General features: G+C 44.1%; 1 long non-coding RNA gene across 2 annotated transcripts; it reads left to right on the plus strand.

Annotated features, from left to right (window-relative positions):
• The first annotated feature begins 46,672 nt into the window (after nucleotides 1-46,672).
• On the plus strand, nucleotides 46,673-119,869 carry LOC147616088 (uncharacterized). 2 transcript variants are annotated; one of them, XR_015262597.1, is made up of 5 exons: nucleotides 46,673-46,989; nucleotides 101,634-101,734; nucleotides 118,484-118,625; nucleotides 118,715-118,824; nucleotides 119,286-119,869. It is a non-coding gene; the product is annotated as an uncharacterized LOC147616088 (long non-coding RNA). The 2 variants fall into 2 exon arrangements; XR_015262596.1 differs by lacking the exon at nucleotides 101,634-101,734 and having other exon boundaries at nucleotides 46,678-46,989.
• Nucleotides 119,870-144,179: the final 24,310 nt, after the last annotated feature.

Genomic DNA, 144,179 nt, shown 5'->3' on the forward strand with positions numbered 1-144,179 from the left:
GTCCTTCTTTCTCCTATGCAACACAGGTGCACCCCAAGGTGATTTACTTGGACGGATGTGGCCCATCCTCAAATAATCTTCGAGTTGTTTAGCCAACTCATCTTCCTCAGCTTGGCTCATCATATAAGGTGGAATACTGACAGGATGAGCACCAGGGATCAAAAGTCAATACGATGATCTACTACCCTTTCAGGTGGTAAACCCGATGGCAGTTCCTTAGAAAATACATCTTGAAACGAATCAAGTATCTTCTGTAATTCTTTGCTTTCAAATACACTTAATTCATTGACATCCATAGAAGGTATGAGAAATGAAGAAAGTGGAATCAATACACAATGGAAAGCAGTATACAAAGAAGAATCCATTATATTTCTAAAATCAACTATATTTACAAGAGATCCCTGAGAGAGATGTATACAATCACCTAAAATACTATAATTGGTATTCCTATGCTGAAAAAGAAAAAATATGACTAGACCAATCTATCTGGACTTGAAGAGTCTTAAACCACTCAATCCCTAATAACAAGTCTACATGTTCTAGGTGCATAATATAGCATTCCAAAGTATCTTTGTAGTCCTAAATCTAGATTGGTAGCATCTCCACCTTTCGATCCCCTACTTGCCGACCCGCCGCTAGGCGTACCTCATAGGTATGATCACTGGGTGTCGTATCAAGACTCAATTTCTGCACAAGTTTATAGTTAACAAAGTTGTGTGAGCTGCCAGGGTCTAGAAGAATGTGGATTCTATGGCCATTCACTTCATAAACTCGGAGAAGATCATGCAAGCCAAAAACTTTAGAGTTGAACAGACAATCAGAACATGTACTAGGGTGAGAAAGTACAGTAACTGATGTACCTGTCAAAGACAACTAGTTAGCTACCTTTGGCTTGGGTCCTGCGTTGGTCTTTGCACCCTTTTGCTTTGGGCACTCGTTACACGTGTCCTTTTTCTTCGCAGATGAAACAACGTCCCTCCTTCTTGAGCTTCAAAGCCTTAAGTCGTTCCTTCTTCGTTGGTGTCAAACTTGAATTCTTTGAAGGTTGGTCCGAAGACTTTCCTTCAGTCATGTTAGCCATTGGTGCAGAGAACTTTCTTTTGTGCTTGTTCCCCTGGTCGGTAAACGGTTTTAGACTTGGAAGAGACCTGTGTATCATCATAGATACGAGCTGAATGAATGGCTTTGTCCAAAGTTTTGCATTTGTTATTTTTAACCTGTAAATGGTATGAGGCTGGTAAACTGGCTATACGAAGAACCCCAAAAGAGTAGTGGGATCCATCTTTGTAGCTTTCATCTGCAAGTGCCTAAACTTCTGGAGGTAGACCTCATAAGTGAGGTGCTGCGATGTCATGGTCAAAGCTATAAACTAGGCAACATCATAATCATCCTCTTTCTTGAGGAATTCCTTCTTAAAGACGTCTTCAAATTGTGCCCAAGTCGTTGGCTTAGGGTTGAGTTCCTTCTACCAAAGCAAAGCTTTGCCTGAGAGGAAACCTGCTGTAGCCTGCAAGCCTTCACGTAGCCTGCAAGCCTTTGCGTTCAACAAGGGGCTCCAACTCGGATTCTTGGGTCGACATCTTGAAGAGGGCAAGTGGAGAGAAAATTCAATCTTGCACAAGAAAAGTGCAAGAGACCTTGAGAGCTTGAGAGCTTGAAAACTTGAGAGAAGTGTGGCAAGAAGCCCACTTAAGGGGTTTATATAATCTTTCCCAAAAGCAACTTGAGCTTTTGCTTTTGTGTTTATATATATATATATACTCTATTTTCTTTTTTTTTAAAAACCTTTAAACCTTAGGGGGATCTTTAAACTCTCTTTTTTTTTATTAAAGTTTAATCTAAAAAAATCGAAGGCAACCCAAATTGGCATTCGATTGCTTTTACTGTTTTTTTTCTCCCCTCCTGGATTTAGCGTCGCCGGTCCTACCATGTTGCCGTTGTCTGCCTGGCTGCTGTCACATGCTCTGCTGCCGAGTGTCCATGGCCGCCTGCGTCAGCTTGCCTGCGTAGGAGTGGCCCCTGCGTAGGCCTGGCCACATGCATGCGTAGGCCTGGGCGCCTGCCTATACGCCTGCGCCTTTAGCCTATACAAGGCCAACACCCGACTACGCATACAACGGCGAATAACTCTCTCTCTCTCTCTCTCTCTCTCTCTCTCTCTCTCTCTCTCTCTCTCTCTCTCTCTCTCTCTCTCTCTCTCTCTCTCTCTTTCTAAAAAGAAAAAAAAACAATCGACATGCTTTTTCTTAGTTCTCTCTTCAAACTGTTCATACAGTTGAAGAACATAAAGCCCTACTTCTTGCTAAGCAAACAACCCTACTAGACCACTTTCTCCATCATCACGGGTTTCTTTGATGAAAAAGCAACATACTAATCTGAAAAAACAGCAATATGCATAAACAAAACAGCAAGCTTGCTGAGCCGCATTCTGATTTGAGACACAGGGCACAGAGGAAGGTTTGGAATGCATTGCCACATTTGATCACTGAGGAGATGTGTGCCGCTCTGGATGCCCCTTTTTCAATGTAGGAGTTCAGTCGTGCTCTTCATGCCTTACCTCATGGTAAGTGTCCAGGGGAGGATGGCCTCTCCCCTATTTTCTTCATTACTTTTTGGGATGAGATCAGGACTGAGATCACATCAGCTTTGCAGGAGATGTGGGACATAGGTTCTATGCCTTCTTCACTCACTGAGGGGCTTATTTATCTTATTCCTAAGAGCAGGGATAAGACATTGATTGGCCAGTGGAGACCTATCACCTTACTTGGGACTGCCTATAAGATTCTTGCTAAGGCAGTGAGCATCAAGTTGCAGCCAATTTTGTAGGATGTTATTCATGATACTCAGAATGGATTCTTACACAGCAAGAGTATTATCTTTGATAACATTTTCTCGTTTTGGGAGGCCGTTGAATGGGCTAAAGTGAGCAATCAGTCCTTAGCCATTTTTCTCTTGGATTTTGAGAAGGCCTATGATAGAGTGGATTGGGACTTCCTTGAGGGTACTCTTAGTCATATAGGCTTCTCTCAGAGATGGATCAAGGGAGTTTCATGCATGTATCGTGATGCCCACAGTAGAGTTCTTGCTTGCGGCGGTGATAGAGGAGAGCGGTTTCAAATTTCTCACTTAGTACGACATGGATGCCCATTAGCCCCATTATTATATATCATAGTTGCAGAGGCCCTGAGCATCTTTCTCCGCTCCACTGCTGGTATTTCGGGATTGAGGTTGCCTCTTCGTAGTCAAGAGGAGTTGGTTGACTCTGAGTTAGTTGATGACACAGCCCTGTTTTTGGAGGCTTCACATATATGCTTATGTTCCTTTCGGATAGCACTAGAGGAGTTCTGTTTGGCAACAGGGGCACTCATTAATTGGCACAAATCTGTTGGTTTTTGGGTTAGTGATTCACCGAGAGTTGATTGGGGTGCAGAGCTTGGTTTTACTTGGATCAGCACAAAGGATGCACTGCTAGCTATTTGGGATGCCAAGTTGGGATTGATATTTCTCCTGCACAGCAGTTTGCTCTGGTACTTATGAGTATCCAGAAGAAGCTCCTCCGTTGGAGCTCCAGGAGATTAGATTTAGCCTCCAGAGCTTTGGTGGTTAATCAGGTTTTGCTTGCCTCAGCTTGGTTTATTGCCTCTTGTTGGTGCTTCTTTTGTGCATGCATTGGCCAATTGCGGAGATTATTTTCTCTGGTCCGGCTTGGATGGCACCTTAGACACTCGTGCCAGGGTAGCTTGGCTCACAGTTATTCAGCCCAAAAGAGAGGGGGGCTTAAATATTATCGATCCGGATGCTCAGTGTAGGGCGTTGCTTTGCAAACTTGTGGTCAGAGGTTTCCTACCAAGCATTGAGCCTTGGAAGGATTTTTTCTTGTCTCAGATTTTCGAATGTACACCCAAGGTCGGGATAGACTGGATGCCCAACACATTTTTTGTTCACAGAGGCTGATATTAGAGCACCATCTTCCCCTCTTATTGCAGCCATTGTCAGAGCATGGAGAAGCATGAGATATTTTTTGCGACAAAGGCTTCCTAGGTCTTTGGACGAGGCTGACCGACAACATAGTATGTGGAACGATGTTATATGTACATTATATATGCTATGTTATATACACATTATGTGTGCATATACTAGGAGGCTAACCCACATTAGGCTTGTGAGCATGGGAGCATGGGAACAAGCTCTAGTGAAGCATGGGTTAGGACTAACCTTAAGGGTTAAGGTTAGGGTCAGGCATCCAAGGGTCACACATGAGGAATGGAAAGTCAAGAGTCACTTGAGGGTCCTCCTATATAATAGGGGCATGGGGCACACTCAAGGGAGCTTGGGAGCTTGAGGGCTTGGAGGCTTATGCTATGGTCTCTTGTGTAGAGGTCCATACCTACTCATCTACCATTTCAGACTATAGCTACATGCTATTGGATTGGAGTTATACCTCTTGATGGTATGGGACATCAAGGTAGAGGTATGATGTATTTCATTTATTATTCATGTGTGCATCCCTTGGGCTCGAGGGTGGTTGGGTGGTTGAGTTTATGCATGTTTATGCATAACAATTATCTAGAGAGATCTTAGGGTTTTAACAGTGGTATCACAGCAATCTCTATTTAATTGTTGTTGATTTTTTTAGTAAATTTTAATATTTACTAATAAAATGTTATTTTTTATTGATTTGTGTTGGTGAATTACACATGGATCATGGATTTGGTGATTGGAACGTGTGTAACTACAATTCAATGGACGAATCGATGTTGCAGGGAAATTCCGTGAGTTAATGCTATTTTTTCCTATTTTTATGATTAAAATCAAGCATTAATGGAATTTTTTACAAAAATACCATAAAGTTTATCATGGATATTTTTGTAGAATGGATTCCCTGAATTTCTAGAATTTTTAAAAAAAATCTAATTTTTTAGGAATTTTTTAAGTATTTTTTTGATTTAAAATGTATTTTTATACATTTTTTACGGGTTTTTTCCACGGGAATGCGATCAAATTTCTATCAATTTCTACTGAAATTCAGTAGGGGACAGCGTGTTGATGCATGAGATGCTCTCCCGTGTGCGTGGGACTCTCTCCACCTCTCAAATCTAATTTTTCCTTCTTTTTTTCGAGAGAAAATCTCTTTAAAATGATTTTTTTAAACATTAATCATAATTAATGATAATTATGATTAAAAAGTTTAATTAAAAACCTTAATTAAAGATTAAGCTAATCTCTCTGATTAACAGAGAGAGAGAGAGAGAGAGAGAGAGAGAGAAGAGATTGGAGGAGATAGATGGAAATGGAGAGGAAAGGAAGGAGAGAAGGGAGAAGAGAGAGTCCCTCTCTCTCTCACTTGTCCACGTGCAGGCGACCGGGGGGGAGGGGGGGTTGCGCTGCAGAGCCGGGCGAAAAAAATCGCCCCCTCGCCATTAGAAAAAATCAAAATGTTAATAAGCTTTTTTAAAAAAAGCTTATTTTTATTTTATTTTTTAAAAAAATAAGTTTTTTATTATTTCAAAAAAAAGCTTTTGAATTTATTTCAAAAAAAGCTTGGAAAATAGTGGAAATTGTTGGATTTGAGAAAAAAAAATCTCTGAAAATTCTTTGAAAATTTCTTCTTGAAAATTTTTGGCTTTTTATCTTCCGGAAAACCTTTGGCTTTCCGTTTTCCCAAAACCTTTTGGCTTTTCGAATTCCGAAAAAACTTTTGACCTTCCGTATTCTGGAAACCTTTGACCTTTCACATTCCGATTTTTTTTGTCTTTTCATTTTCCCAAAACTTTTGGCTTTCCGTATTCTGAGAAAACCATTGGAATTCTGAAATTTTTTGACCGTTCATATTCTAAATGCGTTCGGGGTAATTTAAAATTTTTTAAAAAAATTCTTAAAAATTAGTGAAAAATTAGACAAAGGTAATTTTAAATTTTGGAAAAATGTGGGGTTGATGTTTGGCATGTGGTGTATCCATTCGGGCGCCCGTGACCATTCAAATTCCTTTAAAATTATATTTTTTGACCCAAAAATTTAGAAAAATCCATTAAAATTAAAAATTTTCATTGGATTTGAGAATTGTCTGGCGGAATTGGAAATTTCATGAACGATGGGATTCTCAGGAAAAATTAGGAATATTCTAGATATTATTTTTTAAAAATCTTAAAAATTGATATTTTTAAAATATCAATGATATTTTGGCAAATTTAATTGCTAAAATTTTTTTGAAAAAATATAGGTTTGGAATGCCATAAGATAGGTTTGGTGAAATTCAAAATTATTTTATTTTGAGGTCCTAGAAAATTAGAAAAAAATAACAAAAAATCATGATAATTCTTTTTCTTGAGAATTTAATATTTTCAAGGATTATTTAATGTTGAAGTACGTTTCTCCTCGTGCTGACATTAGATAGATGCGAGTTATTCGCATATTATTAATACGATCATACCTCATATTAATGGATATTTATATTTGGATTAATTCTAAACGATGTATTCATGATTTTTTACCATTGTTTAGTCATTCTTTTTGGACATGTTCCTTAATTTCTTTTGATGGCTATAATTTGCGTTCAAATCGTGTTTCACCTTTGACACTTATTTTTTTACTTTTTTAAGAGTGGTTTGTGCTTAATTTCTTAATCCTCTATCATGGGTTAGTTGATCGGTTTGTTTTGGTGGATTTTTATTGGATGTTTTCCAAGTTTTATATAGACTCATCAAGTTCTACCTAGATCACTTGTGTCTAGGGATTTTTGATTGAGTGTTATATACATGTGTTTCACTTTCTTACTTTGGAGTTTTATTTGAACAACACAATGTTCATATACTCCATATTAATGAGTTGGCCACCAATTTTAATGCTTCTTTTGGCATGATTTATGTCCATTAGATGGTATGCATTGATTTTTATGATCAACTATGGTTTTCATGGATTAGAGGAGCTTCTATGCTTTTATCCATGGTTTTATAAGAATCTTTTGATCTTTTGAATAATTACATGTGCTTTGAAGGTAGCATTTGCCTTTATTTTTTGCACGTAATTTTGGAGTATATTTTTTATACTCTTGTACATATTCCAACTCGAATACCTAGTTGCTTATATATCTAGGTGAGTTATTTTTCTACCTTAACTTCATTGTGTTTTGGGTAGTTATCATTAGAAAGGCACCAATAATTCAATTTCTTTTCTAATGATGTACTCAGAAGGAGTTATTCCTTGATGTAGTCTCAAGTATATAGAGACAGGTTTAGTATGTGAAAGTCTGGATAAGGCCATCTTATTCCTTTTATATAGGATTTAATTCATATTTTCCTAGATGGCATACTAGGGAGTTTCAAATTGTTAAGGTATGTATGGGTGGTATCATGGTGGTATGGGACACTAGTGATCCCTCACATATATTATCTTATGGGATAATTTGGGCTCAAGATTGTTGCTTTGCTTACATCACTTAGCATGTTGACCTCAACATTCAAAGACAATCTTATTTTCTAAAATTCACTAGAAGTTATACTGTGGGCATTCTCTAGATAAATTTCTTTTATCTATAGCCTGCATGTTTTGATGAGGGTAATCTCGTCGGCATTTTCACTTGTTGAAATCTCTTTCTTTAGAGTTCAAACAAGTTTATCTTGTTGTGTTCGGATAAGGAAATTTGGATTCTTCCTTTGTTGGCATTTCTTTCTGTAGTTTCGTACTTTAGGTGATTATATAGTCAACCTGATTGTTTACGGATGGACATATGTAACTCATCGAGACGTTGATGACTCTCTATGTTGATATGGGTAACTCGAGACATCGATTATTCCATATGCAGATGTGGATATGTCGGGGCATCGATGAATCCCTGGTTTCTGCTGTTATAATGCCATGTTTTTCTACTTTATTTCAAATGGTTTACAATGAGGAAGTTACTTTGAATGTGAATTGCTCTGATCATCCGCAGCCTGATGGGCAAACAGAGTGTATGAATCAGATTGTAGAGTATATGCTTCGTGCATGTCTCTAGAAAATCATCATATTGGAAAATATTTCAATGATGGAATTTGCCTATAACAGTTTTACATATACGGCTATTGGTTTTAGTCCGTGCATACTAATGTGTGGGTATCAACCCAGGGCACCTATTGATGTCGGTATTGGTCTTAAATAAGGACATCAAGCTTGATGCATCGAGGGATTTCTTGCGTGATATGTAGAAAATGCTGACCGAAGCTCGGGATTCTATCAGGAGTGCTCATGATAGGGCACGGTTTTATGCTGATAGGAGACGCTCATCTCGGTCTTTTGAACCAGGAGTGTTGGTTTATTTTAATGTTCCTAAAGATTTTAGACTTTGTCGATGGGAAAATGCTCGAATTTATCTCCTAGATATTGTAGTCCATTTTCGAGTTATACATCGGATTGGTATGGTTGCGTTTGAACTTAAAACTACCTCCACATGTTAGAGTTCATCCAGTCTTTCATATCAATAGATTAAAAGGAAAACTGGAAGGTGAGGATAACACAGTTACTCCTCAAAAACTCGTTGAAGTTGAAGATTTATCCTATGTTCCACATGAACCTGATAAGGTACATGAATTCAGGGAAAGGAAACTTTGTAGCTGACTTATACCTAAGGTTAAAATTAGGTGGAAAGATAGGGAAATTGAGAATTCAACTTGGGAGTCGGTTGAGATTGTTCAGCGCGGTTCTCCTTCTTTTCATTGCAAGAGTGCAATGTTTTGAGAGAGGGGAAGTATGTTATATGTACATTATATGTGCTATGTTATATACACATTATGTGTGCATATACTAGGAGACTAACCCACATTAAAAGACACCTTGTGGCTCTTGATGACTTCTGCACACAGCAGGGTCTCACAGTGAACCTTGGGAAAACCAAGGTTATGATCTTCAACACCTCACCCGCAGTCAGGAGCCACACTACTCTCACATTAGCAGGAGGGCAGGTCGAGGTGGTGAGCTCTTATGTTTACCTTAGCATCACATTTACTAGCTCAGCTGGATGCTTCTCCATGGCTCAGGCAGTCCGAGACAGAGTGACCCGGGGGTATGCAGCTCTTGCTGGCCTTGAGCGTCAGTGTCATCAGGCACATTTTCAGGAACCCCGCATGAAGGGGTGGCTCTTTGATACATTAGTGACACCAGCCTTGATGTATGCAGTAGCGGTTTGGGCACGAGGGTTCCACATGGGTACAGCTGGAGAGACCACAGATCTTGATGCTCTCAAGGATGATACGCAACAAACCATCCGTCTCGCACGACATTGTTCGAGCAGCTGAGTTTGCTGCACCACCTATGGCAGAGGAGGCATTGTTCCCAGACGATCTCCTTTATATAGAGGATGAGGGAGATGCCCACGGAGATATTATCCTGCCGAGCTTTTGAGGCATCCAGACATCTGGCCGAGGTTGGGGACACACTGGATCTTGGTATGCACAGATGCTACAGTGGTTCTCACATCATGGGATAGACATTGAGCAGTTGCCACCTTTTCAGTATGATCAGTCTGCTCCACGGGGTTACCTCTCTCAATAAGATATTTCAGCTTGCAATATATAAGTTCTTCTTCCATGATTGATAGACTCTTCTTCAATCACATAGCAGGCTTCATGGATCCCCCATACTCTAAGGGTTTCGGTTGACTCCAACTTAGTCATCTCTAATCACATGCCTTTGAAGTGGAGTTGGCATTCAACTGACTGGGAGGAATTTGAATTAAATCAATTTCCAACTAGGAAACTGAGAGTTAATAACCTTTTGTTGAAGGATAACCTTTTTGTTGGCTACACTGAACAAGCCATTGATAGATTTAAAAAAAGAGGAATGACTAGAGGAACATGGAAAATCTTCTAACAAGATGCAAGGGATCATTAGAGCAGCTAGGAAGTTGCGAACTGAAGAGAGAAGGCAGGAAAGGAAGAATTGGACCAAACATTTGGAATGTCTTCAAAAGAAGAGACAAATTAATAAACTTACTGCTAAGAGGACGAAGTCAATCAATATTTTGGGTGTCAATCTTCCTTGAAACAAGAGGATGATGAGTGTGCTAGAAAGGAAGAGAGTTGGATAAAATGGAAAACCTTTAACAATAGAAGAAGACGTGAGAGATTTTTGTTTAAACTTGCTTGGGGGGGAAACAGTAGAGAAGTCATGGGTAAGATTTTAGATGAGAGAGGGAAACAGTTGGAGGTGTTGGGAAAATTGCAAAAAATGGGTAGAATTTCTTGGCTCTGCTCTTAGCCTCAAGGAATATTGCTCTTATAGAAGGTTTCAGGCTGAGAATAAACTCCTTGGGCTGGTCAAGCATAGTGTGGATTCTGATAAAGCCAGATGGCTGGAGAGAGATGTGAATATATGCTGGGTGGCACTTTTGAAGTTGGGTAGGGAGAAAGCCCTAGGTTGGGATGGTTTGATTGTGCAGTCTTCTGGCCTTCTTTGAAGGATACAGTCTTGGAAGTCTGTAATAAGACCTTTAACTCTGGCATTCTGGAAAAGAATTTCAAGGAAGGATATAGTCTTGGAAGTCTGTAACAAGGCCTTTAACTCTGGCATTCTGGAAAAGGACTTCAAGGAAGGGTTAGTGAAGCTGATACCTAAACAAATTTGTTATGGCTCACCCTAACCCCCCTTGAAACACATCCAACAAGAGATTACCTAGTGAACCGCAACTGTCGTGAGGAGGATCTTTCTAATGGCCGAGCTCATAACCCTTGAGGTCTTCAAACTCTACAACTCCTTGAGAAGCAATTTCATCGCGCCTCCTACGAGCATTGTCACACCGACGCATTGCACTACGGGTCAGTATATTATATTATGAGAGATATTGAATTATATACATGGCCATAAATGTTCACACACTTAAATTGTGGTCGGCCGGGCACTTTAGGCTCATAAGAGGCCTAATGCTATTACAATGACTACTCTCATAATATATCCATAGAGTACATCACTTAGGACTTCAACTTACTACCACATGCTTTTAAAGTGAGAATCGCCATAAATACTCCGTCACACCATTACGAGCACCCGTCCAAGTTGTAGATTTGGACACCATTGCTTCATATCTTAAATGTATGGCCTTTTGATGTATCTACCTTGACTCCTTGATGTAAGATAATGGCGGTAGCCCTTATCCTACATCAAGGATTTGGACACCATTACTTCATATCTTGAATGTATGGCCTTGATGTATCTACCTTGACTCCTTGATGTAAGATAATGCCCTTGTTAACCCTAGGAATGGGTTAACATTACCCCCTTCGTAATGGCAATCGCGTCCTGTGAGGATCGAGTTGAAGATCGTTGTGTGGGGAGAATTGACAAGCTTGTAGATGGCTTTGATGTTGAGTGACATTCAATGGTCCTTATTCCTCCAGAATTGTTCCTCCAGAAGGAATAAGAAAGTTAGTTAGTAAATGAAAACATTGGTGGTTTTTTGGGAATCCCTAACGGGTTCGGGGGGCGGGGTTTTTGAATGATTGCATTTTTTATATTTTTGTGAGCATGGTTTTTTTTGCTCACTTTGTTTTTGGCAATCATGAGCTAGGTTACATGTGATTTGTGTTAGTGGGGAAGCTAAGAGATGTTAATGATGGGTGTAAAGAGAAGGAAGGACCTGGAGGAACATAGACAAAGTCATCAAAATGATATTGTGTTTCTCAGCTCCTCATTTGATTCATTAAAGCGACATTCATCATTTGAAGAAATTGGCCTTCGATGTTTTCCCTTTGTGTGGCAGGATTCTTGTCAAATGTTGTTGAGTAGGGCTTGTTTCTGCATGCTTCTTCCCTTGTGCTTTTTATGTTTTTATGTATATTTAAGTTCTCTTATGAAGCAGATATACATGAAGTACAAGAATTGAGTCATATAGACTCTTACTGAACTGCTATGTGTTGAAGTAGCCACTTGTTGGCAAGGATTGAAAGAATTACGTCAACTTGCAAGGTTAATATAGATATATTCACTAAGGATTAGAGATCATTGATTTGTGAAGATGGTAGCGTCATTTGGAGAGGTTTGTAATTTAAAGGAAAATTCCAAGGGATGAGTTGTACCATTGACCAGGCTTTCGTGCACCATGGCCCCCCCATCCAGCGATGTACCTGGAAAGTTGTCGATGATGAGGCCTTGGTGCAAATGTCCTCCAATGCATGAGTTTGGATATGTACTCATGGAGTAGCTGCTAAATTAAGTTAGCCAAAAGAATAGTAAGCAATAAGCTTAACGAAATTGTATTGGCTATTTAAGGTATTTAGGAGTTGCTTCTGATATTCTACCTTTTTTAGGTAGGCCATATGTGTGACTCCCTGGTGTTTGTCTTTTTTTTTTTGCTACCACCTAACGATCAATGGTTCTTGTGTCTATTCCCTATTTTAGAGAATAGGTGCTTATGTCTGCCGCGTAGCTCCTGCATGTATACTTCACATTCAGAGGGGTGAAAAGAGCATTGTGAGTTTGTCTTTGATGCGCTCATAAGTCTCCATTGCAGACGTGGGAATTGATCCTTGAATTTTTGGCTTAAATGTTATCGAGGTAGTAGGTAAGACTGTTGGTTGGTTACCATCAGGGTTGTTTGAACACATAAGCTCTTGTGTAGGTGTTGAATGCACCAGAGTGGTTGAGTGACTTGCTTGGTGTTGCTTAGGTTTCCATTCCTGTCAAACTTTAGGTAAAGCTGTTGGGGTTGAAGTCAGTAGTGAGGCTTTCTTCACTTTATTCGATTTTGGCAACCAAATGATGGGATTACCATCATAGTATCCTTGTTGTTGAAGTACGTTCACATGCACCTATCTTTGATGAACATTATAAATTGGTGGCTGATGCCTTTGGTGCTAAGGTTTGTTTCTTTGAACAGGCTTAGGGGACTTTTGATGCGCTTGGGAATCCAAGCTTTGATATTACTTTGGTAGTACCCTTGTGCTTGCAATAAATTTTTTGGTACCCACACTTGTTGACTTCGTGGAGTTCTTTAAGGAACTCGTATAGACATTATAAATTGGTGGCTAATGCCTTTGGTGCTAAGGTTTGTTTCTTTGAACAGGCTTAGGGGACTTTTGATGCGCTTGGGAATCCAAGCTTTGATATTACTTTGGTAGTACCCTTGTGCTTGCAATAAATTTTTTGGTACCCACACTTGTTGACTTGGTGGAGTTCTTTAAGGAACTCGTATAGGCTTTTGTGGACAGTGTTGTGGAGTACTTTTATTTTTCCTTGGCCTCCAAGTACATCGTTGATGAGGAAGAGGCTTTGATGATCGAGGCACCCAAATTGGATTGGTGCCTTCGTAGTAGCCTTGGGCTATAAGTAGCTTCTTCTCCACCCACCTTTTGATACCATTAAGATACCTTGATTTGTGTTGTCTTGGTGGATTTTTCTTTTTGGTGGAGGTTGGTTTATAATGAAGAGTATGTAGCCCCCACATTAGTAACCCACCACTTTGAGAGTATGTAGCCCCCTCTTTTGGCGAGGTTGGTTTATAATGAAGAGGCGTTTGCTATGGGGCTTTTCCCTTGAGCTCCTTGTTAGATGGTTGCACTTGGGAAACTTCTTCAGGAATAGCGGTTGATTGCATGGTTTTGGCATTAAAATTTGTTTGTGAGGATGGAGTTGAAGGGTTAGATGCTTTGTTGGAGTTGGTCGTCGAGGAAGATGGTAGGTCATTGTGTAGAGGGGCTTCTGTGGAAGAGGCTTGTAACTTTTTACATTCAACATTATAGAAATCCATTAGGGTTGGATCCTTCTGTGTAGTATGGTATTGTCAACTCTATGTCGGTGACCATCATGAGATAACCCTATTGCTAGCAAAGCACAGTGGGCAGAAATAGTCCATTTATGCCCCAAGATCAAATCTGCTTCCAACACATACTTAACCACAAAAAACTTGTAAGTAAGGGGGTTGTATCAATATACATTTTATGTTCAAAGTACCCCATACATGGTCCCATACATGGTATGTGCAAGTCTTGTGTAAATGGAATTCTTTCAAGATGAGCTGTGAGTGTTTGTTGACCTAATAAATCTCATTACACGAGGGTCATGAGATTGTGTTCTCAAGTTGGATAAAGTTGTGCTTGCATTGTGGTGATTTTATTGGAAATTTCCAATCCATTCTTGGAATATTCTCAGTAAGGTATGTTGGAAATTCCAGCTTCTCCAAGGTGTCTTCCTCCCGTAAGAGCAATTGCACAATGCCTGTAGGAGTGTTCAAGGTGACTATTTGCATGGATTCATCAAGTGAATACAACAAGTCATGTATCCAAGTTCCACCAAGGATGATATCATACTCAAGGAGATCTATTGTAACATCATGGAATCTAAATTCCACATCTCCACCTATTGTTTGAGTAGCATAGCTAAAGTAACTTGGAACTTCAATGTTTTGCCCGTTGGCTCCTCTTGCATGACCATTGTCTTTAGGGATGATTTTAGGTTGTCCCAATGACACCCAAGTGTCTATTGTCATAATGTTATGACTAGCTCGAGAGCTAACTAACGCACGTTTACACTTAACATCATTGCCTGTACGAAAATCTAACCATACCATGATAGAATCTTAAAGAGAAACCATGGATGTTTTAGTTTTTGTTTCAACTTCAGATCCCGTTTCGGTTTCATATTCCCATTCACTTTCATCCTCTTTTTGGCTCTTAGCTTTTTTAAGAGTACCCAATGTGTACAATGGTACACTCGGTCCTCTGACAATTCTAAGGTTTGTTTGGAAACTTGTGAATCCTCACAATCCTGTTCTATGGAGGTCTTTATGTCTTGGTATAACTCATGTTTAGCCTTTAGGGGTGCAAGTGCTGATGCTATGCTGGCGTCACCACCATGAGAGAAGAGCATTCCTCCAAATGAGGTTTTGAGAGACTGCTTTAATTTCATAAATAAGGAATTCATTGAATTCCTCACATGCTTTCTCAACCACATAATTCGTGCAATCTATCTCTAATGACTCTTCTATAGGGAGTATATCTTCCTCTTGAAAGGGAAAGTGGTACTCCTCCGGGTTATGTATTTTGGTTGCTTTTTTAGGATTGGCCTTATGAGATTCAATCACAACCGGTGATCCTGTAAGACACTCAACAATGCTAAGCATGCTCTCCTAAGCTTGCTTTTTGCATTCCGCATATGTCATGTGATCATGATTTTCAATTTCGGGTGGTTGGGCACTTATGAGATTCAATCACAACCGGTGATCCTGTAAGACACTCAACAATGCTAAGCATGCTCTCCTAAGCTTGTTTTTTGCATTCCGCATATGTCATGTGATCATGATTTTCAATTTCGGGTGGTTGGGCGGGTTCTAGTTTCTTGATTGGCCTGTGAGGTGCACCTAGTGCCGAATCAGAACTTGTTTCATCCTCACTTATCAATGTACTAGAACTTGTTTCATCTTCTAACTTTCATTGGATCGTCAGGTTTTCATTATTTTTACCCATGCGATGAGAACGAATTTTCCTTTTTAGGCTTTTGTATTCTGTGTCGCTACATATAGGTGTTGCGGTTTGTGCGGTATCCTTTGAGGTGGATGTTTCTGCATCATGTTCAGGCTCCTTTGGGTTTATGTTTTCCACATGTTTCTTTTTTCCTATCCTCTCTTTTAACCTTGGTTTCAATAGTTTATTGTCTCTTGTTTTTCTTGGGTTTAGAAGGTTTTGCTTTCTCTTTTGATTTCTGCTTTAAAGCATGTCCTTCTACCTATTTCGAAGTATTATCTTTTGCGTTCTTTTTTATCGTTTCTAGTGCCTTAGCTTGCAATCACGTAAGCACATTCAAGGGTATTGTGGATAATTGCCCGTTTTGTACACTTAAGATGTTAAGAGTTGTATTTTGTGAGGCAAGTTGCATTGAAGTAACTCCCCTTCGAACATGTGATCAATGCCACATCATTCACACATGGGTTGCAAAGTATCAGTGATTGTGGGCATGGAAGTATTCCAAAATGTGCAATCAGCCACTTTGTGTGGTCCACGACAATATAAACACTGAAGTTTTTTTCTACCCTTGGAATTGTTTCTGCTTGGTGCATGGGAGATGGACGTCTTGAGTTGATTGTAGATGAGTTGGGACATTGGGATGTGTCGTGACCAAAGGTTTTGTAATATATGTAGTACAGAAAAACAAGTTCCTTGTACACACAATGGGGATTGGGATGGTCATAGTGATTGAACTGAGCACATGGCATTTCTCTTGTCACTTGGAGAGGCATTAAGGATGTTTAGTTTTGAAGGATTGCATTCTCTCTTAGAGATGTCGGTTGTAATAAGCTTTTAAGCAAGGCTGCTTAGAATTCAAGAATTGACAATTCCGAAATCAATTGTTCTTTAGCCATTATTTCACTTGGTTTAGATGAGAAACATCTTGTAGCATGATCATCTACCATCATGTTGTCATCTAAATGTATTTCTTCTTTACAACATTGATCAAACGTTTCTGGATTGGATATAATGATCAAGTTGTGTAAGGTGTTTTTCTTTAAGCCCATTATGAAACATCTCTTCAATTAAGAATCGTTTAATTTCTCCCATGACTCACATCATGAGACCAAGAGTTTTATATCCGAAGGATAAAGTCTCTAATGGTTTTTTTTGGTTTACGCTCAATCGAATATAGTTTGCTTGTTGCACTCCACCGATCACCTTGTCTTGAAAAGCCATGGATAAAGGCTGACTTCAAGGTTTTGAAGTTTGTCTAATGAACCATTGACTAGCCTTTCCCACTAAGCATATGTTTAACGCATGTACCTTTGTGAGGCAGTTTGGATTTCCAAAGGCTTCACATCTTTATTCAAACATTTGAATGAATTGAACAGGATCAGTTGTTTCGTCGTATTTGCCAATGATTTTGGAGATCTGTACGGTCCTATGTTTGTATGAGTCACTAAGGCCGTATGTGAGTGCTCTTGTGGGTAGGGACTCACTTAGTCATTGGGTAGCCCCCCTTCCTAGACTAGTCAATATGTCCAAGATGTGGGCATCCACCACCAGGGGTTGGAAAGGGTTGGTCCCTCTATAGAATTTGTGGAAACGATAGGTAAAGGACTAAAGCCTGATGGAATTGAAGTGATAGGTGATGTAAAACCCGATGACACACTTGTTGTTGGCATGGTGAATGGTATTGGGAGGTGCATTTGCGGCATGGATCTCAATGGCTCGAAGATGTCAGTCATTGGGTTCATTGAGAGTGTCAGCCCACGTAATCTCTCTATCTTTGCCATGTCTGACGCTGTTAATTGTTCCTTAATGAGAGTAAGCACACGTGTTTTTTTTTTTGCTTTTTAGATTTTCTCACAGTTTGTTACAGCCTCAGGAGGCCTGGCGTACTCTTCGTTAGGTAAAACGAGTGTCTGTTTGCCCTTAGGTGCTACACGCACATGAACGACCTTTTAGAGATATTTTTTCAGAAAAGGTGCATGCGAGTAGCTTCCCAAATGGAAGAGGAGATCCTAAAACCTATTTTCCATCATTGTTTAAAGATGAAAATTTTGTCTGAGAAATTTTTCCCTGATTTGCAGCCCGATTTTGAAGGTGTTCTAAATAAAAGGAATTTGGAAAAACTATGTATGAGAGAGTTGTAGTATTTTTGGAGTACTACAACTTTATCTCTTTGAGTCTTTCATGATTCTGTCATTTTTTAGACCCTCAAAAAGTAGTCCAAATATGGTTCGCAGTCATTTTTGCGCTGTTTTTGTGATGATTTTTAGTGCTTTTTGGACTGTTTTTTGTCTGGATTTTCGAGTCAAATTTTGAGGCACTTGGTTGGAGGCCAAAATGATTGATTTTGCCCTCGAACGATCAAGACCAAATTCGAAGAGCTCAAATTTTGACTTTTCGATGACCAATAGAGCACGCTCATTGGACTCACGGTCTAGGAGATACGTCTCCAAACAGGGCTGTTTTCTAGAGTCTTTTTTTTGTGCCGAGACGGACCCCTTTCATGATGTGAACTAGCAGGGTGTAGTTCATGGTGTGAAACGGACTTATAGATTTTATCAAATTTGATTTTTTTTTTCATGAGAGTGTTTCACGATGTGAAACACTTAAGGGTTCACGCGTGAAACGCTTTTAGGACGTGAACTAAATTTTTTTATTTTTTATTTTTGGCATGGACCTCTAGAATATGAACCCTTAAGGCTGGCTCATGTGGTTTTTTTTTTTTAAGGACGTGAACCCTTAAGGTGTAAGAGTGCAGAGACGGTTCACGGCGTGAGCCACATGGCTCACGCGGATTTTTTGTTTAAAGGACATGAACCCTTAAGGTGTGAGAGTGAAAAAATGGTTCACGGTATGAGCCACGTGGCTCACGTGGATTTTTAAAAAAAAGGATGTGAACCCTTAAGCCGTGAGAGTGCAGAAACCGTTCATGGCATGAGCCACGTGGCTCATGTGGAATTTTTTAAAGGATGTGAACCCTTAAGGTGTAAGAGTGCAGAGACGATTCACGACGTGAACCACATGGCTCATGCGGATTTTTTGTTTAAAAGACATGAACCCTTAAGGTGTGAGAGTGAAAAAATGGTTCACGGTATGAGCCACATGGCTCACATGGATTTTTTTAAAAAAAAGATGTGAACCCTTAAGCCGTGAGAGTGCAGAAACCGTTCATGGCATGAGCCACGTGGCTCATGTGGAATTTTTTTTTTTTGGAGTCTAGTGGGAAATTCGAATTTCCTTATTTGGGGGGAATATTTTTTGAATTTTAAATTAGGGAGATATTGGCATCTTCCCAAAAAGGGCAAGTGGGAATAAAAAAAGTCAACCTTTTTTATGACACCCTCTTACACCCCTCATAACTGACCCCCAAAATGGAAAATTTGACAACTCATGAGTATTTACTCATTCAATGCTCATTAGCCTTAATGAGTTATGTAATAAAGTGATTAGGAATTAATCAAAGACTAATCCTTTCACTGATCCTTCCCTCTTTTAGCATTACACCATCTATATATTTGTGAAGCAAAGATTAATCAGACTCTTAATTTTGGTCTCTTCTTTTAAGGTAAAATTAAGCAAAAGAGAGTCAAATTCTTCTAATTGATGTAATTAGGTGTTTTGATACATCTAAATGCTCTCAAAACACTCAAAAACGCTAATTTCGACTACTTACATAATCAATTTGGAATCCAAATAACACATTTTCTAATTTTTTTCTCTTGAAATGGATTAATCACCCTTAAAAAAACCAGTCAATTAAGGAAGATTAGTCATTTTCAAGAGTTTTTTGATGTTTTTGAGAAATTTTTCAATGATTATGCTACTCCTAATTCTTGCTAACACTCTAATGCATACAATTCAAAAAAAATACACAATTTAAGCTATAATTAATGATTCTAGTTCTATGTTTAACTCTAATGAGAGCTAACATTCACTAAAAATTGAATTCTATTGCATTTTTTGATGCAATGGATGTAAACTAAGCCTAATACACTCTATGTACAAGCCCTAAGAACCTTAAAAACCACATTAACAACAATAAAAACAATAAATAAAGCTAAAATTTAACCAAAAAAACATTCTTTCCAAAACAAAAAAGAGAGCTATTCTATACCAAATCACACACAAATCCACATCTTTTTCATGGAAAACCATTAATCAAGACAATGGGCAATGGGTAATGCGTAGATTAGAGAAAAACAATGAAAAAATCCAAGGGATGGCTTCCCAGCGGCGGCAGCGATACTAAAAATGTTACGGCTCACCCTAACCCCCCTTGAAACACATCCAACAAGAGATTGCCTGGTGAGTTGCAATTGTCATGAGAATGTTTCCAAGCCAAGCTCATAACCCTTGAGGCCTCCAAGCTCATAACCCTTGAGGCCTCCAAGCTCTACAACTCCTTGAGAAGCAATTTCCCTGCACCTCCCACGAGCGTTGTCACACCGCCGCGTTGCACTACGGGTACTCGTTCCTCATCTCTCCTCAATTCACTCAGACACACTCACTAGCATGCATTAGGGAGAGAGATTAGCAAGAGGATTAGCAAGAGCCATACTCTATTACACAATGGGAGAGTATATTGTATTATGAGAGATTCACTTATATACATGGCCATAAGTGTTCACACTCACTGAAACTGTGGCCGACCGGGCACTTTAGGCTCATAAGAGGCCTAATGCTATTACAGTGACTACTCTCATAATATATCCATCAACTACATCACTTAGGACTTCATTCTAACTTACTACCACATGCTCTTGAAGTGAGAATCGCCATAAATACGTCGTCACACCATTACGAGCACCCATCCAAGTTGTAGATTTGGACACCATTGCTTCATATCTTGAATGTTGACCTTTTGGTGTATCTACCTTGACTCCTTGATGTAAGATAATGGTGGTAGCTTTTGTTAACCCTAGGAATGGGTTAAGAAAATTGCATGTAGTAGATTTAGGCATTGGAGACCAATCACACTGCTAATTGTCATCTATAAAATCCTTGCCAAGGTTATTGCCATCAGAATCACTCTTGTATTACAAGAGGTGATTTCTAGAAGGCAGCATGGGTTTATCAAAGACAGATCAATTTATGATAATATATTTGCAGCTATGTTGGGAAGAGACATTGCCCTAAAAACCCATCAAAAATGTGTCATGCTACAACTTGATTTGGACAAATCCTATAATAGAGTTCACTAGTCCTTTGTGAAAAGAGTATTGGAAAAAATTGGAATTGGATCCAAAATGGCTACTTGTATATACACTCTTACTTGGGGAAGTCAGTCTAATGTCTTGTTGAATGGTAGAGTGATTGGAGGATTTGCTATTAATAGGTTTGTGAGACAAGGTTGCCCTCTTACTCCCCTTTTGTTTGCTATTGCTTCTCATCCCTTGATAGTTTTTACCGGATCATAGTACATGGAGATTAGATAATAAAAGAAATTAACCATAACATTATAGCATAAATCAAGTGCATAAATCAAAGAACATAAGAATTTTAAAAAAACACAAGACTGGGTGCAATCCCCCCCCCCCGACGTGTGTGGCTCCACTCCCGCACGCGCGGTATTTAAATCATATTAATAAATTTAGCCCTTGGAGCCATAAATAGCATAGCTTTTCCAAAATTGAGCTTTTTACAAAATTGAAATTTAGTCCTATGCTTTTATAGCATCTCATAAAAAATAAACCTTGCCCAATATATGTACAATGCTTTTATAGCATCTCATAAAAAACAAAAGCATTGAACCTTAGTCCAATACTTTTATAGCATCTCATCAAAAATAAACCTTGCCCAATATATGTACAATGAGCGAAACCATACAAAATTAAATATTTAGCACACACATGTGCTTAGCTAGATAATCTCGTCTAATGTCCACCTTGGTTGTCTCAAACTCATGATCTATACTCAACATAATCCACAATGTTAGATGACAATTACTTTGGAATCACTCACAAAAATAATTATAACAAATGGAAATCATTCATAACCATGCTTCACACATGAATCATGCATCACACATAATTATTTGGATTCACTCCCATGATAAAATATTTTGAAAAAAATCTCACTCCCATGATAATAGTAGCCTTGGAAGATGCCTATTTCAAAGGGAGAGTGCCTGGATTGAGGCTAAGAAACAGTGAGCAGCTAGTCATTCAATGCTTTGTTGATGATTCATTACTTTTCCTAAAGACTGACAATGATAATATGATAATATGACAATGCTTTGTTGATGATTCATTACTTTTACTAATATGACAATGATAACATGAGACACGCTTTAATCATCATACAGGAGTTTGCAGAAGCCTCTCGGTCAAGGTGCAATATTCTGAAATCCAGAATTATAAGCCTCTCTAAAGACAATGACTTTGATTTGGAAAGGTGGGGTGTGAGGTTGTTAAAAAAGGGCAGATTGTTAGTAGGCACCTAGGAGTCCCATTTGGGGTTGATGTCACAAATAAACAACTGGTGGAATGGGCCTTAGATAGATTTACTAGGAAGCTAAAGAAATGGGAAGGGGTCCGGATTCCCTTTCATGAGACAGACTTATTGTTTGCAACACTATGCAACTTGAATTTGATTTGTCTACAAGGGAAAGGGACCTATTGAGACATGTGCTAATGCATATCCAATTGGGGTGGTTCTCTACTGCCTTTGATGAGTCTTGTTGGATTAAAGACTGGGCTTGGGTTAATGGGGCTAAACAGGTAAAAGGTACAACTAAGGATATGTATATAGAACTAAGGAAAGGGACTATAAATGTGGGTAAGTAGGAGCCTTGGCTATTGGAAAAAGAGATGGAAGGAGCTATGGGAGTGTCATATTCCTTTTAAATTTTAGGTGTTCCTTTGGAGAGTATGTATGTGGGCCTTACCTATTGGGGTTAAGCTAGAAAACTTTTACCAATGGATGTTGCCCGAGATGTAAAACTGCTTTAGAGGATGGTAAGCATGTTTTCTGGAACTTCCCAGCTATCAAAGGAGCATGTGAGAAAATTTCTAAGTGGGTTGAGCATGGTATGGGGTTTCAGACACAGTGGGGGGACTGTATCCTCAGAAAATGGTCCTCTAATGGGGCGGCTGCAGATGTACTGTTTAGCATCATCAGAGCCTGCTATCTGTGGGAAATCTAGATCTCTAGGAATTGCATTGTGTTTCAGAATGCTTTGTTTGTTGGATTGGATGTGACAAAATTGATGCATAAGTGTGTGTACATGTGCTGGTCTATGGTATATGTGAACAAGCTGGATATTTAGGGAATGGGTTTGATAATACAAAGACTGTGGAATGGCATCACTTGATTGTTGTATCTGCTTGGGGTCCCTCATGCATACTATGGAGACCTAACTTATGTTTGATATGATGCAGGTTTTCTTAGATGTGAAGTCTAAGCAAAGTTAAGTTTGGCCCTAAAACCAAGAGGTGGTACCTTAAGGAGAAACAGGTGGATCACACATTTGTGGCCTTCATAGAGAATCCAGAAGGGACAAGGCCTATAGTCAGAATATGGTCTAAGAAAGGGGATGTGTTGGAAAAGCAAACTCCTTAAGGGTGTACTACTGAAGCTATGTTGGAAGCTTGCATTCAGTTGGGCTACCAAGTTTCTTAAGGATAGTCTTCTTTTGTAATGGAGGAAGATAGATGGAACTTGTTATGTAAACTGCTAAATGCTAGCAAGTCAAGGGTTGGGTGGTTATGAGGAGGGGTTTGTTTGGATGTAAAAAGGATCATGATATAAAGTGGATTTTGCAGTAGTATATGTATAATTATTGGTCCCAAAAAAGAAAAGAAAAGAAAGTGCATGTTGAATGCTTGCAAAAGAGTGGATTTCCATTCAAACAAGGAAACAAAATTTCAAAGGCCTGTTCTAAGAGAAAGAGAGGTAAAATTTCCCACAGGGTTTTCAATAAAAGCAACATAAGTGTAGACAGATTGCTAGATACCACCTCTTTGTCTTTCGCCCAAATGTCAATGGTTTTGATTTCACATCCAACCTTCTATACCCCTGAAACATAAAAACACTACTAGAGCTTGAGGGCATACCGACGTTAAAATACCGACGCAAATTTCGAACGTCGGTATGCCCGTCGTAATCTTGGAGGAGACAAGTCCGGCGGGGTAATTTGAAATTTTTGTATACCGACACATATACCGAAGCACATACCGAAGTATATACCGTTGCTGATACCGACGCACATTCCAAAGCATATACCGGCACTGATACCGACTCACATACCGACGCTAGTAAGTTTTTTTACAGCCGAGAGCGTATTTTCTCTGTTTTTCGCGGCGTTGCAGAGAAAATATGCGTCGTCTCTTTTCTCCTCTTCTCCTCTTCTCCTCTTTTCTCCTCTCTCCTCTTTTCTCCTCCTTTCCTCTTTTCTCCTCTTCTCCTTCTCCACTTTTACTAATATGCTCTTGCTTTTGCTTTTTAATTTAGGATATAGGACGTTTAGGGTTTTGTGTTTTTTTTGGCTCTCTATGCATGTTGAGAGCTCTCTATGTATGCATAGATCTCCTAATGCATGCATAGAGATTTTAGGTTTTTGTATTACTTTGTATTAGTTCTTATTCTTGTTTTTAATTTACTAATTATTTTGTTTAATATTTTGTTTTGCATCTCTTTCACCAATCTTTCACCAATCCTCTTCAGCTTCGCCAAAAAGAGGTAGACCCTCTTTCGATTTTCCTTGTTTATGCTTTTTTCTACGTATTATTGCATCCCTGTTTTATGGTTTAGGGTTAGTTTAGGGTTCTTACATAGAATTAATTCAAGATCTATGCATAAAACCTATCATAAGCTTGCAATCTCTATGCATAGCCTTCTTGTAAGCTTTATGCATAAGCTCTATTCATAGAGCTTGTGAGCTTGTGAAATCTCTATGCATAAGCTCTATACATAGGCTTTATGCATAGAGTTTGCAAGCTTATAAAATCTCTATGCATAGGTTTCTTGAAAGCTTGCATGGACATTGTACATAGAGCTTGCATAGCCTTCTTGTTGAAAGCTCTATGCATAGCCTTCTTGTAAAAGCTCAATGCATATGCTCTATGTATAGGCTTTATACATAGAGGTTGTAAGATTATGAAAGCTCTATACATAGGGCTTGTAAGCTTATGCAAGCTCTATACATAGAGTTTATGCATAGAGCTATATGAATCTAGCTGAATGCCTGAATTAAGATCTATGTATAAAGCTTAATACATAATGTTTTATGTATAAATCTTATGGATGAGCTTTATGCATAAGGCTTCACATGCATTATGTTTTTATGCATAAAGCTTTTTTTGATGTAGAGTGCCTTGCATGGATGGAGAGCATAAGCTTTTTGAATGTTTATACTCTCTTATACATATAACATATATTTCTTATGCTCTGTTTTTCTATACATAAGGTATTCTCTTTATTCATAGAGTTTATATATGTTATCAAGGAAAGATCTCTTATCCATGTAAAACAAGATTATGTTTATTACACCATTGGATGATGGGATTAAGGGTTAGCATAGTGCATAAAGCTTATAGCATAGAGCTTATGCATAAGACTTATGCATAGAGCTTATGCATAAGTCTTGCATAGAGCTTATGCATAAGACTTATGCATAGAGCTTATGCATAAGACTTATGCATATGGCTTATGCATAGAGCTTATGCATAAGTCTTGCAGCCTTATTATGCAAGCTTATACTTAAGGCTTGCAAGCCTTACTATGCATACGATTGCATAAACCTTATTCATAAAGCTTGCATAAGACTTACGTATAGAGCATTACACATAAGCTTATGTATAGATCATTATGCATAGGCTTTATGCATAAGGCTCTATGCGTTCAGCTTTAGGTGTAGGCTTCTATGCATAGAGCTCAATGTGTAGGCTCTATTTACAGAATCTATGCATATAGATTTTTGCATAAGGCCTTTATAAATAGCTATTTATGAATAGAGATAGTTTCTCTCTCCATCCTTGTTCTAATTACCTTCTTAATTTTGTATGGAGAGAAGATAAGGTAGTGTATAAGTTATTTTTAAAATCTCCCTCAACGGCTGGGGAAAAGAAGCCCGTTTGACGTTTTTTTTAATATTTTTAAAGTCTCCCTCAACGGCTGGGGAAAAGAAGCCCGTTTGACGCTTTAAATGTTATTTTTAAAATCTCCCTCACGGCTGGGGAAAAGAAGCCCTGTTTTATGGTTTACATAATGCTTTGTGTAATGCATAATGATTTGTATTTAATGAGCTACATATATATGTTATCCTGCTAGATGGAGTCTCTCAATCTTGAAGAGAGAATAGCGTGTCCATGCATGCGATGTAAGTACCAAATCTTTCGAAAACGAAGGATTTGCATCCAGCATGTTCATGACGCTGGCATATTTCTAATGGAGCGCTTGCAAAATTTACGGTTTTAAACCTATTAGGATTAATACCTACTATGCACAATAGTCTCCCTAGTAGTAAAAATTTAGACAAAAGGTGATATATTGGAGAGGTAGTCTCCCAAAGGCTGCACATCTAAAGCTATGGTTGAAGCATGTATACAACTGGGATATCAAATATCCTAGGGGGGCAGTCTTCTTTCGTTTGTTTTGGAAGATGAAAGGTGGAATCTTATATGTAGTTTACTTAACAAGGACTTGTAAAGCAGGGCATAGAGATTTGTGGACATGATTTTGTAACTTGGTGAAGGACTGGTTGTAAAAGTCTCTTTGGAAATATATATATATATATATAAAACTATTGTTCCCCAAAAAAAAAACAGAGGAAGAACTTCATAAGAACTTTTAAAGGATAAACCTTTCTTTTATGAAATTGCCAGGCATTTTTTAATTTTTATTACAAATGGATGTTTATTAGGCTGTAGGAAAACCATAATGCACACTCACAAACATCATTTCCTTCTGTGAATGTTGCCTCGGCTATGTGCAAATATGTAAGAAGTTATGCCTATATATTCATGCTATGAGAGAGAAGGAGACCTTATGGAATGCAAAGCACTGACATGCGGCTCAAGCATCCATAGTCCTAGACTACCTAGCATCATGAGAGTGCAATGCCAAATAGCCTGGACACGAGCAATACCATTGCCTCGACATCTAGAGAAATCCTAGATGCATAAACTTTGGAGGAAAGACTTCTCAATAAAAATTGAGAATATGATCTCAAGACAGAGACGACTGACTTGCAATTTGTGTATGTATCATGTCAGTTGGGTAGAAATTATACAAATAGCTACAAATGCCATGAGTGAGGAAGAGAAACAAAAGAAGATCTGTGTGACTGTACTCATAGGTTCATACTGACCAAGAGGCAGAACATGGGAACTCTAATGCCGTCAATTGGTCATATGGTCTTCATTAACGCAACTGGGGCAAAGGCACCAACTTTGTCCCAAATGCATACTCCCTCTGAGAGTCCCATGGTCCCTTCTTTTGTTGTCCCACTTGGTGTCTTCATAGACCCAACTAGTGGTGCATCACAACACAGTCAGTTTCCTACGAGCTCAAGCCTATAGTAGAGACAATGAGCTTCATGCCACATTCTCAATGGTGAGCACTGCATACAGTGCACTTGCACTATGGCTAGCATCACATCATTGCCAATGAGCTATGTGCCTTCAACCACCACTGTTAACACCAGTGTGCACCTTACTCCATTTGTAGCTACCATTATGGCTACCCATATTGTTTCAGTTCCACACCTTTCATAACCATGCCCATTTCTCCTTCTAGTGCTTAACAGAGCTCCGTATACATCACCACCACCTCACATGACTTCTTACTCAAGTGGGCATGTTCCACACCAAGTGCCATATTCTGCACCTTGAGTAGAAACCATACCGCCTCCACCCAACTATACACACCCCCAAGATTTCTACCTAAACCCCCTCCACCCAGATTTGGTGTATCATGACTTATGCCTACACCTAGACCTACTCCAATACCATCTTTTGTAGTGCCATTTGCTTATATCAAACCCACAGTAGCAATAGCTCCAAATTTAATAGCAGTCATTGCCACATTTACTTAGATCATGGGCAAATCTATTACATAGAACATGAGCGATCTAAGTGATAGAGGAACGAGTCATGCTATTTGATACCTTATTAGTGGTTGTGTCTCATTAATATATATTGTAGTTAAAAGTGGCTCTTATGGTCTAGTGGCTCTTATGGTCTAGTGCTTGTACATGGAGCACTAGTGTTGTGCGCGTTTCCTTGGTAGTAGTACTTAAGAAAGACATCATGTGGTCTATTTCCCTTGTTGTATTACTAAGGAAAGTTACAAGCGACAAGCATAGATGCTCGTATGATTTGCATGCAAACACTTGTTTATAGCTTTCTTGACCGTTTTCCACGGATGAAAACCCTTCCTAAGAGGAAGGGTACTTAGGCTAACTAAGATGACAGCTAAAAGGATGTCAAGACGTATGAGTTTATTTTTATCAAACATCTCTACAAATTATATGACTAACTCGCAAACATAGTGTCAAATAAAGATAGGAAGTTTAATAGTCATTTTGAAGGGAAATCTTTAGAAAGTTGGATATTACTTCATGAGTATGGTCGACCATCTAGAGTTTGATAGTCAAATAGGAAAAGCCAACCAAGTGCTAGAGCATATGCTTTGTGCACATGTGATTAAATGGCAATTTGCTTGGGACGAGTATCTAACTTATTTGTAGTTTATTAATGAGAGTATTCAGTTAATCGGATTTACTCTATTCAAGTTGATGTATGGATTTGAGAAGAAGATTGTTGTCGAAGAGCTCTCGAGTGCATCCAGTTTTTCATGTAAGGGACCTTCAAAAAACACAGGATAACCACGACAACGTAGGTTGTCTTGTAGTTCTAGTTGAGTCCTTGGAGCTACCATCACTTCCACATGAACCAAAGAGGTTTCTTGGGATTAGAGATTGGAACGCGAGGCACACTGTGTGTATTGAGAGGCACTTGTTAAGTGGAAGGATAGGTCAAAGGAGGCATCGACATGAAAACAATTAAGTAGTCTTACCAAAAGCTTTCCCCAGTTTGTTTTTGCAAATGAAAACTCTCCTAAAGAAGGTATTGTCACATTGTCTAGAGTGGGATAACTTGGAGCTTGATCGAAGACCAAACATTGGAGTGTGAACTACGAGTGTACTTTGGTCCAAGGTTAGGAGACCTTAAATGGAGCACCAAGATTAGCCATAGAGCTAGGTGGCTAAATGGCTGTGCAATCGAGTGTGGACGGCATGCTCTATACGAGTCGGATGAGTGTGTACACTCATCACATTCTATTCTACAATTGGGTGGTGATGAGAGCTATAGCCCTCCTTGGCTATGGATGCACACGCACGACATGACAGGGAGAGAGAGAGGTGACACAAATAGAAACTACTCACCCATCCCCAAAAGAGCTCACTACCGTAGATTAGTTTGAATGGTGTGTGGTTGCCCAAGATGTGCAAAATCGCTAAAAGACTCACTTTAGTTTGCAATGCCAAATGTGAAAAATTTTGAGCAGTTTAAGCAATAGCTAATTACTAGATTTCTATTTTGACCTTTGCAATGCCAGTGGTAAACCATAGATTTTGTATGGAGGATGACCAATTGTTTGATAGTGAGTTTTTTCACCACCTCATGTGCACCCCATTGAGGAAATGGCTGCGTTTGTTGTTTACCAATTTAAGTGGACACCCAAAATATGTCATGATGTTTTCATACAAACCTTGGCCATCAATACTACATGGTTATCACGTAGAGCCTTTGCCTCTATCCACTTCTTGTGTAGTAGTCCACTACAACCAAGATGTACTTGTTCTTTGGTTGATTTACTTTAGGGTGGAGTGGAAGCACTAGGGTTTGGCACATTTAGTTTGAGGTGTTCGGTTGCCCCAACTAGCATTGGGCCACCAAAAACTGGCTTGCATTAAGTTCCTCCTTGTGACTTAACACCAAAAAGGCTAGTTGTTATGCCTAGATGTGATTGCATAAGGATCGCTCATTGCTACTAGTCGTTAAAGCCTATGTAACTATTTACTATCTTCTCAAGAACATCTAATATAACTATTCAAAGGTCAGTAATGTGCCTCAAGAAAGGACCTTTTATGAAAGAGTTATAATCAACATGTTAAGATACCTTGTGCAAAGTGCAATTCCACTTGTTTTAGCTTTTTGAGTCAATTTTATGCCTAGATGTGATTGCATGAGGAGTGCTAGGTGCACATCATCAAAGCATGTGTAAAGTATTTACTCTCTTTTCAAAAACATCTAATATGATGAAGTAAAGTGCTTCAAAAAAATGGTTTTTTCTTAGAAGCATTATGAGTAATAAGGCAAGACACTTTGTGCAAAGGGCATCCGCAACTTGTTTTTAACATTTACAAAGTTGAGTTGTCTTTGCAACTGGTTCACACATAGAGAATATACCTTCTAATAATATTTTAGTTTAATGCTTGAAGCAAATGAAATTTTTTTCTTGTGTCACCACCCATTATTCTCCTTTAAAACAACTTGGAATGTTGCCAATGGGACCAATAAGTCACTAAATCTTTTTGGCCTACTTTTCTTTGCACAACAAAGACTTAGTAATCAATATGTTTCAACAATTTTTTCCTTAAAAGAATCATAGAAGCATTCAAAAAGGCCTTTTTTGCTATTAGCTGCGCATGATTTCTCTCTCTTTGTGTAGGATGTTCCCTTTGTGTATATCTTCCTCTTTCCTCTCACCCTCGCTCTCTCTTCTCCCCCCCCCCCCTCTCATGATAAGTTGAATAGCAATTTTTTCGTCTAAAATACTTAACCAAGACTTATCAAGAGAGATTTAGTAGAAGGCAGAGTATTCAATTGTTCTTTAATATAATACTCATATTTCTTCATTCTAAATTATATACTATACAATCTAGAAAAGCCTTCTATCACTAATACTAGTTAAGAATATACCATTCATTTGTGGAATAAGCCAAATAATATTAATTAAAATTTTTAGCTCAATACTTGTTATTTTTGAAACATTGTATCTAATTTTCCTTGCCCTCCTTGATGAAGAGAATCGTGTTTTAATTTTAGGTATACACTATGCACATTAAAATTAATATGCCAATATCCTTCACCATAATTACAGATTTCTTCAGGCTTAGCAAATCTAAGGCCTTGGCCTAGATATTGCAATGAAACTGCTTCTAAGATGTTAGATTTTCTAGTATCGTTTCCACCTAAAAGAAATTTAGATTATTATTAAAAGCTAATTATAAGATGGTGAAATTTATATTATTATTAAAAGCTAATTCTAAGATGCTGAAATTACAATAATTTCTAAGAGGTATTCTCTCTAGCTAGATTTTTTTCATTACTTTCCTTTTTATTTAATACCTTTTATTTCTTAATAATTAATCCTAATTATTTAACTCTTTTAGTTTTGTAAGGTCCACTGCAATTGGTTTAACTGTTCAAGTAAATTTTTAGTTAATTTAATAGCCTTATCGATATCTTCTATTGAGACACACCTAATAGCATATTCCATAATGTTTTGTTTTTCCTTACATAAAATCAAACTAAGTTGGATTGTTAGTATAGTCCTTTCCATGTTTACCCATTAAATTCAAATAGAAATGTAATTTATTAGCATATTCAGGTTTGAATTTTTGAGTCTTAAGTTATATAGCATTCAAGCTTTACATGATAAAGTAATAAATGTATATTTAGTCCTCTCCTTCAAGCTCTATATGATATTGATTTTCCACAAAATCAAAACAATAACCTAATTTGAGTAAGAAATATCTAATATGATACTAAAGTTTGGATTCTAGATTTCTTTGAAAAACTCTTATCTGAATATCTAATTATTCAAGGCTTTATCACTGGCCATGCTAAGTTAGACTGGTTAGCTAGTAAAGTATTTTTAAAATTATTTATGCTCTACCCCTCTTGTAGATAGATTTTTCTTGATATGTAAGCTCAAATATTACGTTACTCTTTAATTAAAAAATGTCTCTAAGCTGGTGAAATTAGGGTAGTTTCTAAGAAATATACTTATTAACTAGCTTTTTTATGTTAAATACTTTGTGGATGCATTAGCTTGCTAAAACCACTTTCTTCTGGCTTTCTACCAACATGATACCTTACACATAGACAACTATTCACATGCATAATGGTAATAATAGCAATATCTCTAGATACATGGGAATAAATACATTGCCATGCAAACCTCTATGCTGAACTGTCACTGGAGAGGTAAGCGTGCGACGCTGCTGATTCCTGCCCCCGCCTGCCCCTCTGCTGCCCCCGCCTGCCCCAGTGCTGCCCCAGCTACTCCCGCCCTTCTTCTGCACCGCCTCTGTTGCTCCCGCATTCTGTTTCCACCTTGCTGCACCCGCCTTGTCCTCCCCCGCTTCCCTTTTTATTTCAGCAGCATTTTTATTTGGATTCAAGTCGGCCGGGGCATTAAAAAGAACATACCTTCGCGCACTCGAGACATCCATGCCTTCACATGATAATTGCCATCCCAAACAAGAAACTTCTTACCACTGAGATCCTCCCACTTAGTTCCTCTGATTTCATCCTCAAATCTGTCATGTTGTACCACCCAGTATGTTCCCCATTCTTGCAAGTCTATTTGTGTGACCGCGAAATACATAGAGCTTCCAGGACGTGTACGTGAAACTAAAAAAGGAGGAGATGCTTCGACATAGCCATAGCACATATCAGAGGAATCAAAAGTTTAGGTAATGTTGTGGTCCAACCTTTGCTTGTTACATTCTCCTTTCAAGAACCAAGGACATAATTTTTACCTACTATGTCTATATTAGTAAAGCTGAAATTATTATTTTTATTTATGTTGATTTTTTAAATATATAAAATTAACTATATTTTGTACATTTTTTTTATTGTAGATTCATTTTTCTATAAATTTTTATATTCATCATAATATTATTTTTACTTGCATAAAAATTTCATATTAGAGATATTTTAAAATAGACACAATAACATGATAATTTTTCTAAAATTTGTAATGCCTTTAAGCTTCTTCCTTTTTTGGATAAATTATTATTTATTGCCTTCAATTAATAATCTCTTATTTTTTACTCTTATCATTTATTGGAAAACTTCTCCTGCATAACTCTACATAAACTTCAACCATGGGAAGTTTTTGTTACTATAGTTAAAGTATCCACAGCTTTTGCTAACTCTAAAGAAGGGAACTTAACAAGAGTAATGATTTAGGAACATTATATCAAATTGAGCATTATGCATTATAAAACATCCATTTTTTTGTTTATAGTGGGAAATGAGAAATATATTTTAAAAAGGAAGTGATATGTACAAGAACCCCCTTAAAATATACAGAAACAGGGAGTGAAAGACCCAACTCATCCCAAAGCTAACCAAAAATATTCTTACTTTTTGGGGTTGACATGCTTGGTAGTAGCTAAACAAGTATTCTTAATATCAACTAGAGTCGCATTAGAGGTGGGTGGAGAATTTACTTCAATACCTCTTTCATTAGGTTCATAAAGAAGTATGTACTAAACCCTAACCATGTTTTGGACGACCAAGTTGTCTCTCAATCTGACTCAACTCAACTAGGGAGAAACCCTTGCATAATAGACTCTTATAAGAATACTTGATTAAATGGACTCACTACCCCCAAGACGATACTACTTGGGAACATGAGGATGTACTCTCTCATGATTATCCTAAATTTATGTCGAGGTGAAGACACCACTAATTGGGGAGTGTGTAAGTAAGATCATACCTTTTTTTATAACAAAAGATATAAACTTTTTTTTCCTTCCTTCCTATTGTGCCCAAAGAAAAAAGCTTTTCATGCTAAAAATAAGAAACCAGGCTTTTATTTCTAAGGAAAAACCTTATAAAAAGAAAAAGAAAAAGAAAAAAAGGTGGTGGAGCTGAGAGAGGGAGAATAACCCAACGTGCACGCGCGCATGTATGTTTGGCTGCCAACACAGGCGAACGAGGGGGGAGAGAGAGAGAGAGAGAGAGAGAGAGAGAGAGAGAGAGAGAGAGGTAAGCGCTGATTTTTCCTTTTCTTTTTTGTTTGTTGCACAGTCGTAAAGAGAGAGAGAGAGAGAGAGAGAGAGAGAGAGAGAGAGAGAGAGAGAGAGAGAGCGCGAAAGAGAGAAGGAGAAAGAGAAAGAGAAAGGGGAAGAGAAAGAGAATGGGGAGAGAAGAGAGAGACAGAGAGGAAGAGAAAGAGAGGGAGAGAGAGAAAGAAAGAGAGGGAGAAAGACAAAGAGAGAGAAAGAAAGAGAGGGGAAGAGAAGGAGAAAAAGGAGAGAGAGAGAGAGAGAGAGAGAGAGAGAGAGAGAGAGAGAGAGAGAGAGAGAGAGAGAGAAGAAAGAGAGAGAGAGAGAAAGAGAGAGAGAAGAAAGAGAGAGAGAGAGAAAGAAAGGAGAAAAGAGAGAGGGAGAAAGAGAAGGAGAAGGAGAGAGAGAGTTCAAAGAGGAAGAGAGAGAGAAATTTTTTTAACCATTTGAATTAAAAACCCCTTTATGTATGTAAGTTTTTTGTAACTCCACAAGAGAAAAAAAATCTTTCTATTAAACTCACGTGCTATCTTACATATTTTTGAGTGACCCCTCCAATGTATCGTCACAAAGGTACACAAGTTAGTTACTTGGGTAGGGGATACTTTAGTAATACACTTGGGTAAGAGGTTCACATGTGTATCAACTTTTGACATGGGTTCTACACTTGGGTGACATGAGTAAGGTTACTTGGGTAAGAGATTACACAGGTTAGATACTCGGGTCGAAATTTGACACACTATGTAGCATGCAAAAGGTTGATTGTCGTAACGCGCAACAAAGCCTTCTTTATACCCGTGAGTCCGTGCAATTCCACTTAGAGAGAGAGAGAGAGTAGAGAAGAGAGGCCTGAGGCCTACTACCAGATGCAAGGACCATGTACACCCAATGCAAGCTGATCCACATGCTGTCCAAGCTTCTTTGAATGACTCTTCAATGACCACTATGCAATCCCAAAACTGAGGGATGCACATATGCTAGTTGAATGCTGAAGATGCCCTTCGTGGAGACCTGGGAATGCTTGGAAATGATGTTGACTTTGCTGAATATTACTGAATACCTGAATAATTTATGGAAAAATGAAGCGTTGTATTTATATGGTCCCATGCTATTGGTCGGCCAACATAAAGCTATCGACTATTTCAGTATGGACATAAAATACTAATAAAATAGCATTAAATGCTATTTAATACTGCGCATAGGAAAAAGGAGACATTTGATGCTGCCCGACTATTGTGGTGCAATCCAGCTGCCTGTTAGTGTTCAACAAACCTGGCCGATTGGAGCTTGCTCACCATGGATGCTGTCGGCTTGCTGTATATGCTGGCCAACTAGGGCAAGGTACTTCTAGAAGCCTGTCGGCTATTCCTTACTGCTATCCAGGGATGTGATTAACCCTTGGACCTTGGACAGGCTCTTGAGGTCATGGGTTGGCCCATTGGCTAGGCAAAGCTTGGTAGCAGGTTCATTGCTTTCAAGTAGTCCGACAGGATGGGGGCACTCAGGGAAGAACTCTTTGTCGAGCCATACTGCTTCATGAGTACCTCGGTCTTGTAACTTCGTGTAGAATTGTCTTTGTCTTCGATCGGATCCATACTTCCACTTGTGAAGGAGAATCTGTTCAGGCTCAATTACTTTGGCTTCGTCTACCATGTCTAGTTGTTGCTCATTTGTAATATCCTGCAAAGCTAGACCAATGTAGGGCTTCAACCAAGAAACATGCAATTACTTTGGCTTCGTCTACCATGTTTGGTTGTTGCTCATCTGTAATATCTTGCAAAGCTAGACCAATGTAGGGCTTCAACCAAGAAACATGGAAAACATTATACATAGTCCAACTATCTGGAAGCTTAAGCTTCATAGAGACATCTTTTATCTTTTTAATGATGGGTCCGAAGCTGCGAAAGGATAGTTTTGGACAATGTAGGGCTTCAACCAAGAAACATGGAAAACATTATACATAGTCCAACTATCTGGAAGCTTAAGCTTCATAGAGACATCTTTTATCTTTTCAATGATGGGTCCGAAGCTGCGAAAGGATAGTTTTGGACAATGTTTGCCCACTTGCTTCAGTCTTTGCTTCATAATCCAAAGATATACCCAGTTCCCTTCTTTAAAGTTGACATCTTTTTTGGCTTGCCTGGTGTATGCTTCTTATGCTTTGGTAAGGCGCTCTTTGATAGACTCAATGATCTCTGAAAATGTTTCTCTGGTTTTGTTGGCCTCCAAGGAAGGTGATACCATTCTTGTCAGAAGTGACGAGAAACGACGATCAAATGTTGCCTCGTATGGAGTTCGATCAATGCTATATGAATGAGTGTTGTTGAGGATGGCCTGAACCAAAGGAAGATAATGCTCCCATTTTGACTGCTTGTCATGTGGCAATACGATTTGAGAACATCAAAAGCCAGCTGATTGTATATTTTTGTGTGGCCGTTTGGAATGCACTGGACAGATGCAACTTGGTCCCAAAGTTATCAAACAATGCTCTCCAAAAATTTGAAGCAAACTTGGGATCCTTGTCTAAAGTTATTATCCTTGGCAAACCTCCAATGGGGTACCAATGGTGGCGGATAAACAAGCGAGCAATGTCTTTAGCTATGATCGTTTACTTGCATGGGATCAACATGCAGAATTTACTGAATCGGTCCACAATGGTCATGCACTGTGTGTTCCGAGATCCAAATGCAGTGGGAAGACCTCCAATAAAATCCATAGTGATATCTTGGAAAAAGGACCGTTTGGAACTAGCAAAGGTTGAAGTAACCCTGCCTGTTTTGTATGAGGTACCTTTACTTTCTGGCATATTTGACATGCTTGGACATATTGATATACATCCTCTCTCATCTTTGGCCAATAAAATGATCACTCAAGTTTCTCTAGTGTACTGTTGATACCATGATACCCTCCAACAAGAGAATCATGGGCATCATGGAGAAGTACCTGTCACTTTTCCCTTAGAATGCACAACCGGTTCTTGTAAAATAACCAACCATCATGAATGGTGTAGTGACCCGGTTCTAACTGCAGGGCCAATCTAAATTGAATCCCGAATTCCAAATGATCCTCGTATTGTGTCTCCATACTGTCGAGATCTTTTCCCTGTATTTCAAGCACAATGGACTCCTTGAATTGTGCCTTTCGATTGAGAACATCGACAATGGGGTTATTCGAGCAAGGGATGTATTCAATCATATCTCCAAACTGTTGGAAGATCTGACTCCATCTGGCTTGTCTGTCACTCTATTGGGCACTAGGCATGGTATGTAACCATTTCAGTGTTCCTGGTGATCTGTCTTAACAGTAAAATCTCTCCTATAATGGAAGTGTTTCCAATGTTTAAGTGTTGTCATACACATAATAATTCTTTTCTACATCATTTAATTTCTAGTTGTAATAAGCCATTGGGACCTTCTTGTTGGAGGACAGCTTAGTAAAACCAAGGTTATGACATTTAATACCACACAAGCATGGGTGACTAAAACACAGACACAGTTTATGTTTAGAGGAGAGCCAGGCGTCCCCTTACCCAGAACTACACATTGGTCAAGCAAGCATGAAAACAGCCTGCAATTTCAATTGCAAGCAAGCACGTAAAGATGCTATGCAATGCAGCATTGGTATGGACAATCCCCATTCATGAGACTATACAAAAATAGACGTGCTGCAAGCAAGTATACGAGGTACTAGACCCAATGGAACACCAATCCACCAAGCATTTCCGAGCATGTACACAGAGGCACAAGTCCCAACGGAAAGCCAAGTCCACAGTATCACATGAGTGGCATCAATCCCCGGCATAAACAACTGCCAGTCCAATGTACATACATGATAAGAAAGCACAAGTGGACCAATTGGGTGGCCAAATGGTGACATTCCCCCCGGCTTCTAAACAGTTGTCCGTAACTAAAAAGCATCCAAATATGTCTGAAGCACATGCAGGCAATCTCTGAAGAACTCTTCATCTACCCATTTAGCATCAATGGGAAGATAGTTCTTAAACTTCACAAGGTTACGCCTCAACTTTGCCTACAACAAGCTTGTGTTCCTTGTGATACACAATCTGCTCTGGCTGCAAGATCTCCTCAAGCTTATCCACTTCTGGTGGATCCTCAATGACCGATTCACTGGGCTACGGCCCTACATACTTGCGAAGGAGACTCACATGAAAAGCATTGTGTATGTGCCAATGACTAGGTAATACCAATCTGAAAGCCACTTCATTGATCTTCTCGATCACTCGAAAAGGCCCAGAGTACCTGGTTGTTTGCAAGCTTAGGATATGCACTCTCTTTGCCAGGCCTCTTTGCAAGTCTTGCTTTCTTCAAATTTCAGCAATACCCAATCATTCTCTTTAACATCCAATTGTCTTCTATGCTTGTCAGGCAGTCTTTTTATGCTTGTCTTGTGAACTTGCAATGGCTGTCCGCACCTGAGCAAAAGCAATATCCAGGTCTCTTACATACTCATCACCTGCAAATATCTTATCCTTTGTGCGAAGGATGGGTGGCAAAACCACCTTACCATAAACAATCTCAAACGGGGACTTTTCCGTAGATGCATGCACCGTCGTGTTGTATGCAAATTCCACAAGCGGTAAGTACTTCTCCCAAGAAGACTTCTGATCCGCCACATAACATTTCAAGAGATCCAACACGGCTGAATTTGTAGCATCACTTTGCCCAACCGTTTGAGGGTGATAAGCTGATGAGAAGTCCAATTTGGTGCCCATATTATCAAATAATGCCCGCTAAAAGAGACTTATAGTCCTAGGATCTCTATCCCCCACAATGGACTTCAGCATTCCATGATGCTTGAACACTTGTGCAAGATATATTTTAACCATATGCTCAGCTTTGATGGTGGTTAGTTGCCTTTGGCTTAGGTCTCGTGTTGGTCTTGGCACCCTTCTGCTTTAGGCACTCGTTACGCATATGTCCTTTTTCTTTGGAGATGAAGCAACGTCCCTCCTTCTTGAGCTTCAAAGCCTTAAGGAGACGTTTTTTCTTTGCTCTGGGGTCGAAGTAGAATTCTTTGAAAGTTGGTCCGAAGACTTTCCTTCTGTCGTGCTAGCCAAACTGTTCCAGAGTAATATTGGGGCCTAAAGTAGATGCCAAAGTATCCATATCCAGAAGAGTAGATAGGGTAGTGCTCAACAAAGAGATGGAGTTCTATAAAGCTTGCATCTGCGCGATGACTTGTGCTTGACGTTCCGAGAAAGAAGCTTCGAAAGCAACTTTAAATTCTTGGAAATCAGATTTTGAAACAAAATCGTCGAAAAGATCGCCATCGGTGCCTTTCGTAGTCGACAGGTCTTCACGTTCGGGAATGGGTTCCAACTCGGATCAACATCTTGAAGAGGGCAAGATGAGAGAATGCTTGGCCTTGTACAAAGAAGCGTACTAGAGAGCTTGAGAGCTTGAGAGATGTGTGGCAAGAAGCCTCCTTGAGGGGAATTTATAGGCTTTCCCAAAAGCATATGTAGCTTTTGCTTTTGTATTATATATATATATATATTCTTTTAAAAAAACACCCATAACGCAAGGCATGGGGTTTTTAAATCCCTTGTTCTAAGGTTCAAAAAAAACAAAAAACAAAAGCAAGGCGTGGATGTAAGGAAAAAAAAAAGAAAGCTAAATTTATCAAAAAAAAACTCCACCTGGCGACTATGCTTTTCGCGTGTTAGCAGGAGCAAAGTATTTCACGAAGATAGATTTACGTACTGGCTATCACAAGATACATATTCATGAAAGGCATGTCAACAGAACCGCCTTTCGAACTAGGTATGGCCATTACGAGTTTCTCGTATTACCTTTTGGGTTAACCAATGCTCCAACCACTTTCCAGCAAATGATGAACGATCTTTTTCGTGAACATTTGGGAAAATTTGTGGTTGTGTTCCTAGATGATATTTTGATATATAGTCGTACTCTTGAGGATCACATTAGACACCTCATGATTGTCTTATCTATTTTAAGACAGAATCGACTGTATGCTAAATTAAGTAAATGTGAGTTTTTTATGATAGAAATCATTTACTTGGGACACAAGATCACTAGAGAGGGGTTGAGCATTGATTATGACCGAGTTTAGAAGGTCCTGGCCTGGCCTATACCACAGACAGTGAAACAACTTCGTTCTTTTCTCGATTTTGTTATTTTTCTTCGGAAATCTATACGGGAGTACTCTCAGCTCACACTACCGATGACCGACTTGTTGAAAGATCATGGACGTAAGTCGAATCAGCCTATCACTTGGAATAACGATCTGGATATGGCCTTCAGACTTTTGAAAGATAAAGTCAAGGAAGCACCTATCTTAGCACTACCCAATCCTAGTAGGCCTTATGTTCTTGAGACTGATGCCAATGACTATGCGATCGGGGCTGCTCTATTCCAAGATAGTAGACTTGTTGCTTTCGAGAGTAAAAAGCTAGACGACACTCAATCTCGTTGGCCAACCCTTGAGAAGGAGCTTTATACTGGCATTCACACTCTCAAGGTTTAAAGACATTATTTATATGGCTCCAAGTTTGTGGCATTGATGACTGATCATCAGAGTCAATCAGGTATGTGTGTGATGCCGATGATTTGAGAGGAAGGAAAGCTCGATGGGCTGAGTTAATGCAAGATTTTGATTTTGAGATTCATTATTGAAAGGGGTGCATGAATAGTGTCACAGATGCGCTTAGTTGAATTAGAGAGGTGAATACTTTATCGTTCACCGAGATTACTACTGACTTATTTTAGTCATTGAGAGGGCTTTGCAAGACTGATAGTTATTTTGGTAGAAGATCCAGGACGGGAACTCATTGATTAACCAAGACTCAATGACTGAGGAGCCTACCATTCAGGCTGCTGCATTAGGTCAGTGGATGATTCGGAATGGTTTACTATTCCGTAATGACAAAATTTGTGTACCACAGATCCCGAACATTAGGTCCAAGATTCTTAAGAAGTGTCACGACGCCCCTTCTACTTGACACCCTAGGGTACACAGGACATTAGCTTTAGTGAAACACACTTTTTATTGGCCAAAGATGAAAGGGTATGTAGAAGATTATGTCCTCAAGTGTCAAGTTTGTCAAGTAAATAAAGCTGAATGCTTTAGATAGGCTGGGCTGTTGCATCCTTTGTAAATCCCACTTGCAAATCCCACGTAATAAATGGGAAAGTAATTCCATGGATTTTTTTATCGGATTGCCAAGAACACGTTACGGCCATGATTCTATTTGGGTTGTGGTGGATCGCTTGACAAAAATGGCTAGATTTTTATCCACACTGAAGACCATTACAGCTATCCAATTAGCACGGCAGTATATCGAGCAATTGTTTAGACTGTACGAGTTACCGCAAGACATAGTGAGTGATAGGGACTCTAAGTTTACAAGTGACTTTTGGAGGCTTGTTTTTGAGAAGTTGGAAACAACTTTGAATTTGAGTTCCTTAGATCATCCTCAATCTGGTGACCAGACTGAAAGAGTGAATCAAATTTCGGAGGATATGCTTCGAGCATATGTCTCCAAAAGACAATGTTCATGGGAGAATTATCTTCCTATGTTAGAATTTGCATATAATAGTACTAAGCATACGAGTACATGTTTTAGTCCTTTTATGTTTATGTATGGTTTTCAACCTAGATCACCTGTTACAGTGGGATTTTCAAGACTTCAGCATGATGCAACGCGTAATTTTTTGCAAGATATGCTACAAGTTGTGAAGGAATCTATTAGAACTGCTCAAGATAGAGACAGATTTTATTTTAATAGACATCGTTCACCCAAAGAGTTCTCTGAAGGAACGATGGTGTATTTGCGAGTTCCCAAAGATTCCGAGACTTTACGGACAGGTCGATCTCCAAAATTATCCCCTAGATACTATGAACCATTTCGTATTACATGACGGATTGGTTCAGTCGCATATGAACTGGATTTGCCTTCTCATGTGAAAGTTCATCTCGTATTTCATGTCAATAGAATTAAGGAAGTACTGGGTGGAATAGACCAGTTAGTTACTTCTCAAGAAATCATAGATATCGAGAACATGACATTTGTTCCACACGAATCGGATAAGATTCTTGGATTTCGTGAAAGACGATTGCGTAATACACTTCTCACGGAATACAAGATCAAGTGGAAGGATCGTGTTGAGGAGGACGCTACATGGGAGACATTGACTACTCTTCAGAGGGATTACCCTGGCTTTTTACTGAGCTCAGGAGTGAGCTCTTAGAGGAAGGAGAGCATGTCATGTTGTGCACAGTGTGTATCTACCATGTGCTACACGCACACAAGACTAGCTTCGAGGCTTGGGGAAGCTTGGAGCTAGGCAAGCTGATTGGCGAGCTGGGCTAGGGATAGAGACTGACGAGCGGGCACCTAAGTATAGACGGGCGGGTGCCCAAGTGTAGACGCCCGATAACTAGCCAAGAGCCTATAAAAGGGTGGCCAAGGTTAATCATTAGTGCATAGAGTCTCGCTTGTCTTTGTGAGAGCTCTATGGTCGGGAGCTTGGATCTAGTGCAGACGTGCACCTGCTTTATGCAGCCAAGGCCGGAAGCAGTCTCAAGGCCAGCGAGGGTAGCTTCGTGGCGGTATGGGACGTCATGAGGTAGATATTGGTCCGCACGTCCAACCAGTTAGCTCAGCTCGTGGCTTGGTGGGGACAGCCAAGACATGTGGACTTGCCCACGGCTGTCAAGGTTAGGACGTGATTTAGGCCTGCACCCCCTTCACATTGCTTGGTTGTTTTGCAGGTTTCGAGTCTTGTACCAGGAGTGTTCTACAAGGTGATCCTATGGGGATTTGACAGCTATGGGTACTATGGTGTGCACATGTGTGCACCTGATCCAGCGCGCGTCGAGAGCGCGCGTCGAGAGGTGGTGCACGTGACATACACCCATGCTATTCAATGACTACAGAATAAAGTCCCATTCCAGCCGATCATAGGCCTTGTCAAAGTCAATCTTGAAGAATAAGAATATTGAAATGTGCAATGTAAAATGAATGGGTTATTTGGTTGAGTGTGGGAAAGCACCCTAGAGGTGCAAGATATTGTGGTAAGATAAGAATGCCACATGTGATATTGTATGGTGTGTGAGTGTTGACTAAAAAAATGTGGAAAAGGGAGTGCCACATGGCATGATGATGTGTAAAGGGGGATAAGGCTAGAAGGCCTATATCATTGTATGGTTCATGGGGAATACAATAGAGATCTAGTGTTGAGTAAGCAATATTTGTCTCTCTCATGGAGTTTTTAGTGTGGCATAATCCACCTTAATCTTATGCTTAATCTTGTGTCTATCACCATGATCAATCCCAAATTAAGATTGTTAACATGGTATCAGAGCCAGGATAGGCTCTTGGTCATGGTGAATATCTATTTATAGTTTTCTTGTTTATGAGATTATTTAATTAAGCATTATTTTCATTTTATTATGAAAAAATTTAGCACACTTATTGTCATTAGTATTGCATTTGGAGAGAGATTATGTTGGTGATTGGAGAGAGTCTTGAAGCTGCCATGGAAACTGAAAATGGAGATTTCAACAATATGAAGACTATGAAGTCTTCATCAACATCAAAGAAGCTATCCAAGAGAGTTGCAAAAGGGACTTTTGCAACATGGAGAGCCTGCTCATCATCAAAGAAGCTGAAATAAGGATTTTCAGCATGAAGGCTATGGAGTCTTCAGTGTCAACAAGGAAGGCTATGGAGTCTTCAGTGTCCAACAAGGAAGCTGCCAAGGAAACAAAGGTGTCTCAAGAAGGTTGGTTTTGTGAGTTTTGCTTCATGAAATTTTAAAGAAGGGTTGTTGATTCATGGGATGAGAAAGATCCCATGGTTCTTTGCATTTGGGCAAAGAGTGTAAGAGGTGCAATGCTTGTCTAAGGTGAGACAAGCGGTTATGGACTTGGAAGAAGTCCATGGTTGAGCACATTGAAAAGAGTGATGTTCATGGTTTTCATGGAAGATGGGCAATGTTTGGTGGAAGCTTTTGGAGTTTTCACATTGGTTTGCACCTTGGTTTCTTGAGAGAAACCAAAATGGAGAAGCACCCTTGAGTGGTGCATGTAAGGGAGAAGCATACAGTTTTTTGAGCTCAATGAGAAGCTTACTATAGCCATAATGATGGCTGTGTGTAAACAAGCTTTGTTGAGGCAAATTAAAGACATGATTGTAGCATAGAGAAGCTGCATCATATGGAACCCTTGTTAAAGACAATAAAGGAGAAGATTAAAAAGATTGCAGCAAAATGGAAGGTTTTGGGAAGCCTTGAGAGCTCATGGAGCTCAAGAAGCAAGCAAACACAATGCCTAATGGAAGGCAGTTGAAGGAAAATGCTCAAGTAGTGAGAAATGTAGCAAAAACTACTCTTGTGATAGCACACACAAAATCCTTGGACAAAGAGTAACTGGTGTGACTGGTAGCATGGTAGCGTTATGTGTGTAAAGGAACAGTAGGCGTAGCATGGAAATGAAGTAGAGCTACAAGCCTGCCTTGGTATGCCTCTTGCATTGTCCACAATATCTTTTATAGGCTATCTCTCACAACAGAGCTTCAGCTATGGTGTCTACTGTGATATCCACTTCTCAAGGACCTCGCTTCTTGCAAGTCCTCCTTCACGAGCTCCATTGCCGCCTCGGTCCCTCGCATGGCCGTTGTGAGCAAGAAGGCATGCATCACCTGCTCAGCGTCTTCATTAGAGGGCAAGGAGGTTAATGAAGGTGAGCAGTTCGCCCCACAGCTTTGGCCTTGGCTGCCGTCGTCCAACATAACTCCCCTAGAATGTCATGGCAGACGTCGCTGACCTTACCCCCTGCAAAGACTCCAAATCCCTCACCTAGAGAAGAGAGGCGGTGTTCTCTATGAAGGCTGCCAAGTAGTAGTCAACCAAAAGAGACATAGATTGAGGCACACTTTTAGCTGCAGTGACAAAAGATACTGTGAGCTGGGCACAAGGACGATGCTGCACGCGCAGAACAATGTTGACCCCACAACTTTTTTTTAGTATGATTCAAAGGATAAGGTGTAAGAAAACCTTTAGGTTTCTCATCAAAAAGGATTTATAGTGTGTGGTGTAAAGCCTCCTAAAGTAAGTCCTTATTTACATGCAGCTTATGAAAATGCTTCTGGTGGTTAAATTGGCGTGAAGGTGCCCAAACGGAGGCATACATAGTTGTTGGTGATTGGAGAGAGTCTTGAAGCTGCTATGGAAGCTGAAAATGGAGATTTCAACAATATGAAGACTATGAAGTCTTCATCAAGATCAAAGAAGCTATCCAAGAGAGTTGCAAATGGGAGTTTTGCAACATGGAGAGCCTGCTCATCATCAAAGAAGCTAAAATAAGGATTTTCAGCATGAAGGCTATGGAGTCTTCAGTGTCAACAAGGAAGCTGCCAAGGAAACAAAGGTGTCTCAAGAAGGTTGGTTTTGTGAGTTTTGCTTTATGAAATTTTAAAGAAGGGTTGTTGATTCATGGGATGAGAAGATCCCATGGTTCTTTGCATTTGGGCAAAGAGTGTAAGAGGTATAATGCTTGTCTAAGGTGAGACAAGCGGTTATGGACTTGGAAGAAGTCCATGGTTGAGCACAGTGAAAAGAGTGATGTTCATGGTTTTCATGGAAGATGGGCAATGTTTGGTGGAAGCTTTTAGAGTTTTCACATTGGTTTGCACCTTGGTTTCTTGAGAGAAACCAAAATGGAGAAGCACCCTTGAGTGGTGCATGTAAGGGAGAAGCATGCAGTTTTTTGAGCTCAATGAGAAGCTTACTATAGCCATAATGATGGCTGTGTGTAAACGAGCTTTGTTGAGGCAAATTAAAGACATGATTGTAGTATAGAGAAGCTGCATCATATGGAACCCTTGTTGAAGACAAAAAGGAGAAGATTAAAAAGATTGCAGCAAAATGGAAGGTTTTGGGAAGCCTTGAGAGCTCATGGAGCTCAAGAAGTAAACAAACACAATGCCTAATCGGGAGAATGCTCAAGTAGTGAGAATGCAGCACAAACTACTCTTGTGATAGCACACACAAAATCCTTGGACAAAGAGTAACTGGTGTGACTGGTAGCATGGTAGCGTTATGTGTGTAAAGGAACAGTAGGCGTAGCATGGAAATGAAGTAGAGCTACAAGCCTGCCTTGGTATGCCTCTTGCATCGTCACCAGTATCTTTTATAGGCTATCTCTCACAACAGAGCTTCAGCTATGGTGTCTACTGTGATATCCACTTCTCACGGACCTCGCTTCTTGCAAGTCCTCCTTCACAAGCTCCATTGCCGCCTCGGTCCCTCGCATGGCCGTTGTGAGCAAGAAGGCATGCATCACCTGCTCAGCGTCTTCGTTAGAGGGCAAGGAGGTCAATGAAGGTGAGCAGTTTGCCCCACAGCTTTGGCCTTAGCCGCCGTCGTCCAACATAACTCCCCTAGAATGTTATGGCAGACGTCGCTGACCTTACCCCCTGCAAAGACTCCAAATCCCTCACCTAGAGAAGAGAGGCGGTGATCTTTGTGAAGGCTGCCCAGTAGTAGTCGACCAAAAGAGACATAGATTGAGGCACACTTTTAGCTGCATTGAAGTGACAGAAGATAGTGTGAGCTGGGCACAAGGGCGATGCTGCACGCGCAGAACAATGTTGACCACAACTTTTTTTTAGTATGATTCAAAGGATAAGGTGTAAGAAAACCTTTAGGTTTCTCATCAAAAAGGATTTATAGTGTGTGGTGTAAAGCCTCCTAAAGTAAGTCCTTATTTACATGCAGCTTATGAAAATGCTTCTGGTGGTTACATTGGCGTGAAGGTGCCCAAACGGAGGCATACATAGTTTTTGGTGGTCAATTCAAGAATCACAATGATTTTACATTTGGGATCTTTAACATGAAGAGGTGTATATTTTGTTTTTCTCTCTTCATTGATGCATCTCTCTCTCTCTCTCTCTAACTTTTTTTTAGTATGATTCAAAGGATAAGGTGTAAGAAAACCTTTAGGTTTCTCATCAAAAAGGATTTATAGTGTGTGGTGTAAAGCCTCCTAAAGTAAGTCCTTATTTACATGCAGCTTATGAAAATGCTTCTGGTGGTTACATTGGCGTGAAGGTGCCCAAACTGAGGCATACATAGTTTTTCGTGGTCAATTCAAGAATCACAATGATTTTACATTTGGGATCTTTAACATGAAGAGGTGTATATTTTGTTTTTCTCTCTTCATTGATGCATCTCTCTCTCTCTCTCTCTTCTTTTCTTGGGCCGGTATATGTCTCTCTCTCTCTCTCTCCGTGGAGAGACGCGGTGGAGAAAGGAGTGGAGCAACGGAGAGACGCGGTGGAGAAAGGAGTGGAGCAACGCAGAGCATAGAGTTTCGAATCTCTCTCTCTCCATGCACTCTCTGCGTTTGAAGGTTTTCCTCATGATCTCACGGGCCCCTTAAGCTACTAAATCGGATTGGGTGCAAGCATTCTAAGTGAACGCGTGCTTTGAGAAGCAACAGCAGAAACTCGCCACAGCATAGGCCTTAGCAAACGAGCAAGCAGCAAAACAGGTTCCTCTCTCTATCTTTCTCTCTATCTCTGTCTCTCCATTTTCTGAAAAGGAGCGCACAGGGGAAGGCAGCGAACAGGTGAAGGCAGGTGCAGGCAGCGCACAGTTTGTGTAGCGCATAGGTGAAGGCAGTGTTGTTTGAAGGCGGACAGCATTTGTGCACAGGAAGTCCTGGGCAGCAGTGTGCAGGTGGCTGAAAGGTTCAGCTGCGCTCAGCAGCAGGGTTCCTGAGAAGCATTGCACAGCAGGTTGTTTGGCCTGTTAAAAGTAGTACCTCATGTGTGAACAGGGTCTAAGAAAGGCACTTATCTATTTATTTATTTAATGCTTTTGGGTCGGCCATTTCCAACATAAGGGTATAAATACCCATGCCCACTATTGTATCTCATGACCTATTCATTGCTAATAAAGTCAAGCTTATTCGGCTCCATCTCTCTCTCTCTACGTGTGCGTGTGTGTAACGCTTCCGCAGGTAGATTCATGACATGGTATCAGAGCAGAGCTCATGATTCTTGGCTACACATTGCGCACGAAGGAGAAGACGAAGGGCTGCGTTTTTTCTGGCAAGCGGCGGCAAGGGCAGCGTGAGCAACCGGCTGCGTTCCTGCTCCAGTAAGTGCTTGGTGGCGCAAGCTTGCACACCATAAGCAGCTACAGTGAGCAAAGGCACCGGAGGAGAGCAGCCGTGAGAAAGGCAAAGTGAAGTGCAGCCGTGAGAAGGGCTGGCTTTGCATTTTCTGCAAGCCGACAGAGGGTGCACGATAGCATAAAAGCTGCACAGCAGCAAGAGCAAGGCAAAAGGCGACTGGAGGTTGTTGGTGTGTAGCCAAGAAGGGAGCACGCAAAGGGTGACCAGGCCTGCTTGGCAAAGCAAGAACGTACAAGCAGCTGCAGTAGAAGGTGGCCACGTGGAGGCGCGCACAGGTGGCTGTGGACAGCAGGTCGACGCGTGGCTCGTGAGCTGGCTAAGCATTTATTTTTAAAGAGCATTTTTTAATGTTATTAAAAGCTTGTGTGCAAGCATTAGTTCCCACACGACATATTTCCGCGAGTTCTATCGCCAAGCTTGGAGATGGCCTCCCTTGAGATTAGTTCTCGTGCTCAAAGCCCCGGTGCTCATATCGCAGAGCTGATGATTGCGAGCTTTACATCTCGATTGATTTATAGCCATGTGTTTTTTCTTTTTCGCCATGCTGACATTGCAGAGTGGAGCCCAATGGAGTGTCCAAACAGCATTGATCGACACGGTCCGGACAATATACTGTGGCAAAATCTTTTGGTATTGGCTATGAGAAGGCATGATTATCCGCACCAGTGGACAAAAGGACAAAGTGACTTTGGTATCGGTAATTTGGGTCCCAGATATGACTCGGAGTACCTTGACCACTGTACTTGGGCACTTTCCAGTTCACGGAGGATTGAATACAAGTTATTCAGCTGGTCGTCATCAAGGACATGGATGAAGTCTATGCTTTGGACATATGTTAGACCATATGGATCTAGATCTTCTTCTTTGTGGAGCAGTAACACTCCATATCTCCTTCGGGCCATTGAAGCAGAGGGGGATTGGGAGGTGTCGATTCTAGCATACTGATAAAGGGAACTCCCCTCACATGTTTCAGCCAGAGAGGCACATGCGGGGGAGAGGGGGCTAATCAAAGCTTCCATCAGGTGTATTGGAACCGTGTGACGGAGTTCAAAGCACATGCATCTGGCGAGAAGAACGGCTTGACAACACTATGGACGTGCTTTTGTTTGCAGTTCATTGTGGTAACAATATGGACGGGATGAGTTCCTAGTTCATTGTCAGAGGACTTTGGAGGTCATGTGTTGACAGTTCAATGTTCAGGAGATCTCTTGAACGTGTGTGTTCGCAGTTCAACGAATGGGGGATCATGGATGTGGAGTTGTCTGCAATTCATTATTCTATGTGGCAGCTGAAGCTCAAGATGGCATTTTTTGTGAAGACAGGTTGATTGGTGCATTCTCCGAGGTGTATCCAGTAACTGCAGTGCTAGAGTGTCCATGGTTGCATCTACATCGGCTTGGCTTGTTCATCTATGCCCACTATGAGCTACAGAGAGGGTGTTAAAAGTAGTACCTCATGTGGGAACAGGGTCTAAGAAAGGCACTTATCTATTTATTTATTTAATGCTTTTGGGTCGGCCATTTCCAACATAAGGGTATAAATACCCATGCCCACTATTGTATCTCATGACCTATTCATTGCTAATAAAGTCAAGCTTATTCGGCTCCATCTCTCTCTCTCTACGTGTGCGTGTGTGTAACGCTTCCGCAGGTAGATTCGTGACATGGCCCTGGCAGCACAGAAATTTTATACACAGGAGCAAATGCCAAGTGCAGAGTGCATGGTGAACAAGTGTATGCAAATTGTGTAGCTATTGGTTGGAAGTGCTGTGTGCGCAGGTACAAAGTGTGCAGGCGTGCAAAACTGAAAGCTGAAAGCGTGAACCCGTGAGCTTTTATGTATACATAGTGTGGGTTTTGGTCCTGAGAGCAAACTATGGTAGCATTTCAGAGGTTCTATTCCAGTGATTCCAGCTGAATGCATGTATGCATCGTGTGGGCTTCTGAGAAATGGATACTTCTTGCAATGTTGATGACCAGAGTGTCTGCCAAACACCGCCTAAAGCACGGCTCATTTTTCGCAGAAGAATGAGGGAAAGTACGCCTTCCTCGGGCTCATCTAGGGCGGGAAAATGTCTAGAACCAAAGACGATTCTATGTATGAAAAAGTGCAGATTATGATCAAGGCGGAATTGAACAACATGCGACTAGATTTGGAGAAGGAAATGTATGAGGCTATGGAAGCCGAGAAGAACGACATGTATGCATGCATGAGGAAGGAGTTGCATAAGGAAATACTAATGGAATTGCGGGCTGAGATGTATACGGCACTGAAAGGGAAAATGCACGCCTTCTTGAGAACAGAGGTGAATGTAATGGAAATTGTGGTGTATAAAAAAGTTTTTTTTTTTCCCGAGAAAAGATCCTTTCATTAGTTATATAAAAAACGCCCGTAGGGCTACAAAAGATCCTCTCCTGCTCATAAGAAAACAGAGCAGAGAGCCAAGCAAGGCAGCCTGGGAGACTCTCCCTAGGTGCTGAAAAGTACAAGTATCAGTGCAAAGAATTGAGGGGCTATATCATACAATAGGAGGGGGGAAGAGCCAAACAGGTGGCCTGTAGTGCCAGCGGGGGGACCCTGCGTGTAAGGTATAGAAGGGGCCGTTGCGCCAAGTGGTGTGAAAGGCCTGGCGCCGCAAGATCGCCTCATCCGAGTCACCCCGGATGCGGTCATACTGTCCTCGCAGAGTGTGGATCAACTCCTGCCAAATCCCCCGAACAGTCTCTACTGGTAGCTCCAGTCTCCCCTCAAAGGCCCTGAAACACCGGGCCCTCCAGGTGAACCAGATAGTGAGGTTGCTGAGGAGCTCCCATCGTAGATCCCTCTCCTGTGTCCAGCCGGCGGACGAGAAATCCGGTAAAGGAACAAGGCAAGGCTGGCCCCTAATGAATCTGATGACCTGGCTGTCCTGCTCCGTCTCATAGCCCATAGCAGGCCTTGACGAAGTCGACCAAGCAGCGGCACCCCACGTATACATACTCTCTGGAGAGAGGGGGACCAGAATGTGCAGCATCCGCAGCCAAATCTGCTGCGCCTGAGGGCAGTCCCATAGGCAATGTCTCTGTGTCTCCATAGGGTGGCTGCATCGGACGCAGGTCGCCGGAAGACCGCTGTAGACAAGCCAGGTGCCAACTGTAGAGCCCCTATGGGCGACCAGCCACTGTGGAAAGTCGAGATTCTCTGTGCCTGTTGACTAGCCCAGAGCCTGGTCCAAAAATCCTCCAGGAACTCCTGTGAGAGTCCTTGTAGCAGCCAGTGCCTCGATGCAGCTGGAGAGACCATCCTCCTCGCCGTCAAAATATGTCGCCCCAACCGAACAGTATACTAGAAAAAGGTGATCTCTGTGGCCTCAAGGGATGCATAAGGATCATGCCACTCGTACTCGCCAGGGTCTCACTGGAGTCGGGCCAAGGGGCGCGCTGCATATGTCCATATGTGCCAATCAGAGTCCACATCTGCAGGGTCTGGGTCAATATGCCACTTCCGAGAAGCGGCGGCCACTACCCGTATCCTCTGAAGGATGCACTCTGCAACCAAAGGCGACTCCACCTCCACTCTCTGAAGTCTGCCCTCATCCTGGATCTCATAGTAGAGGCATCTGCCATCCTTAGTGCAAGCTCTGACAGCAATCAGGATCTCCAACTGTGTAAAGGCTCCCATCCACCGTGGGGCCGTTGGCTCGAGAGGCGTGAACCACTCCTCTGTGAGTGCCTCCTGAATGTCATCCCTCATAATCAGCCCCCCTCTGAAGTGACTCAGCCTCTCCACTTGGATCTCCTTTGGGAGACTGCAGAAGGCCTGCCAGTCTCCAAAACTACGTGCTGGGCCTGCCGCCAATGGTCTCCAGGCTAGATGAGGCCGAGAACCCAGCATATGACCCTGCTCTGTGCGAACCGCTGGGCTCCAGATGAGCGGCTGTCTGGCCCGCTCCTCATCACAAGAAGGAGGTCTCTGAGAGAGTCCTGGTCTTAGCAACTCCCAAGCTCTCAGGATGCTCAAGGCAAATATGTCCTCCCATCCTCTACTGAGGCCTGTCCTCCTCATCTCTATGAAGATCCATCGTATCTCTGGTGCCCAAGTGCCCCCTGCTGGGGGAGCCCGAGCTTGCAGCCGCTGAAAAAGCAGCTCTTTCCAAGGCTCAGCGCCTGGAAGCAGCCCCCGAACAATAAGCTTCCCCAATAAGGCTCTACTCTGATCAACTGGATCTATAATGCCCAAGCCTCCCTGGGCCAACGAAAGTGTAAGAATTGCCCAAGCAACCTTAGCCCGGGCTGGCTGACCGTCCCGCCCAGACCAAAGAAAGGTCCTGATCAGCCTCTGTACCTGGCTGATGCAAGAGCTCGAGAAGATCCAGCAAGACGTGATGTACTACATGGTCGCTAAAAGCACCTGATTTGCCACCACCACCCTCCCAGCTAAGGATAGCCGAGCTGTACTCCAATACAAAAGCTTCTTCCGAATGCTCAGAAGAAGCGGGGCAATCTGCTGCTCAGGTGACAAATCTAGTCCAATCTGGCATCCCAAATACCGCACTGCTGTGCCAGGAGGAATCCGTCTAAAACCCGGGTCTGTTCTCCATGCCGGAGTGGGAGCGCTACTGATCTAAAAGGCCACTGTCTTGCGCCAATTGATCAATGCTCCCGAAGGTGCACTAAAAACCTGGAGCGACTGCTCTGCCCGCTGAAGATTGGCCTCCTGGCCATGCAAAAATAAACCCGTGTCATCAGCAAACTCAGCATCATCGAGCAGGTCCTCTCCCCGGACTAGGAGCTGGAGTCCTCTCAAACCAACCTTCTCTGCCGTCGGATACATGCTCATAGCCTCAGCAAAGAAGAGAAAAAGAAACGGGGCGAGAGGACACCCCTGACGGACTGATCTGTTCAACTCAAAACTCGGCCCTCGTCCTCCTGCAATCAGCACACACCTGGCTACGAGCTGTGGAATATAGAGCCGCCACTCCTCGAATCCAAACTGGCTCAAAGCCCAGGCGAAGCATAGTGCCCTCTAAGAAACTCCAATCGACTCTATCGTATGCCTTCTCAAAATCGAGAAGCATCACGACCAAGTCCTCACCGAGAAATCTAGCTCGGGCCGTCGCCTCCCAGAAGGTGAAAATTTTGTCAAGGATACTACGCTCCTTGATGAATCGTGTCTGGGTAGCATGAATCAACTCCCCCAGAAAGGGCTGGATCCTCAAACTCAAGGCCTTTGCTAAGACCTTGTAGACAGTATTGAGGATTGTAATAGGTCTCCAATGCCGAATATCATCTGATACTCCCTTCCCCTTGGGGATAAGAAAGATCAAGCTCTCTGAAAAGCTCTGTGGCATCACCCCAGTGTCCAAAACATACTGAAAGCCCCTGTGGAGGCCTGGTCCCAATAGGGCATAAAAAAGGCAGGCGTCAATCCGTCCTCCCCAGGGCAACTATGGAACGGAAGGGCCCTCAAGGTCTCAGCAAGCTCAACCTGTGAAAGAGCCTCACCCAGAACTGTACGCATACGATCGTTGACCCTCCTCTGCACATGGGCCCACACAGTCTGTCTGCAAGCATCCCGAGCCTCAGTGGGGCTGGCTCCGCTGAAAGTAGGTCTCTATAGAACTCAGTGGCAATGGCTCTGATCTCCCCGGGCTCAGTGGCTACTGATCCGTCCGGCCTCCCAAGCTGGCGGACTCCTGCTCGAGCATGGCGGGGTCCAGTAATCTCAAAAAACTCCCCAGTCACTCTATCACCAAGCTGCGTCCACTGAGAGGCCTGGCGACGATAGTAAAACTCATGTCTCTGCTCCTCTACCTCTCTAACCTCCTGGCGTGCCTGGCTCAGCTGGGACGTCACCCACTCACATGTAGGCTGCTGCTCCTGAAGGCGCTGAAGCGAGGCAAGGCTACGTCTCAATCGACGCTCCCGCTCGCGAGTCTCTCCTAGCCGTGTCAAGGCTGCAGCGTGCAAAAAAGAGCTGAGCTCGATGAGTCCCTGGGCACACTGGCCTGCTGCATCTTGGTCAGAGCTCTGACTATCATGCCATATCCTCTCGATGTCCTCAGCGAGACTAGGATCTGTAAGTACCCTCTCTGGGATCCTCAACTGTAAGCTGGTCTCCCGTGTCCTCTCCTCAAGTGTCAAAATAACTGGCGCATGGTTTGAAAAAGAGGTGCTAGCGAGAACGCCAACGGAGCCCCCTCGCTACCTGTCGCCCACATAGAAGCGATCAATCCGTGATAGATTAGTCCCTCCCTGCCGGCGATCCGACCGTGATAGATTAGTCCCTCCCTGCCGGCGATCCGACCGAGAGAAACTAAGACTGTCCTGAGAGCGGGAGAAGGCCTCATGCTGCCATGCATCAGTGATCCTCAGTGTCATGCAAAATCGCTCCCAAGCTGCAAGCTCCGTGCCGTGCACTGTAACATGACTGCCTCCCACCCTATCGGCCGGGTCCTCAAGCATGTTGAAGTCTCCCCCGACACACCAATGTGCGGCCTCTGGCAATGCATCCGTAACCTGGGTCCAGAACTCTGCTCTGGCACTAGCATGGTTGGGCTCATAGACATTGAGCACGCCAAATAGCTCATCATGCGTCCTCAGAATGACATACTGTGCTCTACCACAATGATCCCGCGATCCACAATGGCCTGCCGCCATACATCCGCAATGACCATACATACTCCTCCCTGCCCACCCAAGGGGCCAAACCCTGCAGACCAAAAGGTGTCCCATCTACTAGGCATCACTGAACCGTATCTCCGGATCCTGCTCTCACCCAAATGGTGCTTCTGCATCATCAAAATATCAATATTGCCCCCAACCAGGCATCTCTGAAGCTCCTGCCTCAAGCAACCACGATAACGTATATAATGTGCGCCGCCAAGGCCCTGTACATTCCATGAGATGATCCTCATGGATGACCTGCTGAGGTGGATGCTGTCTCAGCTGTGCGGCGGGCCTTCGCAAACGGCTTGGATGGAGAATAGTCCCCATCCGAGCGGCTACGAATCTGCCCACCCGGTGTGCTGCAAGAATCTCGGATCAGGCGCCAGTGGCTGTGTCCCATGGCGACTGCCTCCCACTCAGACAGAGCAACCTCGTGAATGCATACATATCCAGGGTCGCGTGCTAAGTCTGCCACTATGCGAACGACCAAATGTCGAATCCCTGAGGCATCCACACTCCCGGGATCAAAGAAAAAATGAGCCAACTCCCATAGTCGGCCTATCACATCTGTCACCTCCAGATCGCTCACATGGTGAGAAAACTCAACTGCCTGAGTCTTCAAAGTGCTAAGAGCGAGATCCAGAGTCCACTCCCGGTCGCGAGGGCCACAGAGAGGGAATGAGAAGGCCACCGCTGAATCAAGTGCCTCCTCCCCGCGGGCCGGAGGTATCACTACATGAACTCTGATGGGTGCTGCCTAACGGGGGCCCTCTGCTCCAAAAAGCCATGTGAAGGAGTAATCAAAGGCCTCCGAGCGCTGTCGAGTGTCGAGACGACTCAGCCGACTGCGGATAGAGGATATCCGTGAAGCCCGAATCGGCATGGTAAGTCTCCTCTGCGGTGCTCGAGCAAGGTCGGTGCTCAGTGTCCGCCAGACTGCAGGTGACCGGACTGCAGGTGAGCGCCAGGGGACTGCCAGGGCCTCCCGGGGAGCTGAGGCGAGCGGGGGGAGGGAGGAGGGGGGGGAGAAGGGGGTGGAGAAGGAGCCGCTGCCGAAACCGGAGCGGGGACGGGAGGAGGCGAAGGTGGAAGCAAGGCGGGAGGGGGGGACGGGGGAGGGGGGGGTGGGGACGAAGGAGGGGGTGCTGGCATCTATTGGTCCTCAGTCGGCACTGGGGTCTCCTCCTAGAGGGGAGCAAAGCTGTTCCTCACGGGAACCGAGTGATGTTGAGACTGTGGCTGCTGCTGCATTGGTCTCTGGGCGTGCTGCTGTGGCTGTCTCCCTCGACGGCGCCCCTGTCCAGGCTGCCACTCTCAGGTCTCTGTGGGCTGAGCAGGTGTCCCGGAGGCTGCCTGCCGAGCCGCATCTGTGGGCGGGCCATCGGGGGCCTGCTGCTGCGGTGAAGGTCGGGGTCTCCTGCGAGGGTAGGCCTTGGCCAGGTGGCCGACCTGCCTGCAGATAAAGCACTGGTTCGGGAGCCCCGAGAACTCCACTCTCTGATCAATCCATCCCCCCCCTATCCTAGGTAGCTGAATGACCTTCGGAAGGGAGGAGATGTCAGGAACCAAAACCCTGACTGAAGGTAGCCCAGCTGCTCTAGCCACCATTGAAGCTGCTGTGGGGCCAGTCTCAAGCACCGAGCCCACCAATGCTCCTAGCCTCGAAAGGAGCAGAAGGTACTCGCGGCGGAGTCCAGGGAAGCAAACTGTAACATGGAAAAGGCGCTCTCCCTGCTCGGCCGTTGCTGGGTCAAAGCCATGCTGCCAGGGTCTGAAGAATGCCCGAGCGCCCCTGATGTCAAGGGGACTCATGGCTAGGACCTGGGCCACGTTCTGGGCTGTCTCGAACTCGATCTGGTAGTGACCACGGCCCAGTACCTGAACGTCCAAGATCTTGCCTACATCTGCAAGAAGGCGGGCGTGGAGAAGATCCCGGATCTCCCCTCTGCTGGGGCGAGTGCCGACTATACGGCAGATGGTGGAATGTGCCTGGAGGCATTCCACCTCTGCGGCGAGGCTCGCTTCCTCTTCTGGCGAAAGAGAAAGCATGATGGGGGTGTCCTCAGGGACTGGCGAGGGGGCTGCGGAAGAGTCCCTCTGAGGTGGGGCGGGAGGAGCCTCCATCAGAGTCTGAAGCTATGTCGAAGGCGGAGAGAATGCGGAGAGACCTGCAAGAACCGAGCTGCACACAAAGGGCGGAGGGGGAAGGCGGAAGGTTAAAAAAAAAAAAACCCCAGGGGGCGGAAAAAACCAGAAAGAAGGGGAGGGGGGGTAAGGCGGCGAAGAAAGAACCCTAGGGGGGGGTGGAAGCAGAAAGGGGGGGGTGGGGGGAAAGAGGGGGTTGGCGGAGGGGGGGGCCGGGGCGCTGAAGAGGGGAGGGGGGCGCGAAGGCGATGAGCAGGGGGCGGCGGGCGCTTCAACGCAAGAAAACCAGGCGGAGGGGGGGGGGGCGCAAACGCGAGTGCAGGCGGGGGGGGGAGGGCACGTGGGCGGGAAGGGGGAGGGGCATGCAGGCAGTAGCACGAGCAGGGGGGGGAGAGCGGGAGCTTCAGCGAGCCATCAGATCTATAGGCTCTTTGGTGTATAAAAAAGTTAGTGCTGCAATGGCTGAGGTCGAATCCTGCAAAACTAAGATGGAGAAATGCATAACAGATAAAGATGTCTTGATCAAGTGTCATATGCGGAAGCTTCGGAGAAGGATCGGTACTTCAAAACTCAGAAAACAGCACTCTTTTCGCGACGGAATTAACGCACAACTGAAAGACGATGTGCAGAAAAATAGAGAGAGAAGGGGGAGATGGAGAAGGACACAGTATTGGGTCCCAATTACCCTCTGTAGGGCCCCCACCACGGATGGTGTATTTGCTTTATTAGAATGATGTAAATCTGAAACAAATACAAAGTACTTGACCTTTTCTTGGCTGGAAAACCTGCCCTTGACCTTCAGTCCTTCACCCCTTAGCTTTAGCAATGTTCTTGGCTGTCCTGGCCCTTGGTTGCTTGGAGCTCTTGGTGAATTATGAGATGACTACAATGAATTATGGGCTGGGCTTTTATACTACTCATATCATCCAGTCGGCTGGCTTCAGGACAGCCTCACGACTGGGTCTTTTAATAAATGCTTTCACACTTAATAATCCCTGCTGTCCAGCCTGCGCATGCTTCTGGACAGCACCCTGGCTGCTGGGCATGCTGCGCATGGGTGTGGGACTGCCCCCCACACCTGGCCGCCTGCTGTTTAGGGTTTTAATCTCTGTCGGCTGCCTGTCCAGAAGCTCTGGAGCTGGCCGACAGCCCCTCCAGCCCTTGCCTTGGCTGGTGGGCAATATCTTGGGCCCTCCTGGCCCCTTGGGGGTGGTTCTACACCTCCCCCATGCCCATACTAAGTATGCAAATGCAAATCCTTGCACTGGGGTAGCCCTATGGGCTGGCCCCATCTCTACATGCAAACCTACATGCCTACAGATGTCTGGCATCCAGTTGCAAACCAGATACACAGCACATCTGACATCATTCCAGAGGGAGACTCACAGCGCGGACTGGCACTGGTTCATGTGCAGGACAATGCACACCTGACCTTGGACTCATGTGCAGGACGATGCACACCTGACCTCGGACGACTGAGATGGATCCCTGGCTGACTCGTCCCGGACTGGGCTCACATGGGACCAGTTCACCATCCCAGGTCCTGCACCTTCTGTACAGAAATGTCTACGTGGCATCCAAGTGCGGGATGCACGTGACATCAAGGAACTCCAAGGAGAACTTCTCGCATGCAAAAAACAGCTAGAAGGACAAAAGGGGTCGGTAACACCCCAACTTGCTGATGCAATTAAGGAGTTGAAAACACACGTTGAGAAAGAGATAAGATCCTTTGCTGAGGTGACAAAGCAAACAAAAGCAGATGTTGAAGAGAACACCAAATGGATTGATGTAGTGAAGAAACACAAGGGTGCGTCAGTTGATAAAGTCGAGGTAATGAATGCCACTCTGGAGGAGGCGGCTAATAGGCGTGCCAGGGCCTTACATGTGCGAGTTACTGGATGGAATCAGAAAAGCTCCCCCAAAGAGGATGCAAAAGATCTTGGCACTAAAATGGGAGTATCTGAGCTCCCCATAGTGGATGCTTGGAGAGTGGGCAAGGATGCTACAAAGGCACGGACATTGATCTTGAAGCTCCCAGACATGGGATCGTATAGGGCCTTCTTATAAAAAAGGATGGCTCTCAAGGGAGAGAAGATTTATCTGGATGAGGATCTAACACCAACACAAGTAGCACACAAAAAAGAGCATATGCCTCGGGTATATGAAGCACGGAAGGAAGGGAAGTGGGCAGTGTACAGGGACGGTAGGGTGATTATTACAGAGCACCGATCTAAATGACGGTACGCAGCCCATGGGACCCTAAAGATGATAGTATGGAATTGTAATGGATCTCTACGTCTAGATGCAGGATACTTTGAAGACATATTCAGAGATAGAGACATTGTCTTCTATACGGAGACCCATCAGTGTGCAGTGTGCAGGGAGTCGCCTCCCGATAGTGCGCCGATATACATGGGAGTCGGTTTATCGCCCCCACCCACGTACACCAGGTAGTACTAGAGGATCAGGCGGAGTGGCTGTGTTATTTAGAGAGGAGTTTCGGGATATGGTTCAATTAGTACATAAAGACGCGCAAATGCACGATATATGTGGATTAGAATTCGCACAGAGAGGCTACAGGACATATACATTGCCATATGCTATTTTCCTCCTGCCTACTCGAGATATGCACAGCAGGGTGAGTCACCTTATTTGCCATTCTATGAGGACATCATACGCTTTGCTAACTTGGGAGACATTCTTTTGGCTTTTGGGAGTTATCATGGGTTGCTTATTTATAATGGTTTGTCACGATCGCCCGGTTCGAGTGCTTTTACATGCTGGAATAACAAGAAGGGCGCTAGTATAGTGGACTACTTGATGGGATCCCCTACTTTGATGCCAGATATCCAGAGTTTCTATATTTCTGACAGACCGATTGGCATGGCGGCAGATCATGCATACTTATGCTTCACAATGGTATGCAGGAACCAAAGACGGTTATCGCCATTACCTCTCTCGCCACCCTAGATACCATTTTATACGAGAGACTGTTGGAGTTTATTGCAGTGCAGTCTACGATGGCCTTTTCACTCTTGACCCAGATAGCCCTTTAGAGGAGCTTACGAGAGGCTTTACAGAGGTACTACATACCTCGGTAGCATATGCTTTTCCGTATACTATAGCTGCCTCTAAGCCCTTGAGCAGTACTATTCCGCAGAATAGCTGGTATGATGACGAATGCCGAGAGACCCGAGCTCAACTACAGAGAGATGTCGCCCTTGGAGCACGTACACACAGACAGGCCAAGACGCTCTTCCGACACTTTGTGTGAAAGAAGAAGCGGGATTACCTAGGAAAGCTTGAGGCAGAGTTGTACCAATTATTCTTGAGTCAGGACAGTAAGAGGGCTTGGGAAATGTTCCAGGAGAGGCAACCACCTACCCCGATCACGGCACCTGAGACTTGGCACGTGTATGCGATGTCCCTATATGATGTACCTGGACAGCCTCCCATTCCGCGCCCGCCATCACCTTGACCGGATCATTGCGTTTTCTTCACTTTGCGGATGGTGCTAGATGCGATTGATAGACTACACATAGGGAGGGCGCAAGATCATGAAGGTCTAGCAGCTGAACATTTCTCATATGCACGGGATACTCTGGCCCCGATCCTTGTACACATGTTTAATAGACCTATGTGTGAAGGTTTCCCAGCTAGTTGGACAGATAACACTATTGTGCCATTGCTTAAGAGCGGGGATCCCATGATGCCCATTAACTATTGTACGATCATGATTGGCCATTATCTGGCTAAGGTATACGGATCCATCTTGGAGCATGATATGAGCCGGTGGGCAGAGTGGCAGGGACATAAAGCAACTGGACAAGCTGGTTTTAGGAGGGGATACACCACACTGGATCATATACTCACCCTTAGAGCTCTTATTGAGGAGGAACGAGTACGAGGACGGAGGATATATTGTTGTTTTGGGGACTTTCGCAAAGCATTTGATATGGTACCACGTGCCAGGCTTATGAGGAGACTACAGGATATTGGTGTCCCTGAGGAGATGCAGTGGGGAGTATACACTTTGTATGTGTCAGTGATAGGCAGAGTACGTGCCCCAAGAGGCTTGTCAGATGCAATGAATAGTACTATTGGGGTGAAGCAGGGCTGCCTGCTTTCACCCACGCTCTTTGGGCTATATATTGATGAGGTGTTAGACTATGTGGATAGATTGGGTGGCCCAAGGGCGAGCCTCGCTGGGGTGTTGATACCCATCCTACTATATGTAGATGACATTGTGCTTATCTCAGACACTCCTGAGGAACTACAGAGACACTTGGATGCATTATTGCAGTCTTTTTGTGTGGACAAAGATCTCACAGTGAACCTTAGTAAAACCAAGGTTATAACATTTAATACCACACAAGCACGGGTGACTAGAACACAGACGCAGTTTACGTTTAGAGGAGAGCCAGTTGAGTATGTCAGATCCTATGTACCTGGGGGTGACCTTTAGAGGGCCGCAGTTTTCTATGAGGGAGGCAGCAGAGGCTAGACTAGCACAAGGATTTGCAGCTTTGGGGGCACTTGAGAGACAGTGCGCAAACATACAGTTTCAGGAGCCACGCACGAAACTATGGCTATTTGACACTCTGGTTACATCGACACTTCTCTATGGAGCAGAGATATGAGGGTCCTAGTCTTTTCCATAAGAGAAGGGAGCCATTGGCAGGACAGGATGGACCGTTCTTAGATCTCAGCCGTTCAGAGCTGAATCGGGTGATCAGGATGAACATTGTGAGACTAGATACAGAGAGGACATGGGTCAGGCCCCCACAGCCATTGGGCACAAAAATGGCACACTACCATTGTCATTTTCTACACCTCTCTTCGGATGGGTTTATTATACGCCATGCTTACATGGACACACACCTCTCACATGGTATTCGGAGTGCTATTGAACAGATTCGCACCTCTTCACACCGGCTGAGGATAGAGACAGGTCGATATGAGGATATATCACTAGAGGACCGCATATGCCAGCTTTGCCATCAGGGGGTAGAGTCGGAGGAACATTATATATGTCATTGTGCTATCTACTATGAGATCCGAGGGAGGTACCACTGCCTGAAGGCTTTGGACCTTTGCGTCGGATCATGGACTTTGAGGACCAAAGGTGCTTAGGGCTCTTCATACTTGAGCTTAGACACCACATAGAGAGCCTATTGAGGGACAGGAGGGCAGTGGGACCAGAGCCGCCTAGACAGAGAGCCCTCAGATTTTTTCAGAGCCAGCACTGTTACCCCACCAGCCTCTACTCCCCCATCTATTTTTATTCTTTCTTTCAGATTTGTTATGATGAGACATCATCATCATCAGTTGTACCTTGTTTTGGTCTCATGGGCCATTTCGGCCTTTAGGAGACGTTAATATATCTTTCTTTCTTTCTTTCTCCTTAGCCTTGAAAAATCGGGCGGATATCGGCTATTGCATAAGCCATCGTATTTTTGACCAATTGGAGTTTGACAGGTGTCTTGCCCTTGCTTGCACGCATAAAAATGATTGTATTTTCTCTCACCTAGAGGGTCCCCTTCCCGAGACCATGGGTGCTCGAAATGGTTTGTGAATGTGGTGTGCGTTGAGTTGTGCACGCATAGGCGTTGCACTTGATAGGTTGGTTCCCACCCGAACATTTATGTTCAAATTGGACTCAGTGGTTCCATTGTGAGCAAGTGGGCTCAAAATGGACTTCGTGTCTAGGATGGTAGACACATGCACACACACTTGTTGAACACTCCAATTTGCATTGAGGGGAAGTGTTGAGATTGGCAATGCCAAATTGATGGGGGTGAGAGGCGTGTTGGTCAAATCGAGAGATTGTATGCACACACCCAAGTTTACATTGAGGAGAGCTGTTGAAATGTGCAATGTAAAATGAATGGGTTATTTGATTGAGTGTGGGAATGCACCCTAGAGGTGCAAGATATTGTGGTAAGATAAGAATGCCACATGTGATATTGTATGGTGTGTGAGTCATAGTCACAGGGGACGGAGGGGGCGGAGGCTTGGAACGCCGGGACGGCGCAAGGACGGGGACGGACGGACGTCCCCCACTGGACGTTTCTCACAGGGGACGGCGACAGGGACGGCGCAGGGACGGGGACGGCGGTGTGCGGGGACGGCCTTGGCTCTTCTAGCCGTTTATGGCTGTTGGGCCTTTTCTCTTTGAGGCTTGGCCCTCTCTCTCTCTCTTGCCCTTGAGGCTTTCCTCTCTCTCTCTTGCCTATCTATATAAGAACAAGCCTCTACAAGGCTACAAGCACACACAAGTTCACAACTCTCAAGGCTCAAGCTTCTTGAATCTTCTCTCTTCCAACTTCCAAGTTCCAAGCTCTAGGGCCTAGGCTCTCACCTCTCCCTCAAGCCTCAAGCCTCTTGAGTCTTGATTCTTCCAACTTCCAAGCCTCTAGGCTCTCTCTCTCTCTCTCTCTCTCTCTCTCTCATTCCTCAAGGCTCTCTCTCTCTCTCTCTCATTCCTCAAGGCTCAAGAGTCAAGCCATCTTCAACCATGGCATCCTCCTCACGTGCCGGGGCTTCTCGTAGAAGGACAACGGGATGGACATGGTGGGAGGAGGTTAACTACACCACATCCGTTCATGGAGGCGGTTCTCGGCCATGGGTATGCACGCTTTGCCCGTATTGGCGAACGGGTGGCGCCGACAAAGTGCGAGCCCACCTCTTGCATGAGAGTGGGCATGAGGTGAGGTTTTGCACGAATGTCACGCCCGAGAAGAGACGGGAACTTCTTGACAAGCTTAGCGTCTACGAAGCGGTCGAAGTGACAAGAAGGACACCACGAGTGGCCGTGGATCCCGCGACGATGGGGAGAGGAACTCAAGCCTCTACAATGGAGTCATGTGGTGGATCGGGATCATGCACACCATCACCTTCACCATCAAGTCAGAATGCTACTCCATCCATGACACCGGCACCCTCCATCTCCATGGCCTCTCAATCATTAAGTGGCCCACGGCGACAATCTACACTTGGGGAGAATTGGAACCCCAAGTTGAAGGAGGAGGTGGATATGGCGGTGGCCCGCTTCTTCTTCCACGACTACATTGCCTTTCAAGCGGCTAGGTAAGTGCAATCGATCATTGCCAATTCATCATTCAATTTTCATCATCCTAGTCCCCTTCTCATTAGTAAATTACTTTCTTGAATAGGTCGGAATACTTCAAGGTCATGGTTAAGAAGATTGGGGAGTATGGCTCAACCTATACGCCCCCCTCATCTGAGAGCTTGCGCACTACATTGCTCGACAAGGAGAAGCGCATTATAGAGCAAGCGGCCGACAACACAAAGCGGCAATGGGAGAGGAACGGAGTCTCCCTCATTGTGGATGGATGGAGTGACACCCGCAAGAGGAGTATTCATGGCATGGTTGCATATTCCCACGGAGAGATGTACTTCATCTCATCTCATGATGCATCTGGCACTGGGAAGAGCGCGGATGTGCTTGCGGCGGAGTGGGCTACCACCATGGAGATCGTTGGCCCCGAGCATGTAGTGGGCTTTGTTGCGGATGGGGAGCCTTCCAATAGGGCGGCGGGAGCTATTCTCCAAGGTATGTATGGACATGTCACGGTGTCCTTTTGTATGGCTCATTTCCTAAACAACCTCCTCAAGGACATCGGGGCATTACCATGGATCAGCTCGCTCATTGAGGAGGCCAACACCATGGTCTCCTTTGTCCTCAACCACCAAAGACTTCGGCATGAGTTCAACAAGAGGTCCTGTCTCTCTCTCCTCAAATATTCCGACACCCGGTTTGCCTACAACTTTCTCATGTTGGGCCGGTTGAAGGATTGTAGCGGTGCTTTGAGGGGGTTTTTCCTTAGCGACGAGTTTGTCGCCATGCAAGAGTCCCATACAAACACTGGCCAAGAGTGTAGGCTACGGGCAGATGACGCCTCTTGGTGGGAGCGTGTGAAGACCACAGATGCTATGGTGAGGCCCATAGTCCACCTATTGAGGATTGTAGACGCTATGCAACCATGCATAGGCAAGGTCTACGAGGCCATGGATCGCATGATAGAGAAGTTGAAAGACTTCGTGCCTGATGAAGACAGATACGAGGAGATCCATGCCTTGTGTCTAGGAAGGTGGAATTCCTACTACTCTCCATTGCATGCAGCAGCTTATGTGGTGGACTCAGAATTCCAAGGCAACAAGCAGGAGAGCGACCGAGAGGTGAGCGCTGGATGGAGGACCATATTGGATCGTCTTGTGCCTGATGCATCGGTTAGGCGCAAGATCAGGGACCAGCTTTCGATGTACAGGTCATTTCATGGCTCCTATGGCTGTCATGATGCACAGGTTGACCGCTCCAAAGTTGGTGCTGCTCTATGGTGGGAGGACTTTGGTTCAGATGGACCGGAGCTGCAACAGCTTGCCATCCGCATACTTAGCCAGGCCGTCAGCTCCTCTTGCTTGGAGCAACTTTGGAGTACCTATAGTCACATTGCCTCTAGGAAGAGGAACCGACTCGGGGTAGAGCGTGCCAATGACCTTGTCTTCGTCAGCGCAAACTTGCGAATGCTTTGCAAGAGCGTGACCAAGAAGGCAGATTCCTTCACCGAGTGGGAGATGAGTCAACAAGAAGAGCAACAAGAGGATGAGGTGCAGGAGCAACATGCCAGTGAGGATGAGACTGAGGATGAGCTTGATGCTTCTTTGGCACAAGCTACCCATGACCATGAGGCGAGCACTTCACGTGGATGATCATTCATGGATCATGATTCATGGGCCTTACTACTTAGCTCTAGCCTCTAGCCTCTAGTCTTCAACACTTTTTTGTCATTGACTCATTTGAGTCCATCCATGTATTTTGCCTCCTTAAGGCTTAGTCTTGACTCCTGAGTCCTGACTCTTGAGTCATGACTCATTTTGTATCTACTTAATTATTAATATGACTCAAAAGCTTACCATTTTAGTGTAAATTTGTGCTCATTTTGATGTACTTCCAAAGTAGAATAAGTGTAGAGTAGAAAAATTAAAAAAAAAAAAGTATTTTTTGAGTGCCGTTCCCTCCCCCGTCCCCGTTCCCTACTTATGGCCGTCCCCCGTCCCGTCCCCGTCCCCGTCACCATCCCTCGTCCCTTGTGACTATGGTGTGAGTGTTGACCAAAAGAATGTGGAGAAGGGAGTGCCACATGGCATGATGATGTGTAAAGGGGGATAAGGCTAGAAGGCCTATATCATTGTATGGTTCATGGGGAATGCAATAGAGATCTAGTGTTGAGTCTGCAATCTCTCTCTCTCTAGTCATGGAGTTTCTAGTGTGGTATAATCCACCTTAATCTTATGCTTAATCTTGTGTCTATCACCATGATCAATCCCATATTAGGATTGTTAACAAAGAAGTCATGTTTTGTCTTCTCTGCATGTTCTATTTCCTCTCACAATGAAATTATTGCATCCAAGATAAACCTACCTTTCACAAAACCTTTTTGTTTGTTCCTGATCCAGAATCGGAGGTGATTAGTTATCCAGAAGGCTAATACCTTTGAATATAACGTGTATGCAGATGAGAGCATTCTGTGTCAGAGGGCAGCGAAAACAGATGCACTAAAGTAGTGAAACGTTGGAACTCAAAGAGAGAGAGAGACAAAAAACGTTGATGAATAACTTCAGAAGCTATATACAATTGCATAAGGCAGGGAGTGGGCTCCGTGTGCAAAAGGCAACGGTGGAAAACACTAGAAACTCATCTATAAGAATGATGGGAGACAATGGCTATAAATAGGCTAGGCTGTCATGTGCACACCCATCAGGTGTACAAGTGACATGGCATCATCTAAGCATCATAAACATTTATCAGGTGTTATTCAAGATCATTAAGCATCATCCAGGGAATTTAAGCATTAATCCAAGCATTCCCATCTTCAGCACATGAGCATTGGGGCATTTAATAGCATCAGGTCAGAGCAGTTTATCCACAGCCGACAGCAATTTATCCAGCCAACAGCAGTTTATCCACAGCAAACAGCATTTAATAAGTATTTATTGCAGTCGTGAAGGTACAGATGGCAGCCGACTGCAGTTGGGATAATCGACCAGCATCAGCACCCCATATATAAGCAAATCGCATCATTTCAGTAGAGATCATCTGAGCATCTGGTCTCTCCTCAGTGTTTTCCATCCATGGAACAAGAGAGAAGCAGATCAGCAGTATAGCCAGCATATTCAGCACATAGTTCATCTTCCTACCTCCTACATAGAGGAAAGCTGGCATTCAAGTGGTGGACCTCAGCATTGGAGCAAGGAACAGTCCTCATCATCAGCATTCAGCCTATCCCTCTCATCCCAAGAAGGATCTTCATCTAATATAGCAGCATAGATCTATTTATAGATCTTCATTGTAACCCATTCATCTAATAAAGCTGCATTGCATTGCATTTACACTAATTGTCTATCTCTTAAGCATCATTAAGTGAAGTTTAGTTAGCCTAAGGTCGTGATTACTACGATCAATCTCTCGCATGTCACATTAGTATCAGAGCGTTACAGGGTAACCAGCCTTAGTTCATGTTCATTCCAAAAGTCAGTTAGTAAGTGAGCATGTTAGTCACTTCCACCCAATTAAATCCAATTCTGCAGATCTTGCAGGCCACCATCAGGGTTTTCCCCTTAGGTATGCATCAGTAACCCATCCATCTGCATTCTTGCACAGAGGCTTGCATCAGTATTGTAGTCCTCCTAGCAGTCAGACTCGCATGTGCAAGGCAAGCATTGTAGTCATCCTAGCAGTCAGTCTCGCATTTACAAGGCATACAAGTTTTACCCATGAGTTTTTTGGGGAAGAATGACATCCATTATCAAAGGAGTAAATGGAATTTTGCGCTTCAACTGCCAACAGCATGGAGTTCTCTTCCACATAAGAAGACAGAAGTTTGCTCCATTGCCTCAGGAGGTTCAGAGGTTCAAGAACGACGGAGATGGTGTGTGAAAGGATTCCATAGACAAGTCAGGTGTGACTCAAGTGTTTCCAAGCAGTTTTAGCAGCATTTTCCATTCAGTTCTTACAGTAGACAAGTCTGTGGTGCAAAGGATTCAACTCCTACAATCGACCTCAGTCCGGCGGAAGAAGTGAGAAGGGGGCGGTGGTTTCGGTGGAGGAGGATCAACAAAGGAGTCGAAAGGTTGCCAAGTATACCACCCAACAACAGTTTAGCAAAGGTGAATGTCACGTGCACACCCATTAGGTGTACAATTGACATGGCATCATCTAAATATCATAAACATTTATCAGGATCATTAAGCATCATCCACGGATTTAAGCATTAATCCAAGCATTCCAAGGATGTATGGGACTAGTTCAGCCTCATCTTCAGCACATGAGCATTAGGGCATTAAATAGCATCAGGTCGGAGCAGTTTATCCACAGCCGACAGCACTTTATCCAACAAACAACAGTTTATCCACAGCCGACAGCATTTAATAAGTATTTATTGCAATAGTGAAGGTACAGATGGCAGCCAACTACAGTTGGGATAACCGACCAGCATCAGCACCTCATATATAAGCAAATCGCATCATTTCAGTAGAGATCATCTGAGCATCTCATCTCTCCTCAATGTTTTCCATCCATGGAACAAGGGAGAAGAAGATGTGCAGTATAGCCAGCATATTCAGCACATAGTTCATCGTCCTATCTCCTACATAGACGAAAGCTGGCATTCAAGCGGTGGACCTCACCATTGGAGCAAGGAACAATCCTCATCATCAGCATTCAGCCTATCCCTCTCATCCCAAGAAGGATCTTCATGTAGGACAGCATCATAGATCTATTTATAGATCTCCTTTTTTTCTTTTTTCTTTTTTCAGAAAGAGACTTCTATTAAGTATGAGAAAAACATACAACAATCACAGTATTGATATTTTGATGATGCAGGAGCACCATTTGAGTGAGAGCAGGATTCAGAGATATGGTTCGGTGATGCCTGGTAGATGGGAAAATTTTTGGTCTGCAGGTTTTGGCCCCTTGGGAGGGCAGGGAGGAGTATGTATGGTCATTGCGGATGCATGGCGGTAGGCCATTGTGGATCACGGGGTCATTGTGCCTGGTAGAGCGCAGTATGTTATTCTGAGGATGCACGATGAGCACATTGGTGTGCTCAATGTCTATGCGGCCAATCATGCTAGTGCCAGAGTAGAGTTGTGGACCATTGTTACAGATGCATTGCCCGAGGCCGCACATTGGTGTGTTGGGGGAGACTTTAACATGCTTGAGGACCCAGCCGATAGGGTGGGAGGCAGTCATGTTACATTGCACGGCACGGAGCTTGCAGCTTGGGAGCGATTTTGTATGACACTGCGGATCACTGATGCAGCCGCATGAGGCTTCTCCCGTTCTCAGGACAGTCTTAGTTTTTCTCGGTCGGATCGACGGCAGGGAGGGACTAATTTATCACGGATTGATCGCTTCTATGTGGGCGACAGGGTCGGGGAGCATGGTGGCTCCATTGGCATTCTCGCTGGCACCTCTTTCTCAGACCATGCACCAGTTATTTCGACTCTTGAGGAGAGGACATGGGAGACCAGCTTGCAGTTGAGGATCCCAGAGAGGATACTTACAGACCCCAGTTTTTTTGAGGACATTGAGAGGATATGGCAGGATAGCCAGAGCTCTGACCTGGATGCAGCAGGCCAGTGTGCCCAGGAGCTCATCGAGCTCAGCTCTTTTTTGCACGCTACAGACACGGCTAGGAGAGACACGAGAGCGAGAGTGTCGCTTGAGACATAGCCTTGCTTCGCTCCAGCGCCTTCAGGAGCAGCAGCCCACATGTGAGTGGGTGGCGTCCCAGCTGAGCCAGGCACGCCAGGAGGTTCGACAGGCAGAGAGCAGAGACGCGAGTTTTACTATCATCGCCAGGCCTCTCACTGGACTCAGCTTGGTGATAAGAGTGACTGGGGAGTTTTTTGAGATCACCGGATCCCGCCATGCTCGAGCAGGAGTACGCCAGCTTAGGAGGCAGGACGGATCGTTAGCCACTGAGCCCGAGGAGATTAGAGCTATTGCCACTGAGTTCTACAGAGACCTGCTTTCAGCGGAGCCAACCACGGAGGCACGTGATGCTTGCAGACAGACTGTGTGGACCCATGTACAGAGGAGGGTCACAGATCATATGCGCACAGCTTTGGGTGCGCCCCTTTCAGAGGATGAGCTTGTTGAGGCTTTGAGGGCCCTCCCGCGTCATAGTTGCCGTGGGGAGGACGGTTTGACGCCTGCATTTTTTTATGCGCTATTGGGACCTTTTGGGGCCAGGCCTCCGCAGGGGTTTTCAGCATGTTTTGGACACTGGGGTGATGTCACAGAGCTTTTCAGAGGGCTTGATCTTTCTTATCCCCAAGGGGGAGGGAGTGTCAGATGATATTCGGCAGTGGAGGCCTATTATGATCCTCAATACTGTTTACAAGGTCCTAGCCAAGGCCTTGAGTTTGAGGATCCAGCCCTTCCTTGCTGATTTGATTCATGCTACCCAGATAGGCTTTGTCAAGGAGCGCAGTATCCTTGACAACATCTTCACCTTCTGGGAGGCGACGGCCCGAGCTAGGTTTCTCGGCGAGGACTTGGTCGTTATGCTTCTCGATTTTGAGAAGGCATACGATAGAGTCGATTGGGGTTTTCTGGAGGGCACTATGCTTCGCCTGGGTTTTGAGCCAGACTGGATTCGAGGAGTGGCGGCTCTATATTCCACAGCTCTTAGCTAGGTGTTGATGGCAGGAGGACGGGGGTCGAGTTTTGGGGGCCGAGTTTTGAGCTGACCAGATCAGTCCGTCAGGGATGCCCTCTCGCTCCGTTCCTTTTTCGTTTCTTTGCAGAGGCTATGAGCATGTATCTAACAGCAGAGGAGGTTGGCTTGAGAGCACTCCAGCTTCCAGTCCGGGGTGAGGACTTGCTTGATTCTGAGTTTGCTGATGACACGGGATTGTTTTTGCATGGCAAGGAGGCCAATCTACAGAGGGCAGAGCAGTCTCTACACGTTTTTGGTGTGGCTTCGGGAGCATTGATCAATTGGCGCAAGACAGTGGCTTTGCTTGGGCAGTTATTACTCTTCCGCTGGCCCAGGGGGGCTTGGGCATTATAGATCCAGCTGATCAGAGTAGAGCCTTGTTGGGGAAGCTTATTGTTCGGGGGCTGCTTCCAGGCGCTGAGCCTTGGAAGGAGCTTCCTTTAGCGGCTGCAGGCTAGAGCTCCCCCAGCAGGGGGCACTTGGGCACCAGAGATACGGTGGATCTTCATAGAGATGAGGAGGACATGCCTCAGTAGAGGATGGGAGGACAGATTTGCCTTGAGTATCCTGCGAGCTTGGGAGTTGGGGGCTTTCTCAGAGACCTCCCACTTGTGATGAGGAGCGGGCCAGACAGCCGCTCATCTGGAGCCCCGCGGTACGCACAGAGCAGGGTCATATGCTGGGTTCTCGGCCTCGTCTAGCTTGGGGACCATTGGCGGCAGGCCCAGCACGAAGTTTTAGAGATTGGCAGGCCTTTTGCAGTCTCCCGGAGGAGATCCAGGCGGAGAGGCTGAGTCACTTCAGAGGGGGGCTGATTATGAGGGATGACATTCAGGAGGCACTCACTGAGTGGTGGTGGTTCACGCCTTTCGAGCCAGCGGCCCCACGGTGGATGGGAGCCTTTACACAGTTGGAGATCCTGATTGCTGTCAGAGCTTGCACTGAGGATGGTGGATGCCTCTACTATGAGATACAGGATGAGGGCAGACTTCAGAGAGTGGAGGCGGAGTCGCCTTTGGTTGCAGAGTGCATCTTTCAGAGGATACGGGTAGTGGCCGCCGCTTCTCGGAAGTGGCATATTGATCCAGACCCTGCAGATGTGGACTCTGATTGGCGCATATGGGCATATGCTGCGCGCCCCTTGGCCCGACTCCAGTGGGACCCTGGCGAGTACGAGTGGCATGATCCTTATGCGTCCCCCGAGGCCACAGAGATTACCTTTTTCCAGTACACTGTTCGGTTGGGGAGGCATATTTTGACCGCGCGAGGAGGATGGTCTCTCCAGCTGCATCGGAGCATTGGCGGCTACAGGGACTCTCACATGAGTTCTTGTAGGATTTCTGGACAGGCACGCAGGATCTCGGCTTTCCAGTGGCTGGTTGCCCACAGGGGCTCTGCAGTTGGCACCTGGCTTGTCTACAGTGGCCTTCCACCGGCCTGCGTCCGATGCGGCCACCCATTGAAGACACAGCGACATTGCCTATGGGACTGTCCACAGGCGCAACAGATTTGGCTGAGGATTTTGTGCATTTTGGCCCCCCTCTCTCCAGAGGGAATGTATACGTGGGGAGCTGCTGCTTGGTCGACTTCGTCAGGGCTAGCTATGGGATACGAGACGGAGCAGGCCAGCCAGGCCATCAGATTCATTGGGGGCCAGCCTCGCCTTGTTCCTTCACCGGATTTCTCGACAGTCGGCTGGACACAGGAGATGGATTTACGGTGGGAGCTCCTCAGCAGCCTCACCATATGGTTCACCTGGAGAGCCCGTTGTTTCAGGGGTTTTAAGGGGAGACTAGAGCCACCAATAGAGACTGTTCGGGCTATCTGGCAGGAGTTGATTCACACCCTGCGAGGACAGTATGACCGCATCCGGGGCGACTCGGATCGAGCGATCTTGCGATGCCACGCTTTCCACACCACTTGGCGCAGCGGCCCTTTCTATACTCTACACGCAGGTACCCCCCGCTGGCACTACAGGCTACTTGTTTGGATTTTCCCCCCTCCTATTGTATGATATAGCCTCTCAGTTTATTTGTACTTTTCTGCACCTAGGGAGAGTCTCCCTAGCTGCCTTGATTGGTCTCTGCTCTGCCTTCTTATGAGCAGGAGAGGGTTTGTAGTCCATTGGGCTTTTTTATAACTAATGAAAGGATCTTTTCATGGGGGAAAAAAAAGTGGCTCCCTAAGAAATTGATTGCTCTCCTCATCCGTTAAGAGATGAATATTGGGAGAGGTTCATCCTTTGAATATGTAAATAAACATGCTTTCTACTCAGATAAAGGTAGAGGCAGAGGTAGGTCATCATCTAGAGGGCCATTTTGGAAATAGAATTCATGAGCAGTAATAACAACAGGAATTAAATGTATATACAAATATGTAGAAGATGCCACTCTAGAGGAAGGGGGAGCCGGAGGGACTAAGGTGGTTGGCAAAGAAACCAAAATACAAATATCATAGAGTGCTATTACTATGGCAACCTAGGGCAAAATATGGTAAAGGACTACTATAAAAAGTAGAATGATACCAAAAGTGAAAAGTTTCCACAAGGCAACTATGCATCATCAAGAAAATAGGGTGATGACAGAAATGAATAGTTATTTGTGATGCAATATATACTCAATTTCATAACAGATGTGTGGCGATTGTCAAATCCCCACGGATCTCCCCTCGTGATCGGTCTTGGTTCAAAACTCGAATCCTGCAAACAAACGAACAACAAACAAGCAAGGGGGTGCAGGCCTGACTCACCTCCCAACCATGACAGCCGTGGGCGAGCCCACAGTCTTGACTGTCCCCACCGAGCCACGAGCTGAGCTAACTAGGATGACGTACCGACCAATCTCCTTCTCGCGACGTCCCATACCGCCACGAAGCTGCCCTCGCGAGCCTCGAGACTGCTGCCGGCCTCGGCTGCACAAAGCAGGTGCACGTCTGCACTAGATCCAAGCTCCAAGACCATAGAGCTCTCACAATCTTGCGAGACTCTCTATAATACAATAACTAACCTTGGCCACCCTTTTATAGGCTCTTGGCCGGTCATCGGGCGTCCACACTTGGCCGCCCGCCTGTCCATACGTGGGTGCCCGCCCGTTAGTATTTCCCTAACTCAGCTCGTCAATCAGCCTGCCTAGTTCCAAGCTTCCCCAAGCCTCGAAACTAGTCTTGCATGCGTACAGCACACGGTAGATACACACTGTGCACATGACATACTCCCCTTCCTCTAAGAGCTCACTCCCGAGCTCACTAAAAAGCCAGGGTAATCTCTCTGAAGAGTAGTCAATGTCTCCCATCTAGCGTCCTCCTCAACACGATCCTTCCACTTGATCTTGTATTCCGTGATAAGCGTATTACGCAATCGACGTTCACGAAATCCAAGAATCTTTTCAGGTTCGTGCGGAACAAATGTCATGTCCTCGACATTTATAATTTCTTGAGGAGTGACTAACTGATCTGCTCCACACAGTACTTCCTTAAGTCTACTGACATGAAATACAGGATGAACTTTCACATGAGAAGGCAAATCCAATTCATATGTAACTGAACCAATCCATCGTGTAACACGAAATGGTCCACAGTATCTAGGGAATAATTTCGGAGATCTACCTGTTCGTAAAGTCTCGGAATCTTTCGGAACTCGCAAATACACCATCGTTTCTTTAGAGAACTCTCTCGGTGAACGATGTCTATTAGAATAAAACCTGTCTCGGTCTTGAGCACTTCTAATAGATTCCTTTGCAACTTGTAACATTTCCTGCATATCTTGCAAAAAATTACGTGCTGCATCATGCTGAAGTCCTGAGAATCCTACTGTAACAGGTGATCTAGGTTGAAAACCATACATAAGCATGAAAGGACTAAACCTTGTACTCGTATGCTTAGTACTGTTATATGCAAATTCTAACATAGGAAGATAATCCTCCCATGAACTCTGTCTTTTGGATACATATGCCCGAAGCATATCCTCCAAAATATGATTCACTCTTTCAGTCTGGCCATCAGATTGAGGATGATCTGAGGAACTCAAATTCAAAGTTGTTTCCAACTTCTCAAAAACAAGTTTCCAAAAATCACTCGTAAACTTAGAGTCCCTATCACTGACTATGTCCTGGGGTAACCCGTACAGTCTAAACAATTGCTCGATAAACTGCCGAGCTAATTGCGTAGCTGTAATAGTCTTCCGGGTTGGTAAAAATCTAGCCATTTTTGTCAAGCGATCTACCACAACCCAAATAGAATCGTGGCCTTGATGTGTTCTTGGCAATCCGGTAATAAAATCCATGGAAATACTTTCCCATTTATTACCTGGGATTTGCAAAGGATGCAACAACCCAGCCTGTCTAAAGCGTTCAGCTTTATTTGCCTGACAAATTTGACACATAAGAACATAATCTTTTTTTTTTCCGAGAAAAGATCCTTTCATTAGTTATGTAAAAAAAAACGCCCGTAGGGCTACAAAAGAGATCTCTCCTGCTCCTAACAGAGAGAAGAGCAGTGAATACATCATGGCAGCCCGGGAGACTCTCCCTAGGTGCTGCAAAATACAAGCATCAGTCTAAAGGACTGAGCGGCTAAATCATACAATGGGGGGGGGGAAGAGCCAAACAGGTGGCCTGTAGTGCCAGCGGGGGGATCCCGTGTGTAGGGTGTAGAACGGGCCGCAGCGCCAAGTGGTATGAAAGGCCTGGCGCCGTAAAATCGCCTCATCCGAGTCTCCCCGGATGCGGTCGTACTGTCCTCGCAGGGTGTGGATCAACTCCTGCCAAATCCCCCGAACAGTCTCTGCTGGTGGCTCTAATCTCCCCTCAAAGGCCGTGAAGCACCGGGCCCTCCAGGTGAACCAGATGGTGAGGCTGCTGAGGAGCTCCCATCGTAAATCCCTCTCCTGTGTCCAGCTGTCGGACGAGAAATCCGGTGCCGGAACCAGGCGAGGCTGGCCCCTAATAAATCTGATGGCCTGACTGCCCTGCTCCATCTCATAGCCCATAGCAGGCCCTGACGAAGTCGACCAAGCAGCGGCACCCCACGTAAACATACCCTCTGGAGAGAGGGGGGCTAGAATACGCAGCATCCGCAGCCAAATCTGCTGTGCCTGAGGGCAGTCCCAAAGGCAATGTCTCTGTGTCTCCATAGGGTGGCCGCATCGGACGCAGGCCGCCGGAAGACCGCTATAAACAAGCCAAGTGCCAACTGCTGAGCCCCTGTGGGCGACCAGCCACTGAAAAGCCGAGATCCTGCGGGCCTGTCGACTAGCCCAGAGTCGAGCCCAGAAATCCTCCAGGAACTCCTGTGATAGTCCCTGCAATCGCCAATGCCCCGCTGCCGCTGGAGAAACCGTCCTCCTCGCCGTCAAAATATGCCGTCCCAGCCGAACAGTATACTGGAAAAATGTGATCTCTGTGGCCTCAAGGGATGCATAAGGATCATGCCACTCGTACTCTCCGGGGTCCCACTGTAGCCGGGCCAAGGGGCGCGCTGCATATGCCCATATACGCCAATCCGGGAGCACGTCAGCAGGGTCGGGGTCAATATGCCACTTCCGAGAAGCGGCAGCCACTACCCGAATCCTCTGAAAGGTGCACTCTGCAACCAAAGGCGACTCCACCTCCACTCTCTGGAGTCGACCCTCATCCTGAATCTCATAATAGAGGCATCTGCCATCCTCAGTGCTAGCTCTGACAGCAATCAGGATCTCCAACTGTGTGAAGGCACCCATCCACCGTGGGGCCACTGGCTCGAGAGGTGTGAACCACTCCTCTGAAAGTGCCTCCTGAATATCATCCCTCATAATCAACCCCCTCTGAAGTGACTCAGCCTCTCCACCTGGGTCTCCTCTGGTAGACTGCAGAAAGCCTGCCAGTCTCCAAAACTACGAGCTGGGCCTGCCGCTAAAGGTCCCCAGGCTAGACGAGGCCGAGAACCCAGCATATGACCCTGCTCTGTACGAACCGCTGGGCTCCAGATGAGCGGCTGCCTGGCCCGCTCCTCAACACAAGACGGAGGCCGCTGAGAGAGCCCCGGTCTCAGCAGCTCCCAAGCTCTCAGGATACTCAAAGCAAATCTGTCCTCCCATCCTCTACTGAGGCCTGTCCTCCTCATCTCTATGAATATCCAGCGAATCTCTGGTGCCCAAGTACCCCCTGCAGGAGGCGCCCGGGCCTGCAATCGCTGCAAGAGGAGCTCTTTCCAAGGCTCAGCGCCTGGAAGCAACCCCCGAACAATAAGCTTCCCCAATAAGGCTCTACTCTGATCGACTGGATCTATAATGCCCAAACCGCCCTGAGCCAGCGGGAGTGTAATAACTGCCCATGCAACCTTTGCCCGAGCTGGCTGACCGTCCCGCCCAGACCACAGAAAGTTCCTGATCAGCCTCTGTACCTGGCTGATACAAGAGCTCGAAAAAATCCAGCAAGACGTAATGTACCACATAGTCGCTAACAGCACCTGATTTGCCACCACCACCCTCCCAGCCAAGGATAGTCGAGCTGTACTCCAATACAATAGCTTCTTCCGAATGCTCAGAAGAAGCGGGGCAATCTGCTGCTCAGGTGACAAATCGAGGCCAATCTGGCATCCCAAATACCGCACTGCTGTGCCGGGAGGAATCCATCTAAAACCGGGGTCCGGACTCCATGCCGGAGTGGGAGCACTACTGATCCAAAAGGCCACTGTCTTGCGCCAATTGATCAATGCTCCCGAAGCTGCACTAAAAACCTGGAGCGACTGCTCTGCCCGAATAAGATTGGCCTCTTGGCCATGCAAAAATAAGCCCGTGTCGTCTGCAAACTCAGCATCAAGCAAATCCTCCCCCCGGACTGGGAGCTGAAGTCCTCTCAAACCAACCTCCTCTGCCGTCAAATACATACTCATAGCCTCCGCAAAGAAGAGAAAAAGGAAAGGGGCGAGAGGACACCCCTGACGGACTGATCTGGTCAGCTCAAAACTCGGCCCCCGACCTCCTGCAATCAGCACCTGGCTGCGAGCTGTGGAATACAAAGCTGCCACCCCTCTGATCCATCCTGGCTCAAAGCCCAGGCGTAGCATAGTGCCCTCTAAGAATCCCCAATCAACTCTATCGTATGCCTTCTCAAAATCGAGAAGCATCACGACCAAGTCCTCGCCAAGAAACCTAGCTCGGGCCGTCGCCTCCCAGAAAGTAAAGATGTTGTCAAGGATACTGCGCTCCTTGACAAATCCTGTCTGAGTAGCATGAATCAACTCCCCCAGGAAGGGCTGGATCCTCAAACTCAAGGCCTTTGCCAAGACCTTGTATACAGTATTGAGGATCGTAATAGGCCTCCAATGCCGAATGTCATCCGATACTCCCTCCCCCTTGGGGATAAGATAGATCAAGCCCTCTGAGAAGCTCTGCGGCATCACCCCAGTGTCCAATACATGCTGAAAGCCCCTGCGGAGGCCTGGCCCCAAAAGGTCCCAATAGCGCATAAAAAAGGCCGGCGTCAGTCCGTCCTCCCCTGGGCAACTATGTCGCGGCAGGACCCTCAAGGCCTCGGCAAGCTCAATCTCTGACAGAGGCGCACCTAGAACTGTGCGCATATGGTCTGTGACCCTCCTCTGCACATGGGCCCACACAGTCTGTCTGCATACATCTCGATCCTCAGTGGCTGGCTCCGCTGAAAGCAAGTCACGATAAAAAGCAGTGGCAATGGCTCTGATCTCCCCGAGCTCAGTAGCTATCGATCCATCCGGTCTAGCAAGCTGGCGAACCCCTGCTCGCGCATGACGAGGTCCAGTGATCTCAAAAAACTCCCCAGTCACTCTATCACCAAGCTGCGTCCACTGAGAGGCCTGACGACGATAGTAAAACTCATGTCTCTGCTCCTCTGCCTCTCTAACCTCCTGGCGTGCCTGGCTCAACTGGGACGCCACCCACTCACATGCAGGCTGCTGCTCCTGAAGGCGCTGTAGCGAAGCAAGGCTGCGTCTCAGCCGTTGCTCCCGCTCGCGAATCTCTCCCAGTCGTGTCAAAGCTGCAGCGTGTAGAAAAGAGCTAAGATCAATGAGTCCCTGGGCACACTGGCCCGCTGCATCCTGGTCAGAGCACTGACTATCATGCCAGATCCTCTCAATGTCCTCAGCGAGACTGGGGTCTGCAAGTACCCTCTCTGGGATCCTCAACTGCAAGCTGGGCTCCCGTGTCCCCTCCTCCAAAGTCAGTATAACTGGCGCATGATCTGAAAATGAGGTGCCAGCAAGAATGCCGACGGAGCCCCCTCGCTCCCCCAACCAATCGCCCACATAAAAGCGATCAATCCGAGATAGATTAGTCCCTCCCTGCCGGCGATCCGACCGAGAGAAACTAAGACTGTCCTGAGACCGGGAGAAAGCCCCATGCTGCCATGCATCAGTGATCCTCAGCGTCATACAAAACCGGTCCCAAGCTGCAAGCTCCGTGCCGTGCACTGTAACATGACTGCCTCCCACCCTATCTGCCGGGTCCTCAAGCATGTTGAAGTCTCCCCCAACACACCAATGTGCGGCCTCTGGCAATGCATCTGTAACCTGAGTCCAGAACTCTGCTCTGGCACTAGCATGATTGGGCGCATAGATGTTGAGCACACCCAATAGCTCATCATGCATCCTCAGAATGACATACTGTGCTCTACCAGGCACAATGATCCCTCGGTCCACAATGGCCTGCCGCCATGCATCTGCAATAACCATGCATACTCCTCCCTGTCCACCCAACGGACCAAACCCTGCAGACCAGAAAGTGTCCCATCTACCAGGCATCACCGAACCATATCTCCGGATCCTGCTCTCACCCAAGTGGTGCTCCTGCATCATCAGAATGTCAATGCTGCCACCAACCAGACATCTCTGTAGCTCCTGCCTCAAGCAGCCTCGATAGCGTATAAAGTGTGCTCCGCCAAGGCCCTGTACATTCCATGAGATGATCCTCATGGATGTCCTACTGAGGTGGATGCTGTCTCAGCCGTACGGCGGGCCTTCGCAAGCGGCTTGGATGGAGAGTAGTCCCCATCCGAACGGCTGCGAGTCTGCCCACCCGGTGTACTGCAAGAATCCCGGATCAGGCGCCAGTGGCTGTGACCCATGGCGACTGCCTCCTGCTCTGACATAGTAACCTCGTGAATGCTCACATATCCTGGGTCGCGCGCCAAATCTGCAACTATGCGCACGACCAAATGCCGAATCCCGGATGTATCCACACCCCCGGGATCCAAGACAAAATGAGCCAACTCCCAAAGTCGGCCTAGCACATCTGTAACCTCCAAATCGCTCATGTGGTGAGAAAACTCAACTGCCTGAGTCTTCAACGTGCTGAGAGCGAGCTCTAGAGTCCACTCCCGGTCACAAGGTCCACATAGAGGGAACGAGAAGGCCACTGCTGAGTCTAGTGCCTCCTCCCCGCGGGCCGGAGGTATCACTACATGCACTCGGATGGGTGCTGGCTCATGGGGGCCCTCTGCTCCAAAAAGCCGTGTGAAGGTATAATCAAACGCCGCCGAGCGCTGTCGAATGCCGAGGCGACTCAGCCGACTACGAATAGATGAAATCCGTGAGGCCCTAATCGGCATAGGTCTCCTCTGTGATGCTCGAGCGAGGTCAGTGCTCAGCGCCCTCCGGACTGCAGGTGAGCGCCAGGGAGCTGCCAGGACCTCCCGGGAAGGCGAGGCGGGCGGAGGGGGAGGAGGGGGAGGCGAGGGAGGCGGAGAGGGAGCCGCTGCCGAGACCGGAGCGGGGGCGGGAGGAGGCGATGGTGGAAGCGAGGCGGTGGGAGGGGATGGGTGTGGGGGAGGTGAAGGAGGGGGAGCTGGCATCTCCTGGTCCTCGGTCGCTGCAGGGGTCTCCTCCTGAAGGGGAGTAAATCTGTTCCTCACGGGAACCCAGTGAGGTTGAGACTGTGGCTGCTGCTGCAGCGGTACCTGAGCGTGCTGCTGTGGCTGTCTCCCTCGACGGCGCCCCTGTCCAGGCTGCCACTCCGAGGTCTCTGTGGCCTGAGCAGGTGTCCCTGAGGCAGCCTGCCGAGCCGAATCTGTGGGCGGGCCATCCGTGGCCTGCTGCTGTGGTGAGGGCCGAGGTCTCCTGCGAGGGCAGGCCTTGGCCAAATGACCGACCTGTCTGCAAATGAAGCACTGGTTCGGGAGCCCCGAGAACTCCACTCTCTGATCTATCCACCCCCCCCCTATCCTAGGTAGCTGAATGACCTTAGGAAGGGAGGAGATGTCAGATACTAACACTCTGACCGAAGGTAGCCCAGCTGCTCTGGCCACCACTGAAGCTGCTGAAGGGCCCGTCTCAAGAACCGAGCCCACCAGTGCTCCGAGCCTGGAGAGGAGCGGAAGATACTCCCGGCGGAGACCAGGGAAACAAACTGTAATATGGAAGAGGCGCTCTCCCTGCTCCGCCGCAGCTGGGTCAAATCCATGCTGCCAAGGCCTGAAGAAAGCCCGAGCGCCCCTGATATCCAGAGGACTCATGGCAAGGACCTTGGCAACGCTCTGGGCGGCCTCGAACTCGATCTGATAATGTCCCCGGCCCAAGAGCTGTACATCAAGGATCTTGCCCACATCTGCAAGAAGGCGAGCCTGAAGTAGATCCCTGATCTCCCCTCTGCTGGGGCGAGTGCCGACTATACGGCAGATGGTGGAGTGAGCCTGAAGGCGTTCCACCTCTGCGGTGAGGCTCGCTTCCTCTTCCGGCGAAAGAGAAAGCCTGATGGGGAGGACCTCGGTGGCGGGCGAGGGGGCTGCGGAAGAGTCCCTCTGAGACGAGGCGGGAGGAGTCTCCATCAGAGTCTGAAGCTCAAGCGAAGGCGAGGCGAAAGCGGAAAACCTGCAAGAAGCGGGATGCACACCAAGAGGCGGAAGGACGGAAGACGAAGAGGGAAAAAAAACAAAAACCCCCAAGGGAAGGGAAGCAACACGACAAAGGAGGGAAGGGGGGGCGGCGAAAAGAGGAGAGGCCCAGAGGGGGGGGGGGGCGGCGAAAACGCGAGGAGGAGGGAGGCGGGGCGCTGCTGAAAGGAGGCGGCGAGAGCAGGCGAAGAGGCGGGGGGGCGACCAGGCGGCAGCGGGGGGGGGGATGGCGAACAGGCGGCAGCGGGGGGGAACAGGCGGCAGCGGGGGGGGTGAGGCGAACAGGCGGCAGCGGGGGGGGGTGGCGAAATGGCGAAGAGGGGGGGGGGCGCAGCGGCGAGGAAGGAGGGGGGGGCGGCGCAGCAGCGAGGAAGGAGATGGGGGGCGCAGCGGCGAGCAGAGGGAAGCAAGCGGGGGGCGGAAGGAAATCAGGCGCGAGGAGGGGGGGGAGCGAGGGTGCGCAGAGCAGAGCAGGGTGAGGCGGGGAGCTTCAGCGAGCGAAAAAAATAAGAACATAATCTTCTACATACCCTTTCATCTTCGGCCAATAAAAAGTGTGTTTCACTAATGATAGTGTCCTGTGTACCCCAGGGTGTCCAGCAGAAGGGGCGTCGTGACACTCCTTAAGAATCTTGGACCTAATGTCTGGGATCTGTGGTACACAAATTTTGTCATTACGGAATAGTAAACCATTCCGAATCATCCACTGGCCTCCTGCAACCTGAATGGTAGACTGCTCAGTCAATGAGCTCCTGTCCTGGATCTTCTGCCAAAATGGACCAAAATAACTATCAGTCCTGCAAAGCCCTCTCAATGACTGAAATAAGTCAGTAGAAATCTCGGTGAACGACAAAGTATTCACCTCTCTAATCCGACTAAGCGCATCTGCAATACTATTCATGGACCCTTTCCGATAATGGATCTCAAAATCAAAATCTTGCATTAACTCCGCCCAACAAGCTTTCCTTCCTCTCAAATCATCCGCATCACACACATACTTGATTGACTGATGATCAGTCAATACCACAAACTTGGAGCCATATAAATAATGTCTCCAAACCTTGAGAGCATGAATCACAGCATAAAGCTCCTTCTCAAGGGTTGGTCAACGAGATTGAGTGTCGTCTAGCTTTTTACTTTCAAAAGCAACCGGTCTACCATCTTGAAATAAAGCAGCCCCGATGGCATAGTCACTGGCATCAGTTTCAAGAACATAAGGTCGACTAGGATCAGGCAATGCTAAGATAGGTGCTTCCTTGACTTTATCTTTCAAAAGTCTGAAGGCCGTATCCAAATCGTTATTCCAAGTGATAGGCTGATTTGACTTACGTCCACGACCTTTCAATAAGTCGGTCATCGGTAGTGTGAGCCGAGAGTACTCCTGTACAGATTTCCGAAGAAAAACAACAAAACCGAGAAAAGAATGAAGTTGTTTCACTGTTCGCGGTATAGGCCAGTCCAAAACCTTCTGAACTCGGTCATAGTCAATGCTCAATCCATCTCTAGTGATCTTGTGTCCCAAGTAAATGATGTCGGTCATAAAGAACTCAAATTTACTCAACTTAGCATATAGTCGATTCTGTCTTAAAATAGCTAAGACAATCGTGAGGTGTCTGACATGATCCTCAAGAGTACGACTATATATTAAAATATCATCTAGGAACACCACCACAAATTTTCCCAAATGTTCACGAAAAAGATCGTTCATCATTCGTTGAAAAGTGGCTGGAGCATTGGTTAACCCAAAAGGTAATACGAGAAACTCGTAATGGCCATACCTAGTCCGAAAGGCGGTTCTTTCGACATGCCTTTCATGAATACGTATCTGGTGGTAGCCAGTACGTAAATCTATCTTCGTGAAATATTTCGCTCTTGCTAACCGGTCAATCAGGTCATCTGATCTAGGGAGAGGATAACGGTTCTTAATGGTCAGCTTGTTCAATCTCTTGTAATCTATACACATTCTCCAAGTATTGTCCTTCTTTCTCCTAAGCAACACAGGTGCACCCCAAGGTGATTTACTTGGACGGATCTGACCCATCCTCAAATAATCTTCGAGTTGTTTAGCCAACTCATCTTCCTCGGCTTGGCTCATCCTATAAGGTGGAATACTGACAGGATGAGCACCAGGGATCAAGTCAATACGATGATCTACTGCCCGTTCAGGTGTGGTAAACCCGATGGCAGTTCCTTAGGAAATACATCTTGAAACGAATCAAGTATCTTCTGTAATTCTTTGCTTTCAAACACACTTAATTCATTCACATCCATGGAAGAGATGAGAAAAGAAGAAAGTGGAATCAATACACAATGGAAAGCGGTATACAAAGAAGAATTCATTATATTTCCAAAATCAATTGTATTTACAAGAGGTCCCTGAGAGGGATGAATACAATCACCTAAAATACTGTACTTGGTGTCTCTATGCTGAAAAGAAAAAATATGACTAGACCAATCTATCTGGACGTCAAGAGTCTTAAACCACTCAATCCCTAATAACAAGTCTACATTTTCCAGATGCATAACATAGCATTCCAGAGCGTCTTTGTAGTCCTGAATCTGGATTGGAAGCATCTCCACCTTGCGATTCCAAACTTGCCTTCCCGCAGGTAGGCGTATCTCATAGGTATGGTCGCTGAGTGTCGTATCAAGACTCAATTTCTGCACAAGTTTGTAGTTAACAAAGTTATGCGAACTGCCAGGGTCTAAAAGAATGTGAATCTTATGGCCCTTCACTTCTCCATAAACTCGGAGAAGATCAAGCATTTCAAATACCTTAAGAGTTGAACAGACAATCAGAACAAGTACTAGGGCTAGAAAGTACAGTAATTGACGTACCTGTCAAAGACAACTGGTTAGCTGCCTTTGGCTTGGGTCCTACGTTTGACTTGGTACCCTTTTGCTTCGGGCACTCATTACGCATGTGTCCTTTTTCTTCGCAGATAAAACAACGTCCTTCCTTCTTGAGCTTCAAAGCCCTAAGGAGTCGTTTCTTCTTCGCTGGTGTCGAACTTGAATTCTTCGAAGGTTGGTCCGAAGACTTGCCTTCAGTCGTGTTAGCCATAGGTGCGGAGAACTTTCTTTTATGCTTGTTCCCCTACTCGGTAACGGATTTCGACTTGGAAGAGACCATCGTATCATCATAGATACAGGCTGAATGAATGGCCTCGTCCAAAGTTTTACATTTGTTATTTTTAACCTGTAATCGGTACGAGTTTGGTAAACCAGCTACGAAAAATCCCAAAAGAGTAGTGGGATCCATCTTTGTAGCTTTCATCTGCAAGTCACGAAACTTCTGGAGGTAGACCTCATAAGTGAGGTGCTGCGAGGTCATGGTCAAAACTGAAAACCGGGCAACAACATCGTAATCATCCACTTTCTTAAGGAATTCTTTCTTGAAAACGTCTTCAAATTGTGCCCAAGTCGTTGGCTTAGAGTTGAGTTCCTTCCACCAAAGCAAAGCTTTACCGGACAGGAAACCTGCTGCTAACTGGATCTTCTTTCATCATCATATGGATGAAACTGAAAGTGAACTTGCCACTTGTGTAGCCACGTGTCCACGATCTCCTTGGTTCGCTGCTTTTGTTCGCCCCCGAACGGTTCCGGAGTAATATTTGGGCCTAAAGCTGAAGCCAAGGTATCCATACTCGAGAAAGTAGAGAGGGTAGTGGTCAATAGAGCGATGGAGTTCTGCAAAGCTTGCATCTGGGCTGCGATTTGTGCCTGACGTTCCGTCGAAGAAGCTTCGAGAGCTACTTTGAACTCTTGGAAATCTGATTTTGACACAAAATCATCAAAAAGATCGGCATCGGTACCTTCCGTAGCGCCGGCAAGCCTTCGCGTTCCACAAGGGGCTCCAACTCCGATTCTTGGGTTGACATCGCGAAGAGGGTACGTGGTGAGAAAATTCGATCTTTGCACAACAAAAGTGCGAGCGAACTTGAGAGCTTGATAGCTTGAAAACTTAAGAACTTGAGAGATGTGTGGCAAGAAGCCCACTTGAGGGGTTTATAAAGGTTTCCCAAAAGCCAAAAAAAAATTCCAAAAGCTAGGCTTAGCTTTTGCTTTGCTTTTGTGTTTTTTTTTCTTGAATAAATAAATAAATAAATAAATATATATATATATATATATACATATATATATATATATATATATATATATATATATGGATATATATATTCTATTGTCTTAAAAAAAATAAACACCTTGGAAACCTTGGAGAGGAGAGGTTTGTTTAATCTATAAAAATTAAACTTAAAAAAAAAACGAAAGCAAATAAAATAACGTGCTTTCCTTGCTTTTTTTTCTTTCCCCCCTGGATTAGTGTCGTCGGCGAGCTGCTCATGTCATCTGTCGCCGTTGCCAACTGCTGCCGGCGCCTGTGCGACCTGCGCCAGCCTCGCGTAGGCCTGCCGTGAGGCTGCGTGGGCTTAGGCGGCTGCCTTGCCTGGCCTGGGCGCCGGCCTGGCCTGGGTACTAGCCCGCCTGGCCTAGCCTAGGCGCCTACGTGGCTTGGCCGCCTGGCCGCCTGGCGTAGGCCTGGGCTCGCCTGGCTACGTAGGCCTGCTGGCCGCCTGCAAATAGAGCCTTAGACGCCTGCCAGCACGGCTGTCCTCGCACGCTGACTGCCAGCTTTATCGACTGCACAGACTCGACTACCAATCGCCTGCTCACCAGCATTCGACCAGCATGCCACAACCGCTTCTTTCTCTCTCTCTCTCTCTCTTGCGTTCAATCAACGAAAAGCAAACTTGCTTTTTTCGTTTTTCTGTTTCTCTCCCTACAGTTTATGCGACTGCACACACAAACATGCCTCTTCTTTGCAAAGCAATCAACCCTACTTAGACTACCACCTCCTCCATCAACATGGGTGTCTTTGATGAAGAAAAAACACATACTAAATCTGAAATCAGCAGTATGCACAGAAAAAACAACAAGCTTTTTAACACATACCATTCTTCGACCTCTTCTTCTCTACCTACCAACTTGCTCGTTCACGAGGTATGCTCTGATACCACTGTCAAATCCCCACGGATCTCCCCTCGTGATCGATAACTCGAATCCTGCAAACAAACGAACAACAAACAAGCAAGGGGGTGTAGGCCTGACTCACCTCCCAACCATGACAGCCGTGGGCGAGCCCACAGTCTTGGCTGTCCCCACCGAGCCACGAGCTGAGCTAACTAGGATGACGTACCGACTCGCGACGTCCCATACCGCCACGAAGCTGCCCTCGTGGGCCTCGAGACTGCTGCCTGCCTCGACTGCACAAAGCAGGTGTACGTCTGCACTAGATCCAGGCTCCAAGACCATAGAGCTCTCACAATCTTGCGAGACTCTCTATAATACAATAACTAACCTTGGCCACCCTTTTATAGGCTCTTGGCCGGTCATCGGGCGTCCACACTTGGCCGCCCGCCCGTCCATACTTGGGTGCCCGCCCGTTAGTATTTCCCTAACTCAGCTCGTCAATCAGCCTGCCTAGTTCCAAGCTTCCCCAAGCCTCGAAACTAGTCTTGCATGCGTATAGCACACGGTAGATACACACTGTGCACATGACAGCGATTTAGAGATGTTTGGTATATGGAGTCAAGTGCCTCTAGCAAGATGACCGGTCATCATGGTGAATGGTTTAGAGACATGTAAAAAATGGAAAAACCAGATTATGTAGAAACACGTGATGCTACTAGGCATATTGGTGAAGTGTCATTGTCTATGTAAGATGGCAAAATGAAGTACTTGGTAGATGTACTTCATGTTCCAAATATTACAAAGAACCTAGTTTCTATTGGATAGATGGTTGACCAGGGTTTATAAGTAAGATTCAATCCTCAAAGTTGTTTTATGAAAGACTTCAAAAAGCAGTGTCACTTGGCTACAAAAGGGTAACCAAAATGGCAAGATGTTTACTTTGGATATTAACATACCTGTGTGGTAAAGGCAGCCATGTTTGCGCATGGGGCAGCTGTCCCTATAAATATTGACATATGACATAAGTGCACTGATTATGTGAATATACAACAACTAAAGTCTATGCAGGCCTAAAATATTACTATAGGTTTATCGAAGTTTAAGGTTGATAGTATCCATAAAGTATGTGAATTGGTGTAAGTAGGCCAAACATGATTTCTCGCATGAAAATCATATAAGTGGAAGGCCATGAGATGTTATACATTTGGATGTATAGGGACCAACCAAGACTGCAACAATTGTAAGTTATAGATATTATATTACATTCATTAATAATTACATTAGAAAAGTGTGGGTTTATTTTATGAAGGAGAAAAGTGAGGTACTTGGGCAGAAGAAGCTGTTGTTTACATTATGAACATGACCCCCACTACACAGGTATTCATGGTATAACACCTGAACAAAAGTCTTAGGCAAAAACAAGATGTGTCTCACTTGAAAGTGTTTGAATGTATTACATATGCGCATATTCCTAATGAAGTGAAAACAAACTTGCACCCTCCAAATACGCTGCAGGGCTGAGAAGCCCTGCCAAATCAGGTCCAAACCTCAAGCGAAAACGCAGCCTCAACATCTGCCCTTCTGCACGCAAACAGTAGCACCAAAAATGTAGATCTTCTCCTTCTCCATCCTCTAGTAGAAAACGCCAGGAGCAGCTCCAGAAAACCGCCAGAACTTGGAGCTCTAATACCATGTCAAAGTGCACAACAGAAAGCAAGGAGCGAGACAACAACACAGAGAGAATAGAGAAAAACAATCTGCATAACAATGAAGCTGAAGTGTACATGTCTGCCCTTAGCGTGGGGTGGTCTCCATAAGTGAGGGCGTGATGACATACTCCCGTGAGGGAGGACTCGGCTTGTGAGGACTCTCGTGAGTGAATGAGGGGAGAGAATCACCGGGCCATATATAGCAGCCTACATACATCATAGTTACCACGGAACGGGAACGTTCCGGGAACGTCGGATGCTGGAACAAGAGCGGGAACGGGAACGGGAGCGGATCGGGAACGTCGCGGAACGCCACGTCATATGACATGTCGGCATTTAGGACTAAAATGACAAAACATTTAAAATATCCAAGATTAAACTTTAAAGTCTTAAACATTAAAAATTTGAAGAGTCCAGACTCCAAATAGAAACTGAAAAGAAAGTGCATCGCATGTGGATATATAGAAACTGAAAAAGAAAGTACATCGCATGACAAGTACAAAACTAGCCTCAAGGGCCAAGGTAACTGGTGAGTCAAAGACTAGTCATCAGCAAGTGGGATCTCATCCTCCTGTCCAGGCTGTTCCTCAGTCTGCTCATCCTCATGCTGCTCCACATCATCCTCTCCCTCTGGCTGATCCTCACCATCATTGTCATCAAGATCAAGGCAAAATCCAATAAATGGCTCTGGACTACACTCAGCCCTGAACTTGTTAAGCAAACGCAAGTTTGCATTAACAAATACAAGGTCATTTGCCTTCTGGACACCAAGCCTGTTCCTCTTCTTGCTTGCAATGTTCCCAAAACTGCTCCATAAGCGCTCACATGGCGAGGAGCTAGCACCCTCGCTAAGCCCTCGAATGGCCAATCTTTGCAGCAATGGTGTATCTGCCCTTGCATGAGACATAAGTAAAGTGTCCACAAAGTGGAAAAAAACGCAGCAAACTAGAATCTCCAAAATCCAATGTTCATTGCGTAAATTTTAAATCTTACCTGCTCAAGACTCGAGTCACGAGTGCCACCTGAGCAAAAGAAGGGGCCAAGAGGAGGTAGGGAGAGTGTGCACTGTGGGGCAGCCAAGGCTCAAGGTAGGGAGAGTGTGGGGCAGCCAAGAGGAAGGGTGAGATAGTAGGTGGAATGGAGAGTGTGGGGCAGCCAAGGGGGCAGCGTGGGATGGTAGGGAGAGCAGCCAACGAAGCAGGCGCAGCCAACGAAGCAAGCGAAAAAGCGAAAAAGAGCCGTACGCTGGAAAAAAAGGGCCGCCGGCGACTTAGCGAAAGTACACTTTTCCGGAACGCCCGGAACGTGCGTTCCGCCCTAGCATTTCGGCGTTCCGCCACGCGTTCCGCCACGTTCCCCGGCAAGTGCTCCGTTCCGGCTCCCGTTTCCACGTTCCGGGCACGCCTTGCGCTTCGTTCCGGCATTCCGGCGTTCCAGGAAGGCGGAATGCCGTTCCGCGGTAACTATGACATACATGGCCAACCCCCTCAAGACAAACCGACCAGCATAAAATGGGAAAATAAGGGAGATCAAATGGGTGGCCAACCCACAACCAAGGACCGAAGCATGAGGGAAAAATAGGTGCTACCCGAGAACAAACTGGGATCCCCTGACATGACAAAATGGGGATACACCTAGGAGATGAATAATGCTAGCAGAAAAAGGGCACATGATGTCAGCACACACGCGCGAGAGATGGTATGTTCGTACATGCAGGTGTTGTCAGAATATGCAACGGAGATGAAGACAAGATTTGAAAACACCTAGAGCAAGTGCATAGCAGAAAAATGCAGAAATGAAGAGAGAGAGAGAGAGAGAGAGAGAGAGAGAGAGAGAGAGAGAGAGAAGCATATAACTCTGCTATATACACGAGAAATCTTGGATACAATGATGAGAAGTGTGGGGGAGCAAGGGGCCATTTTATGTGGCCCCAAGAAGCCAGTCGGCCTGCTGAAAAGCAGCCGACAGCCACCAGAAATGCTCACGACCTGCTCTCCTCTAGTCGGCCAGGAAAAACACCTGTCGGCCACCAGCAGTAGTCAGTCAGCCAGCATACAGGGGATAGCTTGGGGGCAGCAGAGTCTAGTCGGCAAGCATCTAGAACAGCCGACATGCACAGGACAGCCTTCCACACCAAGGAAAAATAGGGAAAAAAAATGGAAAGTGGGAAAAAATGAGAAAACACCTAAATCGGGCAGGCACACCCACAACAAAGGCCCTGGTGTAAATATACAGATAGGAGATGTCACGTGCATCCCGCACTTGGATGCCACATAGACATATTTGTACAAAAGGTGCAGGACCTAGGATGAAAAACTGGTCCCATGTAAGCCAAGTCCAGGACGAGTCAGCCAGGGTTCCATCCCAGTCATCCGAGGTCAGGTTTGCATTGTCCTGCACATGAGTCCAAGGTCAGGTGTGCATTGTCTTGCACATGAAACAGTGCCAATCCACGTTGTGAGTCTCCCTTTGGAATGATGTCAGTGAGTCTGTGTATCTGGTAAGATACTGGTTGCCGGATCACTATGTAGGCAAGAGGGTTTGCATTTAGGAAAAGGGGCCAGCCCATAGGGCTACCCCAGGAACTCATGTGGGCATGGGGAAAGTGTAAGACAACCCCCATAAGGGCCAAGAAGGCCCTAGCTGTACCCACCAGCCATGGGTAGGTCATGGGAGGGCTATAGGACAGCCCTATGGGCTTTGCAAGGGTAGCCGACTGGTTATCCAGCCCTAGAAGGGCTGTAGGGCAAGTGTGGGGCAGCCCATACAAGCTGCCCAACCTCCAAGATGTCAGGCGCACAGTGCCCAGCCTCTTGTTCCCATGCGCCTAGGTGCCCAGTCACATATTCAGTCATGCGCAACATTTATTAGGCTGTGTGCTGTATTTTATCAGACGTGGAGCATATTTGAGACAGCCGACTGCTGTCCAAAAGGGGTATAAATACCCAGCCCACAGATCATTTCATTCATCTCATCATTTACCAAGTGCTGAAGCTAAAGCAAGGGCCAAGACAGCCTAGAACAAGCTAGCGCAAAAGGGGCGAAGGATTGAAGGTCAAGGGCAGAGATCCATCTCAGCCAAGAAGGTTCAGTCAGTCTTTTATTTCAGTATTTTATGTCATTCTAATAAAAGCAAATACACCATTCGTGGTGGGGGCCCTACAGAGGGTATTCGGGACCCAATATTGTGTCCTCTTCTCCCTTTCTCTCTCTCTCTATTTTTCTGCACATCTACATTCAGTTTTGTGCATTAATTTTCGTCGCACAAGTGTGCTGATTTCTGAGCATTGAAGTTACCGATCTCCCCCGAAGCTTCCGCATGTTAGGGAGATGACTGCTAACACCCCCTCTCAGCTCCTGGATGTGGAACCAACCCCAGTGAGCTGGAGTGCCGCCAGAGCATAGCCTGAGATAGAGACTTCGTGAAGAGGTCCACCGCACTGTCCTCCGTTGAACAGAACTCTAGCAAGATGTCATCAGCAACAATCTTTTCATGAACAAAATGCCTCTTGATGACCGCGGGTTCTACCAATGGAAACCCAATCCCGCCAAGTAACCTGTGCAACCTCACCACCTCGCAAGCAGCACCACAAACAGCTCCTAAGCCAAGGGAAAAATTGTAGCCTGATGACAAGTTCCTCGTGTCTAGCTCTCCTCCTCCCAATCTAAGTCACTCCATCCATCAATCCCCTTCCTATGTAAAAGAGTCCAAGATCCTTCACATGCTGCAGAAAACACGAGATCTACAAACTTGCCTCCCAAAGAGTCCTCTGCAAACATGAGCTCAACAACCTCATCAGGAAGCTCCCGTCCACCAATCTGGTATGCATCAACCAAGACAATGAACCATTCTACTTCCGAGTCAAGGAGGCATAATACTGCTCACAAGGATCAACAACTGTTACGATGGGATGCCAAGTCCTGGAAACCTGAAGACTACTCAAGGCCTTCGAAAATCTGTAAACCACCACCTCTGAATCCGGAACCACAAAGCCTGGAGAATGTGCAACATCCATCTCCTCCTGCAAGTAATCAACTGCCACCTGTCTGGCCTTCCAATAGATCCCCATGGAAAGAGTTTTCTCAACTACAAGAGTTTCTTTGTCCCGAATGCTCAAGAGATCAGAGTATAGGTTACCTATAAAGTTTCCTCTGACTTACGAACACAAGAACTACCAACATCTCTACTGGAAAGTTCCTGCTAATAACTGCTGCCATCATCTGGCAAGCCATCCACCATCTAGTCCGGGAAAGCCTACACCTGCAGCGTATCCACACTTAAGTGGCCATTACGAGACTGTCACTCTTCACAAAACTGAGGACCTAGGAGAGAGTGCTGAAAGTTTGTAAACTCCATTCTCCACTTCGCCTTCCCAAACTACCTGGCCTGTTGCTTTGTCCGGAGAGCAGCAAAATGCTCATCAAATTCCACCTATATGCTAGTCTTGCAAACCTGATGCACTGACAACAGATGAAAACCAAGTGATGGAACATACAACACTTAGGAGGAATGCTTCCCTCCTCTACCATTGGGAACTATCTCCAACCTGCCCTCACTATGAACGAAGATGAAGCATCCGTGTCCATCATCTCTAAGTGCACAAAGGTTGGAGTCTTTACAGAGCTAAAGCTGAAGAATCAGCACTCTTCCCAGTTTGCTTACGACACTTCCTCCAATAGTGGCCTTTCTCGCCACAATCATTACAGGTCCTCTCGGCCTTCAGTTTCTCTGGGCCTGAGTCGGGTTTCTTCTCAGAAGGCTTCTCCGATGAAGCCTTCCCTTTTCCCTTGTTGTTGTTATTACATCCTTTCAACCATTGGCCAGGTAAGGCCTCAGAATCTCTGCCCTGTGGAGGGTTCGTGAATCTTTCCTCCTGGTCTAAGACCATGGGCACAAGCTCATCCCATGTGATGGTGTTGAGCCTGCCACTGGTAATCAACGAAGAGTAAAAGGTTGAGTACTGAGAGGGCAAATGTGACAGCAATGTTATGGCCATACCCTCTGATGATATCTCTTTCCCAGCTTGGAGAACTTCCTGTTGAAGAGCCTGCAGCTTGTTAAGGCGTAGAGTGTGCCTTGTACGTTCACGTCACCGTAGCCAACCGCATCTATTCACAATATTTCGTCGGTTGGAGCAGCTCCGGAGTCCGAGCTAGCAACAGAGCCAGATATGGAACCCAAGATGAAGGCCTTAGTGGACAAGTACTTGCATTTCATGTTGAAGGATGACCTTCCTCCGAAGCTTCCACCTTCGAGACCAGAGGATCATCACATCCAGTTGATTCCTGGCGCAGAATCTCCCTGTCAGTTCCCCTATCGCTTATCCAATGCTTTGGAGGGCAAACTGGAGTCTCGGATAGCAGACTTACTTCGGGCCGGATTTATCTGTCCGTCGTCATCTCCTTTTGCAGCACCCATTCTCATGACGAAGAAGGACAAGTCCGCTCGCTTATGTGTGGACTATCGGGCATTAAATAACATTTTGGAGCGTTTAGACAGTGCAATTTTTTTCTCTAAGATCAACCTCAAGAGTGGATACCATCAGGTCTACATTTTCGAAGCTGACATTCCAAAAACAGCTTTCGGGATAGAGCGTGGTCACTACGAGTTTGTAGTCATGCCTTTTGGGCTTACAAATGCACCGATAACCTTCAATAAAATGACGTCCAGGATTTTCGCAATCCTTATTGGTAAGTGTGCCTTCATCTTTCTTGATGACATCTATGTAACCCCAAAACTGAGGGATGCACATATGCTGGCTGAATGCTGAAGATGCCCTTCATGGAGACCTGGGAATGCTTGGATCTGATCCTGACTTTGCTGAATATTGCTGAATACTTGAATAATTTATGGGGAAGTGAAGGGCTGTATTTATATGGTCCCATGTTGCTGGTCGGCCAGCATATAGCTGTCAGCCAGTTCAGTATGGACATAAAATACTGATAAAATAGCATTAAATTCTATTTAATGCTGTGCATAGGAAAAAGGAAACATTTAATGCTGCTCAACTATTGTGGTGCAATCCGACTGCCTATTGGTGTTCAACAAACCTGGCTGATTGAAGCTTGCTCACCATGGATATTGTGTTGTCTTTAGGATTTGCCACTTTCACACTTTGTCCCTCCGGCACAGAGGTTAGACAGCTCTTAGGAGATTATTGCTAGCATCTCAGCCTGGAATATCTGGAAGGCTAGATGCAGCGAGGCCATTGAGGGTACTCCCGTTCTTGTTTCTCAGTGTCTTTGCAGGATTTGGAGTGATATTATTCACACCATTATGGCTACTTGGACCAGAATCCAGGGATCTTCGAGGGCTGCAGAGAGGAAGCGCGGCCAGTTTATGAGAGAGTGGGACATTGGTATCTTTTTCACATCCTCTCATTCGGGACCCTATTGGCAGCACAGAGCTCCTGATTGGTTGAGATCTCCACCTTGCTTGGTGTGAAATCTCCATTTTGTAAAAATTTTTCATACTTAATAGAAGTCTCCTTTCTTAAAAAAAAAGTGGTAATACAAGTTGAAAAAGTTTTTGAAGAGCATATGTCAAAGAAGATGATTTGCAGGATTTAAATTTGGGAACACAGGAGGATCCAAGAATTGTAAAAATTAGTATAAATCTGAAAGGACAGTTTAAGGAAGATCTTAAAAGCCTTTTGTTGAAATTCAGGGATATTTTTGCATGGCATTAAACAGATATGAAGGGAGTGGATCCAAAATTTTGTCAGCACAAGATCAATTTCAAAAAGGATGCTGTACCTGTAGTTCAACAAAGATACAGGATGAACCCAAATTTTGCCAAACAAGTAAAGGAGGAGATTGATAAGCTTTTGAGAGTGGGCTTTATATATTATGTCATGTAGTTACTTGGTTGTCACCAATTGTGGTGGTTCCTAAAAAGAATGAAAAGATGAGGGTATGTGTGGATTATAAAAGCTGAATGCAGCAACCATTACAGATCCTTTTCCACTACTATTCTGCTGGTCCTTCATTATTTTTTTCCAACATTACTGCATTCAATTGAGCAGGAGGCTGATTCTGTTGATTCTAATTCCCTTCTTACCTTTCATTGTACCTGACAATTGGAATTTTCCTTTCATTTCTGTGCTTACTGTTGGGGTAAAGGCGTTATGCCCACCCTTATAGTGTGTACAAGCCCATAAGTTATAGTACATAGTACACTTAGTACTTTTAATGTACTAAGTGCACTATGTGTACTAGTGCAATATACATGTGTGATAGGGGAGTCACACACTCATTCCTATGAGTTGACTTATCCCCACAACTCTCTCTCTCTCTCTCTCTCTCTCTCTCCCTTGTTTCTTTGTGTATGTCTCCCACATGACACTCTAACCCTAATTCTTCTTCTCCCATTCAACTGGTATCAGAGCCAGTCTGCGGCTCTCTGCATGTGCAGTATACTTCCAACATGATGGTGGAGCTAGGCGCCTACAACTGTCTGTGTTGAACGTAGGAAAGCGTAGCTCTCTCTCTCTCTGCAACTTACGCAGGCTGCAGCTGAATCAGGTCGACTAGTAGTTGACGTGGTAGAGCTACGTGTAGCATTAGCCACAAGGCAGCAGTCGCGAGAGGTGGCAGCTCGGGCACGTAGAAGGGCAAGCGCAGGTGGAGAAGAAGGCGAAGTGGCGACGTGATGGTTGGCTACCTGCGCTAGGCGAAGGCAGGCGTGTAATCGTGAAGGGCGAATCCAAGGAGGCATCGGCGTGGTACCTGGATTCGACGTTGGGAAGCGTGTAGCGCTACACGGCGCTGGCGACTAGGCGAAGTCGGAGGCCAACGCGCACAACTCCCGGCGCCCGTCAAAAACTGGCCGCGTAGCCAACAAATAGGCGATACAGGCGAACGGCTAGTTGTGTTGTCGTGGGAGAGTTGGCGTCTCCTCGTTGGCGACTGTCCCGGCTAGTTGGCTACCAGCGCTAGGCAGACGCCTGGCCACAAGGCGTGTAGCCCACACTAAGCGAGGAGACGCCTGGCCACAAGGCGTGTAGCCCACACTAAGCGAGGAGACGTCTACTGCGCTGCCTGCTGAGGAGAGCTTCATAGCAGCCAGCCATCTGAGCATCAGCTACAGCTACAGCAAACATCACCAACAGCTTGTGTCTCCACGAATTCTGCAGCACGCTTGAAGAGCCCTCCAACAGCATCAGATTTCTGCAGAGCAGCACCAAATTTAGCACACCCCCCTTTCTTGCAACAAAATTCAGAAATTACAAGGTATCTTGCTTCAAATTTTTTTTTGGGACTTGCAATTGAGCAGGTACAATCATCAATTGAGCAGGTACAGGTGCCGAATTGCTCAATTTCTGAGCAAAATTGGCAAAATTGGGTGACATTGGTCACAATCAGGATCAATTTGCAGGAAATTGGTCACAATCAGGATCAATTTGCAGGAAATTGGATGTCGAAATTTGGGGCTTTTGATGTAATTGTGCAATTAAGCAGTCATACATGCTGTATGATGTGAGAAATTGCACATTTGGGCAAAATTGCAGTGCAAATCAAGGGGCTTTTGTGCCGATTTGGTTGATTTGCATGCAGGCACTCGCAGTTGATGCTTTGGGCAATGTGTTGATGCCTTACAAGCACTCAATGTGCCTGTAAATCAAGGGGCTTTCATGTATTTGATGTATATGTGGCCAGGGGGAAGCATCGCAAAGACTCTGGATGCCTTCATGTGCATCAATGTACCATGTATGATCAGCAATTGATCTTAAATCAAGGGGCTTTTCAAGTTCGTATGCTTGTTGAGCTTGGCAAAGCAGCAGGCAAGACATTTATGCCTTGAATCCTCAGAAATCAGCTTGCAGTCAAGGGGCTTTTGCCCAATTTCTGTTCGGGACTGTTGTATGCAGTGTTCGGGACTGTAAAAGTCTGATTTTCACTCATTTGGACAGCCAGGAGAGCATTTATTGCTACTGTACCTGCTGGTACAGATTTGGCACAGCTTTGTGCAAGTTTTGGCATGGCTGTACACTGATTTGAGTGAGCAAAAGGTTCAATTTCAGCTGCTGTACTTGCCGGTACAGGTTTGGTACATCATTTGTGAGCAATTGGTACTGTTGTACAATACTTTGGAAGGGCAACAGAGCACATTTAAGGTGCTGTCCTAAATCTGCAGCAACCAGATTTTGCTGATTTCATCACATAAAGTGGGAGTAGAGTTGCATTTGTGCTTCCGCAGCGGGAGATAAAGCTTGGGAGAACAACTGTGAGCACTTTGTGTGCTTTTGGTGCAGTGTTTGCACATTTTGCAGGGAGTCAGGCATTGACAGTTTGCATATTGCTATGGCAACCACAGGTGAGAGCTCTTCATTGCTTCACATCAAGAAGCTTAAAGGCTCACATAACTATGATATTTGGCAAACCCAGTGCTATAATGTGTTGCTCCAGAAAAAGCAGCACAAGCCTATCAAAGAAAGGGGTGTAATGCCCGCTTCTCTTACTGCTGAAGAGTGGGAAGATATGGATGAGCTGGCAAGATCTACTATCATGTTATCTGTGTCAGACTCTTTACTTTTCAGCATTCATGAAGAGAAGACAGCTTGGGGAATGTGGCAAAGATTGCAGGACTTGTATGCCCAGCAAAGTGCCTCAAGCAAAGTGTATTGGTTGAAGAAACTCATAGGTCTTCAGATGAAGGAAGGGGCTTCTATGACAACCCATCTAAATGAGTTTAATGGTATTATCAGCCAGGTCATTAATCAAAAGTTGGCAATGGACGATGAGTTCAAAGCCACTTTTCTCTTATGCACTTTGCCAGAGAGTTGGGACACATTCAGGACAGCCACTAGCAATTCGCATGCTATGCTGTCATATGCAGATGTTGAGGGTGCTCTTCTTCAAGAAGAGATGAACAGGAAAAACAACTCTGTTGGAAAGTCCAATGCAATGAATGCACGTGGGAGATCCCAGCAAAGGGGAAAAAGCCAAGAAAGGGGAAGGAGCAAGTCTCGCTCCAAAAAGGATTTGGAATGCCATTATTGTGGCAAGAAGGGACGCATTAAAAAGCAATGCTACAAATGGAAAAATGATCAAAAGGAAAAGGGAAAAGGCAAAGACAAAGAGAAAGATGAAGCCAAAGATGTAAAGCCAAAGGGCAAAAGTGGAGTCAAGATTGAAGAAATCAATGTGTCACATGCAGGTGGCAGTGAGGATGAGGTCCTATTTACGTCTTCACTTGATGCCCATTCACTTCTTACAGGTGGTCATGGTATGCACTCATGGATCATTGATTCAGGTGCCTCCTTTCATGTCACAGGTTGCAGAGACTTGTTTGTCAGGTATACTGCTGGCAATGAAGGAGTGGTTTATTTGGGTGATAACCATGCATGCAAGATTCTTGGCAAAGGTGATGTGAGGCTTGTGTTTTCAGATGGCTCACAGCTTATGCTCCATGATGTCAGGCATGTGCCTGAGATCAAGAAGAACCTGCTTTCTACTAGACAGCTTGATGATGCTGATTATGTTACCACATTTGGTCGTGGAAAGTGGAAAATTAGTAAGGGCTCACTGGTTGTTGCCAGAGGCTCTAAGGTGGACACTCTTTACTTCATGCATGCAGGTGTTTGTCACCATGCTAATGTAAATGCAACCGAGCTGCCGGAAATTTCTGTGGGGCATAGCCGGTTGGGACACATGAGTGTCAAGGGAATGGAGCAATTGTCTCGTTTGGGTTACTTGCCTTCTCTAAAGTTTTCAAGTTTTCAGTTTTGTGAGCATTGTATTTATGGCAGGCAACTCCAGTGCCCCCATAAGAAAGCTCTTGGACAGAAAGATGCTCAGTTAGAGCTTGTGCATACAGATGTATGTGAGATGCCTCAGCTTTTTTTGGGAGGGGCAAAATACTTTGTGTCTTTTATTGATGATGCCACACGCAAGGTGTGGGTTTATCCTCTTCGTTTGAAGAGTGATACATTCTCAGTGTTTCAGAAGTTTGTTGCTCTTGTTTGAGAATCAAACTGGCAAAACACCGAAGGCTTTGCGTTCCGACAATGGTGGAGAGTATATGTCCAAAGAGTTTCAGGACTTTTGTGATGCTAAAGGCATCAAGAGGGAGCTCTCTACTCCTTATGATCCTCCACAAAACGGGACAGCAGAGAGGATGAACAGGACCATTCAGGAGAAGGTCCGTTCTATGTTGTCACATGCTGCGTTACCTCATGGTTTTTGGGCTGAAGCTGTTATGACAGCCGTTCACCTTATAAACAGGTCACCTAACACGAGGCTTGGTGGGAAAGTGCCAGAGGAAGTATGGATAGGGAAGCCTCCGTCATACAAGCACTTGAGAGTGTTTGGTTGCGTTGCGTACGTGCACATACGCAGGAAAATGCGCACCAAACTTGATCCTAAGTCTCACAAATGCATATTCCTAGGATATGGTGACAGAGGTGAAATGGGGTATAGACTTTGGGATCCCGTGAATAGAAAGATCATACGCAGCAATGATGTCATTTTTGATGAAACATGCATGTATAAGGAGCCTGCAAGGCAACAGGAGCCTGGCAGAGTCATCTTTGATGATGATGGACATCATGGACAACAACAAAGGGCTGTAAATCAGCCATTACAGCAGCAAAACCAGCCCTTAAATGGTGCTGAAAATGGTCCAAATGGACAGCCAGAGATGGCAGAAGATATCCCTATGGATATACCACAGTTAGAGGAGGCTAAAAACTAAGGCAAAATACCCAAATTTAAATAGCCTCTAACTTGACTTCCAGGACTCCGATTAAGGCTCCGGAATTTGCACCTAAATGCACATGTAATGTAGCTCGCTCAGGGACTCTCTAGAACGGCATACGACAACTTTTAAAAAAACATCTCTAGCATGCACTGCGGGGGTCTGCGGGTGCACTTGGGCACCTCTGTGAGCGTGTCACTGTGCACCGAGAGGTGGTGCAATTGACATTCCCTCGTGCTTAAATTAGCGGCAACTGCATTGCGTTCAAGTACCAATAACTGTGGGTATGCCAGGAAGAAACCCTGGCCAAGCCAAACCGCCTCATGTGTTCCACGGTCCCGGAATTTGGTGAGGAATTGCCTCTGCCGCTTCCCCGAACCATGGTTTCATCTATGAAGTAGTATTTGCTCTGGTTCACTGACCTCTGTTTAACCTTCATCTAAAACTTTAAGTTGCTGCTCATCTGGGATATCTTCAAGAGGTGGTCCAATGTACGGCTTCAACCATAATACATGAAAGACGTCGTGCATCGTCCACGAAATAGGAAGCATGAGCTGCATAGAAACTGCATTGATGACTTTGATGATGGGAAAAGGTCCAAAGCTCCGAAAGGACAACTTGGGGCATCGCTTGCCCACTTTCTTCAATCGTTGCTTCATGATCCGAAGATAAACCCAATCTCCTACTGAATATTGGACTGGTCTTGTTTGTTTTTCTAAAAAAATCCAAGGCAACTGACATAAAGGCATCAATTTTACTTTTTGGCCAATGCAATAAAGGTAGAAAGAATTGAATATAAGCCATGAGGATAGATTGGACAATCAGGAGACGAATATGTAAAGGCCATGTAGAGAGTTTCCAATACTGCAACTTTGCCTTGACTCGCTGTAACACCCAATCAGTTTGTGCAGAAGCAGAGGTGGTCCAAGCCAATGGATAGCCCAAATGCCGCACAATAGTGTCATGCAATACGATTTTCCCAGGCCATAAGACCGAGTGCCAGTCTTTTGGTGAAAGAGTGAACAATTTGGATTTATGGAAATTTATCCTCAACCCCGCAGCCAATGCATACATTTGTAGTGCTTTCATAAGGACCCGCACATCAGAGGGGTCATCCTTTGGAGTGAACATAGAGTCATCTGCATATGCCTGCCCCACAAAGTGCTTTCCTGAAGGAAGAATCAGTCCATTTATTTGACCCGAGGCAGGCCGATGATCCATATAAAGGAGTAGTGGATGAGTAGCAATCGCATAAAGCAAAGCATTGAGAGGGCAACCTTGCCGCACAGATCTCGCCAAGACTAGGAATCAGTGAGCTCCTGATCAATAATGCCAAAAGACAAACTGTTGTCATATAGCAAATAGACTATGTTTTGAATCTTTCTGCAAAATCCCATATGGTTCATAGTCAAGGCAATAAAGTCCCATTCGACTGTATCAAAAGCTTTTTCTATGTCCACTTGAATGATGAGAACATTAAGCTTGGTGTACTTTGCATATTCAATGCCAACATAGGCATTCACAATATTGTCCGTTATGTGCCTTCTAGGCACAAGGTCATATTGTGCAGGATGCAAACTTGTGTTCAAGAATCCTTACAATCTATTCACCAACATCTTTGCAAGCAATTTATAAATAACAGGCATCAAGGTGATAGGTCGCCAATGAGCGAACGATTCACATAATGCCTATTTAGGGATAAGCTTAACCAATCCATCTTTCCAAGACATAGGTAAAGATTGTGAAGCCCAAGCATGATTCATCATGTGTAACAATGGATCTTTCAAAGAGTCCCAGAATTGCACAAAGAATTCCACTGTCAATCCATCCCAATCGGGAGCCTTCCACCACTTGCCTAAATGAGCCAAATTTTGCTGAAGTTCAATCTCAATGAAAGGATTTTCCAAGGCGTTGGACTCATCCATAGATACAATGGGTTGAACTAATGCCATGAGCTCTTGTCTAGCATTGAGAACATCTTGAGAGGGTGGCCCTAGTGCCGCAAAAATGTTTTTGAAATGATGTAGGAAAGCAGCAAAGAGCTGTTGTTTTGAAGAAGTCCATTGTCCGGACTGCAATTTCACTCTCTTTATGGTATCCTTTTGTCTCGCATCATGCAGGCCTTTAAATAATTTCTTAGAAGAGAAACCTTTGTCCATAAAGGCCAAATTCCAGGCTCTTTCTTGTCTTCCATTTTTCTAGCTTTCTTTTGTCATTACTCACCAAGCATAATTTTGCAGAACAAAGCTGATCCTCTTCTGGCCGAGTCAGAGATCTAAGATCAGCAATTTCATTGAGGCTTTGCAGGCGACGTTACAGCAAGAAAAATACTCCAATCGAGGTATTGGTGGCCCACGCTGCTCTCTCCTCTTTGTTCGTTTATATACCATTTGCCATAATCCTCAATGATTGATTGCATGCGCATGACAAACCTATACCATGTAGTATCCGAATCTTACTGCATCTAAGCTACCAACATGGGAATAATACTGTCTACCATGTTTTTAAAGGCAGCATGCGTCAACTATGAATTATTAACATGGAGCAAACGTTTCCTAGGTAGCGGCAGATCATGCAGAGGCAAACTAGAGTGCGGGCAAGGGAGTGTAAAATGAGTGTATGAAGACTTGCACGTACATGTGTGTGTGAGAGAGAGAGAGAGAGAAAGAAAGAAAGATATATTAACGTCTCCTAAAGGCCGAAATGGCCCATGAGACCAAAACAAGGTACAACTGATGATGATGATGTCTCATCATAACAAATGAGAGAGAGAGAGAGAGAGAGAGAGAGAGAGAGAGAGAGAGAGAGAGAAATGAAATGTTATATTAACGTCTTCAAAAGGCCATAATGACCTATGAGACCAAAAAGTTACATCATGGTGGATCTGATACAATGTCCGGATAAAAAACCAGAAAATGAAAAATAAAGATGATACTACTGGCACCTAAAAAATGAAACTGGAACTGGAAGGTAAACAGAAACCCTTTTAGGGTGTGAATATAGTGAGGGGGGGGGGTACGCTATGGAGGTGAGTGGAGTACAGTGAGGGGATACAATATCATGTGGGACGTACACTATGGAGGTGCCTCCATCTCATAATATGTGCCGCATCGGACGCTGGCGGATCTCCTCAATATCCTCTGTGGTCAGCACCCTGACTGGGTGTCCCGCATGTCTCACAAGAATAATCCGAATCCACCGCTGCAACCTCCGTCTATGCTGGGATGCCCTCCTCCATAGTCGTGGATGTCTGGAAGCTCAGTCGCACGATCAATCAGTGTACCGCTGGTGTGGGCGGTATCCATGTCCTACTGCTACTGTGGTCCATCTGGCGCAGTGATGACTGGACTAAAGAAGTCTGTAATGCGCCTCTGAGTCCGGCTCTATGTGCGCCTAAGCAGGCTATCTCTATATCTCCGCAGCTCAAGCAAGAACAATCCCAAACACCTCTGGTCCTGGTACCCCATGACTCTGGAAAGTGGTCCAAAACCCTCTCTGAATAAACAGTGGTGGAAACGACCACGTATCTCATAGTATGCAGTACAATGGCATATATAATGCAGCTCTGTCTCTGGCTCCCCATGGCATACTCGACATATCCTGGCCTCAGCTGGTATACCTCTATATCGGCCAATCTCAATCTCAAGCTGGTGTGAGGATGTGCGAATCTGACCAATAGCACATCGTACTGCATGAGACAAGTGTACATCCATGTAATTGGGTCTGATCACAAAACCATCTGCTGTGAGCTGAAGAAAATGCTCTCTGTAGAAAGCCATCTTCGTGCCCAGCTCCTCAGTCGGCTGTATCCATGTCCTCCTAATGTCCAGCTGAACTAAATCCTGACGGATAAGTCTGGTAATCTTTGTCCGTGTGAGAGTGAGAGAGGGTGCCTCCAGAGAATACTGGAAGGGAGGCAATCTGTCCATGCTAAAACCATGTGCCTGGAACCAAGATGTCATCTGTCCATACCAACAAGCCGTGTCTCCCTGTAAAGCTAACTGTCGGGAGGACTCAAGGGAGGGAGGGAGGGAGAGAGAGAGAGAGAGAGAGAGAGAGAGAGAGAGAGAGAGAGAGAGGGAGAGAGAGAGAGAGAGTCGTCGCTATTCCTCTGAAGAAAGGGGTAGTCGGCTGTAGTGGGTGTCTAGAGAGAGTCGTTGCCTGTTCTTTTTGGCAGTTGTATGTTCTTGTTGTGCAGAGAGCTGCCGTCACCTCTTCTCTCTGTCTGTTTTCTATTCCTGTTGGGTGTTGTTTTCTTCCTGCTGGCTGTCGCCTTTTCTGGCTTCTTCTTCTACATCTGTTCTATTCCCACCTGCTTGCCGTCACCAGTCCTTGTTCATAGCCGCCTTTGCTTCTGCTCTGCCTCTAGGCTTGTGTGTGTGTGTGAGAGAGAGAGAGAGAGAGAGAGAGAGAGAGCGAGAGAGTGTGGATATTGCCATGCAATCTGCAGAGGTACCTCTCGGCGCACAGCAGGTTCTTGTGGCAAGTTTGGGTTTTGATTCATGCTCCAAGGGTGCAGTTTGATACTTGTACATACTACAGAAAAGGTGCTGAATTAGGGTTTGAGAGAACGGGTTTTCTTTGCTTTTGTACATGGATTTGGATGACCCGGTTGCTGCTGTTGGTGGCATGGCTGCCAATAGCCTTAACATGGATCTTATTGAGGAGATGATCGAGAAGGATGTGGGTTATGCTTCACATACCTCGGAGCAACAAAAACGTCAAAGGCTTGATGTTGATGCAAGCTACACTCCGGTGAATGTTGGAGAGAATGCAGAGGAAAGTTCTCAGGTACCTTCTCCGGAGTTTGCACGTTTGCTGCAGATCACTGGTGAGCTTCTGCAAGAATTTGTGAAGGCAAATAGCGTGCAAATGGCTGCAGTAGATAATGGTGGTGTGGCTGATGTATGCATGGAGACTCCTTTGTTGCTACAACAGCTAGCAGATTTTCATGATCGTGCTGCTATCTTCTTCTTTACTGGGCGTATTCCGTTGTTGCCTCGTCTTAGAGCATGGTTGGGCCGCTTGGTGTCGCCTGAGGAACTTGAGGAGATTTATCATGGTCCGAGAGGCTTTTGTGAAATACTTTTTCGCACTTCGGAAGCCTATAGGGCAGTCTTGGAGCAGGTGCTACTCTTTTTGGATGGGCAGTTGGTTCATGTGGTTCCGTGGAAGGCCCAGGACAATCTGCCAAATCACGAACCTTTTGAAGCATTGCATTTTTAGACATGGTATTTGTGATCACAGACTGCCCTTAGAGTTTCCGAGCATGTGGGGCTTGCAGGTGTTCATGTTTACTGACTCTATGGATGCTGAAGTTGTGGATGCCATAGAATGGCTGAAAAAGGAGCTATCTAGGGTGCAGGAAGCACAATATGTTCGCTTTAAACTACTTGCACGTCTTGATGCTTTGCGGGATGCTAACTGTCAATCTCATCGCTTCTATGATAAGTTGCATCAAAAACATGTGTGAGAATATTGTTAGGTTGATGGATGCCCAAGGCAACCTTGTTACTCAACCTTGTGAGGTTATTCAGCATTGCATCAGGTTTTATGAAGATTTGCTTGCCCCTCGAGAAGATGTCTCGCCGGCTGTCCTGGCTGCAAGGGAGTCATTGTTTGCTGAAGTACGATATCAAGTTGACCTTGATGTAGCGGTTCAGCTTGATGCTCCTGTGGAAGTTGTTCTCTCCAAACTTCCCATGGGAAAGAGCCCTGGTTGGGATGGTTTGACAAATGAGTTTTTCCGAAAATATGCTGATCAGCTTGCAGAGCCTTTGACGCTTATTTGTCAAAGGGTTTGGGATGAGGGATATATGCCTGCCGATTGGAAGTTGGGCATACTTCGTTTGTTGCCCAAAGTCCCTTCGCCTACTTCTTTGGCTCAATGGCGCCCGATCTCACTTATGGGTATTATGTATAAAATCTTTACAAAGATTTTTGCCAATCGCTTGCAGAAGGTGCTTCCTACTCTTATTCATCCATATCAATATGGATTTGTGCATGGCAGGAATATTTTGCATAATATTCTTAATGTTCAAATTGGAGTGAATTATGCCAAGGCAAAGAAGCAAGAGATTGTGATGGTGCAGCTGGATCTTGAAAAAGCTTTTGATCATGTCAGCTGGTCTTTCCTTTCTCAGTTAATGACAGCCATGGGCTTTGGTCCCAAAATGGCTAATTTGGTGCATTTACTTGGCTCTGGCTCTATCACGTGGATTATGCTCAATGGAGGACTTTCGGATGGTATTTCTCTCACTCGTTCTCTCCGGCAGGGCTGTCCTCTTAGCCCTCTTTTCTTTGCCATTGCCACTCATCCTATGTTATCTCGCCTAGATGCTATGGCATCGCGTGGTGAAGTGGTTGGTTTGCATCTCCCTCATGGCAAGCAATTGGTTGCTCAAGCCCTTGCGGATGACACTTTTATATTTCTCAGGGCCGAAAAAGCCAATATAGATCGAGCAATGGAAGCTTGGAATAATTTTGCATTGGCTTCTGGGCTGAAAATAAATTCAACAAAATCAGCCCTCATTGTATGCACGGAATTTGATCTTGAGGCATTAGGGTGGCAAGGCCATGTGGTGCATACAGGAGACATTGTTCGTCATCTTGGGTATCTGGTGGGTGTGGATGTGGACCCCCAAGCGCTTCTTGCTTGGATTTCTGCTCGGATCTCAGATAAATTTGTGTATTGGAAAGCTCAAGGGTGGCCTATGCACGCGAGGGTTAAGGTAGCTCAGGTTATTATGCTTAGCATGATTTCCTATTTTTTGCCTTTGCTACCTTGGACGCACAAATCTCTTCTCCGTTTGGTTGCTCCCATTCGGTTTATGCTGTGGAAGAGGCAAGGAAATATTATGGGTCAAACATGGATAGCTTGGAATCACATTACGACGCCCAAAAGAATGGATGGGGCTGCTTTACTGGATGTCCGCTTGCATATGGTGGCATGTAGGTGGGCGCTTTTTCAGGATATGTGTTTGCAGGAGCAGCCTTGGGTATTCATGGCTCGTGACTTGATTGAGTTGGAGGGATTGTCACATGGACGAACACGTGTGCAGGCTTCATGGTGGGACATTGTGAATGCGGCTCATCCCGTCCGTATTCGCTCATCTCACATTTTATCGCATATTCTCCTTTCTTGGCATGAAGTTCTACTATTGGCTCGGTGGGATCCTGGTCATGAAAGACTACTTTTGAACTCTTTGCAGTTCGAAACATTTGTGGAGTCGCGTGTCATTGTTTGGCCAGACAGAGATGCTTCACGCATACGACTCAACCGCATGGTCAGGTTAGGCTTGGTTAGAATCCGAGATGCTGTGATACCTGGTCGTGACAGGCCATATTCGTTTCGTCGTATTCGGCAGCACTTTAGGATTCCTCAAACATTTCAGCCACTATGGGTTGACATCATGCATGTAGTTGAGCCTTTTACTCCATTGCCTCGGCCATCTGCAGATCAGCCTTGGCTTGATTGGGCACTATGTAAATCTCGTGACTTGATATCACTTTCAGCTAACCAGGTCTATCATAAGCTCGTATCAGAGAAAGATTGGGTTTCAGCCAAGGCCAATAAGGTGTGGGGATTGCACAAGTCTAAATCATGGTGGGAGAAAACTCTTATGCATGGTTGGCAGTCTAAACTCCCTTACCAAGGTAAGGTTTTCATTTGGAGGATGTTGGTGGGAGGGTTACCTACACGGGATCAGCTCAGCCGTCGTAAAATTACATTGGCCTCTTGCTTCTTCTGCATGACATGCACTTAAACAGTTATGCATCTGTTCATGAGTTGTCCAGTGGCCCGTCAGATTTGGTCTTTTGTCTCTCGCGTTTGGGAGGCAATAGAGAGGTCTACTGTTTCGGCTCATCAGTGGATATTTGGGATTTGTCCTCAAGTCATTACTTCGGACAGTCACCTTGTGATATTCCATTTCCTTAGATGGACAGGACTTCGGCATATTTGGACTGCACGGAATGGGTTCATCTTTGATTCCTTGTCTGGAATACATGGGCACATTCTACGTATCCGCGGTTTGCTGCTTTGGCAGTTTTCTTCTCTTCTCTCAGCTCAGCTACTGGATGCAGATGTTATTTCGTTATGGTCTACGGCGGCTCGGCTGGCTCATCTTTGATGCTTTTATCTGGGATGCTTATTTGGCTAGGAGGCTTTCTTAGTAGTGTACAGGTTTGCATGGTCATGATCCTTTAGAGGATCTTTTGTGGGGGTTTTTTTGGGGCCATAGGTTCTGTGTGAGCCATGTGGCTGATGTACATTTTTACATATAATATAAAACACCATTTCACGAAAGAGAGAGAGAGAGAGAGAGAGAGAGAGAGAGAGAGAGAGAGAGAGAGAGAGAGAGAGAATGAAATGATATATTAACGTCTTCAGAAGGCCAAAATGACCTATGAGACCAAAAAGGTTACAACAATTGGTGGATCTGATACAATGTCTGTGTAAGAAAAGCTAAAAACAACTAAACAACTAACTGAAACTGAAACAACTATGAGGAAAAGTACGGTACTAGGAGCTCCTAATGGATAACATCTGGGAGGAAAATTCCAGCAACAAAGGTAAGCATCATACACATCACTATCGAAAGATGTCTCTCATGGGTCGATGGCGGATATCCTCAATGTCCTCCATGGTGAGTACTCTGACTGGACGTCTCCCATGCCGTGCCAGTATGGTCCTGATCCTCTGTTGTAGTCTCCGCCGGTGTCGAGATGGGCCTCTCATCTTGGGGCGCCTGGACCGCCCCAGCTCTATAGCCCGATCAATCAGTGTACCTCTGGTGCGGCTATACTCTGGGGCTAGCTGCAATGCCTGCTGGCCTGACTGCTCAATCTCTGGTCGAAAGAAGTCTGTAATCTGCCTCTGTAGGTATCTCTCCCTCTCTGATCCCCTCCCTCTCAAGAGACCCTCTCTAGCTAATCATCCGGGAAATCATAGAAACCAAGGGTCTCTCCATACGTCTCCATCCATCAGTGCTACCAGCTCGGCTGTGGTGATCCACTGAGGGTCCCCATATCTCCACTCCATACAGCATGGCTGAAGTGACCAAAGTGTCAAAGAGCCAGAGCTTTGTTCGAGGTTCCTGAAACTGAACCTACGAACACGTCCTCTCTAGTCCCCCAATGTTGCATAAGCTCTGGTCAATCTGGTCTCTGTTGCTCTCCTCAAGGAAAATAGTGGGCCACTAAAAACCACACCAAGGTAAGTATATGCATCTGTATACTCCACTGTCTCCTGACCATATGTAAAGGTGGGTACTGACCTCCTAACCCACTGTGCTGTGGTGTTAAACACCATCACCTGTTGGGGTAAAGGCGTTATGCCCACCCTTATAGTGTGTACAAGCCCATAAGTTATAGTACATAGTACACTTAGTACTTTTAATGTACTAAGTGCACTATGTGTACTAGTGCAATATACATGTGTGATAGGGGAGTCACACTCATGCTTTTCATGAGTTGACTTATCCCCACAACTCTCTCTCTCTCTCTCCCTTGCTTCTCTGTGTATGTCTCCCATGAATGAACTCTAAACCCTAATTCTAGTTTCTCCCCATCAACTGGTATCAGAGCTAGGTCTTCCTTCCCTCTTCCCTCTTCCTGCCTCTGTGTGAGCTGCTGGTCGTTTTTCTTCTGTGTGAGCCTATCACCTCTCTGAAGGTCTTTGAAGTGCAAGGAGTCAACGTGCTGGGCGCAGCCTGTATGTAATTTGGGCAGCGACTATGTGATGGCAGCGCAAGTGTGCAGCCAACCACTGCCGTCGACCATCAGCCATGAGGAGTAGCCGCAGCATCAACTGGTCGTAAGCGTGGAAGGAGTGTAAGTCTAGGCGTAAGTTGGTAGAAGGCGAAACGTAAACGAATACGTGAAGCGCCCGGCGCTGAGCGTTGGCGTAGAAGGCGAACTGGTCCGCGTACCTGTGCGAAGTCGACTGTGAAAGCGCATTTGATCGGCTGGTCCACAACTCGGACTCGGGGCATGGTGGATAGCGATTCACGTGCAGCAGCTGCCTTGATCCTTGGAAGGATTCTTCGAAGAAAAGGGCAGGCAAACCGAGGCCCTCTGAAGCACCGGCTGGACTGCAATCCAGCCTCCGTCCTTCTTCACTTGAAGGCCAACCACATCGTCTTGCAGCAACAGAGTGAGGCCGCCCACGTAGCCAGCCCACGTGGCCGCCCAGCACTGAAGGCGCCGCCGTACAGCACAGCAGCAGCAGCAGCAGAATCCTCCTTTTTCTGCAGCAGCATCATCATAACCCCCCTCTTTTCCTGCAAACAGAAATCAGAAATCAGAGGTATTTTGCTTCAATTTTGCGAATTTCTTATCAATTCAAGCAATTGAGCAGGTACAGGTGCCCAATTGCTCAATTTTTGAGCAAAATTGGCAAAATTGGGTGACATTGGTCACAATCAGGATAAATTTGCAGGAAATTGGTCAAATCAGGATCAATTTGCAGGAAATTGGTCAAATCAGGATCAATTTGCAGCAAATTGGATGTCGAAATTTGGGGCTTTTGATGTAATTGTGCAATTAAGCACTCATACATGCTGTATGATGTGAAAAATTGCACATTTGGGCAAAATTGCAGCAAATTGCAGTGCAAATCAAGGGGCTTTTGCGCCGATTTTGTTGATTTGCATGCAGGCGATCGCATTTGATGCTGTGGATAATGTGCTGATGCCTTACAAGCACTCAATGTGCCTGTAAATCAAGGGGCTTTCATGTATTTGATGTATATGTGGCCAGGGGGAAGCATCGTGAACACTCTGGATGCCTTCATGTGCGCCAATGTACCATGCATGATCAGAAATTGATCTCAAATCAAGGGGCTTTTCAAGTTCGTATGCTTGTTGAGCTTGGCAAAGCAGCAGGCAAGCCATTTATGCCTTGAATCCTCAAAAATCAGCTTGCAGTCAAGGGGCTTTTGCCCAATTTCTGTTCGGGACTGTTTTATGCAGTGTTCGTGACTGTAAAAGTCTGATTTTCATTCATTTGGACAGCCAGGAGAGCATTTATTGCTATTGTACCTGCTGGTACAGTTTTGGTACAGATTTGTACATGTTTTGGCATGGCTGTACACTGTTTTGAGTGATCAAAAGGTTCAAATTCAGCTGCTGAAATTGCCGGTACAGGTTTGGTACATCATTTGTAAGCACTTAGTACTGCTGTACAGTACTTTGGAAGGGCAAAAGAGCACATTCAAGGTGCTGTCCAAAATCTGCAGCAACCAGATTTTGGTGTTTTCATCACAAAAAGTGGGAGAAAAGTTGCATTCTTGCTTCCGCAGTGGGAGATAAAGCTTGGGAGAACATTTGTAAGCACTTTGTGTGCTTTGGGTGCAGTGTTTGCACATCTTGGGTGCAGTGTTTGCACATTTGCAGGGAGTCAGGCATTGACAGGTTGCATTTTGCTATGGCAACCACAGGTGAGAGCTCTTCATTGCTTCACATCAAGAAGCTTGAAGGCTCGCAGAATTATGACATTTGGCAAACCCAGTGCTACAATGTGTTGCTTCAGAAAAAGCAGCACAAGCCTATCAAAGAAAGGGGTGTGATGCCCGCTTCTCTTACGGCTGAAGAGTGGGAAGATATGGATGAGCTGGCAAGATCTACTATCATGTTGTCTGTGTCAGACTCATTACTTTTCAGCATTCGTGAAGAGAAGACAGCTTGGGGAATGTGGCAGAGATTGCAGGACTTGTATGCCCAACAAAGTGCCTCAAGCAAAGTGTATTGGTTGAAGAAACTCATAGGCCTTCAGATGAAGGAAGGGGCTTCTATGACAGCCCATCTCAATGAGTTTAATGGTATTGTCAGCCAGGTTATAAATCAAAAGTTGGCAATGGACGATGAGTTCAAAGCCACTTTTTTGTTATGCACTTTGCCAGAGAGTTGGGACACATTCAGGACAGCCACTAGCAATTCGAATGCTATGCTGTCATATGCAGATGTTGAGGGTGCTCTTCTTCAAGAAGAGATGAATAGGAAGAACAACTCTGTTGGCAAGTCTAATGTAATGAATGCACGTGGGAGATCCCAGCAAAGGGGGAAAAGCCAAGAAAGGGGAAGGAGCAAGTCTCGCTCCAAAAAGGATTTGGAATGCCATTATTGTGGCAAGAAGGGACACATCAAAAAGCAAATGCACAAATCCTGTGTGCCCTTCAGGTATCTCATGACACCTTTCATTGCTTCCCAATGCTTCTTGCCAGGGTTGGCCATGTATCTAGAAACCACTCCCACTGCAAATGCAATGTCCGGCCTAGTAGCAACCATGGCATACATGAGACTGCCACAAGCTGAAGCATACGGAATCTTGGCCATATCAGCCCTGTCTCTATCTGACTGTGGGCTGTCCATAGCACTGAGTTTCACATATGGAGGCAAAGGAGTACTAGTCTTCTTCCCCCCGTCCATATTGAACCTCTGCAAGACTTTGCCAATGTATTCCTTCTGAGACAAATACAACACATGCTGATTTCTGTCCCGAAGCCTCCGTCATACAAGCACTTGAGAGTGTTTGGTTGCGTTGCGTACGTGCACATACGCAGGGAAATGCGCACCAAACTTGATCCTAAGTCTCACAAATGCATATTCCTAGGATATGGTGACAGAGGTGAAATGGGGTATAGACTTTGGGATCCCATGAATAGAAAGATCATACGCAGCAATGATGTCATTTTTGATGAAACATGCATGTATAAGGAGCCTGCAAGGCAACAGGAGCCTGGCAGAGTCATCTTTGATGATGATGGACATCATGGACAACAACAAAGGGCTGTAAATCAGCCATTACAGCAGGAAAACCAGCCCTTAAATGGTGCTGAAAATGGTCCAAATGGACAGCCAGATATGGCAGAAGATATCCCTATGGATATACCACAGTTAGAGGAGATACCGGGCATGATTTTTCAGCCTTATGGCATGGAACAGGAGCCACCAATGGGTGATATGCAGGCTGGACAGCAACCTGCAAATGATGGTCATTGGGTACGGAGGTCCACTAGACCCTCCAGAGCCCCTGACAGGTTTGTTCCAGGGGTTGACTATTTGATGCTTACTGACTGTGGGGAGCCCTCATGTTATAAAGAGGCTTTACAGAGGGCAGACAAGGCTCTTTGGGAGCGTGCCATGAAATCAGAGATGGATTCTCTGCATAAAAATGGAACTTGGAAGTTGGTGCCTTTGCCTGCAGGCAAGAAGGTTTTGCCATGCAAGTGGGTATACAGGCTCAAAGTTGCATCAGATGCTAAGCCAAGATACAAAGCCAGGTTAGTGGCTAAGGGCTTCAAGCAGGAATATGGTGTGGACTTTGATGAGATCTTCTCTCCAGTGGTCAAAATGACCACACTTAGAGCTGTGTTGGCTTTGGTTGCGCATGATGATCTGGACTTGATTCAGATGGATGTGAAGACTGCTTTTCTTCACGGTGATCTCCATGAGAAGATATATATGCAGCAGCCAGAGGGTTATGCAGAGAGTGGAAAGGAGAAGCTTGTATGCAAGCTGAAAAAGAGTCTTTATGGGCTCAAACAGGCACCAAGAGAATGGTATCATAAATTTGATACATTCATGAAATCACAGAAATTCAGGAGAAGTGACATAGATCACTGCTTGTACACCAAGAAAGCTTTGGATGGCAGTCTCTTGATTCTCATTTTGTATGTTGATGATATGTTGATTGCCGGGAAATCTCGTAAAGAGATAGATGCCTTGAAGCAGAGGCTGCATCAAACCTTTGATATGAAGGATTTGGGTGATGCAAATCACATCTTGGGTATGCGGATACTTCGGGACAGAAATCAGCATGTGTTGTATTTGTCTCAGAAGGAATACATTGGCAAAGTCTTGCAGAGGTTCAATATGGACGGGGGGAAGAAGACTAGTACTCCTTTGCCTCCATATGTGAAACTCAGTGCTATGGACAGCCCACAGTCAGATAGAGACAGGGCTGATATGGCCAAGATTCCGTATGCTTCAGCTTGTGGCAGTCTCATGTATGCCATGGTTGCTACTAGGCCGGACATTGCATTTGCAGTGGGAGTGGTTTCTAGATACATGGCCAACCCTGGCAAGAAGCATTGGGAAGCAATGAAAGGTGTCATGAGATACCTGAAGGGCACACAGGATTTGTGCATTTGCTTTGGCAAACAGGATGCATTAGTGCATGGTTACACGGATTCGGATTATGCCGGTCATCCAGATAACCGGAAGTCTACTACCGGTTATGTATTTACATTCACAGGAGGTGCTGTGTCATGGATATCCAGGATGCAGAAGTGCACTGCCTTATCTACTACAGAGGCCGAGTATATTGCAGCCACAGAGGCTTGCAAGGAGGCATTATGGCTATCTCGGTTAGTGGTTGATTTGGGTTATACAGGGGATATTCCATTGTTGCATTGTGACAGTCAGAGTGCCATTCAGTTGGCAAAGAACCCTGTTTTTCATGCAAAGACGAAGCATGTGGATGTGAAGTATCACTTCATCAGAGAGGTGATAGAGAACAAGCAAATTCAGCTTGTTAAGATTCACACGGATGACAACCCGGCTGATCTGTTGACAAAGAGTTTGCCTCCGGAGCGGTTTGCTCATTGCAGACACTTGATGGGCATTGGATGAGGCCATTTTCAGCCTTGATATGGCCTTGTATATTATCATGTACATGCTGATTTTTTCTTTTCCTTTACTTAAGGGCACTTTGCCTTTAAGTGGGAGGTTGTTGGGGTAAAGGCGTTATGCCCACCCTTATAGTGTGTACAAGCCCATAAGTTATAGTACATAGTACACTTAGTACTTTTAATGTACTAAGTGCACTATGTGTACTAGTGCAATATACATGTGTGATAGGGGAGTCACACACTCATGCTTTTCATGAGTTGACTTATCCCCACAACTCTCTCTCTCTCTCTCCCTTGCTTCTCTGTGTATGTCTCCCATGAATGAACTCTAAACCCTAATTCTAGTTTCTCCCCATCATCAGCTTGGTTTTACCAAGGTTAACAGACAATCCACTGTCCTGTGCAAACGTGTGCAATGCATCCAAATGACGCTGCATCCCCTCTGGAGAATCTGAGATCAGCACAATATCATCAGCATACAATAACATCGGAATCCATGTCCCTGCTAGCTGTGCTCCTCTGTCACCCTCCCGCTCTACATAGTCTAAAACCTCATCCACGTACATCCCAAATAAGGTGGGAGAAAGGGGGCAGCCCTGTTTCACCCCAATACTGGAGTGAACCATCTCAGGTATACCCACAGTAGTACGTACCTGCCCCACAAGTGTCCTGTATAAAGCCATGATTCCCCAAATCAGCTCTGTGGGCACTCCCATCTCTTGTAGTCTGCGCATCAGTCTGGCTCTTGGTACTGTGTCAAAAGCTTTGCGGAAATCCACAAAGCAACAATTAATCCTCCTGCCATATAATCTGCCCTCCTCAATAATAGCTCTGAGTGTCAAGATATGGTCAAGAGTGGAGAAACCTCTCCTGAACCCTGCCTGCCCTGATGCATGTATGCCCTCTCTCTCTACCCATCTACTGAACTTCTGCTCAAGAATAGATGCATGTAATCTAGCCAATGTGTGACCAATCATGATGGTACGATAATTCCCAGGAAGCATGGGATCCCCTGACTTGAAGATAGGCACAATCGTGGACATATTCCAAGTCTCAGGAAAACCCTCACACATGGCTCGGTTGAACATCATAGCAATAAGCTCTGCAAGCATATCTCTGGCATGAATAAAGTGTTCTGCTACCAAACCATCATGATCATATGCTTTCCCAGTCCTCATCCTGTCAATAGCTTTCCTTACCATCTCAGCTGTAAAGAAAGCACATGTCTCTGGGCATGGCTCCGATGGGTCTTGCAGGGGCGGCTGTCCTACTCTGCTGTGTACAGGGATGCTGCATACTCACCCCAAATCTTTGTGGAGGTAATGGCTGGTGATGGTGAATGCTCAACAATATGGCGCTCTCTCGATCCTTGAGCATCGCTCACAATCGAGAATTTGGCGAGAGCCCAAAAAGCATCAAGCATCTTTGAGACATCCCTATGGCCCAAGTGCTGGGAAAACTCTAGCGATTGCTCTCGCACCAAGGCAAAAGCCGCCTCAGAGGTCCAATCTTGAGAAGCAGAGCCACAGAGCCGGAAGGAGAAAGCGACTGCTGAGTCCATAGCCTCGCCCCCCCTCGCTGCAAGAAAGAGGACGTGGACTTGGAGCTTCGTAGCTGGAAGCTCAAACTTAAAGTCGCCAAAATACCACGTGAATCCATAATCAAAATGCTCCCCTCGCAAAAAAGAAATCAAAGCTCGGTGTCGCAAGGGGAGTTGCTGACAACGGGGAGGTGCTGACAACCAGTGAGGGGCGTCTGGCCGTCGCCTCATCCCTGGAGGAGTGGCTCAAGGAAAAAGCAACTGCCTCACAATCGGAGAAGAAGCGCCAGCGGGGATGGGGGGGTGGGGGCGGGGGCGGGGGGGAATTAGCCTGGGGGGCTGGGGACATGCGGCTGGGGAAGGGAGGAAGGGGGGGGGAGACGAGAAGATGGGGGGGGCGAGGCGGGAGCGGGGGGGTGGCTGTGAGGTGGGGGGAGGCTGAGAGGTGGGGGGAGGCTGAGGGGCTGGCTGGCCCTCCTGTCCCCCAACCATGGAGGGCTGGGAAGCCGGCGGGTGCTCGGACATAGCCTCACGGCCAGGTCGCGGGCCCTCGTGAAGGACATCAAATCTGTTTCTAGTGGGAACCTACTGCTGGGCTGGAGCGGCAGGCCTCAGAGCTGCTGCCTGTCGTCCCCCTGTACCTGTACTTGTCCGCCATTGCTCTGGCGCAGGCTGCCAACCTTGCTCGGTAGCTTGCGCCAAAGTACCTGCTATCGAACTAGTACCTGCTGATGAGGTCCCAGGCGATGAGGTCCCAGGCGGTGAGGGCCCAGGCGGAGCTGTCGTGTCAACCCCCTGTGATCCCCGCTGAGGGCCCGCCGGCGGCTGGGTAGTACGAGGCCGGCCCTCTAGCAAGATGTCCCATCCCGTGACAGATGAAGCAATGGTTGGACTCCACCCGCTGCAAGAGCGAACTCCCACTGAGGATGGGGAGCATGATCTCCTTCGGTAGGTCGTGTGGATCTGGAATGATGACCCGTATCGAAGGAAGGCCTGCAGCCTTCGCTACCACCGAGGCTGCCGTGCGGGGAGACTCGAGGACGGCGTTGAATGCCCGGCCAAGTTGCGGAGGAAGGTGAAGATACTCTCGTCGACGGCCGGGGAAACTGACTGTCACTGGAAAGCCAGTCTCCTCTCTAAGAGTATCGGTGGCTGGGTCGAATCCATGGCGCCAGGGCCTAAAGTGCACCCGAGCTGTGCGAAGCGTGAGGGGACTTTGATATAGTACTCTGGTCACCATCTGGGGGGTTTCAAGCTCTATCTGGTAGTAACCCCGTCCCAACATCTGGACATCTACTATCTTGCCTGAATCTGCGAGCAAGCAAACGTGGAGAAGGTCTCGAATCTCCTCTCTGCCAGGGCGGCTACCAATGACCTTGCAGACCATAGATGTGTCCTGCAACCTATCAATCTCTGCTATGAGGCTCACTTTCTCCTCCGGGGAGAGAGACAGTCGGAGGGCGTCCTCGGCGGGGACGGTCGAGGGGGCTACTGTGGAATCTCTCTGTGAAGGAGGTGAGTCCGCCATCCGTGCCTGCTGGCGGGGACGGAAGAAGGCAGGAGAGGACTATCGGGCAGGAAACTTGCCGGAGACACACACACACACACAACACCTACACATGCCCGAAGGCCTAGACCCAAGAGAACCCACTCAGTCACTCCACACTAACCCTCCACTCCTAAACCCACCGAGACAAACAAACACACTAAAGCTCAACTCCTAAAACCTACTCACACAAAAACACAGAAACCCTACACACACTCACACCCACCCAAACACACACACACACACACTAACACACTCCCGGCAACTTTGGCAGCCCGACACGAAGGGGGGAGGCAGGCGCGAGGAGAGGAAAAGCGCGCAAGTAAGAATCAGCACGCAGCCAGGCGCACCGCGATGGCCAGGTGCAGAGGGGTGGCGAGCAGGAGGCGACGCGATGAGGGGGGCTGAGGGGTGGCGAGGAGATGGGCGCAATGGAAGGGGGGTGGCGTGCGGCCCGCAGCGAGTGAGCTCGTCACTTCAACTCCTGTAAACTTTGTATTCTCTTAAGTGCTAATGAATTTAAATGAACATATCCACAACTTGATTGGTGAGTGCATTGAACGATGAAGAAATTACAGGGTAAAATTCAAAGCAGAACTGTAAGCTCGATTATTGTCAAAGAAAAAGTAAATTGGCGTGTGTGCATGCATATTTTTGTTGTGTATGTGTGTGTGCGTGTTTGGGATCTGTAATGCAAGCTTTGCAATCCATACCGTAGGACTCCAAAGCTGCAGTTTCTATGGAATATTCCTTCTCACAAAAGCTTTCGGGTCACATCAGAAGACACGCTACCAGAGTTACGCTTCTGTGCTGTGTCCTCAGCATTCATTGCTAGTGAGTAGTGCTTCATCACAGGTGCAGAACCTGGCTGCCATTAAGGCTAAGTGAACCGGTGCAATGCCTGGCTACGGTGAAAAATTTAACCTCAACTTCTGGCTTGCTGTTATTAGTATTAGCACATGCTTGGTTGTATGTGTTGGTGCCTCCATGGATCTATTTTAGCCTTCATGAGAGTTGTGTCAAATGCATTCTCATAGTGATAATGATTTGTATTCTCATGGTTGTGTTTGCTTGGTGAAAAATTTAACCTCAACTTATGGCTTGCTGGTATTAGTATTAGCACATGCTTGGTTGTATGTGCCGGTGATTCCATGGATCTACCTTAGCCTTCATGAGAGTTATGTCAAATGCATTCTCATGGTGATAATGATTTGTATTCTCATGGTTGTATGTGGTTGTTTGTATCACGGAAGGAATTCCTCAACAAGATATGGTGTGTATTTTGTGTGTTGACAAGTAGAAATTAGTTGTGCATGCACAGCAGGCAGCAAATTCAGAATTTTTGTTTGCTATTTTGCGAGTGTCATTGCAGGTCCGTGTTAAAGCTGCTATAAACAAGCAGTCGAAGCCTCGATTGATAGGTTCAAACTGCCCTAGCATTATCAAACCTGGTGGATTACAAACCTGGAAGAATTAGAATTGTGTCTCGATCGGGAACTTTAACTTCTGAAGCTGTAAGTATTTTTCAAGCTCCTTTGCAAATTTAGTCTTGATGAATCACTGTGGGGAAATGTGTACATGCTGTTGAGTCCTAGCGTTGCAGGTTTTCCAAACAACGCCGGTGGGTTTGGGCTAGTCAATCTGTGTAGGGATAGGAGGCATTCCCTTTAACGGCACAAACTTTGTTGACTGCCTCAAGCAATTAAACTGAAGGTATGGTATGACCTACCTTTATTAAGTGTGGATGCATCCGTTGGCTTCACGCTCTCAGTCTTGCTGGTGCTATTCATTAACCTCCGAGTATTTTCATGTATGTCACTCAGCAAGGATTGGCAAGCCTTTTTTTTTTGGGCCTGTCAGTACACCACAGCTATTTTATTATCATTTATTGAATGATAATAAAATAGTGCCTAATTATTTATAGTGCCTTTCAACTGTAGCTGTTGTTTGAATGAATCTTCTCTAGTAGAATTTTCACCTGTAGATGCTTTCTTAATTATTTTCTGGATATGGTTTCTTGTGAGCTTTCTGCAAATCAAATTCTAAATGATCTTAATGAGTAGATATAAGCTTGTGAATACTGTTTCTTTTGTGTTGTGATGATGTGGTTTTCTCATTTGTTTCTCTACTCAGAAGGTTTTTTTCTTTTCTTTTCTTTGTTTGGAATAATGAAGAGAATGGTCCGTCCTTGTCGTACAAGTCTTCCACGACCTCTGATAAGAAGGATGGTGGAAGCGGGAGCAGTACAGGAAAGATGCATTGGTGAAGATCTATCCATTTTACGCGTCGTTGATGGTATAGGCGCACCGTCCTGGTCGTTATTCCAGGATTGGGCGTCGGATCTTGGAGAAGTGGATCCCTTAGTCCATGCGGTGGTCTCTCCTTCAAATGCGATCATCGCAACGGCTTTGATGTCATTGCATTGGCCGTTGTTTGTTGAGGCTAATAGTATCATTAGCCATTATGCGCCTTTGCACATACAGGCATTTGCAGCCGGTGCACCGGCAATTCTAGGTCCGCTTGCAGCTCCTCAAGTTCCTATCCCTGTCCATCATGCCAAAGTTGCTGTCTGTGCTGTAATCGAGACTATCCAAAATCCTCCCGCCAACTATCCTACCATCACTGGACTTGGCGCCGGTAGCTATATTTGTAATGTTATATATCAGTGGAGGAATGCAGCAGTGACAGTTCCTGTATTCAAACGGTGACAGTTAAATGTATTCAAACCTGGCTAATTGAGACGTACTCTTACTTTCAACTACTTATTTGTTGTACTAATTCTTTCTATTTTGGTACTTCCCTTAGTGCTAGACTTCATTACGGCTGAGTCTGCCCTTTGTGTGAATATATGCTTTTATGTGTTTGTGTGTGTGTGGAGTGCGTATGTGAGAGCATATCTTGATACAGAGTTCTACACCCACTATTGGGCACTGATGACGTTAGTGGGGATGTCGTAGTATCTAGTCCATACAATGCATAATGGACTTAGTTATATAGTCTTGTGGATGACTACCATGAGTATATAACATGTACGTTCCTAAAAGGTGAATTTGGGTATGTTTCTGGATTCATCTAGGTATATATTTTAGCCGTATTAGTGGACATGCAGATTTCACATCGTGAAATTTTCGTCCGAGTTGCGGCCATTTGATATTGTGCTAATACTTTCTATCTTTAGCGATGCATTTGCTCTATCAACTACTTATTTGTTGTACTAATTCTTTCTATTTGCTACTTCCCTTAGTGCTAGGCTTCATTATGGCTGAGTCTGCCCTACATCTTCAAAGGTTTGATACAAACTCAGTATGAAGGCCTTTGTGTGAATATATGCTCTTATGTGTGTGTGGAGTGCGTGTGTGAGAGAATATCTTGATACAGAGTTCTACATCCACTATTGGGCACTAATGACGTTAGTGGGGATGTCGTAGTATCTAGTCCATACTTTGCATAATGGAGTTGATAGTTATAGGATGACTACCATGAGTATATAACACGCACGCTCCCAAAACGTGAATTTGGGCATGTTCTTGGATTTATCTAGGTATATATATTTTGTTACCTAAAGATTGGGGAGGAGATGATACAAGAAGATGGTATTAAAATAATATTGAATAAATAAAGTAGCAATGGCCAATACATTGGGTAGGAAAAAAATCCTAGTTTGACATTAAAGAATAGCTTAATCCTTGGTTATAGAGATAATGAGTTAAATCATATTTAATTTAACAAATTACACTAGAGGGTTATGTTCTCAGAATTAGCTTTGTGTTGGCTTTGTGTTGCTAGTGTGACATTTAGGGTATCTTGCTTAAATTGCGACCTACAAAAAAAAGAATACAGCTAATTCTTTTGGTAGGAAGATGCTACGTGATATGAGGAATATTCTTGTTCACACTCCATTGTATGCATCTCTTTTGCTACACCTCTGTGTATTTAGGTACCGTCAAGAGTTCCTCAACTAACCATGTTTTGGGCTAAATAGCTTCACCTATCTATCAAATATAAGAACCATGTTAAGATGAACTAATTATATTTAAAATGTATAGGATTACAATGATTAGATTGATAAGAGTCAACTCAACAAAATAACAGTGTTATGATAACAACGTAATTAAATTATTTTTATTGAAAAATAAGACAACATAATTTTAGAAGCTATTTTTCACCCACACATTTCATGTGCCCTCCAAATGTGTGTGCATGATCATTGGCATGCCCTAGAATACCATGACTCACCATAATAATAATAATCCAATTTTTGACCTTAGTCAAAATGGCCTTTTGAAAGGGACTACTTAATTTGGAGAAGAGGAGGTGTGAATTTGTATCTTTAAAGACATGGTCAATAATATCTCCAAATCGACCTACAAATTAAGAAAAAGATATAAATGATGTTTTATTATGGAGGATTGTGAAGCCTTTACTTGCTTTCAATGTGGAGCATTTGTTAATCCTTCCCTAGTTTCGTAGAGGGAAGCCAATAATTCCATTGTGTTAAAAGAAAGCGTCTTTTCTTAAAGCTTTTATAAAATTATTTATAGCGTTATCCTTGGTGTTAGGATGGTGTAGTACTTTCTTGTCAATTCTTGATTAATTAACACATTATATTTAGCGTAATTGAATGATAAGATGAATACATTTTGCTTATTGAAAAACCTAAACATGAATGTATTATCAAATGTAAGAGCATTCTCAATTATTAAGATAGACTTGTTTATCAAACAGATTGTTTCAGCCCAACAACTTTTTGGAAAATGTTGGACTTTCATTGCATATCACAAAACTTTGTTTCTTCATATTTCTACCTTTATTTGTTAGAGAGTGTAAAATGGAGAGTCGTGTAGAGATAGGGGTAGTACGCCACACCCTACTCTAGCAGTATATGACAAACGAGTGTTAAGGGAAGGATTCCCGCAACAATAGATGACAACCGATCGTATAATACTTAAAAACAAGTGATCTGGAGCATGGGGGCATCCCAATTAAAGAAAGAAAGGGAGAGCAAGAGAGAAGCTAACTTAGCTACGACAATAAGAAAGTGCATAAGCCACAATGTTATTGTTTAGCAAAGAGCTTAATGGTCCTCTTTAAGCTACACACGTTCTCCTTAATATACACAAGCAAAAGTAAAGTGTCCATATACTCAAGAATCAAGGCAAGCATGCATGCTACACACACACACACACACACACACACACACACACACAATGTAGAAGCACATTTGCAAGCTATGAGACAGCACACATACAAGTAAAGAATGCTAAAACATACACCAAGAAAGGTATTTGGAAGGAAAGAATGGGAAGGCAAGCAAGTAATGGAAGCTATTGAGCCCTTAAACCTTCACCTTCTTAGTTAATTCAATGGCACAAACTACACCTAATGTGTTGTGCACATGTGTAATATGTTATGCCTTATGCGTACGCATTATGGTCTAATGCATAATGCATATGCGTTATGGGCTATGTTTATTGCGCTATTCCTAATGCATGTGCGTTATGGTTTAGGTGTTGTGTGCTATGCCGATGTGTATGAGATATGATTATGGCGGTATACACTATGCCTAATGCATATGCATTATGCATTGTGACTAATGTGTTATGGTTTTGGCATTAAGAGATATGCCTAATGCGTATGCATTAGGCATAATGCATAATGCGTATGCATTATGCATTACATTATGCCTTTTATGATATGCATAATGTGCTATGCCTAGTGCTTATGCATTATGCGTGATGCCTTTTACACTATGCATTATGCGCTATGCCTTTTACACTGCATTATGCGCTATGCTTTTTACACTATGCATAATATGCTATGGCTGATGCACTATGCGTATGCGTAATGTGCTATGCGTGATGCCTTTTACACTATGCATTATGCGCTATGCCTTTTACACTGCATTATGCGCTATGCTTTTTACACTATGCATAATATGCTATGGCTGATGCACTATGCTTATGCGTAATGTGCTATGCCTAACGTGTTATGGTTATGGCCTAATGTATGATGCATATGTGTGATGCATTATGGTTTAGGTGTTAAGCACTATGCCTAATGCATATGCGCTATGCGATACACTATGACTAATGCATTATGCATATGGGTTATGCTTATGGAGTTAAGTGCTATGCTTCTTACATATGCGTTATGCACTATGCTTTGAGAATTACGCGTAATGCGCTATGCGAAATGCATATGTGTTATGCCTAATGTGCTATGCGTATGCATAATATGCTATGCCTTATGCATATGCATTATGGTTTAGACGTTGTGCACTATGCTAATGCATATGCGTAATGATGCTATGCGCCTAATGCATATGCATTATGCACTATGATTGATGTGTTATGGTTATGGTGTTAAGCGATATGTCTAGTGCGTATGAATTATATACTATGCCCAGTGCATATGTGTTATGTGCTATGCCTAATGTGTTATGATTATGGCCTAATGCTTAATGCATATGCATTATGCACTATACTTAATGTGTGTGTTATGGTTTAGGCATTAAGCGTTATACCTAATGTGTATGTGTTATGATTATAGAGTTATGTGCTATGCCTAATGCATTTTTTGCGTTATGATTATGGAGTTATGCACTATGCCTAATGTCTTATAGTTACGGCCTAATGCGTATATATTATGGGCTATGACGATTGCATTATGGTTATGGCGTTAAGTGCTATGCCTAGTGTGTATGCATTATGCACTATGCAAGGAGCGTTAAGCATGATGCGCGATGCCAAATGCGTATGTGTTATGCCTAATGCCCTATGCGTATACAAAATGCGTTATGCCTAATGCATATGCGTTACAGTTTAGGCGTTTTACACTATGCATAATGTGTATGCCTTATGGTTATGACATGCACTATGCCTAATCTGTATGGTTATGCATTGTGCCCTAATGCATTATGGTTATGTGAATATGTTATGATTATGCTTATGCTTGGAAAGTCCCCAAGTCATGTGTCTACAATACTAATGATGTCATGTGTCTAGTTAGGGTGGACAGTGCCCTATTGTGCTTGAAAGGTTCCCAAGTCTCAGGCTTCAATTTTTAAATTTTTTATAGGGTGCCAGCAATCGCGTTGGTAATTTTCTAGTGCTTTTTTGGCACCATTGTCGAGGTTATTCTCGACACCTAAAAAACATCATTTTTGTTTGATAATTTATAATATTTTTTTACATGGTCATGTTTACAATCATTTTTAAATTTTTTGGGCCTTCTCGGCTCATTTCTAATGTTAGAATTGTAAAAAAATGAGTATTTTAAAAGTTTGAGAAAAATAGCTATTTTTTAAAATTAAAATATATGATATTTTCAACTCGCTCGAGTAAGGGCATATTCATAGATTGAATAGAAAAAGGGTATGTTTTATTCATGAGAAATTCACATATAAGGTGTTTTTTAATTAGGCCTTGAATGCACATGATATAGAGGGTTTACATATAGTGAACCCCCATGTGTAAAATTTATCAGGGTGAGACCAGGGTAAGTCGATTTCTTGCATGTTTGATATTGGATTGTAACCTAACTTGGTAAGGTCGAAAATGGGACCTAGGACCCTTACCATGCAAATTTTGGTTACCATCAAACACCGAACAATTGAGACAACATCTCATCCTAGCAAATTTTGTGAGACTGGGGCCATGTGAAAATTTGCTAGGGTAAGGAAATTTCTTGGTTTTTCAGTATGCGATTGTAGCCAAAATTGGAAAGGAGGGGCATGAGACATAGTACCCTTCCTCTATAAAGTTTTATAACCATCGGACATCGAATGATCGAGACGAGACCTTACCTTGTCAAATATTGTGAGGGCGACAATTCCCATGTGCAAAATTTACCAGAGAGTTGGGAAATTTCTTACACGTTCAATATCAAAGTATAATCAAAATTGGCAACAAGGATGGGAGGGAATCTTGGACCCTTCTCTAGCAAAGTTTGGTTATCATCAGACACCAAACGATCGAGATGAGACCTTACCCTCATGAATTTTGTGAGTCGGGACCCTTGTGAAAAATGTCCAAGAAGGTAAGGCCAATTCTCACTTGTTCGGTGTTCTATTGCAACCAAACTTAGCCAAGGAGGGACATGGGACCTAAGATCCTTCCTTTTCAAAGTTTGCCATCGAACACCAAACAAGTGAGACGAGACCTTACCCTAGCAAATTTTGTGAGATGGGGCCCGTGTGCAAAATTTACAAAGGTAAGGCAATTTCTCGCATGTTGAGTGTGTCAGATTGTAACCAAACTAAGAAAGTTTGGAAATGAGACCTAGGACCCTTTACTTGAAATGTTTGGCCATCAGACCACCCCAAACAATTAAGATGAGACCTTACCCTGGCAAATTTTGGGAGACGGGGCCAAATTGAAAAATTATTAGGGTAAGGTAATTTCTAGCCTATTCGGTGTCGGATTACAACACAACTTTGCAAGGAGGGGCATGGGACCTAGGATCCTTCCCTTTCAAAGTTTTTGCCCTATAGCAAACACCATTTGCATAGGTTGGTATATCCACAAGACCTCATTTCGTACCTCCATGTCGACCATGATTTTGAAATAAGAGGTGCACCAACCTTAACTGATAGTATCAGATAGACTACAAACTTTGTAGAGTGCTCCAAGGTATCCTCTACCATTTTTTTTACAGAGTTTAGGCTCATCAGACACAATGCCCATATCAGTTGGTAAGTCTAAATGGCCTCCTTTTACAGAGTTTAGGCTTATCATCAGAGAATGCCCATATCGGTTGGTACGTCTAAATGGCCTCCTTTTACTAGGGACATAATTAATATCCACCATTATTTCTATCTTTAGAATCCTAATAAACTTACCCTTAGCTTACACTTGAACTACAACTCAAATATCTTTGAAACACAAACTATGTTTAGATGGTACAATTAATTTATTTTCTTTAATGATTAATATATATTTTATCACTAACTTTTAAAATACTCATTTTCTTATAGTTCGAACATTAGAAATGAGCTCAGAAGGCTCAAAAGCATTAAAAACACCTACGTTTACAAAAAAATAATAATGCAGTTTCTTAAGGTGTTTGAACCATGTCAGAAAATGTGTTAAAATTTATCGGTGCCTAAAAAAACTACATTATCATCACTACTTTTGGTGTAACTTCTGACACTTTGCAATACCAATGCCATCGATATGGCCTCAATCTCTTGTAGTGATTATGCTAACTAACATGGTCTAATAACAAGCATGGTCTAATAATAATTACTATAAAATGACATGTGGATATGTTAATTAACATGTGATAGTATTAAAAGCAAAGTGCTAAGTGTATGCAACTAAATGATGCAAAAACGAGCATCGTTTAATAACAAACATGGTCTAGTAACAAGCATGGTCTAATAATTAACATGTGATAATGAATAGATTATTCTAACTAGAGTGATCTAATACCAAGCACGGTCTCATAACATTTACTGTTAAATGATATATGGATATATGAATTAGCATGCAATGCTATCAAAAGCAAAGTACTAAGTGTATGCAACTAAATGATGCTAACTAACACTATTTGGTAACAAACAAGCAAGTGCTAGTGCTAACTACATCTACTAGTTCTAGCACTTACTATTAACTCTTAAAGCCAAAGTAGGTGATGAGTGCACATGTTTGTATAGACCTAAGATTTATGCATTATTGTGAAATTTCACAGGTTAAGTTCTTCCACGAAAAAAATATAGTCTACAACATTGGGATGATATTGTTTGAGATACTGAAGCCATTTCTCATGCATCGGCCGAAGGACATATACACATGCTACTATAAATACCATGGGCAAATGGTTGTTCTAAAGGACACATTGAACCACATGCAATCTCATACCTTCAGGCTTCATGAAGTGGGATGCAATTATACATGCGGCATTTGTGCCGCCACAGTAACATTGGTTTCTTGGCTTCACTTTGCATTTTCAAAGATGGTTACACATCTCTGGGAGTCAATGCTCTACCCAAAGGAAAGAGATAGATCTTTCCACAACAAGAGGTGTATAATGGGAGAATCCAAGAATTGTGGTGTGAAGAAGTTGGAAACATGCTTCTTAGAGACAGAAAACAGAGGTAATACCATTACTATAAAATATTTAAATATGTGGAAGCAACAAATACTACAAAGAGGCCTTTTTATAGGCTTTTTGAGGAAACTTCAAAGGGCAATCTAGCTGAGAGGTACTTCTTGCAGCTAGAGGCATTTCACCTTCGACACATGGTGTTAAAACCCTAAGATCTCTCTAGATAATTGTTATGCATAACATGCATAAATCAGGCATAAACTCATCCACCCGACCACCCCTGAGCTCAAGGGATGCACACATGAAATATAAAGAAATACATCATGCCTCTACCTTGATGTCCCATACCATCAAGAGGTATACCTCCAATCCAATAGCATGTAGCTATAGTGTGAAATGGTAGGTGAGTAGATATGATCCTCTACACAAGAGAGCATAACATAACCTTGGCCTCACATGGCCAAGCCTCCAAGCCCCCCTTGAGTGTGCCCCATCCTCCTATTATATAGGAGGGCCCTCAAGTGACTCTTGACTCTCCATTTCCCATGTGTGACCCTTGGATGCCTGACCCTAACCTTTACCCTTAAGGTTAGTCCTAACCCATGCTCCCATGCTCACAAGCTCACATTTCTCATGTGTGACCCTTGGATGCCTGACCCTAACCTTTACCCTTAAGGTTAGTCCTAACCCATGCTCCCATGCCTGACCCTAACCTTTACCCTTAAGGTTAGTCCTAACCCATGCTCCCATGCTCACAAGCCTAATCTGGGTTAGCCTCCTAGTATATGCACACATAATGTGCATATAACACATGGCATGTGTGAGGGTTCCCAAATCCACAATACATGTTTGGACAATCTTGGGTGCCCTTTACCTATCATTAAAGCTAGCGGGTGGCGTACAAGATAAAAAGAAAAACCCATGTATCTATGAAGGTATTTTGGATCCCTGTGCATGGTGTCACACACGTCCACCCAAAAGGCTCTTCATGAAAAAAAACTTGGCTTCTCATTGTAGAAAGCTTTAGTTGTTGCTTCTTGGATTATGTGTGGCCCTTCGCTAGCCAAGTATGTTGATACATACCTGTACATGTGCATTTGACATCGTATTGCCTGTTGACCATAAATGTTTCTAGTAACAGGCAACATTTATGTATCATACTAGCTTATTATAGCCATCGATACACACCTAAAAAAAACTTGGCTTCTCATTGTAGAAAGCTTTAGTTGTTGCTTGTTATATTATGTGTGGCCCTTCTCTAGCCAAGTATGTCGATACATACCTGTACATGTGTTGACATCGTCGTAACTGCATTTCAAACCACTCATACTTTGGCTATGTACTATTGATAAGCTTTAATACTCATATCATTGAAAGATCGTTCTTTGCCTTCAATGATTCAATAGTACACAGATGCCCAACTTCAATAGTAAAAACACAATTTATGCCAAATCCATATGCAAAATCTTGTAGCCATACCAAAAAGGCATCTATTTCTTTCTAAGAGCTGGCAATGCCAAATATAACTAACAATCATTTACTGACTTTTGTACCTAACTTCATTCCTTGCTAACTTTTGAGGCAACCATGTGAATAGAATTTTCTTTGACTAATGTTGCATACCAGTCCATTGCTAAGTTTTTCTACTATAGAATATCCAATGTGCTTCACATCTTCAACACCTCAAACAACCAACTATCCCCACTTCAAGCCAACGGGTGCACACATTTCTTCACACTACAGCGCCTGAGGACGTGCGCAGTTTAGGAAGGGGGGAATGTTCTGAGAATGCCAGAATAGGAGCATGGAGCATGGAACATTGTGAAAGAGAAGGGATTACTGGAAGAAGAGCGATGGGCGGTATATGATTTTTTCAAAGAAACTTACTATTTTTAGGCAGTTACTATTTTTAGCCAGTATAGGATCTGAAATGGGCCCATGGTAAAGTTTGCTTCGACCTCGTCATTTTTGAGCTCGAGAGCATGGCAACTGGAGATTGGAGTGCCAACTGGGATAATTACTAATAAATTCACTATTTTGAACGTAGGGCATATGGAATCGGATGGGCATGTGGGGTCATTCATTGTGAAGCTTATGTCAACTTCTTCGATTCGAGTGCTCAACTTCATCAAATGGATTACTAAGCCGAGAATAGGAATTTTACCTGTCCCCCGGGAATAGGAAATAATTATCTATTAATATTCATAGGAGTTCTGTCACTCAAATAAACGCCCAATTACATTGTAATACCATTTTGGGATTTTCCTCTATTTTTGATGGGCTCATTGGAGTTCCAATTTGTAACTAGTGTGAGCCCGTAAGTAAGTGGCATTTGGCCAGTCATGTGTGGAAGTGTAGTGTCAAGCCAGGAACCCTAGAGTGCAAAAGTATATAGCTCAAGAATGCAATGTAATTTGGTTTAGCTTGTGTGGGAATTCTATTGAGAGCTATAGTGAGAGCACTCTTGAGCTTCAATCTTCCATAGCTTGTGAAGAGAACAATAGAGAGCTAATCAATGGCAATCTAGTGAGTCCCAAGCCCTTTTCTATTCTCCTCCTTCATTGTAATGTATTGAGAGCTCAAGCTACTCCATGCTTGAAGCCCATGCTTAATGAATCCACTCTTTGCTCTCTCATTTGCTGATATCTTCTTGTTAATCTTGTGAATGTGTTGAAGTAGCTTAAGTCTTTTGCTTTATTTGTGTGTATGTGTAGCTAGCATGCATGCTTGAAGTGATTAGACCCGAGTTCCCATCTCCATTAATGCTTGAGAAGACTTTGAATAGCTTGTGGGTTTGAGTAATTGCACTAATTAGTGATTAGATTAGGTTAGTATGTGCTGATTTTCTTGCCCAGTGAATGTCATTTGGTTTGCTTGTATTAATGTTGACTATGTGCGTAGGATGCTTGCCAATGTGCTTGTAGTTGAAGTGTAGTGAAAGCACTCTTTGCTTGCATGTGTGGTTGGAGTGTTTATGCATATTTAGGAAGGTAGAGCATGGATGTGAGTCATGCATAAGATTAGCTTAAGGATTGATTGGTTAATCTTTAGGATTGAGAGAGGTGAGACTTTGCATGTGCGCATCGTATGTTGAGATACTTGCTTGTTTTGAATTACATATGTAAGTAGAGTGTGAGAGAGAAGAGGTAAGTGTATGCATTTAGTGCATTTATCTCATTTTGAGATTTCCTTTGCGAGCTAACCTAGGTTAGAGTCCTCGAAATGATAGAGTCTCACGACTCATTGGTTGAGAGCTCTTGCTTTCCCGTTCACTATAACGTAGGGGGCTAGAGGGTCTTTCATTGACGCCATTGCCAAGGACCGAAAACCCTATGGTTAGTCGAGTGCCAAGCTCGTATGCTTACCCAAAAACATTAGCTCACTTCGATCGCAAAATCAGCGGATAGGTTGCGTTTAGGCTAGATAGGCTAAAGTAGGTGAGGGAAAGAATAGAGTGAGTTGGAGTGGATAGGGTCCTATTGTATCATACTTTATTGGCGGTGATCACTCCCGCATCCTCTTCTTTTTCTTGTTTTTATGTTTATGCATTGGGAGCAGTCTCATTTGTATGGTTGTATGTGTATGTGCATTATGCATGTTGACATAGTGCTTTGATTTTTGTAGGAGCAGGTTAGGTACACAACCGCTAGAGTGACGTAAGGGCCCTTGGAGTCCACATTTACTGCTTATATTTCGGCATTGCTGAGGCCCGTTAGTGGCTATGATGGTTTACTAGTTAGGATAGGAGCACGGAAATGTGTCCAAAGATGCCATTTTTGGTCATCATATTGTGATTGATTATGGGTGAATCTCTGCTTTGCCGCCTTGGTTAATCTTGCTCGTGACCACACACTTTTGTGTAGTGACTCTCTCCCTGATTACCTTGGCGAGTCTAACACTTAGCCACCTTGGTTAATCTCGCTCGAGATCACACACAATTGTGTAGTGACTCTCTCCTTGATTACCTTGATGAGTCTAGCTTGAGAATCTCTACCTTGCCGCCTTGGTTAATCTTGCTCGAGACCACACATCTTTGTGTAGTGACTCTCTCCCTGATTATCTCGGCGAGTTTAGTATGAGACCACACATATTTGTGTAGTGACTCTCTCCCTGATTATCTCAGCGAGTTTAGTTTGAGACCACACATAAGAGACATGATTTTGGTGTTAAATGTGGTGTAGATGGGCTCAAAGCTGATGTGTGGGTTGCCAAAAGCAGTAACCATGTCCCTATAGCTTTGGTTTATCATTTTGGCACATTTTCAAACTCTTTTGTTGAGCCAAGCGACTCCACAAAGCTTGTGAACTTGCCAGATCTATCGACTAAGGAAGCGACAAAGCTAACAAGTACGGATCAAATCTTTTCTGAATTAAATGATGTTCCAGGTTTTCCATTTAACTTAAAAAGAAATGAACCATTGGATAAGGGAAAAGCGAAAGAGGAAGCTTTTGATTTAGAGGTAATCTATGTTGATAGAGTCCCACAGGATAGATTTAACCAAGAAGTGTACAAAGACGGGATGGGAAACTACTTTGCAACATCAAGACATCCCTTAGATGAGCTTCCAGAAAAGCATGTTTTGTATGGGGAATCTTGGGATGATTCAGAAAAGCGCTACACAAACAATATGAACTATGAGTACAATAGGCTGAGTTGGGATGAAATTATGAGATTGACCTACAATGGTGTCCCATACTTCTCAGACTTTTCTCCTAGAGCAAGTGCAAGGCCGGAAGACACCACTTACTTTGTTGAGACAGTAGCTCCCAAGCCCATGAACTTTGAGAAAAGAGAACACACTATACATGAGAAGGAGAGACCCGAAGTATCTTTTAGGACAACTGTGAGGGGACCTACTTTCAAACCCAGTGAAACCTCCTACAAGGACAACAATGAGACCAGGGCGACCTCCAATGCCAGGGCACAGTGGGTAAGTTGATAGAAGAATAGCGGGCCATAAGGCTATTTCACAGCCATTAGAGCCACCAAGTGTGCATGGGGAACCTCTCACCTCTCTTCAGCAATGACATTGACCTTGAGGTCCAGACCACCCTTGTTGTGAGAGTTTATGGTTCCCACCCCTCTCGTTCGCAAGCTCGTGAATGGCTTCTAGCAGCTCTCCCTTCGGAGCTGATTCTTCTTCCAGGTGGAATTTCATTCTTTAGAAGTTACTTCTCAGGTTTTAGCTGACAACCCTTTCCCTCTTGGCCCTAGGAAGATTTTCTTCTTTTAGTACTAGGTGGGCTTTGATCCGGGCGAAGGATCAGCGCCTTACCCCGGTCTCACTGCAGTTCCTTGCTCTGAAGCTTTTAGCTTCCATAGGGACATCCTTTGGCCAGGTTCTAAAGGTACCAGTCCTTCCGAGCTCTCTCGCCTCAGCTTTCACGGTTGTTACTGCCACTCTTGATGGTGTACCCCCGGGTCCTTGTGTTTGTTCTTGATCCATCGATTACTGTGTGACGATCATATTATGCTTCAGAGACCTAACGGATCTCATTTCCGCCAGAGGATGGAGATTGTAAGCAGACCTGACCAATGTCGGATTTGTCATTGATAGGGCCACATTGCTAGAGATTGTCCCAGATCGAGGGGCCATGCTAGGAGGCAGCATGGTCCTACCCATCAGATGCCTTCTGCAATTGCCAAGACTCCAGTTGCTCCTTTGCCATAACAGACCACACAGCACAGGGTAGGGATGGTAGGCACCCTCGGACCCCCGTACCTGCCCCTTCACCCACACCCCTTGTGGAGCACCCTAACCCTTATGCAGCTCTTGCCTCACAGGATGTTGATCCTTCTTTGGAGGATGAGGCTTTGCAGGCACACGATCTGGATCTTTCACAGGAGGATGCTGCATTATAGTTACAGGATGATTGTACCCTTTGAGGATGATGTTGCGCACTTGCATTGTCACAGTACCTCCCCAGTTTTGAGGACTACTAACCCTGGCTTTTCCCCAGAGTGGGAGAGAGAGGTAAGGTTTGAGTGATTGAAAAATTAATGTTTTTGAAGCTTTCACAAAACAGAGAAAAGAGGTCCATTTTTGATGAAATTAAAGCTAGTTTTTTGCATAAATCATGACATTGATGGATTGGGTACATGCCTAGGAGTGTTGGGCATCTTCATGTATAATCAATAGCCATTATATACTCTCCAAATCATCCCTATAGCAGGTGGCGCAGACAGCACTACAGAAAGAGAGCTTTTTTGTTGAAATCTTGCAAGTGGAGGTCAAATATAAGCTATTTAATTGGTTAACTTCAAAATTGGCTTAGCAAATTTGTGATACACACAAGTGAGAAGGTTTCTATATAATTGGTTGGAGCAATTATGAATTATGTAGCTGGAAATGAGCTGATTAAACAGGCTATCTACTGTGATTAGTGAAACAGAGGATAATTAATCGGCGGCTAATTACTCTCTCAACTTAAACAATTGGTCTAATTCCTTTTACATGGAGTTAGTGGATATCATTTCTAAGCTAATGAATTCCTGGTCTCCCAATTTGGACAAGCATTGAAGAAATTAGAGTAATTTTACTACTGGTTTTTACTAATTTTTCTGGTTTTTCTCAAAACAGAGAAGGGGATTTGAAAAATTTGGTATGTACGCATCTTGGTTGGTGTTGATATGCAACATTGAGCTTGTTTAGGTGTCAATGCAAGTTATCCACACTTGATTGAACCACTACATTGCAATTTGGAGCCTTGGAAAACGCGCTAAAATAGGGTTCCTTGGACTACGTATGCCAGTTCATTTTGGATGCAATCAGTTTGATTTTCTACATCAAAAGTGAAGTTTGTTGAGTACTTTGGAGTATCTCAAACACTTGTTAGAGTGTGGTTGAGCTGAGGAAGGCTTGTTTACAGATTTGGACGTGTGCGGAAGGTGCATTTGCATTGAGCAAATATGTCAGACAACCCAGTACAAATTGTGGGTGAAAAGTTGGATAGGAAGAACTTCCAGGCGTGGAAGTACAGGATTAAAAGTTTTCTGAAGGGAAAAGATTTTTGGAACCTTGTTACAAGTGCGGAGCCAGAGCCGGCGGAACTACCCCGACAACCTACACAGCAACAAGTTGTAGCTCATAAGCAATGGTCAGAAAGAGCATACAAAGTTTTGCATTGCCTGTCTATATGTATCTCGGATGCTATACTCATACATATACATGATGCTGAGAATCCCAAGGATGCATGGGATACATTGGTAAAGCTGTTTGATACCAGACACTAGTCTCAGTTGAGACAACAGATACATAATGTGAAACGGAAAGGAAAGAGCATCCATGATTATGTACAAGAGATAAAGAAGTATGCAGATGCATTGGCAACAATCAATGCCCTCATGCCTGATGATGATTTGGTAGACATTACCTTGCGTGGTCTTGGCAAGGAGTATAAGTCTTTTCATACATCTATCTCGGTTCGTAGTACAGGTTTACCAGATTTTGATGAGTTGGTTTCACTCTTGCTTGTTGAGGAAATCAAACTCAGTGATCCCTTTCATGATGCATCTACTAGCCATGATGATAATGGCAGAAATCAGGCTTTCTATTCACAAAGGGGATTTAGAGGCAGGGGGAGATTTGCATCACGTGGCCATGGTAATGGTCGTGGTGGATGGCAGGACAGGTCACCACAATAGAATTTTCAGCCTACATATGGTGCTAGAGGTGGTCATGGATATACACCTCAGAGAGGCAGAGGTAATCCTCGTGGTAGAGAACGTTGGCAAGGCCAACAAACATCTATGCAAAATGTGGAATGCCATTACTGTGAAAAATTTGGTCATATGGCACGTGATTGTTTCTGCAAACAAAATGATTTGAGGGGAGGTAGAGCACAACATGGTGGACAATATGCACAACATGGTGGAAATTATGCAAGTGGTGGAAATTATGCATCAAGCAGTAATGATGGCAGTGCAAATCACTTGTTTGCCATGAAACATGTTGTGGGTTCTATGATGACGAATGGAGAAAGTGATGACACTTGGTATATGGACTCTGGAGCATCAAACCATATGACTTGTCATGGCGAATGTTTTGAGCATATGAAGCCTATGGATGTGAAAGGCTATGTGGAGACAGGAGATGATACCCAACATGCTATCACACATGTTGGAAGTGTACCATTGGTTATGCACAATGGTGAAACAAAGTCTATGGCAGATATCTTGTATGTGCCTTCTATTACAAAAAGTTTTCAGTTGGTCAAATGGTGGAACATGGTTTACAGGTTCGTTTCAACGAGCATGGTTGCTTTGTTGAAGATTTCAAAAATGGATGTAGAGTCATTGCCAAAGGCAAGAAAGAAGGCAGGTTATTTAAGTTGGATGTTGGGATTCCTGAGTTGAAATCAGCCATGTTCTCTAAAAGCTGAAATGTGGTACAGGACATTGACATGTGGCATAAAAGGATTGGACATGTGAACATACAAAGGTTAAAGAACATGCAGGCGCAAGAGGCATTGTTAGTGGGTTGCGTAGATTCAAGTATGATGGGAATATGCATGTTTGTGATGCCTGTCATCAGTTTGGAAAGCAGGCGAGGTTGCCATTTCCTAAAGAAGGCAACACGAGTAGCAAGCCACTTGAAATAGTTCATAGCGATGTATGGGGTCCTACACAAAATCCATCCATTTAAGGCAGCTTATATTATGTGACATTCATGATTTCAGCAAAATGACTTGGATTTACTTTCTCAGAGAGAAAAGTGAAGTGTTGGGAAAGTTTATGGACTTCAAAGCTTTTGCAAAGAAGCAATATGGCTCTTGGATAAAATGTTTGAGGTCAGATGGAGGTGGTGAATACACCTCACATGCTTTTGAGCATTTCTTGAGAAAGCATGGCATAAGAAGGTAGTTAACTTGCAGGTACACATCTCAGCAAAATGGTGTTGTTGAGAGAAAGAATAGAGTCATTTGTGATGTGGCCAGGGCGATGCTCAATGAAAAGAGCATGCCATACTATTATTGGGCAGAAGCATGTGCCACCGCAGTGTATGTACTTAATAAGACACCCACAGTAGCCATACATGGAAGTACGCCAGAGACGCGGCTTACAGGTTTTAGGCCAGACATTGGACACCTCAAAGTGTTTGGTTGCAAAGCTTACGTACATGTGCCTGACGAGAGGAGGAGGAAGTTGGATCCTAAGGCAGAAAAGTGTGTGTTTGTTGGATATGCACAGGATCACAAGGCATATAAATGTTACAATCCACAAACTAGGCAAGTGGTTATCTCACGAGATGTGGTGTTTGCTGAACTTGCTAGTTGGTACAAAGCAAAGGATGAGGGTGTCATTGATTCCCTTGATGCTGATGTGCATGTGAACTTGCCACAAGCAAGTTCTATTTCTATGTCTGGGCCAGCAGAGTCAGAGAGTAGCACTATACGTTGTGAAGGGAGGCGGAGAGACACGGAACACCTCTATAGCAATGCCTTTCCACAGTTCGGAGTACACACCAACATCAAGAAAAAGGGGCACCAGTCAACTACTCAGTGAGCTGACACAACATTTAACATCTCAAGCATGAGACTTTGTCTCTACCCTCATTCAATTTTCCAAGCAACTGGGGGAAGCCTACATACATTTGATCAAGACATGCAAGGGGAGATGGGCACATCAACATCTGCCACCCTTTACTCAATTGATACATATGCATATAGGGGTGCACCCTTATTATGAAATAGGCTCACAGCCATAAGCCAAATGATCACCACAGAAAAAATGGTGAGAGAACCACTTGACATAAACAAGATTACATTCCATCAAGTATGAGCTTTATGCAAAACTTCAGTTCCCCAAGAAAAGACAACATCAGTAAGGAACTTCAATTCTCCCAACCTGGCAAGCAGTGTGTGACTAGGAGGCACAATCACAAGACAAAATCTTATCAACACCACACATCCATAATCATTTCAAAGAGCATCATCCCAAACACACTCTCACATCACACATGCACAATGAGATAACCTCGCCCGAGATCAAACAAAGATGATCTTCAATGTTTTGATAGGCGAATCAAGATAGCCCAACCATAAGAACCACCAGCACTTATACTTCTACCTTGAGCTTGATTTTCTCTTGAACCTTCTTTAAGCCCCACCACCTTATATAGCCTAGTGTGAATAGCCTCCAAAGCATGTGAATAGCCCAAGCCTCACAAACCTCCAAAGAATAGTGTCTTCATGTGAAAAGCCCCCAGCAGCAAACACCAATAAGGATATAATGGAAGCAAGCTGGTTGCGCTGAACCTCTTCTGCAAAAAATGCTTAACTTTCAAGCAAACCAGCATCTTTCTCTAGTGCAGGAAAACTTAGCATAGGTAGCATTGAATTTCTTCCCACCATCACCCCACGATGGTCTTGAGCTTTACCCTTAAATGAACACTACATAAGGACTAACATGCTCTTGTCAGCTTGGTTTCCCCTTAAATGAGCTTGGGTAATTAGAGCAACAGCATATCCCCCCTAAACCTAGCAGTAAAGCCCAATAAGGCAACACACGAAACAAACACGAGCTCTGCTCTCCAGCGGCAACAATGCAATCACCAGCTTTGTGGGCGACTGCACTACCAGCCACCAGCGCGGCAAAACAAAAAAAACACAACTCTGAAAACTACACAAGGCTTCATTCCCTCCTCTCTACATACATGGGCTATGCAGATGTATTGCGCAGCTCTCTGAAGCATTAAAGCAATGAGCTCATCCTCTGTGTATTGCGCAGCTCTCTGGGAATCTTAGAGCTGAGCCCTTTCCACACTTTCCATAAAACACTACAGCAACTCTTCTCTCTGAGAGATACAGAACCAGCGCAGCTCTTCCACACATGGGCTACGTAGCTCATTGAAAACATCTAGAACTACAGCTCCCCTTGTACATCAGCTGCGCAGCTTTCTGAGCATTTAAGATGCGAGCTCTCCCTACCACTGGAAAACTACGCTACACCTTCTTCTCTCTACACACCTGGGCTGCGCTTAAAGCATTAGAGCTGCGGGTACCATCTCTACATTCCGGCTTCACTCCCCTCCTCCTCTTATACCATACGGCTGCGCTGCTCGTTCAACCCAAGAAAAAAATATTATATTATTTACAATACTTCCAAAGATGCCAGGTCGCCAGAGAGCTCTCCTCCACACCTCCACGCGGCGCCCTTTGAAATTTGAGGCTAGTTGAGGAATTTTTTAAACAATCCAAGGCCACCTTCTATTTTTAGCAAGCCTTGTATTAAATCCCATGGTGACTCTTGCATTCAAGGAAGACTTTGCACCTTCTTAATAATATCTTGTGGACCACAAATACCTTTGTTTCCATGAAATGCCAAGGACCGGTACTGTAGCTGACCTCCTCTAACGGGTCCCTGTCCAACTTTTTAAAAAAAAAATAGTGCTTTGCATGCTCACATCATTTGTCAACATCCTTGTCCACATATGATAGTGCTAAAACCTGCCTTGTGAAACTGATTCTCATCTCACACTCCTTCCATTTCTTATTTATCAAGGTAAACCAATAACTAACTGTACACATTGCATATTTTTGTTAGATCCGTTCACATGTGGCCTTATACCCCCTTTGGCCCTTGGAGATGGACACCCTTTATTCGTAAATGCCATGCATGAGTGTGTACATATGCCAAGAAAATATTACCAAAAAATTCCTAACAACGTCTATGGTCAGGATGCTTGAGACATGAGAGTGTGAGCACTGGGAGTAATGTTGTGGATAAAGGGAAAAAGAAGGTTGAAGGAATTGGCATTATAGGTTATGAGTCATCAAGTTCAGAGGGGAGTAATGTTGTGGATAAAGGGAAAAAGAAGGTTAAAGGAATTGGCATTACAGGTTATGAGTCATCAAGTTCAGAGAGTTTGAATGAGGAACTTGGCATACCAGTTTTACGCACACCTGGTGTGCAAGGCAGGATAGATATGTGCCTCCACATGCTAGAGTGACAGGTGTTCAGAGTGATCCGCATGCATTGCTAAGATCCCAAAGGGTCAGGTATCCAATTGACAGGTTGATATATCGTGATTTTGCTATGCATTACGCATATATGACCTCTTTGGTGAAGCATGTGGAACCTACATGCTATACAGAAGCTATTGGGAAGTTAGTGAGTGATACACCTGAGGAGCACATTGGAGGATAGGAGCATCCAAATGGAAGTTGTACTTTTGGAACTTGACTTGGCACGGGTAACAAATTCCCAATGACAATTGTGTCCATTCTAGCCTAAGTTGGAGTGGGGGGTAATATCGTTGCCATCGTTGTTGGGAAACGCCTTATTGCCTTCCCACTTTTGGATTACTATCTTAGCTTGATAGATATGATAAACGTACCTATGACTCTTACTTTGACAAGCATGGGGTCAAGTGTATGTGAAGAACAACAATTATTATATTGTATTTAGATAGAGGAAAATACTTTTATATAATGTTATTTCTTTTGCATTGAAGGATTGTGACCATTAGGAGTAGCGAGGAGGAAGCCTTGTCAATAGGTGTATAACATAGGACGAGTTTAATTTTGTACAATTTGGTTTCATTTTTTGCATTTTTTGTTTTCCTTCATTTTTGTCAAGAAAACCTAATTTTTAATCAAAAAATAAACCTCCAATTATACGAGCAAAAAAACTTGCAATGATATGTACGACTAGTGTTGTACTATTGGAACAATCTAATGTACGACTAGTGTTGTACTATTGGAATGGTACAAGATAAATTAAATAAAATTATTTAATTTAAACCAATCACATTTTAACAAGTGCCATGTGTGATTTCTAATCATTGGTTAACACATGGCACCTTATCTATATGATTTGAATTGTACATTAGACAGTTCAAAAATACATTAGTCACTTGACATGGACATGGAAATACATACATCCCTACCAATGCAGTTAAAGTGACCATCAAAGTATGTTCAAAAGGGTGTATATATATATATATGTTTGGAAAGGATTTCTCTTGTGTGTGTGTGTGTGTGTGTGTGGGATGGGTTGTATGTGGACAAGAAGGGTTGTGTGCACCCAAGATGGATTGTCTGTATTCCAAATGGGTTGCATATGTAGGAGAAGGGTTGTAAATGCTTAAGATGAGTTGTATATGTGTGTGGGATAGAGTGTTTGTATGCGCTCAACATGGGCTCAATGTGAGCATGATGTATGTATGAGTTGTATGTGCATGGGAAGGGTTGTATGTGCTCAAGATGGGTTGTATATGTGTGTGGGATTGAGTATTTGCATGTATTTGTGCAAGATGGGCTACAAGTACTGAAGATAGGCTCCATGTACACAGGAATGAGTTGTTTGTACATGGGGATAGTCTATAAATTCTCAACATGGGTGAGTGGGATGGGTTGTATGTTTGCAGGATGGGTTGAATGTGAGTGGATGGGTTGTATGTCTACTACGGGATGGGTTGTATATGCATAGGAAGGGATGCGTGTGGTCAAGATGGGCTCTATGTGTGTGTAGGATGGAGTGTTTGTGCATGAGATGGCTTGTTTGTGCATTGGATGCGATGTTTGTATACAAGATGGAATGCATGTTATGTGGGAATGGGTTTTTTGTACGGTCTTTATGTGCTCAATACGGGATGCATGTGAGTGGGATGGGTTGTATGCCTAGGAGAAGGGTTGTAAATGTTCAAGACAAGCTGTATATGTGTGTTGGATAGAGTATTTATATGTGAGATAGCTTGATTTTTTTTTTTTGGGGGGGGGGGGGATGGGCTGTTTGTGTGTGGGATGGGTTGTTTGTGCAGGGTGGGCTATTTGTGCATGATGTTGATGCACAATTTTTTATTTTCTCATTTTCACTCTTTTTGTACAACCAAAGTCTGGCGGCCTACATTTCATTTAGTTAGCCTAGTTTGGCAATTAGCCTGTAGGGAAGGGCTTGGTCTGCAAGGTGGAGTTTGATGAGATTTGGCATCTAGCTTGGACTCCTGCTTGGGCAAGGACACATGTGATGGGCTAAGGGGACTTATCCACCCTAGAATTAATAGTTTAGGTGATATTTTTAATAGAATAATGCTAGGGGGCCTTAGACATGTCTAATTTGGACTCCAGATGACACATGTGCAGTTGTTTTTAGCAAAGTAAGCTAGGGAAAACTAAAGGTGAGTACTCATGTATTTCTAGGACTATTATGGGTTCATCTTCTCCAGAGCATGGGTGCATGAGATACAAAGCTCTCAACCCCTGGTTATGGAGTTTTCAACTCAATCCATGTTTACTGCCAATTCTATTATCAGTTTTTTGTTCTGGCTTTAAATCTAAGTAGCTTTCTTTTGTCTTCTAGTACATACAAACTATATTGATCTCTATTGTATCTCTAGCTTATTGAGATTTTGGTTTTAATCTGGTTTTAAGATGTGATTCAATTCTATAAGATTCCTCCTCAGCCCCTCAAGATGTCCAGTTTCTTCCCCTGTAATCAATTCCCTCTTCAGAATAATAAAAGATCTTGTTTCTACCTGTTTTGGCCTAGAGAGAAAATATTCTAGAGAGAGGTAATTCAATTTTTAGATATTTTTGGATGAAAAAATATCCCATCTTATTAAAATAAATTTTTCCGAAACAGAAGTTCAAAAAGAAATTCCTAAGGTGCATTAGAAATAAATAACAATGTGCACAAAAGACCTTAGCCTAAGGGTCCAGATTTTTTGAAAATTTTAGATTAAGGTTCCAATGGACCAATAAGATTAATCCAAATATAGGGAGGAGATAAATTGAAAAGAAAAACCTCCCAAAAATGAGTAAATATTCACATAAGATGAAGAGTGGATTAAGGACCAAAGAAAATAGTAAAAAAACTGAGTTTTGACACCTCAGAGTGGGGATCTCTCCTCATGAAGTAGGTGCCTTTTTCTCATCATTATCCCCAATTTTAAATCAATAAAATGAGATATTTCATCTCTCCTCTCTCCTATTTCAAAACTATATCCAAAAAGTAAGCTGAACTGACAAAAATTGACCAAACTGTATGCACTGTTACTCTACTCCTATCCTGAGCCATATACATTGAATTTCTTAATAATTCAATTATTTTTTGCCTAATCCTCTCCAAAGTGATTTGGTGGCCACTCTTGCTCCAAACAAAAGTAGAACCCTTAATCCCTCAAGCCAAAGGAAAGCTTAATAATTTAATTATTTTTGGCCTAATCCTCTCCAAAGTGATTTGGTGGCCACTCTTGCTCCAAACAAGAGTAGAACTCTTAATCCCTTAAGCGAAAGGAAACCTTACAAGCTTCATGTAAGCTAATTTCTTACTCATTTTTGAATTTTAAATCTATGGTTTTCTAAATTTTTATGCTTTGCAAATGTTTGAATTAAATTCTAATGCTATGCCTTTGATGAAAAGGCCACCCCTTCTTTTCTTTACATTCCAGTCTTTCTTAATCCTAGAAAGATTAATTAAACTCTTTTTATTGTTTACTCTCTTGATTTTAGAAAATGGTGTAGATTAGAGTTCTTGGAATCTAATTTGGGTTAATTTAAGTCAAAAATATAATGTTAAAAATGAGAAATGGTCAGCCATACAAAGGAGGTTATAGCAAAATTTTTCAGAATTTTGTCGAATTGGAAGTTTGTTTTTATGTTATTCAAAAAAAAGTATTTCACACCATTTTTGGATTAAAAAGAAATATTCTAATTATTCCATGTACATATTCATCTATGAATATACATGGATATCACTGATAATAATTATTAAAATTGATTTTTATGCATAGAAAGATGTATAAAAGAATTTTTATTATTATAAAAGTGTTATTTTTATTAAAATTAATTTTTATGCATAGAAAGATGCATAAAAGAATTTTTTTATTATAAAAGTGTTATTTTTATCAAAATTAATTTTTATGCACAGAAAGATGCATAAATGAAATTTTTATAATAAAAGTGTTATTTTCATCAGAATTGATTTTTATGCGAAAGATGCATAAAGAAAAGTTTTTATTATAAAAGTGTGATTTTCATCAAAATTAATTTTTATGCATAGAAAGATGCTTAAAAGAAAATTTTTTAATTATAAAAGTGTTATTTTCATTAAATTAGATTTTTATGGATAGAAAGATGCATAATTTTTTTTTTACTATAAAAGTGTTATTTTCATCAAAATTAATTTTTATGCATAGAAAGATGCTTAAAGAAATTGTTTTAATTATAAAAGTGTTATTTTCATCAAAATTGATTTTTATACATAGAAAGATGCATAAATGAATTTTTTTATTATTATAAAAGTGTTATTTTTATCAAAATTGATTTTTATGCATAGAAAGATGCATAAAAGAATTTTTTTAATTATAAAAGTGTTATTTTTATCAGAATTGATTTTTATGCATAGAAAGATGCATAAAGAAAATTTTTTAATTTTAAAAGTGTTATTTTCATCAAAATTGATTTTTATGCATAGAAAGATGCATAAAAGAAAAAAAATATTATAAAAGTGTTATTTTTATTAAATTTAATTTTTATGCATAGAAAGATGCATAATTTTTTTTTTATCATAAAAGTGTTATTTTCATCAAAATTGATTTTTATGCATAGAAAGATGCATAAAAGAAATTTTTTATTATTATAAAAGTGTTATTTTCATCAAAATTGATTTTTATGCATGGAAAGATGCATAAAGAAATTTTTATTATTATAAAAGTGTTATTCACATTGAAGTTGATTTTTATGCATAAATAGATGGATAAAGAATTTTTATATTAAAATTAGAATTCTCTTAAATTCTATGTTTAAATTCTATGAGTAATTGAAATGAATAGTTAAATACTATAAGAGAGAAATTTCTTTCATTTTATATTCACACGGTTTGTAAAAAGAAAATTCAAAAAATCTATCGAGATCGAATTATTCAGATAAATGAATGTTTTATTCCTCGTAGGAATTCGTAATTAACTTAGAAATTAGTTAAGTGTATAATCAAAGAAAGAAATTAGGTAAATTAATAACTGAATTATCAAACCTTTTCAAGAAAGACAGTTCAGGAAAAATCTTATCAATCTCAAACTG

This window comes from Cibotium barometz, chromosome 39, assembly GCF_041138505.1.
Source record: "Cibotium barometz isolate CiBa-2024 chromosome 39, ASM4113850v1, whole genome shotgun sequence".
NCBI classification, from domain to species: Eukaryota; Viridiplantae; Streptophyta; class Polypodiopsida; order Cyatheales; family Cibotiaceae; genus Cibotium; species Cibotium barometz.